Raw genomic sequence first — 134,521 nt, forward strand, 5'->3', positions numbered from 1 at the left:
CTTCCAGAGTAACGTTTAACTATAGCGGTGAGCCAGGCATGGCGGTGCACGCCTTTAACCCCAGCACTCGGGAGGCAGAGGTAGGAGGATCGCCGTGAGTTTGAGGCCACCCTGAGACTACATGGTGATTTCCAGGTCAGCCTGAACTAGAGTGAGACCCTACCACGAAAAAAAAAAAAAAAAAAAAAAGAACAATAGTGGTGAGAGTACATTGGTTGGATCCTTACATTAATGGAACTTTCTAGACTGCTAAGTCTTAACACTGGCTTTTGATTTCTGATCTACTTTAAAGTGATAAAGAACACTTCCTTTCTTCATGACTTTCCAACCCCTTTTGGTATGGGTGGCAGAGGAAGTTCATCCAATGTTTTTTGAGATGACCCTGAGATCACTTTCTTTCTATCTAATATATTAATGACTTGCTTTTATAATGCTAAGACAAACTTATAACTCCAGAAACTCCCAAAGTTGGTAATAGTGTTTTAAGTATTGTTTATATTCAGCCCTTTGCTGTTTTTGGTGTTAGAACAATAGACATTCATGGGGCACTGTGGAAGCGTTCCCTCTTTCTCTCTGGCTCTGGAACACCCTGCTCCTCTGAGGAAGAATGCTTGTGCTCTGGGCCAACAATGCTTCATGCTTCAACGCTCAATGTCACAGCTCTTTGTAGTCAACTTGTCTTAATTCTGGACACAGCTCCTTCTTGGAGCTGTGGGTCCCAGAATGCTGCGCTGGCCCCCTTCCCATAGTCAGTGCACATCAAGGCCAGCTCCACCATTTTCTCTTCCTCTTCCCTGAGATTCTGGTTTAACTCTCAGCACATGGAAGTTTTCCTTGTACATCATCTTGGAGCAATCGAGCTTCTCATGTGGGGGAGGCAGGAGAGGCCCCACTGTCCCTTGGGTCTGTTGTCCCATTAACATGGCAAGCTTGCAGAAAGCACTCGGTCTGACTAGGTGTCAAGACACATGAGCGCTCTTGCCTTTGGGGGTGGGTATGAGAGGGGCAGAGCCAGGATCCCAGCCTCATCCTCACTGAAAGCTTTGTTTCCTACATCCCATGGCTAAGCCTGGATCTGTGCAGCTATGGGCATAGCTTTGGCCAAAGAGGAAGTGGGAAAGAATTTTGGAGATTCATGGGAATCTTCGGATAGCCACCAAGACACGAGGCTGACTCCCAGGACTTGTTCTGCCCTTTCTCCCAGGACCCGCGGGCAGCCCCGGGCCAGCCTTATTTCCCACCCCAGGCCTGGCTCAGACTGTTCCTGCTTCAATCCCCGTGGCCCGCTGCACCTGGATTCCCAGGCCTCCAGGCCAGCTGGCAACTGCTGGGTTTCCAGCAGCATGGCTCTACCCCATCCTCCCAGCAACACGGGAGGTCAGGCTCACACCAGGTGGCCATAGTTGGGATGGTCAGTGGCCAGGCCCGGAGGTGAGGTAAGCCTGAACAGTCCTTGCCAGCCTATGACTCAGTCACCCTGGCCACAGTTGGGTGCCATTGGGCACAGCACTTCACCAAGACTTATCAGAGTTAAGGAGCTGGTATGAATGCCATCCATAGAGATAGCAAAGACGGGACTGGGAGGGTAGAGACAGGCCAGTGCCCGCTGGACCTTCTGCCCGTTGGCATAATGACCCTGTGACCCCTCGGCAACAAGAGACAGAGGCCTGATATGAGCTAGTGAGAAAGTCGTGGGCACAGGAGCCATCCTGGGAAGAAAGGCCAGGAATTTAAATCTTTGCGGTTATTTCCAAATGAAGCCATGCATTTTTTGGATGTGTGTTACAAAGACTTAATTGTTCAACATTCAGGCCTAAAACAGTGCCTAATAGAGAGAAAGCTCAAAAATATCTGTCAACTCAATGGACGGAGCATAAATTGTGTGGGCCCTAATTCTGGAAACACTGTTTTCACATCTTCTGTTTTTTACTGGACGGGAAGTCTGGAGATGGAGCTGTGGCCTGGAACTCTCCAGCCATCGAAGTATGCCAGGGTCTCAGCTCTAGCGGTCAGGAAAGACGAGCAGAGTCCTCAGGCCTCAGAGCAGACTTGCCAGGAGACTGCCCAGTGTGTCTACCCAGGGGTCACTGGGGCAAGTCTACAGCTATACCAGGAATCCAGGTCCAGCGGAACCATGGATGGCAACCTGTCTGAGAAGCTACAGTGTCTGGCTAGCTGTGTCATACCCCTTCCTAGTTTCCCCTTTGCCACCCTGGCACTTTTGGTCTTGCCTTGCGTGTAGCATACAGCAGTGTCCCTCATGTCTAGTCAGGAAGGGAAGGGTCCTTCATGCTTCCCTGTCATCCAGGTCTGGTGGTGGTCATGGGCAACAACTGCCAGGGCTTAGAATGAGTTCACCTCCCAGCCACCCATCCCTGGAGCCGATGGCAAGGAAGCTCAGGGGCAGGGTGTCTACGCTGAGGGGTGCCTCAGGTTACCAGGGAAGACACGAACTTCTCAGAGCTGCTGGGCTGTCCTTCTATTTCTATTTGTGAGGGGCAATTGTCCTTGTTTTTGGAATCACACCTCTAGGGATGTCTGTAAAGAGGTGTGTATAGCTGAGCAGAGAAGACCTACCCTAAAAGTAGAAGGCACCATCCCATGGGCTGGGGCCCCAGAGTGAATAAAAGAGGGAATTGAGGGGCAGTCCGAGCTCACACACCCATCTCACTACTTTCTGACTGTGGATACAATGTGACCAGTCACCTCAAGCTCTGCTGCCGTGTCTTCACACTCTGACAATGTGGACACAATGTGACCAGTCACCTCAAGCTCTGCTGCCGTGTCTTCACACCCTGACGATGTGGACACAATGTGACCAGTCACCTCAAGCTCTGCTGCCGTGTCTTCACACCCTGACAGATGTGGATACAATGTGACCAGTCACCTCAAGCTCTGCTGCTGTGTCTTCACACCCTGACAGATGTGGACACAATGTGACCAGTCACCTCAAGCTCTGCTGCCGTGTCTTCACACCCTGACGGATGTGGACACAATGTGACCAGTCACCTCAAGCTCTGCTGCCGTGGCTTCACACCCTGACAGATGTGGATACAATGTGACCAGTCACCTCAAGCTCTGCTGCCGTGTCTTCACACCCTGACGGATGTGGACACAATGTGACCAGTCACCTCAAGCTCTGCTGCCGTGTCTTCACACCCTGACGGATGTGGACACAATGTGACCAGTCACCTCAAGCTCTGCTGCCATGACTTTACACCCTGACAGATGTGGATACAATGTGACCAGTCACCTCAAGCTCTGCTGCCGTGTCTTCACACCCTGACGGATGTGGACACAATGTGACCAGTCACCTCAAGCTCTGCTGCCGTGTCTTCACACCCTGACGGATGTGGACACAATGTGACCAGTCACCTCAAGCTCTGCTGCCGTGTCTTCACACCCTGACAATGTGGACACAATGTGACCAGTCACCTCAAGCTCTGCTGCCGTGTCTTCACACCCTGACGGATGTGGACACAATGTGACCAGTCACCTCAAGCTCTGCTGCTGTGTCTTCACACCCTGACAGATGTGGACACAATGTGACCAGTCACCTCAAGCTCTGCTGCCGTGTCTTCACACCCTGACAATGTGGACACAATGTGACCAGTCACCTCAAGCTCTGCTGCCATGTCTTCACACCCTGACAGATGTGGACACAATGTGACCAGTCACCTCAAGCTCTGCTGCCGTGTCTTCACACCCTGACGGATGTGGACACAATGTGACCAGTCACCTCAAGCTCTGCTGCCGTGTCTTCACACCCTGACGGATGTGGACACAATGTGACCAGTCACCTCAAGCTCTGCTGCCGTGTCTTCACACCCTGACAGATGTGGACACAATGTGACCAGTCACCTCAAGCTCTGCTGCCGTGTCTTCACACCCTGACAATGTGGACACAATGTGACCAGTCACCTCAAGCTCTGCTGCCGTGTCTTCACACCCTGACAGATGTGGACACAATGTGACCAGTCACCTCAAGCTCTGCTGCTGTGTCTTCACACCCTGACGGATGTGGACACAATGTGACCAGTCACCTCAAGCTCTGCTGCCGTGTCTTCACACCCTGACGGATGTGGACACAATGTGACCAGTCACCTCAAGCTCTGCTGCCGTGTCTTCACACCCTGACGGATGTGGACACAATGTGACCAGTCACCTCAAGCTCTGCTGCCATGTCTTCACACCCTGACAGATGTGGACACAATGTGACCAGTCACCTCAAGCTCTGCTGCCGTGTCTTCACACCCTGACGGATGTGGACACAATGTGACCAGTCACCTCAAGCTCTGCTGCCGTGTCTTCACACCATGATGGACGGTGGACACAATGTGACCAGTCACCTCAAGCTCTGCTGCCGTGTCTTCACACCCTGACAGATGTGGACACAATGTGACCAGTCACCTCAAGCTCTGCTGCCGTGTCTTCACACCCTGACAATGTGGACACAATGTGACCAGTCACCTCAAGCTCTGCTGCCGTGTCTTCACACCCTGACAGATGTGGACACAATGTGACCAGTCACCTCAAGCTCTGCTGCTGTGTCTTCACACCCTGACGGATGTGGACACAATGTGACCAGTCACCTCAAGCTCTGCTGCCGTGTCTTCACACCCTGACGGATGTGGACACAATGTGACCAGTCACCTCAAGCTCTGCTGCCGTGTCTTCACACCCTGACAATGTGGACACAATGTGACCAGTCACCTCAAGCTCTGCTGCTGTGTCTTCACACCCTGACAGATGTGGACACAATGTGACCAGTCACCTCAAGCTCTGCTGCCGTGTCTTCACACCCTGACGGATGTGGACACAATGTGACCAGTCACCTCAAGCTCTGCTGCCATGTCTTCACACCCTGACGGATGTGGACACAATGTGACCAGTCACCTCAAGCTCTGCTACCGTGTCATCACACCCTGACGGATGTGGACACAATGTGACCAGTCACCTCAAGCTCTGCTGCCGTGTCTTCACACCCTGACGGATGTGGACACAATGTGACCAGTCAGCTCAAGCTCTGCTGCCGTGTCTTCACACCCTGACGGATGTGGACACAATGTGACCAGTCACCTCAAGCTCTGCTGCCGTGTCTTCACACCCTGACGGATGTGGACACAATGTGACCAGTCACCTCAAGCTCTGCTGCCGTGTCTTCACACCCTGACGGATGTGGACACAATGTGACCAGTCACCTCAAGTTCTGCTGCCGTGTCTTCACACCATGATGGACGGTGGACACAATGTGACCAGTCACCTCAAGCTCTGCTGCCATTTCTTCACACCCTGACGGATGTGGACACAATGTGACCAGTCACCTCAAGCTCTGCTGCCGTGTCTTCACACCCTGACAGATGTGGACACAATGTGACCAGTCACCTCAAGCTCTACTGCCGTGTCTTCACACCCTGACAGATGTGGACACAATGTGACCAGTCACCTCAAGCTCTGCTGCCGTGTCTTCACACCCTGACAGATGTGGGCACAATGTGACCAGTCACCTCAAGCTCTGCTGCCGTGTCTTCACACCCTGACGGATGTGGACACAATGTGACCAGTCACCTCAAGCTCTGCTGCCATGTCTTTACACCCTGACGGATGTGGACACAATGTGACCAGTCACCTCAAGCTCTGCTGCCATGTCTTTACACCCTGACGATGTGGACACAATGTGACCAGTCACCTCAAGCTCTGCTGCCGTGTCTTCACACCCTGACAGATGTGGACACAATGTGACCAGTCACCTCAAGCTCTGCTGCCGTGTCTTCACACCCTGACGGATGTGGACACAATGTGACCAGCCACCTCAAGCTCTGCTTCCATGTCTTCACATCCTGATTTACTGTCAAACTATGAGTGAAAACAAACCCTTCTTTTGTCCTTGAATTGTTTTAATCAGACATTTCCTCATAGCAACCAAACACATAACTAATACAGGGGTCTACAGGGAGAATGGCCCTATTAGAAGCTAGGTGAGGATGGATGCTCTTGGCCAGAATGCCTGCACCCTTTGACCTGAATCAAAATTGAGGGGACAAACGGGTGGAGGTTGCCTTCAGGCAAGGGTGAGGGTGTGGTGCCTTCTAAGGCTGCCACTGCAAGGTCCTAGTTGCACAATCACCCAGTTCCATCATCCAGGCTTCACTGCTGACAGCTCTCTACCAGGGTTGGGCCACCGCTGGCTCTCGCCCCTGTTTGAGGTGCTACCCCTCCCAACACCCTTCTTCTCCCAGGCCTCAGGGCCAGGGCCTCATGGGCTCAGCTGGGTGAGCCTGTCCCCGCCCTGCCACCTGACGGCCCCTTTGTTGGGTCCCAGAGCAGACTGGTTCTCTCTGTGAAAACAGAATCGAAGCAGGTCTGACAGCGGTGCCCGTAGAGACCTCAGTGCTGGCTGAGACGGTGTGTGCCCGGTGCAAGGGGCACGCACCCACACAGGCCTTATGCTCCGCATCAGCTGCTTGGAATTACGTGAGCTTGTGGTGGTCGCTCACTACCTCCCCCAGAATCAGTTTCCTGAAAAGCCCTGGTTCTGCTTTTGTTTTTACCCTGAAATCTGGCTCAGAGCCAGTGATGAGGCCCCACTTGGCAGCCAGCTTTGTTTCTATCTGGCCCCTGGGAGAGAGGGTACCTCCAGAGCCTCCCCCATCTCAGCTCTGAGAAGAATGGCACCCAGCACCCATCCCACCCCTTAGGTCCCATTGACCAGGTTGAGGCTGGACACCCAGTCAGCAGGTAACACGTAGTTTACCGAGGGGCTGAACGGCACGAAGCTGAAGCTGGGAAACTCCCTTTGTCCTATACATGCCACTCGTGTGTACTGTTGGACCGAACTCAGCTTGAAAGCCAGCACTGCCTTCTTGATAAGAGTCCTGACCTCCCCAGATTTGCTGCTCATCGCCCTCAGCCCGCCGTGGAGGCTACCCCACCTCAGCCCCTTCTCTTGGGTACTGCCCGCTGCTGACTCTGGCTGCCTCCACCCTCATCTCCCAACCCTGCCTCAGGCTTGATTCGGCCATCGCCAGTAAGTCCACATCTAACTTCTATGGCCTGTCATCCTCCCAACCCCTGACTTTGACCAGAAGGCCACTGGAGGAGTATGTGGACTGGTCAGCGTCCACAGGGCCTGAAGCTGGGCCAGACAGGCCGCAGAGAAGGGTCCTGCTCTGTTCTCACTTCCCTGGTGGTCAATACTACGGAGTGGTCATGACAAAAAGAGGGAGCGTGCCAGCAAGGGTGCAGACCTCTGTAAAATATTGAGTGGCTTCCATATGCCAGGGTCTGTGCCTGTGGTGGGGGGGGTAAGGAAACGGGGGGAAGGGCACTGGGCCTCAGAGCTGAGCGTGAGTGGGACACGCTCCTCTCTGAGACCCATGCCCTCTGGACCAGAGCAGGTCCGTGTCTGAGCTTTCTGGCCAGCCCCATGGCCTTATATTTCAAGTATGAGCTGGCCCATAAGATTCCCTCCACCCCCACCCAAGGGCGCATCTGACTCTGAACAATTTGGGCTGATCTTGACCTCAGCCGGAGTTGTTCCTGTCCTGCCCCTCCCTGTCCTTCCCTGCAGGCTCACACCCAAGGGCATCCCCCAAGGGAGTCTGCTCCTACTGGAGCCAGCCAGGCCATCAAGGAAAGAGCACTGTGGTTTCCCCTGGCCTTGGACAGGCCTGACAACACACAGGGCCTGGGTGTCAAGGCCCAGGCCACTCAGGCCCTTCTAGGACAAGACCCCTAAGTGCGGCCTCTAAGGCAGCAAAGGCAGAAATCTTCACTCTCCTGAGCTCTCTCATGCCCTCTCTGCCTCTTTGTATCATGGCCAAGGAGACAGCTAAGATAATAATTCCCAAAACTGTTATCATGCTAACAGCAAAAGTTCATAGTCAGGTTCTCTCCTGGCTGCTGGGGAAATGTAAATAAGTAAGATAGAAAATAGCAGGGCGTGGTAACACACACCTTTAATCCCAGCACTCGAGAGGCAGAGGTAGGAGGATCGCCATGAGTTCGAGGGCCCCCTGGGACTACATAGTGAATTCCAGGCCGGCCTGGGCTGAGTAAAACCCTACCTAGAAGAAACAAAATACAAGAGTGTACTGCCCAGGGGCTGAGAGGCCAAGAAGGTCATATTCAGGACTGGAAAGCAGTGACCCACTCCTTCCCCATAGAAACAGGTCTTGAGGGGGTTTCAGCGTAGGGAGACATGGCAAGCTGGGAGAAGCAAGAGCGTCTGAGGAATTCCCCCATTCCTGTGAGAAGCATGGGGTGGGAAATCCCACCGACTCCAAGACCTGCTCCTCCCCCTCCAGCAAAGTCCATCACAGTTTACACTTGCTGTGGCTCCTAAGGGTCTAGATGAGAGGTCTCTGACCATGGTCCATTCTGTACACTCAACCTTCAGGGACAGCCAGAACCATAAGTGGTGGGTGCCCCCACCTCATCCCATTTGGTGAGTTCTGGGTTCTGGGGCCTTCTGGCCTATGGACCCCAGAGGAGCTACGCAAGACACCAGTCTTCTGCCACCTCTGTCCCCATGGGCCCGTGTCCACACAAAGTTCCTCTACGACAGGCATGCTCCCACATACACACCACAACCCTCCCCAAGACACCACTGCCACACACACACACACCATCCATGCGACGCCTCTCCACCCTGAACAGACAGCAGCGCCCTGCCTCCGGGGGTGGGGGGAGGCATCCTTGGATGGTGCTTTGTTGCCCTACACAAGCAGTCCTTCTAGGAGGGCATTAGAGGCGGTGGGCCCATCTCACCCCAGCCTGTGAGCAGCTGGGGAGGACCTGACATGGCCAGAGTAGGCAGCTCTGTCTGAGCCCTGGTGCCTGCAGGCTGTTTAAAGACGTCCCTGGAGGACAGTGGTTGGAGGTGGAGATCTTGGGAAGGGAAGGGCCCTGGGTAAGGGCATCGCACACCTCCACTGCCCTGTACCACATGGCTGCCACCGCAGCCACTCTCCTTTCCAGGAAGCCTAGGGACCCTAAGCAATGGAGGTAAGGGGGTTGTGCCGGCAAGATGACCGGCTAGAAGCTGATGAGAGGGAGAAGACCTCAGTGCCTTGGGGAAGTAAGGACGCCGGGAAAGAACAAGAGCTCGCTTCCAGACTCAAGGCAAACGTCACCTCCTCCAGGCAGCCTCCCAGGCCCTCGCCAGACTAGTCTAGGCACCTCTCTCTTTCCAAACCATAAAAGGCCTGCTGACTGCCTGCTTGTTGTCTTGGGTCTGTGTCCCCGTCCCAGGCCCGTGGCGGCCCTGGGCCTCCCATACCAGCGCTGGAATTGGCGAGGTGGGGCCGCAGGTTGGACGCGAGCAGTTCCTGGAGGAGGTTTGGGAGCCAGGCGCGGCCCCATCCCCCCCATAAAAGCCACTTCAAAGGACCAGTGCTCCCAGGCCCAGGCGGGACCCGGGCAACGGGACCGTCCCTGCGCTTGGGTGGGTGCGGGGGGGGGGTCTCCGGGAGCGGGTGGGGGTGCAGCTGCGGCAGAGGGGAGGGCTGGGTCCCCGGAGCCCCCCGCAGTGGGCGGCCGCGGGGCCAATCGGGCGCGCGGGGCGGGGGCGGGGGCGGAGGGGCCGGGCGGGGCGGGGCGCGGCGGCCAGGCGGCGGCGGCGGCGGGCGGCGACTCCTCCGTGTCCGCGTCCGCGTCCGGCTCCGGCGGCGGCTCCGGCCCGCGATGCCCCACTCCGTGACCCTGCGAGGCCCTTCGCCCTGGGGCTTCCGCCTGGTGGGCGGCCGGGATTTCAGCGCGCCCCTCACCATCTCCAGGGTGAGTCCCACCCCCCCCATCCTCGCCGGGGGCAGCAGGGTGGTCGTGGGTGTGAGACCTCGTCCTCGTGGTCCAGCGGGCACCCCGCGATCCCCTCCCCGACGTGCTGGAAACTTGCAGGCAGAGGGTTGGAGCGAGTGACCCGCAAGCTGTGGAGGGGGGCTTCCAGCCAGGCAGCGCAGCCCCAACTCTCTTCCCACTAGGCCTGCCGGTCCATTCAGTGGACAGCCTCCCCAAGACGTCCCCACCAGCCTCCCCGCTGGACCGCTTTAAGGGCAGTCACCACCAGGCATGGGCCAGGGGTGAGGACAGCTCTGCCGAGGCCCAGGGACTCTACTCAGACCCGGCCCTGCTTGAGCAGTTGTGACAAAGTTACCGCGAACCCCCCTTTCCATATCAGAGGTCCCCACTAGCAGGGCCGGGTGACCCCCCCCCCCCCGCAGGCGAGTCCACTGTCCTGCGGCTGAGAAGCCCATCCACTCCCCACTCTGAACTGCAGTTTCTCCTCGGTGACCTCAGTCACCCTGAGGGGGAAGTTAGAGATCAGGAGGAATTTTTGGCTTTCAGGGAAAGGGGAAAGAAACTTCACTCAAAACCAGCACAAAGCAGGGGACTGGGGCCGGTTTCAGCCCAGTTTCTCAAGAGGCCCCCAAATCCTGTACGCCTTGCCCCTGGGTCAGAGGATGGAGAAGAAGGGGGCCACACAGCCCTGGGGAGGTGACTTGTGGGAAGCTACCAGAGGAAGAAAAGGACTGGGGCCCTGAGGCAGAGGGCCCCCAGTCTAGGAGACAAGAGAGGAGAAAGCCTGGGCCTTGCCCTTTGATGCCTCCCAGTCTGGAGGGGACAGTTAAGGGACCTCAGGCCACCCTTTGTCCCCACAGAGGCGGCTTGGGCCTTTGGGAACCAGTGTCAGGGGTCCTGGGAAGTACCACTCTCCCTCACCCGACTGCCTCCTCCGGCCTGGGGGCGGGGGCAGCTGGGCAAGTTTAGAGACCTCTTCTCAGTTCTTGGGAAGGGGTCGGCATTGGGTGGAGTCCTCTCTCTGGGGGCCAGGGTGACAGGCAGGACCAGCTGTCCTCAGAGGCTTCCCTCATCTGCTCTCACCACCGGGTCCCCAGGGCTGAGTGAGGTGGCCCTCTGAGCACATCTGAGACTTTCCGCCTCCACCCCCACCCCAGGCCCCTTCTCCCTCTCTCCCTCTCTCTCTCTCTCTCTCTCTCTCTCTCTCTCTGTGTGTGTGTGTGTGGACACGAGAGCATCTTTGTCCTCCTGGTGGGTCTTGCCGTGTGCCCGCAGAGGCCTGCTGGGCCGCTAGACTGGACTGCAGGCCAGGCACCCTGGGTGTGAGGCCGCTGACAGGCTCCGTGTTGGCGGCTGACGGCCACAGGCGGCAGAGAGCGGAGACATCTGCTGCCCACGCGGCCGCCGGCCCGAGGAGGAAAGGCCTTCACACGTCAGCAGCAGCAGCAGCCCCTGCCTTGTCTGGCACGGATCAAGGGTCCAGGCCCCTGGCAGACAGACAGTCTGAGAGAGGGGTTTGCCTGGAAGAACCCCTTTGTCCCCCAAAGTCACATGGTATCAGCTTAGACCTAAGGAGCCAGGACGACTGAGCCCGGGCTTTGGGTGGGATCTGGGGAGATTTACAGCTCTGGAGGCACAGGCCACAGCTTGCCTGGCAGGTACCTCAGAAGCAACGCTACGGGGACTCATGACGTGTCTTCACCAAGGGGGTGCAAGAGCCAGCCTCTTCTGGGCTTCCAGGGCCTCCCCTGCCCAGAGCCCAGGCTTGTGGGAGGGATGGCCTCAGGCAGACAGGGAGGAGGCCAACTGCCTGGCGGGCTGGGGGCTCGCAGTCTCCGTCCAAGAAGCCTCCAAGGTCCCCCAGGAACAGCATACAGGAGTTCTTCCCTCTAGACAAACGGTAACGACTGCTGGCCTTTTCCAAGTATCACCATGTGCCAGCCTCCGCCCTAAGCGGGGTTGGTACCAGCACCTCCTCCTTGGAATGAGCTCTGCTGTGTAACCAGCTGCTGGGGAGGTGTCACATGCTCTGATCCGCTGCAGGAGGCCCCAGAAGTAAGGATTTCCCCTGGCCTCCTAATGTCCTTACAGAGGCACAGAGACGTTGAGGTGCCCAAAGAAGCAGAGGATAGACAAGAGTCCAGGCCTGGCTAGAGCCTGATGTGGGATGGGCGCCGTGGCCCTCCGTGGCTCCCACCCCCTGCATGGGCTGGGCAGGGGCTGGAATTCAGCAGATGAGGGAGGTGATTCATGCCTCAGACTCCCACCTGACCTCACTGTGCCTGTCTCCTGTCTGTCTGTCTGGTTATCCTATACTCAGCAGCTGGACAGATTCATTTGAATTCTATTCCCCTTGTTAGAACTGTCCATCTCCCCAACTGTCAGGAAAAAGGCTCCCAGACGTCACGAGAAAAACCATCAGGACGTTGCAAAATTTGATATCTTCTCAGATTTTTGTTTCTCCCATTTTCCCCTCAATAATGATGCCAAAGCCAGACAAGCCTCCTGCCTTCTCTCCTAAATAAGTCATTATAGTTGCCGGCACCTCTACCTGGAACATTATCTCCAACGGGGACACTTCCCTTCCCCAGCCCCCTCCTTTACAAAAAAGTACAGTGGTTAGGAATGTAGACTTTTGATTTGGAATCAGCTGGCCTGGATTGGAATCCTAGCTTGGCTGTTTATCAACTAAGCATTTCTCTGGCCTTGCTTTCCTCATCTAGGAAATGGGCTTGCCTTGAGAATTGAGGAGACAATGTGTGTAAACGGTGCCTGGGAGAGTCACTGTTTCCTGGCTTCACGCCCTCTTTGACCAGAGCTCCCCAAGCTCCATGGAGCTGGCCGCACCCCAGCCACCCCTGCTTTCAAGAACTTCCTCCGCCCACAGGGGCCTGGATGTAGTCCTTGTGCTGGTTGAGTCATCCTGCAGCTAGCTGCCCCCTGAGGAAGAAGACCCCTGTCCAGTGGGAGCTAGAGCAAGGCACCCTACTCCAAGTTCTTCTTCTTGTCTGGATGTGGGTACAAGAGCAGCCTCAGCCACATCCGGGGACTGAGAGGTTGCCCCGAGCCAGTTCCCGGTAAAGCACTAGCCCAGAGTGGATATCCACGAAGGCCAGTGTACCTGGAGCACGGCGTTCAAATGGGATGGGATGGTGCCAAGTGGGCACCTGCCCCAGAAGGACAGGCTCGTGCAGGTGCCCAGGCTCGACGAATGCACATTCATGGCGGGCTGGTTGGCTTGGGTGTCGTACTGCAGACGAGAACATTCCTTGGGGTGGCTCATTTCATCATGGCAGGGCAGTTTGGGCAGTGCCCATACCAGGCCTCTAGCCAAGGAGCTGCCAGGACCTTCGCTTTGTCCACTCGCCGCTGGGAACTGGCAAGCCGAGCCTGTCTTGTTGCCAGGAGCCGCCACCCCCACTGATAGGCACAAGGTCACTGACAGCTCGTGGACCAGGGCAGGTCCCTGACTGGAGATGCTGGGGCGGGATGGGAGTGCCTCGTCTGCTTCCACAGACTGTCAGGCCTGAGACTGACGGTGGCCGGCTGCCTCAGTTCCCCCCGTTAGGCCTCTCTGTCAGTCCCCCCACCCTCTACCCATGATCATCATCACGTGATCAAGATTGTTTGATCTTGTGGAGTCAACAGGGGACACTAGGGTGCAGGGGACGTAGAGGGGGCGGTGTAATTCCCCCAAAGCCGCCCGGTAGCTGGGATTGCACAGCCTCGGGCTTGCCTGGGGAGGTGTACACACACCTCCGCACTCTCATTGTACCGAGGCATTAACAGAGCAGGGGAGCAGAGGTGATCGTGAGGGAACATAAGGAACTCCCACCGGAAGTTCACCAGGCTGAGGCCAGGAAGAGGAGGCATGGGCCCGGAAGTGTGTTAGAGGGTCAGAGGTGTCCCAGGTGGAGGGGCAGCACCCGCAGGAGTGTAGACACACACGCTGTCTGGCGCCTTGAGTACCCCGCAGCTGTTCAGGTGAGCTGGGTGCTCCGGTAGGCTGGGCACAGCGTGGCAGGAACAGGTAAATGGGCATGAAAAGTGAGGTCAGACAGTGGAGTCAAGTCACTGCTGAATAGTCTGACTCAGTGGGGCATTGTCTAAAGTATTTGTGACACATCCATGCTCTGTGAGCGGATGTGTCCCTGTCTGTGCCCTTTGCACATCTTTTTATTATTATCATTTTTATTATTTTATATTTTATCATTTATTTACTTATTGGCTTTTCAAGATAGGGACTCACTGTAGTCTAGGTCTTGAACTCATGGCGATTCTCCTACCTCTGCCTCCTGAGTGCTGGGATTAAAGGTGTGCGCCACCACGCCTGACTCATTGCACAGCTTAATGTACATAGCTTGCAAAAAAAAAAAAGAAAGAAAGAAAGAAAGAAAGAAAATCCCAGGCTGGAGAGATGGCTTAGCAGTTAAGGCATTCCCGTGCAAAGCCAAAGGACCCAGGTTCGATTCCCTAGGACGCACGTTAGCCAGATGCACAGGGAGCTCATGCTTCCAGAGTTCGTTTGTAGTGGCTGGAGGCCCTGGCACATCCATTCTCTCCCTCTCTCCCTCTTTCTCTGTCAAATAAATAAATAAAATATTTAAAAAATACAAGAAATCCCTCTTGTCCCAGCCCAGAGATAGCCACTCATGTGTCCTTAATGCCCTACCAGGTTTCTAGGGGCTGCAGTTAGAGTTGCTTTTGTGCAACTGTGTGTGTGTGCATGTGTGTGTGTGTGTGTGCATGGTCATGTGTGTAGGCACACATGTAAGGGCGAGTGTGTCTGCACACGTGTGTACACAGGTGTGGAGGCCAGAGGTTGACATCTGGTGTCTTCCTCACTAGCTTTCCAGCTCATTATTTTTAAAATTTGTTTATCTATTTATTTATTTATTTATTTATGAGAGGCAGAGAGAGAGAGGATGAGCACACCAGGGCCTCTAGCCACTGCAAATGAACTCCAGACACATGCACCTTGTGGATACTGGGGAACTGAACCTGGATCCTTTGGCTTTGCCAACAAGCGCCTTAAATGCTAAGCCATCTTTCCAGCTCCCACCTCATTATTTTTTAAAACTGAGCCAGGACCTCACCAATTAAGCTACGTTACCCAGCCAGCAAGTGCTAAAGATCCTCCTGTCTCCTTCCCAGCCTGAAATTATCCAACCCTCTTCCTCCTCCTCCTCCTCCTCCTTCTAATGTAGGTGCTAGAGATCCTAACTCAGGCCCTCCTTGAACACATTTTACTGGCTGAGCCATCTCTCCAGACCCCAGAACGTTTTTAACTCTGAGGCTGTAAAGCCACCTGGGGACCTGAACCGATCTCTTGGCTTATGCACCACAGCTCACACTGGCCGGACTCTGAGACTGAAGGAGGTCTGAAGCAAAAGGCCGCATAATTACTCTGACTGTCCACCCACAGGTCCATGCTGGCAGCAAGGCCGCGCTGGCCGCCCTGTGCCCAGGAGACCTGATTCAGGCCATCAATGGTGAGAACACAGAGCTTATGACACACCTGGAGGCTCAGAACCGCATCAAAGGCTGCCACGACCACCTCACACTCTCCGTGAGCAGGTACACGCCAGGGCAGGCTGGGTGGCAGGGACGGGGAAAGAAGGGGACGGTTCTGGTCAGCCTGGGTGACAGCCTCTCTGCCCGCAGCTCCCAGGCCCAGCCCTAGGGAATGGTGACTTCATAGGCCTGAAGGGTATTCTTTGCGGCCGAAGTTGCTTTTCAACACTACAGATAGAGCCTTGGGGCCCCTGTGGCAGGTACTACAGACAGGAGGAACCTGCACAGTGGCACTCACCTGCAACCCCAGCATTTGGTTGTGTTGGTTTTTAAATATAGTATGTATGTATGTATGTATGTATGTATGTATGTATGTATGTATATAGGAGTGGGGGCAGACAGAAAGACAGTATGGGCATGCCAGGGCCGCTTGTAGCTGCAAACTCCAGAGGCATGTACCACTTTGTGCACCTGGCTTTACGTGGGTACTGTGGAGTTGAACCCAGATTGGAAGGCTTTGCAAGCAAGCACCTTTAATTGCTGAGCCATCTCAGCATTTGGGCAGCTGAGGCAGGAGACTCTGAAGTTCAAAGTCTACATGAATTACTTAGAGAGATTCTGTTTCAACACAGACACACAGACACACACACACACACACACACACACACACACACACACACACTTCAGTTCTTTCTCCTCTGCCCCAAGGGATCAGCTTGATGACCATTTCAAAGTAGTTTCAAGTTATCTCATCCTCAAAACCTATAAAACCCAGGGTAGGCCCCACTGTATAGATAAGGCAGAGCCTCACAAAAGGTAGAAGAGTGCTTGAAGTCACACAGCCAGGAGGCAAGGAAGCAGAACTCAACCTTGGGTTTCTCTCTTGCCCCGAAAGATTCCATTCTCTCTACTCGGATGCCGACTTTCCGTCCAGCCCCACAGCTGTTCGGCCTCAACAGCTGTCCCCACCTCGGCCTAGGCTTCTGGTTAAGTCTGGCTTTGGAACAAGCTTTTCTGCCATGGGCTTTCTTGCGCTGAGCATCCCATCTTGAAAGGGAGGGGAAAGGGTCACTGTGACCTGCAGCGTGGAAAGGTCCAGCCCCTGCCTTGCTCAGACCCTGGCTTTTTAGTCAGTTCCCACTGGCAGTTGGCTTACTTCTAGCTGAGTGGGATCCCCCCCCCGCAGCCCTCCCCACCCTGCCTGGATCCAGCTCAGCTCTACCACGTTCAGTGCTAACCGGGACTTTCCAAGAGCCCCTGTGGAACTGTGTGGTGAAACCGCAGCATGGCGTTAACTAACAGGGCGGAAGCTTGAGCCACTGTCCATAAGCCTTTAAACATGGTGAGAAGGTTTATGAGATAGCCTCTGTCTGAGTCTGGCCCATGACCAGGTCCACACTGGGGTCACGACCCCTGGATGTGCCCTTGGCTCCGCATGGGCTCAGCTTGCAAGCCCCAGGGCCCGGTACGTTCCATTCAGCACGTTGCAAGGACTCCCCAGACTAGGGTTTCTGCAAGGCTGGTCATCACCTGGATTCTGCCATCGTAGGGACCCAGATGACCTCCGTGAGCCTGGGCTTCCCCGCCCTCTGCCAGGCTGCTTGTCGGGGATGCCTCAGCGCTACTCTGCCCACAAGTAGCCTCTGAGGTCTCCGTGCTTGGCTGGGTTCCTGGGACCTGACTCACCTCCACGTTGCTCTCCAGCCAAACAAGGGCAGCCCTGGAAGGGGGGAGCGCAGTCGAGAGGGAGGCTCGAGTGGGGTCTGAGTCAGAAGATTCCCAGAGAGAATGATGTCAGGGACGGTGGCCGGGTGGAGGTCCCCCTTCCTTCCTTCCTTCCCCGGTCATTTGTTCCAAGCCAAGCATTGACGAAGCCAGGGAACCACAGTCCCGTTGCATGCTGGGCGCAGCAGGTTTAGAACGCCACGTGGCCATGGAGCAAATGGGGAGAGCATGCCGTCCACGTCACAGAGCCGAGCTTCAGAGCTGGCCTCTGGACCTGAGACCTATGTTGTCCTCCAGCCAGTGCTTCTATGCCCTGAGCCCTGGACTCCCTCCACCCAAGACCAAGAGCCACCTCGGGACTGTGGCGTTGAGTGGCGGGGAGGTGCCAGACTTGTGCAGAGTGACAGACTGACGCCTGCCTCCCCTCCACGGTCTCCCAGCTTCACACGCAGGCCTGGGGCGGCCAGTACACAGCACATGCCAGCTACCTTGACCCTGGGGCCAGAACTCTTTCTGCTGGACACCTTCCCATCTGCGAAGCCTCTGTTCTTGCTTCCCACCCTTCCTGCCGCACCAGGACTTATGCCTGGACCACAGACACCCCTTCTACCCTCCTCATAGGCTCCACGGAGACTCGGCCTGGCGAGCGAGCTGCCGTGAGCGGCTTGACGCTCAGCCTCGGTCGCCTGCCGTCAGACCCCCGCAGACAGCAGTGTGAGGCCCTGTTTCTCTGCGAGGCTGACTTTCCAGGCGGACTCACAGAGCTACTGAGTGGCAGGACTGGGGCCACAGCCTCCAGTGTGACTGTCAAAGCTCACCTCACCCCTCTGGGACCTGTTCTGTTGGTCAGGACTCTCCCCACGCGTTGCCTGCGACTCAGCCATCGGCACGGGCCCTGTTGCCGTCACCCCTGCGCTGCAGGCTGATTTGCGTGGCTCAGTCTTGGTTTCCCATTTTCTTGGAAGATGGGTAGCTGGAGCCACCCAAACAGCCCGAAACGGAGGTTTGAGATAGAGACTCACACACACAACTGAGCCTTTCATTTTGATCTGTCACCTTGGGCCACCCTTATAGCGCTGGGTATTTGGTGCCCTCTGGCCCTCAGGCCTGGGCACCAGTTTGGGAAAATGTATACGGGCATAGAACCACACAAGATGTTGAGCTTTGTCCCACTGGAGTTCTGAGTCAGTGGAAGACCGGGACTGTGAGTTAGGGCGCTTACCTGGGAACCTCGATGAGGGCCAGAGGGCGAGGCCATGGGGCAGGTTTACCTGGGGGTGAGCCGGTCTGAATGTCAGAGGCCCCTGGAGGCCGTGCGGAGGAGACTGGGAAGAAGTGAGGAAAGAGAGTCAGTGTGGACTACAGACAGACAGATCGTTCCTTCCATCGACCAACAGCAAAAGGGAAAGGCAGGCTGAGCTCCTGGCCAGTCATAAGAGCTTGGGAAGCCCCAGGAGGCCTCTTTGTGGAAGAGCGCTCTTTCCTTGCTCTGGGCAGCCTCGCACCCCCTCCTAGCCTGACTCTAGCTTGCAGAGCTACCGAGTGGTGGCCCCGGACAGCAGCTTCCAGGCCCGCCCTGTCCTGCTTATGGCAGGTTTATGATGTTTTTCTCCCTCCTGAGCGGTGTTTGGCTTTTGGTTTCTATGGCGAAGCAGGAATTTCCTAATGGCCTGTTTCCCATCTGGGCCGGGCAGACTTTGGTGACGACTCTGCCTCCTAGGACAGGACCCTGGAGCCAGTAGGAGGGGAGGCGCCCCTTCAGAACCCTGTTTCCCCTCCCTGCGAGCCGGCCCGGCCTCTGGCTGGAGGCTGTGGAGGTCGAGGCATGAGTGGACAGGCCCCCGGCCGCTGCTTGGCTGAGACCTGGCCCGCCCTGCCCGCCCTGCGCTGAGCCTCCTAGAGCTGAGCTTCTGTGGGACACGGAGGGTTGGAAGAGGGAGGGAGGTGCAGGCTCTCCAGGAACCAGCCAGACCCAGAAGGAGCTGCAGGTGGGGCAGGGAGCACGCAGCTCTTCCCCCGTGGGCCTGAGCTCCTTGCTAAGCCACTGGGCTCAAAGGGAAAACACTGTGGTGCAGTGCTGTCCTTCTCCCTGCAGGGCCCAGGCCCGCGTCCAGCTGGCTCCAGTCCCCAAGCCCCATCCCTCTTGCCCCTGGTTCCCAGGCCAGGTAGGCACAGGAGACAGAGGTCTCTAACCACCCGATTCCCACTGCAGGCCTGAGAACAAGAGCTGGCCCGGTTCTCCTGACGACAGAGCCCAAGCGCACAGGATCCTGGTCGACCCCGAGGCCCAGGTATGTACGTCCACGCACGGCCCGGCCCGGCCCAGCCCAGCTCCGAGTGTCCCTGGACAGAGACTGAAGCAAAAGCCTGCCCTGGGCCACGTCCACTCTCCCCCCATACTCCTGAGGTGATGAGCACCTGACGGGGGCTCTGTCCCCATTGCCAGCAAGCGTGGGCTCTTGACAAAGGGGTCCGTGACAGGCTGAGGCTGGCCTTGGCTGTGAGGAGGCTCCGGCGATGGAACCCTCTTGGTCTCCTACCAGCCGTGGAGGCCCTATCTATGGCTGGGGTGCTCGCCTGGCCATCCCGTGATGGCCACAGCAGCCTCGGGCTGCAGGCCTGTCCTCTTCGTCATTCTTGCACTAGGCAGACAGTGGGGGAGCCAGGCTGCTGTGGAACCTCGTTTTGCCTTGGACAAGAAGAGCATCCAGAGCCAGCCTGACGCCCCGGGCAAGGTGAAGCCTGCGGCTAGTTCCACAGCACCCAGCTTGTGGAGCTGAGGTCTTCTGGGCCTGCTTGTGTGTGTGCCGCCCACATGAAGGGGCAAGAAGAACAGGGCTCACCAGCCGGGCGTGGTGGCGCACCCCTTTAATCCCAGCACTCGGGAGGCAGAGGTAGGAGGGTCGCTGTGAGTTCAAGGCCACCCTGAGACTACAAAGTGAATTCCAGGTCAGCCTGAGGTAGAGTGAGAACCTTCTTCAGGAAAAACAGAAAGAAAGAGAAAGAGAGAGAAAAAAAAGGAAGAAAGGAAGAAAAAGAAGGAAAGTTTTGCCAAACCAGGGGAAAGGCTCTACCCTAGCCCTTCCCTTAGCAACAGTGCCCCTGATGCTGTGACATTGTTTTCCCCTGCCTTGCCTCGGATGACATCTCTCAGGACAGATGTTTGCCACAGTTGTGGAGTGACTGTTCTAGAAGGAAAGAGGCACTTAGAAGTCTTGGGATAAGAAAAGCCAGGGACCAAAGGAGCTCACAGGACCCATGGGAGCAAATTGGGGGTTCAGAGGGGAAATAAGAGAAAGGAAGGATGGCAGGTAAGAGGGAGGGCAGGGATGAAGTGGGGAGGAGGGCCATCAGAGAGATGCTGGCTTCCTCTGTTTGGAACCTTAGCTGTCCTTGCAGGGACTCACGATCCCACCTGTGTCTCAGAAGCTTCCTCTGGTGCTCCTGAGGTCTTAGGGGCATGGGCAGAGCTGCCAGGCTGGACCTGGGCCAGGCACAAGGGAGCAGCACAGTGTTTGTGAGAGGCCCGCTTCCTCGTGGTGTGCTTCTGTCGGTGCGGACAGGCCTGAGCTTTGGAGTGTGAACCTCAGCTGTGCCCTCCAGAGGCTCAAGGCCTGGGGCCTGGAGAATTGGAGGCTGTAGAGCAGCGACCCCCGTTCACACTTGTCTTTACTTCTTTGTGTGTCCGCAGTGGTTCCCACCTGGGGGGGGGGCAGATTTTCCACAAGTTACCGGGCAGCCCCCTCGCCGCTGTCCCCCTTTTGTACTTAAAAGGTCACAGGCTCTATGGGTGGTGATGGAAACGCCCCACCCCACCCCAGCAGGGCTGTGTCCTCACCAGCAGACACACTGGGCTCATTGTCCCCGAGGCTGCCACCCTCTGGTGGGGCCCGCTGAAGCCACGAGGGGAGGAGGAAAGCACAGCTAGCCCTGGGCCAGAGCAGGGCACCCCTGGCATACATCGCCAAGGGGGATGGGACCGAGGAACCACAGCTGCAGGCCTGCCTCCTTCTCTGTGGGGCCACACGGGCAGGCTGGATGCTCCCCCTCTTGCCACCCCATGTGGAAACTCAGGGAGGCCCATGGGCCGCCCAGAGTGGACAGAGTGTGGTGATCAGCAAAGCCTTCTGGGAAGGGCTGGCTGTGGAGCTGAAGTGCAGAGATGGGCAGAGAAGCAAAGCACACGGAGCAAGGGCTCCATGCACGCCCAGCCTTGGGAAGGGGCCCCCTCATCCTCTGGAGGAAGTGTTCATCTGCAAGCAAGTTGAGTGGCTTACATTCTGTCTTTAGTCATGTGGGGTTGATAAGCAACGTCATCACCCCCATTCTGTTGAGAAACCCACTGAGGTTTCAGCAGCCAGCCCGGTGGCAGCAGGCTGGAGCTCAGAGCGAGGAACATAGGATATGAGGTAGACCACCACCCAGAGTGCCTCAGGAATGCTTACCACAGCCCTTCGGCCAGGCACCATGCTAAGCTGCACATGTCATTGTTGTATTCACCCCCCTCTCTAAGGAATCTATGATGTAGGGACCAGTCGCATTCTCCAGTTCACAGTTGAAGACTCAGAGCTTCCGTGAGCGAGTCAGTGAGTGATAGAGCTGCTGCGACTCAAGCAAACACTGAGGTCACCTCCGAGCTCAGACCCGCAGAAACTGCTGCATGGGTGGCCACAGGAGGAGCGGTGGCGCTCTGATGACCCTGCAATGGGCTCCCACACCCTGCTGGGCGGGGGTGAGAGTCGGACTCCATCCTTCCTTCCAGTCTCTGGTTCTTTGACTCCCACCCCTCCCCTTTTCCACTGAAGCCTCGTGAAGAAGGCCAGCCCCACCCCCCGCCAACCACAGCCCATCTGGTCCCCATTAGAGGCCAGCTCTGCCTGCCTGCCCTGCAGACCCGTGTGGGAGAGCGCTCAGGTTTCTGACAGGCTGTCCTTGGGCCTGATGAGGGGCAAGAGGCTCGCTGCAGCTGCTGCTGCATTGGTGGGGCCCTACCTGGGCAGAAAGCCCCTCCCCTCTGTTGGGGTCGGGGAAATACGAGGGCCCCCACCCCACGACTCTCACCTTCCAAAGGGCAGGGGCAGTCACGCTGGCACATGGTGGGCTCCACTGCCCCATGCTAGAGGCTGCCAGGGCCCGAGCCGGGCTCTTCCCACAGTGCACATTCTATTCCCCAGCAGAAGGGTTTACATGTCACCTCTCAGGCTGAGGCTGCACTTGGTGCCTCACCTTTAATCACACTGTTCTGACTGCCAGCCCGGAGCCAGCCTCCGTGGCCTTCCCCAGAGCACTCGGTGCTGGCCTCGGTGCGCGCCGCCTTGCCTGTGGGAATGGGTGGATGCGGTAGACTGGCTCGTGCATGTTTTGTCCTTCCGTGCGCGTGCGTGCGTGTGTGTCTTTAAACATAAGCGGGTGCACACTCACCTGCATATCACTGGGAGCTGAGGTTACAGCCCCCAGGCCCCACTCAGATCCATCCACACCACAAAGTCCGTGCACGGCCCTCATGGGCTGAGGGACATGTGCAGAGCACACCCCGAACTGTTTCAGCCATGGACAAGTGAACTGGCCTTAGGGTCCTGTCCTCATCTGCTCTCTTCTCAAGGCCACCTGTTACAGCCTTCCTGGGCGCAGAAAATGGAGTGGTGAAGGTGCAGGCCCAGGGCAGCCAGGTGCTCCCACACCTCAGACTGGGGCTTCAACCAGCGCTCAGGGTCCTCCCGCCTTCAGGACAAGAAATCCCTTTAATTTTTCTTTCTTTCTCTGAGAGAAAAAGAGGGGGGCGGTGGGAATGAATGGGAGCACCAGCGCTTCCAGCCACTGCAAATGAACTCCAAACACATGTGCCCCCTTGTGCATCTGGCTAACGTGGTACTGGGGAATCAGACCTGGGTCCTTAGGCTTTGCAGGCAAGCACCTTAGCTGCCAAGCCATTTTTCCTGCACCCGTGAAATCCTTTTAATTTATGTCCTAACTATTGGCTCAGCTGGTGCCCAGCACCGCTCTGACACCAGGAGCTGATCGGGCTCTCTTTTGTACAGCTGGGAGACCCCACGCGCTGCTGTAGCCACAAGACCTCAAAGGGCTCCTTGGAATGCGTCCATCACAATTCATTCCTTCCTGGTGCTAGTGGGCAGGGTTCAAGAGCTCAGGTTGAATCTCAGACACTCAGATGTTTGTGTCTGACTAGGCATAGCATTTCGCATTTCTGTAGTAGCTGAACCAACCAGGTCTGAAGACAAACCTGTTCTCCCACAGCCCCTTCTGTGATGGGTACCAGAGCCTGGATATGTCAGACAGAGGTGTCCAGCTGACAAGCAAGGACCGGCAGAACGGGGGTGGGGTGGGGGGGACGTCAACAAGACTGACCAGAGGTCAGAGGCTCCCAGTGCCTTAAGCCTCACTCTCACAGGATGGCAGTCCAGTGACCAGCAGGCGGTCCTCAGCTACTGGGATTGGACTGGAGGAGATCAGACCCAGCCTAGGATCTCCATATGGACAGCCCCCTCGCCTTCCAGCTCCTCACAATGGCAGTGAAGCTACCTTGCCAGCCCAGATGAGCAACCTGCACGTGTCTCCACCCCCCAGGTAGTACAAAAGTCTGGTCTTTGGAGCCACACCCAGATCCATCCTACCCCCTAATCAACCCTGGCATCCTGGCTCCTGACTCTCCTTGTTTGGGTTTCACTCCCATGGTTGCGTTCTGACGCATAAAGCCTCACTAGCCGTCTCCCTCCTCCCCTAAGCCGGCAGAGTGGAAGTTGGCATTGCCACTTGGGCCCTCCATCTCTTTCTCCTGCCCAGCACTGATCCAGCCAGGGGCTTCCCTCGGAGCCAGGACTGCAGGGTGGACCTGGGCTCGGAGGTGTACAGGATGCTGAGGGAGCCCACAGAGCCCACAGCCACGGAGCCCAAGCAGTCAGGCTCCTTCCGTTACTTGCAGGGCATGCTAGAGGCCGGAGAGGGTGGTAAGACCCCATGCCTGACCTGCAGGAGCTCCTCTCTTGCAGTGCCCCAACCCCCTCCCCCACCTCCACCCCCAGCTCCAACTTGCTCCCTGCTCCCCACTGCCCACTTCTTTGACGCTTTGCCCACCACTTCACTGTGCCCCCCTTCTGCTTTCCATCCCACCACCCCGCGGCTGCCCCTCGCTCCACGCCTGACCCCCGCCCTCCCCAGTCTCCTGGCTGTGGTGGCCCAGAAGTAACAGCCCACAGAAATGGAGCTCTGACCTTACTTAACCCGCTCATGCCACCTGCACTCCGGGTTTCAGGGGAGCGGTCTGGGCCTGGTGGACCCCGGAACCTCAAGCCAACGGCCAGCAAGCTTGGTGCTCCGCTGAGTGGCCTCCAGGGGTTGCCGGAGTGCACGCGCTGCGGTCACGGGATTGTGTGAGTACCGCCCTTGCCCACCTCAAGGCAGCCTCAGCTCTGCTGTCCGTGGCCCCAAGAATCTGTCAGTCACCTGATGCTGTGTGCTCGGTTCCCCCCAACAGGGGCACCATCGTCAAGGCGCGGGACAAGCTGTACCACCCCGAGTGTTTCATGTGCACTGACTGTGGCCTGAACCTCAAGCAGCGTGGTTACTTCTTTCTGGATGAGCGACTGTACTGTGAGAACCACGCCAAGGCACGGGTCAAGCCACCTGAAGGCTACGACGTGGTGGCTGTGTACCCCAACGCCAAGGTGGAGCTTGTCTGAGCTGTGATCCTTGCCCCGCCCCCTGCTTCCTCTAAGGTTCCTGCGTGCCCCCTGTAAATAGATGTTTCTCCTGGCCTTCCTAATAAAGTCCTTCTGCTTGCCCTGGAACCAGTCAGTGTTTGGCCTGCCCACCTCCCATGCTGGTCACTCCTCATGCGTTCAGGCACCAGGCTTGTTTTGGGCACTGTGTGCAAGGGTGAGCAAGACAGGCTTCCTTCAAGGGGTCCACAACCGGGGGGTGGGGGGGTGGGATGGTCTAGTAAGAGGAAAGTGAGGCCTGGGTCTGCAGATGCCAGCTGAGAAGGGTGAGGTCAGGGAAGATGTCAGCTGAGAACCGGGAATGAGGAAGGCCAGAGCTCTTTACCAGGAACTAAGGGAAGCCTTGTGTACTGTCGTCTTCATGACTGAGCGGGGGCGACCCCTAGCGACCTCTATGGGTAACGTCCATTTTCTGTCACCTTTCACACTGCAGAGGACATCACTGTACCCCGTCTTCTTTCCTCTCACTAGGGGGCGCACGTGATCTCTTTTTCCAAAATAAGGATTTACAAGGAAAAAAAGCACAGGTGTGCAGGCTGTCCTTTGTCTCTTGACATGTTTGGTTCTATCTCCAAAGAAAAAGAAATCCCTGTAGTTCCCGTACTGGAGGCTTCCTGGGACCCCACCCCTCCATAACACATCCTGTACAGACTCTTGCTTTTAAAAATCTAAACAGGGGCTCGAGAGATGGCTTAGTGGTTAAGGCACTTGCCAGCAAAGCCAAAGGACCCAGGTTTGATTCCCCAGTACCCACAGACAGCCAGATGCACAAGGTGACACATGTGTCTGGAGCTCCTTTGCAGTGGCTAGAGGCCCTGAGGCACCCATTCTCTCCCTCTCTGCCTCTTAAATAAATAAGTAAAAATATGTTTTTAAAAATCTAAACAGGCCAGGCGTGGTGGTGCACACCTTTAATCTCAGCACTCCCGAGGCAGAGGTAGGAGGATCGCTGTAAGTTCGAGGCTACCCTGAGACTACATAGTGAATTCTAGGTCAGCCTGGGTTAAAGTGAAACCCTATGTCAGAAAACAAAACAAAAATCTAAACAGTGACTGAGTCAGTAGTGGGTAACAACAGTTCGTCGTTGACCACAGTCCTGGACTCTAGGCCCCTCAGCCCTCCCTGCTTGTTCCAGATAAGAAACTGCCTCTTTCGTCTCTGTTTACTTAGCCTGAGTCATGTATTTATGAATTCATATCCCATCCATCTGCATGTAACAGTACCTACTTCCTCTCGCCCTTGCCAACACTAAACATTTCAAGGGTTTTTTTTTTTGGGGGGGGGGTCTGTTCAAGGTCTCACTCTAGCCCAGGCTGACCTGGAATTCACTACGTTGTCCCTGGGTGGTTTCCAACTCACTGTAATCCTCCGACCTCTGCCTCCCAAGTGCTGGGATTAAAGGCGTGTGCCATCACGCCCAGCGTTATTTTTATGTTATTTATTTATTTGTTTAAGAGAGAGAGAGAAAGGAGAGAGAGAGATAGAGAAAGAATGCGCCAGGGCCTTCAGCTGCTGCAAATGAACTGCAGATGTGTGCACCACTTTGTGCATCTGGCTTTACATACGTTCTGGGGAATTGAACTGGGGTCCTCTGGCTTTGCAAACAATCACCTTTAACTGCTGAGCCATCTCCCCAGCCCTTGTACTGTGTGTGTGTGTGTGTGTGTGTGTATTGTGTGTGTGTGTATGATATGTGCACTTGTTGGCATGTGTGTGGCTGCACATGTGTGTGCATGCATGTGGAGACCAGAAGTGGACAGCGGGGGTCTTCCTCAGTTGCTCTCCGGCTGCCACTGAGCCTAGAGCCGCTTCAGCTAGACTAGCTAACCAGTGAGCCCTAGGAATTCTCTGCCTGTGCCTTCGCAGTGCTGAGCTTACGGGCGTGAACGTTACCACCGTGTCCACCCACCTTTTACTGCAGTGCCGGGGACCCGGGCGCACACCCCCTCATGCTTGCACATCAAGCTCTTAACTCACTGAACCATCTTCTCTGCCCAGTTTCATACGCTTAAAAGAATATTTGCTGGTGGATTTTAAGATTTAATTTATTTATTTTGGTTTCTTGAGGTAGGGTCTCACTCTAGCCCAGGCTGACCTGGAATTCATTATGTAGTCTCAGGCTGGCCTCGAGCTCACAGAGATCCACCTGGGATTTAAGGCCACTACGCCTGGCTTCGTTTTGTTTGTGGATTTCATTCCTCTGGTCTATTTGCTGTTCCTGTGACATTACACAGTTCTAATTATGACTATGTTAGGATTTAATAGCTAATCTCTCCTCTCTGTTCTTCCTTTACAAACATGTCAAGGATGTTTTTGTGCATTTCCAATAGTCAGTGAGTAGGTATGTAAGGCGCTGGACAGACCTGTGACCCGTGACTCGAGGTTCCCCAGTGGAGAGCTGGCAATGGTCCCCTCCAGGGGGTAGAGCATTTGACTGCAAAGTTCTCCTCCCCTGGAGCAAAACTTTGGCCCTCCCACCTCGAGGCAAATAGTGGTTCCATCCACATGACTTCTTCCACACTCCTTCCTTTGCTCCTTGCTGCCTCTGGCACAATATGTTTTCTCCTTTGTCAGAGCTTAGCCCAGAACAAGCTCCAGCCTGATCCTGCTCCAGAGTGGTCCTGGGAGGAACGGGGCCTGGGGTCAGCGCCCGCCCCTGAACGCAGACGCGCACATGTGTTCCGCTTGCACAGGTTAGGACGCGGCTTGAGCATAAGGAGAGGGGCTGTCACCTGTGTAGGACTGTCCACACTGCGTAGAAAGGTGCCCATCGCTGGCCAGTGGGACCCAGGAATGAGCCGAGAGACAGAGGGCTCTGCCGCTAGGGCGGGGAAACAATGTTCCCAACCCCATCTCAGCCTCTTGTGGGGTGTGAACCCAGGGCCAGGGTAGTGTGCCCCGGAGGAGTCAGGTTCTTAGCTGCGGAAGGAGGGATGGAACGAAGCGTTAGCTAGGCTCTTCCTGCCCTTGCCCAGGTCCTTGGTCCTCAGGGAGGGCCGTGTGGGATAACGAAGCTTGTCTGCCACTTGGAGAACCAGAAGGAAGAATTGTTGGGTTTCAACTTCCTAGAGGGTCAAGGAAGTCTCGGGTCTAGAGGGGATTGAAGCCAGGCCCGGGCACTTCTGAAGTTACCGAGCCGGCTGGCAGGGCTGTGAGCAGAAGACGTCAGGTGTGTCCTCACGGGGCCTTGTGAGCAGGGCTTGGGAGCTTAGACTTCGCACTCTCAGCAGTGAGATGCTGTGAAAGCTTAACAGACAGGAATGACATAGCACTGCGCTTTTTGGGAAGAAAAAAAAAAAGAGGAAGAAAGAAAAAACCTCCCTTTGTTATGCTACGAAGAAGTGGGGAGTGGGCAGCTGTCACGTGGCCTGGGCAGGGATGAGGAGGGTTTCCATGGGAACTGTGGCTTCAAGACAGAGCAAGGGGGGTGGGTCAGCACTTGGGGTGCGTGCAGTCCTGCCTGTTGACCCTTCTCCTTGCCTCCACCTTTGCTCCTCGTTGAAGCTTCTCCTCCCAACACGGAGTGACCCCTAGAACGCAAGCCCGGGTCATGTGACTCCTCTGGCTTTCTCTCTCGGGGAACAAGCCAGATACACTTAACAAAGCTTCTACCTTCCCTGCGCCGCCCCGAGTAACTCCGGGATAATCATTTTCTTCACATATTAATCGCTTTGTTTTGTTTTGAAATCTATTCCCTCAGCAATTTTTTTTTTTTTTTTTGGTACTGGGGATCAAACCCAGAACCTTAGGCAAGCTAGACAAGCACTCTACCACTAACCATACCCCTCCTCCTCCTCCTCCTCCTTTTTTGTTCCTTTTAATATTTTACTTTCTTACTTATTTTTTTTCCAAATTTTTATTGACATTTTCCATGATTATAAAATATATCCCATGGTAATTCCCTCCCTCCCCACCCCCACACTTTCCCATTTGAAATTCCTTTCTTACTTATTTTTGAGAGAGAAAGAAACGGGGTGGGGAAGGAGAATGGGCTCACCAGGGCCTCCAGCCACTGCAAATGCACTCCAGATGTACGCACCACTTTGCGCATCTGACTCTACGTGGGTCCTGGGGAATGAAACCTGGGTCCTTTGGCTTTGCAGGCAAGTGCCTTAACCACGAAGCCATCCCTCCAGCCCATTTTTCCTTTTGGGATATGTGCGTGTGTACGTGGCACGTGAGGTGTGGTGTGTGCATGTATGTACACCATGCACACAGAGAGCAGAGGGAGTCCATCCGGGCGCCCTCTCTCACTCGTCCACACTGTCCGCCTGAGATAGAGTCTCCTTCTGAACCTGGACCTTCTGCTTCCAGTCACACTGGCTAGCCGACAGGCCCCAGCAAGTCCGTCTTCATCCCCACGGGAGCGGGGATCCAGGCGTGAGCGTCCACGCCTGGCTTCTTACAAGGGTCTGAGGGTCTTAGACCCTCATGCTTACACAGCAAGCACCCAGCTGAGCCAACTTCCCAGCAGCCTGTTTTGGTTTTTATTTGTTTTGTTTTGTTTATTGAGACAGGGTTTCATGTAGACAGATTGGTCTCGAGCTTGCTATGTAGCTGAGCATGACCTTAAATTCCTGATTCTCCTGCCTCCAAACCCTAATACTGGGATCACGGGTATGTGCTGCTATGTCTGGCCCCCTTAGCAATCCTTTTTTTTAAAAAAAATATCTTTATTAGAGCCGGTCGTGGTGGCGCACACCCTTAAACCCAGCAACTGGGAGGCAGAGGAAGTTGGATTGCCATGAGTTCAAGGACACCATGAGACTACATAGTGAGTTCCAGGTCAGCCTGGACTAAAGTGAGACCCTACCTCAAAAAAAATTTTTTTTTAATTTATTTATGTGCAAGCACAGAGGGATAAACGGGGGGATTGGGCACACCAGGGCCTCTAGTCACTTCAAATGAACTCCACATGCATGTGCCACTTGTGCATCTGGCTTTACGTCTGTACTGGCTAACTGAACCTGGGCCGCTAGATTGTGCACGCAAATGCCTTAACCACTGAGCCATCTCTTCAGCCCAGTAGTGCCCTTCTTTTTCTTTTTCTTTTCTTTTCTTTTCTTTTCTTTTCTTTTCTTTTCTTTTTTTTTTTGAGGTAGGGTCTTGCTCTAGTCAAAGCTGACCTGGTGGCCGTGAACTCACGGCGATCCACCTACCTCTGCCTCCCGAGTGCTAGGATTAAAGGCGTGCGCCACCATGCCCGGCATGTAGTGCCCTTCTTAATTTTGCATGTCAACCTGAGAGGAAGTGTGTCCTGTGGATGGGCTCAGAAAGGCTGACCAACTTGCCAAGGCCCCATGCTCTCTAGCTGATCTCAAGGACAGGGCCAACAGGGGCAACTGCGTGCACCCCTCTTCCCTGGGGAGTGCTGCCTATCCTACCAATGGCCTGGGGACTCTGGCAAGGCTGCCTCAGACAGGTGCTGGTCTCTCTGCTTGGCAAGATCCCCAGGACAGCCCTCAGTGCTTCTGGCTCTTCACGCAGACCTCAGCCCCCACCTCCCTGGAGCTGTGACAAATGACTTCATGTGTTCGATTTTAGCTGCTATGTCAAAATACCCAAGATAGGGGTGCCAAGATGGCTCAGCAAATAAAGGCACTTGCTTACAGAGGCTGATGGCCTGGGTTCAATTCTCCAGTGCACAACATGAAGCCAGAGGCACAACATGGTTTGCATGCATCTGAAGCAAAGTACGGCATCCCCGAAGCATCACTGGGGCTGAGTGTGGACAAGGCTGCTGCCCACAGCACCTCACTGGCAACTCTGGCCTGAATGAATCCACGACTGACCTGCTTCCGTGCCAGCCACAAAGCACACTACATGGCCCGTTCTGGCTCTTCAGTGGTTCCCGGATCCGCTGGGGACAGTGGTAGTAGCCCCTGCGGAACCCCCGGGGCTCTCTATCTGACTGCCGGAATCCGCCCAGAGAGTGCGCCGGGACTGCGTCTCGCTTGCTCGGCCTACGTCCAGCTCTCTAGTTCTCCCCTTGCCCCGAGGTACCACGCGTCCATCTCCCCGCACTGCTCACTACAGGCCTTCTTGGCCAGAGCAAGCAGATGGGGAGGGGGGGAACAGCTGGAAGTGAGTTTGAGGTGAGGCGAGCAGACAACCTTCCCAGTTCTGTGACGGAGCGCCCTGTGGAAAGCCATCGCCCGTGGCCAGACGAGAGCAGGGTGTCTAGGGCACGTGGCACTTCGGGTTCTTAGGCCTGCTGCGTATTCCAGTTGCTGATATCTGGCTCTGGTCACCAGCTCCTCTAGGGCGTGGTAACTTCAGTTTTATCACTTTCATTTTCCTTTGTGTGTGGGGGGGATGTAGAGAGCACATGAACATCAGTGCACACGAGGACAGCCTCAGTGGTGTGTGCGTGAGGGGGTTACACGTGCTGTCGTCATCTTCACGTTGCTGGGATGAACCTCCAAACCAGACACAAAACGGGATTTCTGTGAAGCTTACAGAGCCAGCATGGGACGTTCCATAATGGCAGAAGTTGACCCCCTTTTGCGGTCCACACCGAGCGAACTCCCACTACCGACGCCATAAGGAGAGTGCACTCCAGGAACCCCACACAGAACTCAAGCACGCTGCAAACCTTCTCTGTTGGAAATCAGATCCACCCCCCAAGCATACCAAGGGTCCACCCACAGTGGCACCTCCTCCAGCCAGGCAGCTGGAAAGCTAGTAAGTTCTAAGCTTTAATCAACTCCTGAATCTGCTGGGGGGCATCCATTCAAACTACCACAGATGGTGAGGACAGTGTCAGTGTTGGCATTCAGGAACACCACCCACCTGTTATTTTCTTTTCTTTTCTTTTCTTTTGGGTGGGGGTTTCCAGGTAGGGTCTCACTCTAGCTCTCAGGCTGACCTGGAATTCACTATGTAGTCTCAGGGTGGCCTCGAACTCATGGTGATCCACCTACCTCTGCCTCATGAGTACTGGGATTAAAGGCGTGCGCCACCATGCCAGGCTCTACCTTTTCTTTTCTTTTTGGTTTTTCAAGGTAGGGTCTCATTCTGGCTCAGGCTGACCTGGAATTCACTATGGAGTCTCAGGGTGGCTTCGAACTCACAGCGATCTTCCTACCTCTGTCTCCAATGTGCTGGGATTAAAGGCATGTGCCGCCATGCCTGACATCTTTTCTTTGAGAGGCAGTCTCTCCTTGGACCTGGCGCTCACCAAGCAGGTGAGGCTGGCTGGCTAGCATGCCCCAAGGATCTCGCTGTTTCTGTCTCCCCAGGGACTACAAGCACTTACCACCATGCCCTGCTTCTTTACACGGCTTCTGAGGGTCATACTCGGGTCCTCATGACTGCAAATGACACCGTCATCTCCGGGTTCCTTGCCAATACACTAATCTACGGCAATGCATTGATAATTTGGGGTGTTCCCAGATTCCTGTCTTACATTGAAGGAGACAGAAGGAAGCTAGCTTCTCTCAGGCAGTTAGCCAGGGGCCAGGAGCCCAAAGAGAACCAGAAGACATCACCTGGCAGGCTTTGACAGAGCCAGAATTCAGCTCCTAATCCAGTCTCATCCACCAAGGATGCAGCGCCCCCTGCTGCCTGCTCAGGCTTTCACACTCCCTGGGTGAGTTAACCTTTGGATCAGCTTCCTGAATCCCACCTGCAACCAGATCTCTTCCCCGCATACTTGAGTCTGATGACAGAAATCCATTCTATTCTCTACCCGCCCCCCCCCCACCATAAAAAATGCAGGGAAAAAATGGCTTAGCAGTTAAGGCACTTGCCTGCGAAGCCTAAGGACCCATGTTTGAGTCTCCAGATCCCACGTAAGCCAGACACATAAGGTGACAGAAGCAAGCAAGGTTGCACACGTGCACGTGCGTCTGGAGTTCAACTGTAGTGGCTGGAGGCCCTGGTGTACCAATTCTCTCTTTCTCATAAAAAAAAAAAACCATACAAAAAGAGAGAAGTCCTTTCTAGTTGACTATAACGGCTTGTCCACGCTGACGTCTCCCTCTCCAGTGATCTCACCCGCCTGAACACGCGTGTGGGTCTGCCTCTCCCCCTCAGCCATGCCAAGAAAGGGAATGCACTTGTCTGCATCAGGATGTAGTCCTGCCTCCTACCTGCATCTAGCTTGAATTTTCCTCTAAATTCTGCGCCTGCCACATGTGGAATAACACTTTTAACTTTCTTTCTTTTCTTTTCTTTTACTTTTTCTTTTGTTTTGTTTTTGGTTTTTCGAGGTAGGGTCTCGCTCTAGCTCAGGCTGACCTGGAATTCACTATGTAGTCTCAGGGTGGCCTCGAACTCACTGCGATCCTCCTCCCTCTGCCTCCCGGATGCAGGAGTTAAAGGCGCACACCACCATGCCCGGCTTCTTGACTTTCTTTACTACTCACTCCTGGACTCGCCTTTGGTGCATTCCCTGCTATCCTACTTAATCTCTTAACTTTCTCCTGTGGGGAGGCTCTGGGCTGATGGTGGAGATCAAGCTAATTGGCAAAAGGTTAATCTTTGCACAGGCTAAACCTGAGGGTGTGGAAAACTATGAGCGCCGGGTGGGGCTTCTTGAAGATGGGGAAACTCACAGCTTCTCCGCAGATTCCCTGGTGAACACAAACAACTCACAATCTGGTCTGATGCGAACTGGTGATCAGGCTTGTGCTCTTGACCCCACGGCTTAGAGTGCCTGAATCTACATGAAGATTGTGTGTCTAGTCAGTGGGGAGCGCTCAGACACAGCTCCCTGACCCTCCAGGAAATCGTATTTTGCCTGTTGTGTGTTCATTCCACGTTCATCCAAACACCGCTGTGCGATGTCTACAGCTGATGGTTTTATACTTTACTCCCACATGAGTGTGTTTTTTGTATAAGCACCCCAAAATGGTATTTACAAGTCTGAGAGAGCCCTCCAGAACCCCCGAATCCTGCATTATAATGAGTTCAATGAATAAAATCCACAGAGCAGAGGGTAAGGTTCAGAGAGGTTTTAGTATAGCTGAGAGCTTTAGGAGGGATCATAAGACCAGAATGTTAAGAGGGAGAAGGAGGTGGGGCGGGGGGAAGAAAAGAAAACAAAGCTCTTGCTCAGAGACGAGAGGGAGTTGAAACCCACTTTGTGACTCAGGCTGGGGCAATGAGCCTCACGGATGGGCAGCTGGTGTCTCCAGGCTAGTCCTGGTGCCAGTCGTGTGGAATCAGGACCGTCTTCTCAGAAGCTGGGTTCCCGGGGGGGGGGGAGGTGGGCTTCTCATAGGGAATGGGAGGACTCCCTGGGGGCGGGGGAGATAAGGAAAGGCCAGATCCTTTGGAAGTTTCTGACCTGTAGTAAAGTGTAATGACCTAGATTTCCCCCTGCAGGCTCAAGGACGATTCCTGCCTATAGTCAAGGAGAAAGCTATCCACGCTGGCATCCTATCACCCCTAAACTGCCCGGTCAGTTTCTCTCCTCTAAGCTACATTCCCCATCTCTGAATAAGTAGCTCTAGGTGCCATTAGGGGAATTGGGACAACCAATCTGGTTTCTTCCTGCTGAGTGGAATCTATGGTTGTGGCAGCTGGGGGTGCCCTTCCATTGGGTCTATCTAAAGGGCCCCAAAGGTGTGTTGGTAGAGTGCAGGAAGACAGACCTTGGAAGAAAGTGAGGAGGAGAGAGAATAAAACAGGAGGTGTCAAGAGGAAGTGGGCACTGAGTACACTGGGGATTTTTGTGTGGACTTTCAGGCCTTGGAGGGTGAGGAGGGAACCCGAGAAGATGGAGGTTAGATTGTCACAGGACCATCTGAGTGTGGGCTAACTATAGCTGAGAGGAAATAAGGTTAACACAGTAGTTAAGCACATAATGTCCACAAATTAACATAATTATTCTTACCAGAAAGGATAGGCATAGTTCTCTTGCACCATGAAGATCTAGAAATTTATTTTTAAAGCTGTTCACCAAAGGAACAGTCTATACCTTGTCTTGTAGTTGGCAGAATCCACATGTAGTATTTGACCTTGACAATGGCACAAAGCGCCGCTGAGCTGTCCTGAGCACGTCCACCTCACAGTCTCACTATTATACAACTCTCACTCTGATCATTTGAGCTTTGCAATTAAAACAGGGAAATTTTTGAGCTGTGTTATCTAAAACTTTCAGACCTATTTTGTCCTTTTGACTATATTTTTTCCGTTGCATGCTTAAGACCAAGTAGGTAACCAAACTTTAATTTTATATTATATTTTTGAATGTCAGCTATGGCTTTTTGAGGCCTTTAGGGGCCTGGGAGGAGCTCCGTGGCTCTGTCAGCGCTTGTGCCCTCTACTGAGATGAGTCTAGACTGCTGGGCAGGTGGCTGCTCACCTTTTTTTTTTTTTTTTTTTTTTTGAGGTAGGGTCTCGCTCTAGCCCAGGCTGACCTGGAATTCACTATGGAGTCTTAGGGTGGTCTTGAACCCATAGCGATCCTCCCACCTTTGCCTCCTGAGTGCTGGGATTAAAGGCGTGCGCCCCCATGCCCGGCCCCATGTGGCTTCTCTTGGAAGCACTGAGGATATTCTCCTTGGTTCTGAATCTCCTATAGACTATATTAGCTGGAATCTAATCTCTGGGACTCCATAATCTCTCTGATCAAAAAAATAAGTGACTCGGGCTGGAGAGATGGCTTAGCGGTTAAGCGCTTGCCTGTGAAGCCTAAGGACCCCGGTTCGAGGCTCGGTTCTCCAGGTCCCACGTTAGCCAGATGCACAAGGGGGCGCACGCGTCTGGAGTTCGTTTGCAGAGGCTGTAAGCCCTGGCGCACCCATTCTCTCTCTCCCTCTATCTGTCTTTCTCTATGTCTGTCGCTCTCAAATAAATAAATAAAAAATTAAAAAAAAAAATAGGTGACTCAGGCTGGAGAGATGGCTTAGTGGTTAAGCGCTTGCCTGTGAAGCCTAAGGACCCCAGCTCAAGTCTCATTTCCCCAGGACCCACGTTAGCCAGATGCACAAGGGGGCGCACGTGTCTGGAGTTTTTTGCAGTGGCTGGAGGCCCTGGTGCGCCCATTCTCTCTCTATCTGCCTCTTTCTCTCTATGCCTGTTGCTCTCAAATAAAGAAAGAAAAAAATAAACAAAAAAATTTTTTTAAAAAATAGGTGACTTACCAGACCTGTAGGGCCCTCTAGAAATGCCCTGTCATCTTTGGGCCTCTTTGACCAGGGGACCATGATCGAAATATTGGCTGCCTTTTTAGCCCCGAAGTCATCATTGGTGTTTAGTTGTTGAGCTCCCAGAAGGAAAATGAGGATATAGAGTATGTCTGTGCCTTTTGTTTTTAACAAAACAGGTCTATTTAAGGATGTTTTAAAAACCTTAACATTATTTTGTACATCTAACTTACATTGTCTGGTGATATAATAAGCCATATCTAAAAGGTAGGAAACATGTATTACTTGACAATTATAAGTACAGGCAAAACATGTTAACAGTCTTGAAGACAACTTTTATTTATTTATTTGATACAGAGAAAGAGGCAGAGAGAGGGAGAGAATGGTACTCCAGGGCCTTCAGCCACTGCAAACAAACTCCAGATGCATACGCCCCCCTCCCTTGTGCATCTGGTTTACGTGGGTCCTGGAGAACTAAACTTGCATCCTTTGGCTTTGCAGGCAAATGCCTTATCTGCTAAACCATTTCTCCAGCCCCTGAAGACAACTTTTAACAACAAAAATATAAAGATTAACTCTCTGACTTTTGTTTAGTTTTAGTGTCCTGGCAAGAGTCATCAGTTTTGTTCCTGAGCATTATAAAGTGGTATTTCTTTTTAATTTTTCAATGAGGAAGGGAGAGAGAGAGAGAGAGTTGGCATGCCAGGGCCTCCGGCCACTGCAAGCAAACTCCAGATGTATGTGCCCAGTATGACCCAGTGGTCATGTGTGACCTTGTGCTTGTGTCACCTTGTGTATCTGGCTTATGTGGGATCTGGAGAGTTGAACATAGGTCCTTAGGCTTTGCAGGTAAGCACCTTAACCACTAAGCAATCTCTCCAGCTCCAGGGGTATACTAGTAATCTTAAAGGATCTCTTAGGAGGGTGACCTGTTTTCTCAGGGATCCAATTATCAGGTAGCCAGAAATTTCCCTTGAAGAGTAACAGGGCTACCTCCTCCTGAAGTACACAGTCAGGTTGTTTCCTGAAGTTAACTCGGAGGCAGAGATAGAATGAGCGTTGTCAGTGCCAGGGGGCCCGCTGCCCTTGAACTCTGTCTCTGCTTCGTGAGCAATTCCTTACTGGTATGTTTTGCCTCATCTGATAGATCTTGTGATTCTTAAAAAATGTCTTGAGTTGCTTGAGGGTCCCAGGGAGTGAGCAGAAGATAATAGACTTTATCTCTTCTCCACTTACAGGTATTGTAAAGACAGGTCGACAAACCCAAATCAAGCAATCTGTCAGAGATTTAAGTTAGTATAATAAGCATAGAAACTCATCCAAATTTTTGACCTTTTTTGGTGGGAGGGGTTTGAGGTAGGATCTCACTCTAGCCTAGGCTGACTTGGAATTCACTACGTAGCCTTCAGGTGGCCACGAACTCGCTGCAATCCTCCTACCTCTGCCTCTTAAAGATGTGAGTCACCATGCCCGGCTAATTTTTGACCTTTTTCTTGGGTCTATAAAGGTAATCTAAAAAGCAGGTTCAATTTTCCAGGACCCACATAAGCCAGATGCACAGGGTGGCACATGCATCTGGAGTTCGTTTGCAGTGACTAGAGGCCTTGACACCCCCCTGAGTTCTCTCTCTCGATCTGCCTCTCTCTCAAGTAATAAATAAGTAAAAATAAAAAATATATTTTAAAAGACTCAGTTTACCCATTTTATCTTTTGTTGAGCAAAAGTTTTATCTGACAGAGGTGTCTGTAAGTGACAAAAAAAGAGAGAAAATATAGATTTATATAGGTTGTTTTGGTCCTTTTACATTTTAGGGGGTTTTTCTTATAATCTTTCTGTTCAAAATAAAGCTTCTGTAGGGATGGTGGCGCACGTCTTTAATCCCAGCACTCAGGAGGTCAAGGTAGGAGGATCAGTGTGAGTTCAAGTCCAGCCTGAGACTGCGTAGTGAATTCCAAGTCAGCCTGGGCTAGAGTAAGAGCTTACCTCGAAACCACCCCCCCAAAAGAAAAAAGATCCTTCTTATCAAGTATTCTATAATACCCAGCATTTAAAATTTCCCTTTTACTTCACCCTTAAACCAGTTTATTCATCATAACCCTCAAAACCTTATTGACCATCTTTTTATAGGACCATTAAGAGAAACCACCTTTTTATGAAACATCACATTAATTTGATCATCCTCTCTCATTATAAAGTGACAGAGAAGCAAGTTCATTGATTTAATTTAGTATCTAATACTCATCATTTTTATCATTATAAACTTAGAGAGAAACATCAGCAAAATCTTTTCTTAGCAAAAAACACTTAGAACTCTTTGAGAATCCATTTTTAGTATATGTACTTAAAGTTTTCTCTTTTATTATTTATGTCACCAAGAAGCTCTTTAAAAAAAAAAAGATAACCTAAGAAAAGTGATTGCTAGACTTATTTTATAATATTTACCCCAATATACACATATAGACTTTGTCGCCTGTTGATTTGAGGCATTTCTTTTTATAGATCCTATGAAAAACATTTTTAAAAGCATGGCTTTGTAAATATAGGTAAAACGTGATAACTGCCCTGGAGACAGTCCTTGCCAATAAATTTTCAATGCAACTAAAGCAGAATAAAGCCTAGACGTTTCTGTTTGAAGACAGCATGAGTCATACAGCAAAACTGAGATTACCTGTTTACAGGTTGTTAAGCCATAAAATTCTAGCTCAGTGTGAACCATAGTTAAATCTGTCTGACACTTGCTTTTCAAGGGAGGGTCTCACTCTAGCCCAGGCTGACCTGGCGCTCACTGTGTAGCCCCAGGCTGGCCTAGAACTCATGGGGATCCTCCTACCTCTGCTTCCCAGGTGCTGGGCTGAGCCACCATGCCCGATTGTGTGGTGCTTTTATTTACTTAGGAAAGCGAGTCTCTAAGGACCTCAGGATTGTTTCCCAGCCAGAGGTCAGCACATGAGGTCCCATGGCAGCCAAGAGTACTGAGTGGCATGACATTTTATCTTGCAGCAAGACAGCTTTGGCAAAAGGCACTTTCTAGATTGTACTTAGATACCTTGCAGTGCTGTAAACAGAGCTTAATAGGCTATTCCAGTGAAAATTTAAAAATGCTAAGTGGCCAGGCAGAGTGGCACCTGTCTTTAATCCCAGCACTTGGGAGGCAGAGGTAGAAAGATCCCTGTGAGTTCGAGGCAAGTCTGAGACTACATTAGTGAATTTCAGGTTAGCTTGGGCAAGAGCAAGACTCTACCTCAAAAAATCAAAACTAAATAAATAAGAAAATGTTAAATGCAGAGTATATTGTAGACTGTGGAGGCTTGGTTTATGAACTTTCAAAGGAGAAAGAGAACTTTGTTAGAACTGGGCTACTGAGATTAGGCTGGAGATATGGCTTAGCAGTTAAAACACTTGCCTTCAAAGCCTAAGGATCTAGGTTCAATTCCCCAGTATCCACATACAGACAGATGCACAAGGTGTCACATGTGTCTGGAGTTTGTTTACAGTGGTTAGAGGCCCTGATGCACCCATTCTCTCTCTTTCTCTATCTGCCTTTCTTTTTTTTTTTTTCTCTCTCTCTCTCTCAAATTAATCAACCAATCAATAAATAAAATATTTTTTAATAAAATTTATTTATTTATTTATTTGAAAGAGAGAAAGAGGCAGAGAGAGAGAGAGAGAGAGAGGGAGAGAGAATGGGCACACCAAGGCCTCCAGCCACTGCAGACAAACTCCAGACACATGTACTCCCTTGTGCATCTGGCTTACGTGAGTCCTTGAAAATTGAACTGGGATCCTTTGGCTTTGTAGGCAAACACCTAATAAATGAAATATTTTTAAAAAGAACTGGTGTGGTGGTGTACGCCTTTAATCCCAGCACTAGGAGGGCAGAAGTAGTTGTGTCACCATGAGTTTGAGGCCACAGTGAATTCCAGGTCAACTTGGCCTAGAGCAAGACCTTACTTGGAAAATAAAAAGACTTAGGGCTTATTTTTGTTGTTGTTGTCGTTGTTTTGTTTTCTGTGATAGGGTCTCACTCAGGAACTCACTGTGTAGTCTCAGGGTGGCCTTGAACTCATGGCAATCCTCCTACCTCTGCCTCCCAAGTGCTGGGATTAAAGGCGTGCGCCAAGACTTTGGACTTTTGAACAACGCTGAAGTTGGTAAAGACTGTGGGGACTTTTTATGTTGGCCTGATTGCATTTTGTATTCTAAGATGGTCGTAAATCTGCCAGGTCAGAAGCAGAATGTGGTGGTTTGAATGTAATGTCTCCATAGCTTTAGGTAATTTTGGTTAAGAAAGCTTCTGCCTAGTCTTCAGCAGTCAGAGCTCTGCTGGAGGAAGCGTGTACTCGGGGTGGGAGGTGGATCTTGAGTCCAGCTCTACTGGGTGTGTGTTTAGAGTCAGCTCATGCTTGCTGGCTGCTCTCCTCTCTCTCTCTGCGCCGCCTCCCTCCCTCTCTCCTGTGGATGTACGATGAAGTGAGCCAGTTTCCTCTGCCATGATGAAGCTTCTCCTGTAATCTGAAAGCCTGAAATAAACCTTTCTCCACAAGATGCTTCTGGTTGGGTGTTTGTCACAGCAATGAAAAGGTAACTGCAGCAGGGTTTATTTCAGCTCACAGTCTCGAGGGGACGTTTCATCCCTACGGGGACAGCAGGGCAGAGCGGACAGCTGAGCAGCACATCTGTCACAACAGCTGGGAGGAAGCAGCGAGGGTGAGCTAGACAGCATTACTAAGGGGACTGGACAATGTAACTCCAAAGTCCTGTGGCCCCACAACTTTCCACAATTGCTACCAGTTAGGGGGCAAATATTCAAAACACATAAGCACAAACACATGAGGCTATGAGAGACATTTCACATTCAAACTACCATAGACATTCTTTTTTAAAAAATTTATTTTAGAGAGAGACAGAGACAGAGAAAGAATTGGCTCACCAGGGCCTCAGCCACTGAAATCGAACTCCAGACACTTGTACCTCACCTTTGTGAGTCTGGCTTACGTGGGATCTGGACAGTCAAACATGGGTCCTTAGCCTTCGCAGGCAAGTGCCTTAACTGCTAAGCCAGCTCTCCAGCCCACCATAGATACTCTTTACAGCAATGACAACAGTAACTAGTAGCCTCCTCAAAGGAATAAAAGAAGTTAATAAAGCCCTAGATAACTAATAAATGGAGGGAAACTCAGCAGAGATCAGATAAGAATACTTTCACCCTCATGCAGTAGCTTAGGAAATAACTCAAAAGCATGTTCCTTGGAATTCTGAAGGGAATAGCAGCTATATAATCTTGGACAGCTCCTTCATTTCTCAGAGTACTCTAGATAGTCAGAGGAAACTGAAAAAAAAATGGCTGTGGTCCAGAGACTAATCTCTCTCAATTGGTTGAGATTGCCCTCAGGTTTTTAGCAATAGAAATGTGGCTAAAGAGGAGAAAGAAGAAAATTTAAAAGCAAAGTGCATTGTGAGCAGTTGTCCAGAAGGAAGGAAACTACCATCTGTGTAGGTGCCCCTGGCTTCCAACCCGTGACCCGTCAGCCATCAGTAAAGGCCAGGCAGAACCAGTGCGCACTGACCAGAACAGCCCATCAAGCTGTACTTATAGCCCTGCAAGGCCTCTCTTAGGCCAAGGTTTCAAGTCCTTCCACATTCCTCTTGAAAATCAACTCCAAAAGACCAAAGACACACAGTCAATTGTCTAGCAGAAACCCCACTCCTCAGTCCCAACAGGGTCTCACTCTGGAATTCACTGTGTAGTCTCAGGGTGCCCTCGAACTCATGGCGACCCTCCTATCTCTGCCTCCCAAGCTCTGGGATTAGTGTGCGCCAAGAGTTTGGACTTTTGAACAATGCTAAAGTTGGTAAAGACTGTGGGGACTCAATGATGCTCAATGTCATTTCATCTGCATCCACATTCATTTCTTCTGTTCCATATGTGATGATAATCTTGATTGTCAACTAGATGGGATTTAGAATCACCATAGAGACAACCGCTTGCTGTGTATGTGAGGGGGTTCCCAGGCAGGGTTCACTGAAGGGTTCCTGCCTGTGGCCCTGGCTGAAAGGAAACAGTGAGCTGAGCACCAGCATGTCTCTGCTTCCCTGCCGTTGCAGTCAGCTCCACGTGGCTGGGATGAACATCCAACCAGACACAGCTTGTGGGAGGAATGGGTTATCTCAGGCTAGCAGGGGAACGCCATCAGTGACTGAAGAATCTGGCTCCCTGTCATAGATGCAAGCAAAGAGGCAACACCGGAAGTCAGCACAAACCACCGAGCTTAGAATGCTCTCTCCACAGCCTTAGGCTGGAATTCAGATCCACCCCCAAAACACCTTAAGGTTGGACAATAAAATCCACCCCCAGTGACCACCTCTGGCCCCTGTAGCAAGGATCTGCCTGCTAGGGGCTCAAGAAGAAAATTTAATAAAAAAAAATGTCTGAGTCTGGGGCTGCAGAGATGGCTTGGTGATTAAGGCATTTGCCTGCAAAGCTAGAGGATCCCAGTTTGATTCTCCAGGACCCACGTAAGCCAGATGCATAAGAGGGCGCATGTGTCTGGAGTTTGTTGGCAGTGGCTGGAAGCCCTGGTGCACCCATTCTCTCTCTCTCTCTTTCTCTCTCCCAAATAAATAAATAAAATAGGGCTGAAGGAATGGCTTAGCAGTTAAGGCGTCTGCCTGCAAAGCCGAAGGACCGAGGTTCAATTCCCCAGGACCCACGTTAGCCAGATGCACAAGGGGGTGCATGCATCTGGAATTCGTTTGCAGTGGCTAGAGGCCCTGGCGTGCCCATCTCTCTCTTCCTCTTTTTCTGTCAAATAAATAAATAATAAAATAAATAAAATAAATTTAAAAAATAAATAAAATATATATATTTTTTAAAAGGAGGTTTAAGAACAATGTCTGAGTCTGCCAATTGTGGTGGCTCACACCTTTAATCCCAGCACTTGGCAGGCAGAGGTAGGAGGATTGCCATGAGTTTGAGGTCACCCTGAGGGTACATAGTGAATTCTAGATCAGCCTGGGCTAGAGTGAGACCTGGAAAAAAAAAACAAAACAGGAAAATAAATGTGGGTTGTTATGGCAACACAGCTCCATTAGGAAGTAGCCCCAAAGAATGGTGAAGGGATCCTTTCATTCAAGCTAGCCTGTGAGCATGCCCGGTTCATTCATTCTGCATAAGGGAAGACTAGTGGGTCACACACTCCTGTGGGCTCCTGGCAAACAGCTTAGTTGAGAAGCACCCTGCTCAGCTCTCGCTTGTGTGCATCCCGGAAGCGCAGAGCAGCTGCCCAAAACTAGGAAATCACGGGTCTCATTCCACATGGCTATTCAGAAGTTCTCACTGGGAACACAGGCAGTCACTTATAGCACTGGGTAGAGAAGCTGCAGCCAATGAAAAGAGCAAGGCACGGGCCGTCTGCTGCCCAGAACCCGAAGCAGTGCCAAGTGATGCGGTCATCAGGGTAAATATCTGAGGTGTGATGACTCAGTCGGTCAGCAGAGGCACTTGTTCTGTAAGCCTGCTGAGCAGAGTTCAGAATCAGCACCACAAAAAGCCAGATGCAAAGACGTCATACACATTCGGAAGCCCAGAGGGCCAGCTAGACTGGCCTTCAAATGGCAAACAAGAGACCCCGGTCAGGCATGGTGGCGCACGCCTTTAATGCCAGCACTCAGGAGGTAGGGGTAGGAAGACCACTGTGAGCTCAAGGCCACCCTGAGACTACAGAGTGAATTTCAGGTCAGCCTGGGCTAGAGTGAGACTCTACCTTGGAAAAACCAGGAGAGAGAGAGAGAGACCATGCCTCAAACAAGGCAAAAGAGGAAGATCGATATCCTGAGGTTTTCTTTTTACCTTCACACACGTGCTGTGCTACACATGTGCGCGCACACACACACACACACACACACACATACACACACACACGTGCTATGCTACACATATGCCCATATACACACACAAATACATAAATATTTTCAAATAGGTATTCATTTGCACTTGGGGGGGAAGGGGGGACAAGCCAGGGCCTTCTGCTGCTGCAAATGGGCACCGGCTGCTTGCACCACTATTTGTGTCCCGCCTATGGGGCAGCTTGGGCATTGAGCCCTAGGTCAGCAGGCCAAGGAAGCAATTGCCAAAATGCTGAGTCATCTTCCCAGCCCTTGTTCTTTTAAATAAATAAATATTTGAGTTTGGTACAGTGGTCTGTGCCCGTAGGCCCAACTACTTGGGCAGAGGGTGGGAGCCTGGAGTAGGAGAATGCTTTAAGCCCAGAGGTAGTTTGAGGTCTGCCTGAGTATCATAGCAAGACTCATCTTAAAAATAGATAAATAAAAATATTTTAAAGCAGTATTTTAGAAAATCAAAATTAATTCAAAAATCAATGATGAACGCAATGTCAAAGATTTTCTTGACACAGGGTCTTAGTACATGGCTCAGGCTGGCCTGGAGCTTGTTATGATTAGCCCAGGCTTGCCTTGCACTAACAATCCCCGTGTCTCATCCTCCCCAGTGCCAGGTAAGATTAGAGGTATGTGCCACCTATGCCTGGTTACAATATTAAAAATTTAAAGCACGGGCTGGAGAGATGGCTTAGTGGGGAAGGCACTCATCTTGACAACCTAAGGACCCAGGATTGATTCCCCAAGACCCACGTAAGCCAGATGCACAAGGTGGTACATGTGTCCGGAGTTCGTTTGCAGTGGCTAGAGGTCCTGGTGTGCCCATTCTCTCTCTCTCTCTCTTTGACTCTTTCTCTCTCTTTCCTTCTATCTCTCATAAATAAATAAATAAGATATTAAAGCAGAATCAGTATTGTTAATTTATTTGGCCTCAGGCTCCAGGAGGGCCCCTGCACAGCACTGTGGATACTGGTCACTGACAGTGACCAGCTCAAGTTTACAGTTTCTTACTGATTTCAATTAATTTTCCTGCTCGCTTTCCTTAGCCCCTCACTTTTGTTTTCTGGAGATCACTATTCAAAACTCTATTATATAAGCTCTTATCTCAGGCTATGCTTTTCATTAGACTTTGGGATAAAAGAATAACACCTAAGCTAAGTAAGATCATGGGATACTTAGTGGAGATGGTCAAGTTGACTGGATCTATAATCACCTAGGAGACAAATCTCTGGCCTTGTTGGTAAGGGAGTTTCTAGATTAGTTTAACTGAGGTGAGATGACCTTAACCTTTTCATGAGTTGGGGTCCTGGACTGAATGGAAAGGGGGGAGCAAGCTGAGCACTACCATTCTGACAATGTGACAGCATACTGTATGTGATCATCTGCCTTATGCCCCTGTCCCATGGCTTTCCCTCACGATGGAGGAACGTGATCAGCAGCCTCATGCCCCTGTCCCACGGCTTTCCCTCATGATGGAGGAACGTGATCAGCAGCCTCATGCCCCTGTCCCACGGCTTTCCCTCACGATGGAGGAACGTGATCAGCCACCTCATGCCCCTGTCCCATGGCTTTCCCTCATGATGGAGGAACGTGATCAGCCGCCTCATGCCCCTGTCCCATGGCTTTCCCTCATGATGGAGGAACGTGATCAGCAGCCTCATGCCCCTGTCCCATGGCTTTCCCTCATGATGGGGAAACGTGATCAGCCGCCTCATGACCCTGTCCCACGGCTTTCCCTCCATGATGGGGAAACGTGATCAGCCGCCTCATGCCCCTGTCCCATGGCTTTCCCTCCATGATGGACTGAATGTCCTAAAACTGTAAGCCAAAGGGAATCCCTCCTCCCTTTAGATTTGTCTTGTCAAGTATTTTGTTGGAAGAAAGTAACTAATATAGATACCAACTACAATATGCCATTCACAGGATATTTTTAAAGGAATCTAATATTAATCCCACTGAATTATTGGGCATAAATCCGAGGTACTTTGGCCTATGAGGACACATAGTCTTAGTGACAGGTAAGGAAACGGAGGTTCCAAGGTGGCATGCAGCTAACCTCACGACATAGGCCAGGTGAGAAGGAGATAGAGCCAGTTCTGGTGGCGCAAGCCCATGGGATATTGCTGAAGAGGCAGAGGCAGGAGGATCAGGAGTTCCAGGCCAGCCTGGCTACACATTTTTTGTAATTGAAAAAAAAACAAACAAACCTGAAGGTCGGCTGGACATGGTGGCACATGCTTTTAATCTCAGCCCTTGCGAGGCAGAGGCAGTAATTTAAGGCCATGAATTTAAGGCCATTCTGAGACTACATAGTGAATTCTAGGTCAGCCTGGGTTAGCGCAAGACCCTACCTCAGAAAACCAAAAACACGAAGAAGAAGGAGATAGATGGGTGAGAGACACAGAGATAACAGGTAGGTGATAAATCGACATGTAATAGAAGATAGGCAATCGGTATAGGATGGGTGGGCGGGCAGAAGCCCCTGCAGCCCTCAGCGCGTAAAGTGGTAGGTTCTTCTCCCTATCAGCGTCGCCAGCGCCATGAAGACCCGCCTAGGCACACGCCAGCCACGGAGCCGGCCGTAGGTGTAGACACTGAGCAGGGGGCCGGGTGTCCTCCTCGGGTTACCCTGATAGATCTGAGAGCCAACTCTCAAGGGCTTGTCCTCTGTCCCTCTTTCCTTCCTGCCCTCAGTTCCTGGACTGGGGACCGGCCTTTCTGCAAATAGAACGACTTTCATTTCCAAGAAAGCTTTGGCGGGCTGCCTCAATGAAGAGCTTCGGGGGACTTGGGGTGACCAAGGGGCCAAAGTCTGGATCCAGGGGACAGCATGGTGACAGTTGCCCTTCCGTGGCTGCGGCCCAAGCTCCCTCCAGCCACTGATGTGGAGGTCAGGACGGGGTAACTTGGGGACAAGTAACTGCCCCTGAGCCAGGGCCCGTCTCTGACTCAGCATGACCTTGCCCATCCCTGGCTGGCTCCGGGCCTGCGTTTCCTCTTTTCAAGGTGAGGCTTCTGGCTGTTCCAAGGACGCTCCTCCAGCAGCCCATGGCTAGGACCCTTGGGAAGTGCCAGTCTGCTGGTGCCACCTACGGAGTCAGAAAGGGAGGGGCGCTCCTGTCACCCTGGCCGTGCCCCCGCGAGCAGTGACTTGATGGACTCTCCTGTCTGCGCCCCAGAAACTCGAATCCACCCGGGACTGGCACAGCGAAGGGACTCGTGCCCGGGGCTAGACCTGGCATGACGCAGGCGCTGGCGCCGGGCTCGGTCTCCTGGAGTCCTCGCTGCCGCTCCGGCTCTTCCAGCGAGCGGGAGGTCCGAGCGCCTGAGCTCGCCCAGGACCACCCGGCCCGGAGCCGGGAAGCGGCGGGCAGCGGGACGCGGGCACCGCGCTCGATCGGGCGGGCGGGCGAGCGGGCGGGAGGCGGAGTCGTCCCGAGCCCCGCCCGCCGCGGCCGCCCGCGAACCCACGCGCGGCGAGTCGGAGCGTGGGCGTGGCCCCGACGCCGCGGCCCGTCCACCGGCGGCTCCCGGAGCGTTCGCCGCGTGTGGCCCGGACATCCCCGCGCCGCGGCCCCGGGGCATGCGCGACTACGAGGAGGTGACCGCCTTCCTGGGCGAGTGGGGCCCCTTCCAGCGCCTCATCTTCTTCCTGCTCAGCGCCAGCATCATCCCCAATGGCTTCAATGGCATGTCCGTCGTGTTCCTGGCGGGCACCCCGCAGCACCGTTGCCTGGTGCCCGACACCGCGAACCTGAGCAGCGCGTGGCGCAACCACAGCATCCCGTGGGTGCTGCAGGACGGCCGCCGGGTGCCCCACAGCTGCCGCCGGTACCGGCTGGACACCATCGCCAACTTGTCTGCGCTCGGCCTGGAGCCCGGGCTGGACGTGGACCTGGAGCAGCTGGAGCAGGAGAACTGCCTGGATGGCTGGGAGTACCAGCAGGATGTGTACGTGTCCACCATCGTGACCGAGGTAGGTGGGAGCCAACCTCTATGAAGGAATGGAGAGACCTCCCCCACCCCCAATCTGCTTCAGTCCTGAGACTGTCCCCACGGCATCTCAAACCTAACTGGCACAGGACTGGGTCATGCAGAGTCGAGTAAAATCTGTGAGCTTATTCCTGACACGTCTCTGTCCAGAATGGAGAAGGGAGTGTGGTCACCAACTGCCTTTTTCCCTTCAGAGTTTCACAATGGTAAGAGTTACCGTTTCAAGAGCCTAGGTGCTGTCCTGGGCACACCCAGCCTCAGCTTGTCCTGCTTTATGAGCCAGAGACACTTGTCTATTCGGGATGAGAGAAGGGCTGTGGAGAGCTGTCCCAGGACAGCTGTGGACACAGCGAAGGGCTTGAGACATAGCGAAGACATAGAGGCCCCAATTTCTCCAAAAGAGAACAGACGTTGGTTGGGCCCAAGAGGCAGAAAATAAACGCTGACCTCAAGGCACTTGCGGAGTCCTAGAGACTTTTCTGAGCATAATGCCAGCTGGTAGGCAAGGGCTCCCGCTGTGCCACTGGGCCCAGTAGTGGCATAGGATCAGGTTACTTAAGTTTTGGGAGTCAGAGTGTATGGCCCTCCCATTCCGTGTTTCCTGCCATGCATTTAGTAGGAGCCAGGGTATGCTCTGTAAAGAGACACACTCCTTCTGGGTACAGCATCCCCAAGGGATCCTATTTCCTGTTGCTGATCGTTAGTAGGGTTCCCAAGGCTTTTAACCCTTCTTTCATTCTATGTTCCTTCCAAGAGAAAAAAGAAAAAGAAAAGAAAAGCAGGGCATGGTGCCACACACCCTTAATCCCAGCACTTGGGAGGCTGAGGTAGGAGGATTGCTGTGAGTTTGAGGCCAGCCTGAGACTAATTACAGGTCAGCCTGGGCTAGAGTAAGACCCTACCTTGGAAAAAAATAAAAATAAAAACAACCTTGCCTGTGCTGGTCTTTTATCTCTCTTCCTCAGCAAAATGTGGCAGCCATCAGAAAATGTTTGGCCCTAGGGTGTGGACAGTCAGGGTATGGGTCCTCCCCTGAAAGCTCATTTGACCACGAGGCACCCTGGCTGTGGTGTGGAAAGGGCTAAAGCCCTGACTAGCAGTGAGCTTCATTCAGGAAGCCTGGCAAATCATGGTTTGTTTTCTGTGTGACCCTGGGTAAATTACCCACACTGATAGAATAACAAGAAGAGGGGACTCTTCTAGAAGGGGTGATGAAAGTTGAGGTGACTCTGGGAATGTAAGAGCCTGTCCAGGCAAAGAGTGCAGCGAACTCTGGGAATGGAATTCTCATGGGTCAGGGTGGCCAGAGTTCAGGGGTGAACAAGACGCTACAAGTGATGACAGGGCCAGCTTCTGGACATACGGAAGAGCTGACTATATTCGGAGCACAATATGGAAAGGACAAGGCCGGGCCTGCTGTGTTTTCAAAGAGCTGGCTCCAGATGCTATGAAAAGCCGAGCGTGTTGGGAGGAAGCTGTGAGCATTGCTCCACAAGAGAGTGGTCGTCCAGGACTGGCAGGCTGTGGATGCAGGTGAACGTGGCTGAGCTCAGGCCCCCCGCTTTAGCACCCTGCCTGCCTTGGGCCCTCAGGAGGCTATGCTCCCCCAACTCTAACCCCCTAGCAGGGGGCTAGTACAAGATGCAAGTATTAGGGTGCTTGCTCAACTCTTGCTCAGAGCCTGACCTGAGGACATCTCAGAATGGGAGTCAGCTCGTCCTCCTTCAGTTCCAGAAGCAGCCTCTGCACCAGGGATGGAGGCTGGACGTGCTGGCTGAGACTTCCAGACAGCTGGGCGGACCAGGCTGGTTGTGTTTCCTGTGGCTATAAAAGCTGGACAGCCACCTACCCTCAAGTCCATAGGCCTCCCACCGTGCACTGTCTCGAGGGGCCTGGGGCACCCAGAGGGGCAGGTGACGAGCCTCGTGCACGTGCACATGGTCAGCAGCCCTCCCCTCCCTTGCTTGCCTTTTGGATGGTGGTAGTGAAAGAACAGGCAAAGAAAGGGCACTGGCGTCTGGGAAGAGGAAGGAAGGAAGGAAGAACTATGGCGAGAAGGATGGAGTGAGTGTCTCCAGAAGGGCAGTGTCACAAGGAGTTCTGGGAGGCTGTGACAAAAGCAAAAGCAGGCGACAAGGGTTGGTGAGGTGCGGGGAAGAAGCCCTCGTGCGCTGCCGGTGGACTCGGTTGTGGTAGAAGCCATCTGTAGTGGGGTACGGTTCACCGTGGCTCCTCGTTCCTGAGGGTCCCGTGATTGGTCCCCTGGCTTTCCAGCCTGTGCAGAGGCAGCACGCTATGGTAGGGTGTTGTGAGAGAGTCAAGCTGCTTTCCTCATGAGAGAGACACAAGAGAGAAAGAGGAAGAAACCAGAGTCCCAAAATCCCCTTCAAAGGCACATCCCTTGGTGACCCAACTTCCTTTCAGTAGGTTCATCTGTTAAGAGTATCCTCTGCACTCCAAGAGCGTTAAGGTGGAGCCCAAGCCTTAAAAAAAAAAAAAAAAAAAGTCTCTAGAGGGACATTTACAAATCAACCTGTGTCCTAGAACCTGGGAGGCAGAAACAGGGGGATTGCTAGCACTTTGAGGGCTGCCTGAACCACATAGTGAATATAATGGGCTATAGTGTGATACCCTGTAAATAAAGAAAACCCACACTATAGCAGAACATAAAATAGTCCAGCGGCTGTGGAAGAGAGCATGGCTATCCTCCCAATATTAAAAATAGAATTACCATATGATCCAGCCATTCAATGTGTGGGCTTATACAAAAAAATTAAATCTCAATGATATATGTATATCCATATTCATAGCAGCATTGTTCATGGTAGACACCAATAGTCAAATTGATTAAGGTTGAAACAAGCTTAATCTCTGTTAAAAGATGAATGGATAAACAAAAAGTGACGTGTGTGTGTGTGTGTGTGTGTGTGTGTGTGTGTATACATATTAGACCATTATCTAGATTTGGAAGAAAATAAATTCTATCATATGCTGCAATATGGCTGACCATTAAGGACATTATGCTTAATGAAGTTAGCTAGTCACAAAAAGACAAATGTGTGAGTTCACTTCTAAGCGTTGTTGAAAGCACAGGTGGGCGTGGCGGTATTCTCTGCTGAGACCCTAGCACTGAGGAGCCTAAGGAAGGAGGCCCTCTGGGAGTAGCAAATTCTTCCAGGCCAGCCCGGGATACATAGTAAGACTCTGTCTTCAATAAAGAAGGAGGTAGAAGGAAAGAGAGAGAGAATGAGCAAGTGTGAATCAGAGCAGAAAGGCACAAAGTAGAGGGTGGTTACCGGAACGAGAAAGGAGTGAGGAAAATGGGAATTGCCTAATGGATATATGATTTCCATTCTGTAAGAGTAAAAGGGTTCTGGATATCAATTGCACAAAGAACTCTTCTGAACTTTGCCCTTAGAAATAGTTAAGGTGTGGCCAGGCATGGTGCTCATGCCTGAAATGCCAGTCCTCAAAAAGCTGAGGCAGGAGGATTATGATTTTCAGCCAGTTTATATTACATAGTGAGACCCTCAAAAAAAAAAAAACATGATGAAGGGCTGGAGAGATTGCTCAGTGGTTAAGGTGCTTGCCTACAGAATCTAGCGACCAGAGTTCAATTCCCCAGGACCCACATAAAGCCAGGTGCACAGTGACGTATGCATCAGTAGTTCATTTGCAGTGACTGGAGACCCTGGTGTGCCCATTCTCTCTCTGTGTCTCTCTTCTATCTCTCTCTGTTTGCAAATAAATAAATAAATAAATATATTTAAAAAATAGAACTCAGGCATATGAAATTTCCCCTTATAAAAAGTCAATGTTTAAAAAAAAAATATGTTTAGGATCTTTTTTTGTGTTTTTTTTTTTTAATTTTTATTGGCATCTTCCACGATTATAAAAAGTATCCCATGGTAATTCCCTCCCTCCCCCAACACACACTTTCCCCTTTGAAATTCCATTCTCTATCATATTACCTCCCCATCTCAATCATTGTACTTACATATTTTTTTTGGTTTTTTGAGGTGGGGTCTCACTCTAGCCCAGGCTGACCTGGAATTCACTATGTAGTCTCAGGGTGGCCTCGAACTCACAGTGATCCTCCTACCCCTGCCTCCCGAGTGCTGGGATTAAAGGCGTGCGCCACCACGCCCGGCTTAGGATTGTTTATAAGATGGTAATTTTTGTTATGTGTACTTTATCACAATCTTTAAATAAAGGTAAAAACAGTGTCCATCTCACCTGAATTGTGGCCCCACGTAGACGGGTTGTATCACCCAATAACCAGCGCAGAGTGGCACCGGCATCCAGGTGTCATCACAGGTGAGTGGTGAGCAGAGCCCTCGCCCCCTCGTGCTGGGCCTCCGCCTGGGTACTAAGCTCTGTGGGAGCTTTCCCAAGGCCCAGGTTGTGGCTGGTAGAATAGGTGAGGAAACTTGCTAGAGGCTGAGCCCCTGTCCTCAAAGAGGCAGTTCCAGGGCTCAGAGAAACCCATGCTGAGCTGACCCGTGTCAGGGGGAAATGGCCTTGTCTCCTTCATAGGCCAAGCACACGGCCCCCACTCCCTGGCTGCTGTCAGAGGGGGCTGTCCTCAGACTGTGAATCTGCTTTAAACCAGGATATCCCCATGCATACCCTCTGAGACAGAAAAAGCCACTCAAGCTGCCTGCAGAGCCTCCCACAGGAGGTCAGGGTCAGCTGGGAGGCCGTGGACGGATGGCATGTTTGCCCACAGAAATGTCTTTCATAGATGCCAGGAGACAGGAATCTGGTGTCTGAGTAGGATTTGCATGTGTGCGCCTGTCTGTGTGTGCTTCTACACATAAGGTGGTTTCCTTCCTCATGGACTGTTTGTAAGGTATAATTTCCTGTGTATGTTACATGTACCTTATCACACATAGCACTTACTAAAAATCAAGTTTCCTATCTGTTTTTAAATTTCTTGAAGAAAAGTTGTTGAAAAATATACTACAGAGAGTTTTGCCCAGCTTCTTCTGATATTAATGATTAATTGATAGGTTGATTGATTGTTTCGTGATAGGCTCTCACTATTAGCTCAAGCTGACCTGGAGCTCACTATGTTATTCACACAGCTCAAACTAGCAATGGTCCACCTGCCTCTGCCTCCTGAGTGTTGGCATTATAAGCATATGCTACCACATCTGGTTACTAATGCTGGTAATTTAATTCCTTTTGTCAAAGCCATGAAAATTGAGCTGGAGAGATGTCTTAGAGGTTAAAGTGCTTGCCTGTGAAACCTTAAGGACCCAGGTTCAATTCCCCAGTACCCATATAAGCCAGATGCACAAGATGGCACATGCATCTGGAGTTTGTTTGCAATGGCTAAAGGCCCTAGCATGCCCATTCTGTCTGTCTGTCTATCTATCTACCTATCTCTACCTCTTTCTCTCAAATAAATAAAAAAGTTTAAAAAAAAACCACAAACTTAACATTGGTCACAATAGCATTAATTAAACCAATTTTTCCCTAAGCCCTTTTCCTGTTTTTGACCCAATCTAGAATCTCACGTTTTATTTAGTTTGTCATGTTTGTTTTCAATCTGACAATTCCTCACTCTTTCCTGGTGTACCAGGCAGCTTCAGGTCCACTGATGAACTTCCAGACCAGGCACAGTTATGGAGGAAGAGATATTTACTGAAGCTTACAGATCCAGGGGAAGTTCCATGACGGCAGAAGCTGGCCTATTTTTACAGGTCCAAACAGAGAGAGAGAAGCCATAAGCCCAAAAGCCACACAGCACAGCACACTTCAGGAACTCCAGCTTTGGGTATCTTGAGATTGGAATCTCAAACCCACCACCACACCCTAAGATCCACCCAGTGACACTGCCTCCAGCCAGATGGCTACAGATGCAAACTACAAGCTAAAAAAAAAAAAATACTGAATATATTGGGGGCCATCTATTCAAACTACCACACCTGGTTATTGTGATGAATGTCCCTTAGTTTGGGGTTTGCTTTCTCGTGTTTAGAATGAGTTCTGTAGTTTGGGGTAAGACTACTACCGAAGAGTGCCCCTGGCACGTCACCCGGGCCCGTGCATGTCAGCAATGTCTTCACCCTGCTGATGTATGTGGTTACGCTGGTGTCTGCTGGATTTTTCCACTCTTACTGTCACTCCCTTCCCTGCGTAGCTCATCAGCATCGTGAAGGAGATGCTTTGATGCCATACAAGCTGTCACCCACTGTTGGTGTCTGTTCATAGGCCTTGACCAAAATGACTCTTACTGTATCGTACTTGCCTAGGGCTGATCTGGAATTACCACAGAGAGATGCATATTCGCGACCGGGGAGATGGCTCAGTGGTTAAGGCCCTGAGAAGACTATGGACCCAGGTTCGGTTCCCCCATACCCACATAAAGCCAGAACGCACAAGGTGGCGCATGCATCTGGAGCTTGGTTGCAGTGGCTAGAGGCCCTGATGTTCCCATTCTCTCCCTCCCTCCCTCCCTATCTATCTGCCTCTCTCTCTCAAATTAATTAATTAATTAAATATTTAAAAAGAAGTACATTCTTACCACATCTGTTTATGTAAATGCTAATTTATCAGTAACAGGCTCATAAATATCTGTTTTATTCCATTAATTGTCATCGAAAGTGTTCTTAATTATTCCCCTTGTTCCCGTGATTCCAACTTGAACCAAATTACTTTTCACTTTAAGGAAAAAAAGAATGTCAAAATGTAGGGCGAGGGTTTCCATATGTCTCTAGACTGCCCGGGCTGAGCGTGACCTAAGGGAGATGTGTCAGTCGGCTGGCATAGCCGAGCTAGTCATAGGCTGGTGACTGGGCTGGCACAGGAGCAGGGTGTGCAGGATTTGGGGGGATGGGACTGGGAATTCTGTCGGGGAAGGGAGGGGTACCAAGCTTTACAGACGCCCTGTGTCACCGAGACTTAGTATAGTGGTCAGACCTTGACCTCCTCAAACATCGGGAGCAGCCACTCCATATGTGAGCAAGATCAAAGGCCCCTGCCCTGGGCAGGCAGGCAAGGCTCGAGGCCCAAGCACGGCTGGCTGTGGCCCCGAGCAGGTCCTCTTTCCCCATGGAGCAGCATTAGTACCTACAGCCCTACCTTGCTCCTTAGACTAGGACCCAAGCCCATCCATCTCCCGAATCCAGACCCTGCCTCTCCTAGGCCTTGCGCTGCACAGGCCCAAGGAGCCCTGTGTGCTGAGGACCAGCCTGCTTGACAGGGCCTCTGTAGTCAGAGATAGGGCTCCTGCCACACCCCAGCTCTATCTGCCCGCTCCTGCTTCTGCCAGCACCTCTGGGAGCTGAGGGTTGGGGCCGCTGGGGAGCACAGCCTTAGATAGGGCCTGTGCCTCACGCCTGGCCTTGAGGCACCCTCCCTGGGACCAGGAACACTGACCCCTAGCCATAGCCCAAAGGGGGGCCAGGACCCCAGCGGTACATGGAGCCTCTCCTGCGGTTCACAGGGTGCTTCTGGGAGGGGGTGGGAATGGCACTGAGATGAAGTGGGGCTCTCCTCTGGGCTCTGGGAGGGCCTGGCCGGGGAGCGGACCCGGAGTGACGGGCAGTTCTCAGGGGTTTTGGTCAGGCATGCTGCATTCTGCCCTGTCTGGTGTGGAGACTGGCACCCCGGCTGTCAAGAGAGTCTGAAATTGTTCAGCGCTCAGACGTGCCTCGTGGCAGGTTGTGAAGACAGCGTGCCAGCCCGCACCGGTAAGCCTTTATTTCCAGTCAGTGACTCAAAAAGCAGGCTTAGGCAGCGAACAAGCCAAAGAGGGGCGCTCGGGGCTGCCCCGAGCCCTGGCATGCGCGTGTTTCCCTGTTTATCAGCTGCCTCTCCCCAGACTGCTTGCTGATTGCCTCATGGCTGTCGTGTTCCTCTGACAACAGCCTCCAGGATCTCAGAGGCACTTTTGTTCAGACGCTACACCTGCTGCCAGGCCTCTGGATAAACAGACTTTGCCCTCCCCTCTTGGTGGGCAGCGGAGCCCATAGACAGAGTCCAAGGTGGCACGGTGACAAACCAGGCTGTGGCAGGCTGGTCAGGCGGGTCTGCAAGTGACTGAGTTCTTCCTTGTGGCTGGCTGCATTCCATTTATGTGTATGTGAGGCTGATACAAGCCTCTAATACCCGAGAGAAAGGCCAGAGTCACCATTCGGAACAGGGACAGGACGGATGTGATGGGGGCTCTGGGGAAAGATTTATCCCTACGACACCTCGAGACCCACTGACCCTCTATGCCTAGCCACATAGCCCAGGCTGGCAGCTCCTGCTTAGCATTGACAAGACAAGAAGGCAGCCCTAGGTGGTGATCCACACCTGTAATCCCAGACGTCAGGAGGCAGAAGTAGGAGGATCACAGGCTCAAAGCCAGCCTAGGCTAGGCTACACAGTGGGACCCTGCGTCAAAATCCCTCTCCCAAATTAAAAACAAAAAAGTCCAAAGGCAAAAAGATCTAGCACCTTTCAGAACAGGAGCTGGCATGGACCCTGCCCCTTTGCTGGTGGCACAGAGCAGAGCCCGGGCAAGCTGTGGTGGACTCAGCTCAGGGAGGAAAGGGGCAGATCTGGTCTCTGAGTGGCCCTTCTCTTTCCACAGCACCCCTCCCGGGCCCCACCTTGCCTCTCAGACGCGCCACCTTACCACTGTTACCAGAACCTCAAGACCCTGTTTCATTGGTCTTTCCCCAAAAATCAGACCCTCCAAGTCAGGAACAAAAAAAAGTGTTTATTTACACTTTTAATCAGAAGTAAGGTGAGAAATTTTCTGCTATTTCCCTACCATGCCCATTACAGTGCTATGATCTATAGAAAACATAAAACAAAGCCAGGCATGCTCATTAATAAATCTGTATATGCATATGAAGATTTAGTGATAACTTATTAAAGTTTAATGAATGAGATTGATTTTCTCCTAAAGACATTTTCTCCCCTGGCTTCAGTCTATTGTCCCCAGCAGCATGAAATTTCCTAGAGAAATTTTTTTTTTTTTTTTTTTTTTTTTGGTTTTTCAAGGTAGGGTTTCACTCTAGCCCAGGCTGACCTGGAATTCACTATGCATTCTCAGGTGGACTTGGACTCACCATGATCCTCCTATCTCTGCCTCCCGAGTGCTGGGATTAAAGGCATGCTCCACCATGCCCGGTGAGAAATCTTATTTTTAAAAAAATTGTTTTATTTAGGCTGAGGAGATGGCTCAGTGGTTAAAGGTGCTGGTTTATAAAGCTTTCCAGCACAGACTGTCTCAAGTTCAATTCCCCAGTACCCACATAAAGCCAGATACACCAAGTGGTACATGTGTCTAGAGTTTGTTTGAAAAAGTAAGAAACCTTGGCATGCCTCTGTGCTTACAAATGAATAAAATATTTTCATTTATTTGCACCAGGGTCTCTGGCCCATGCAAATGACTGCTAGACTCATGCACCACTTTGGGGGTCTGACTGTACATGGGTCCTGAGTAATTGAACCAGGGCTGGAAGGTTTTGCCAGCAAACACCTTTAACCTCTGAGCCATCTCCTCGGAGCTTGTTTGGTTTTGTTTTGCTTTGGAGAGCTCCTGTTACACAAGCCAATCTGCCTTTTCTTTTTTAGTTTTTCAAGGTAGGGTTTCACACTAACTCGGGTTGACCTGGAAGTCACTCTATAGTCTCAAACTGGTCTCAAACTCAAAGATGATCCTCCTACCTCTGCCTTCCAAGTAACCACACCAGGCATTTTTCTTTTCTTTTTTATTTTTTTAATCTTTATTATTTTTGTTGTTGTTGTTTTTCTTGCTCTAGCCCAGGCTGACCTGAAATTCACTATGTAGTCTCAGGGTGGCCTCAAATTCACAGCGATCCTCCTTTCTCTGCCTCCTGAGTGCTGGGATTAAAGGCGTGAGACCCCACGCCTGGCCTCGAGCCAGTCTTTCTTATTTTACTTTATTTTATTTTTTTGTATGCTAGGAAGTGCTGAACTTCTGAACGACATCCCCAAGTGCAACCCGCTTTACTTGTGGTTTAGCCTCTGATAACCACAGAACACACTGGCTCCTCTTTATCCCTGGAAGCTTTTTCTTTGCCTAATCTAAAGAGAGGAAGAAGCTGAGAACATTTTTAGGGTTAGCTCTCTCAGCTACTTATGAAGGGAAAAATGAGTAGAATAATTAAATAGCCAAGAAGGTAGCTCATAAAATAGGAGAAAATATTTGTGAATCATATAGCTGATGATGGACTTGTATCCAGCATATAAAAAATTATATTCTCATGTATGCTCTATGGTTCAGCAATAAAATGACATTTCCACTTAAGAAATAAACAAAATTTGCTGGGCATGTTTGTACATGCCTTTAAAGGAGGCAGAGGCAGAGGCAGGAGGATTGCCATGAGTTCAAGGCCAACCTGAGACTACATAGTGAATCTCAGGTCAGCCTGAGCAAGAGCAATACCCTACCTTGAAAAAACAGAATATATAAATAAATAAAAATAAACAAAATTGTTTGCCCATTTTAGAGAACAGATATTTCTCCATAGGCACACCAGTTCTGGATGCCATCTGAGAGCACATGGCAAATGAAGAAACATGTATTCAAGAAAAGCTTTCTTTGGCTGGGGAGATGGCTTAGCATTTAAGGTGCTTCTTGGCAAAGCCAAAGGACCCTTGTTTGATTCCTCAGTACCCACCTAAAGCCAGATACACAAGGTGGCACATGCGTCTAGAGTTCATTTGCAGTGGCTGGAGGCCCTGGCACAACCATTTTCTCTCTCCCTCTCTCTCTTGCTCCCTCTCTCTCTTTGCAAACAAATAAATAAGTTCTTAAAAAGAAAAGAAAAGATGCCAGGCGTGGTGGTGCACGCACGCCTTTAATCCCAGCACTTGAGAAGCTGAGGTAGGAGGATGCTGTCAGTTGTAGGCCAGCCTGAGATTAATTCCAGGTCAGCTTGGGCTAGAGTGAGACCCTACCTCGAAAAACCTAAAATAAATAAATAAATAAAAGGAAGGAAGGAAGGACGGAAGGCAAGCTGTCTTGGTGTGAACAGAGTCTATGGCCCTGGAATCATGAGGCCTCCACTTCTCCACATCCTAGCACAGAAAAATGGGAACGTCTCTCTAGATGGACATGGCCAAGAAAACAGAATGTGTGCTCCCCTCAGCTCACTGCATTCCCGATCTTGGGAGATCAGACCCGATGTCCATCCTCCAAGCCTGACCCCTCCTAAACAGTCCTGGGACCTTGACTGCTCTGGCTTCAGCTCACGTATAAGTCACAGGTTTGGATAGCAAGAGAAGCGATCCAAAAATACCAAATGACACCACCCAAAATGGGCCACTTTCCCTGCCCAGTGCTTGGGAGCGAGGATTTGAAGATTTTTGCCCACAGGGAGAAGTCGGCCAAAGGAGCTGAGAGGTGCCGATACTGTCTGGTTAGAAGTCAGGTTAGAAGAAGTTTAGAAGAGAAAATGATGGAGATTTTGTGGTTGAGTCTCCAAAAGGAGACCAGCACCCCAGTGGAGAAAGAGGTTCGCCCAGAGGACACCTCATCACCAACAAGGTGCAAATAGCCTTTCTGAAGTCAGAGCAGACCTCAGAGTTGCCTCAAAACAACTCCGCCCAGCACCCTAATTAGAGGTGACTCAGTTTAGCGGTAAACATGGGGAGGGCAGAAAGTCCCTGGAGCACTGGCGAGTCTAGGACAATCAGTTCCGCATGAGACCCGCATTCAAACAATAAGGTGGAGGGTGCCCTGATGCCTCCAGCGTATAAGCCCCGTCTACGGTGCACCTCTGAGTCCTCGGGCTCAGCTCCCCAGAGCCCACATGCAGAGCCAGAAGCTGTGGCGGGCTTCTGTAATCCCAGGACGCCAATGGTGAGAAGCGGGGCCGAGGCAGGAGAATCTCCCAGAAGCTCACAAGTGAAGCTTGCAAATGGAGCTGGCAGAAGGAGGAGAACAGCCCGAGACCCTGACTCCAAGCCAGGTGGAAGGTGAGGGCTGACCTCAAAGTTATCCTCTGACTTCACACATGCGCCTGGTGTGCTCACACACACATCCACACGTACACACACACACACAATTTTTTTTTTATTATTCATTTAGTTTTGGCAAGCAGAAAGAGGGACATAATAAGAGAGGGAGGGAAAAAGAGAATGAGCATGCCAAGGCCTCTTGCCACTGCGAATGAACTCCAGATGTTGTGTGCCACTTTGTGCATCTGGCTTTATGTAGCTACTGGGAATTGAATCAGGGCTTTCAGGCTTTGCAAGCAAGGGCCTGTGACCATTGAGCCATCTGTCCAGCCCTCCCTCCAATTTTTTTTTGTTTTATTTTGTTTTTGGTTTGGGGTCTCTCGAGCCTCGGCTGACCTGGAGCTCACTGTGTAGTCCCAGGCTGGCCTCAAGTTCACAGTGATCCTCCTAACTTCTGTCTCGCGAGTGCAGGGATGAAAGGTGTATGCCACCACACCCAGCCCCCAAAATTTTGTAAGACAACAAACGTCAGCCTATGACATGCATGCACACATGCACGCTCATAAATACACAATCAATAAATAAGTAAAGCAATTGAGGGGCCTAACAGCAGGTGTGACTCTTAAAGAAGCAGACAGCATAATCAAAACAAGGTGGAAGTGCTTGCACTGTATGAAGTGCCCACTGTCAACAAAAACTATAAGACAAGAGGAGAAAGCAGGCAACACATACTAAAAAGCTCTCATTATAAACATATACAAAGGAAAACAGGATTTGCAAAAATTTTATTGACAATTTCCATTATTGTAAACAATACCTCATGGTAATTCCCTCCCTCCCCCTACTTTCCCCTTTGAAACTCTGCTCTCCATCACATCCCCTCCCCCTCTCAATCAGTCTGTCCTTTATTTTAATGTCATGACATGATTTTAAAAATAGAAGGTTTGGGGCTGGAGAGATGGCTTAGCGGTTAAGGCATTTGCCTGCAAAGCCAGAAGATCCTGGTTTGACTGTCCGGAACCCACGTTAGCCAGATGCACAAGAGGCACACACGTCTGGAGTTCATTTGCACTGGCTGGAGGCCCTGGCATGCCCATTCTCTCTCTCTCTCTCAAATAAATAAGTATTTAAAAAAACTAAAAATAGATTTGGAGACAAATCTCATCAAATGTAGAATACCTGTGAAGATATGGAAATTATATGTAATAGAAATTCTGAAGTAAAAGTACACAATAGCTAAAATTAACATCACTTGAGGCTTTTGATGGAAGATTTTAAAAAGTTATTTATTTTAAGAGAGAGGTAAAGGAGGAGGCAGAGAGAGAGAGAGAATGAGCACAATTGGGCCTCCAGCCACTGCAGATGAACTCCAGATGGCAACTGCTACCTTGTGCATCTGGCTTACATGGGTACAAGGGAATTGAACCTGGGTCCTTAGGCTTCCCAGGCAAGTGTCTTAACCAAGCTATCTCTCCAGCCCTTGATGGAAGATTTGAACAGATAGAAGAAAGAATCAGCAAACCTGTAGACAACAGATGGGAAATGATACAATTCAAAGATCAAAAAGGAACTCAAGGGAAGGACGACCATGAGCAGCGCCTCTGCAAAGCGTGGAGCGTCATTAAGCACATCAGCTAATGAGAGAGAGGGTCAGAAAAAGTGCTCAAAGAAACAATGGTCAAAAACTTTACAAGTTTGATTAAAACAGTAATCTACATATTCCAGAAGCTCAACACATTCCAAGTATAATAAGCAAAAATAAATCCATGCTCCTATACATCATGGTAAAACTGCCAGAAAGCATAAGGAAATTTTTGTTTGTTTGTTTTTCCAGGTAGGGTCTCATTCCAGCTCAGGCTGACCTGGAATTCACTACATTGTCTCAGGGTGGCCTCAAACTCATGGCGATCCTCCTACCTCTGCCTACATCTCTGCCAAGTGCTGAGATTAAAGGCATGTGCCACCACGCCCGGCTTCCAAAAGGAAATTATTTATTTATTATTTTTTTTCTCAGTTTTTATTAACATTTTCCATGATTATAAAAAGTATCCCATGGTAATACTCTCCCTTCCTCCCCCACCCACTTTCCCCTTTGAAATTCCATTCTCCATCATATCTCCTCCTCATCTTAATCAGTCTCTCTTTTATTTTGACGTCATGATCTTTTCCTCCTCTTATGATGATCTTGTGTAGGGAGTGTCAGGCACTGTGAGGTCATGGATATCCAGGCCATTTTATGTCTGGAGGGAGCACATTGTAAGGAGTCCTACCCTTCCTTTGGCTCTTACATTCTTTCCACCACCTCTTCTGCATTAGACCCTGAGCCTTGGAAGGTGTGATCGAGATGTTACTCAGTACTCCAGTCACTTCTTTCCAGCACTATGATACCTTCTGAGTCATCCCAAAGTCACTGCCATCTGAAAAGAGAAGATTCTCTACTCAAAGTGAGAGTAACATTAATATAAGGGTATAAATATTAAGAGAAGTGCTTACTGGGCAGTTTGATAAGCATAGTATATACATTTTTCCAGACATCAGCAGATGTTACACCCCTAGGGCTCATGACTACCCCTGTTTTAAGTTTTCAGTATTAGGGATGTGTTTCCCCCCATGGAGCAGGCCTCCAGTCCAATTGGAGGGCAGTTGGTTTCCACCATGACAGACGTGCCACTATTGCACCCGTTGGCTCATTTGGGCTGGCCGGCCAATTATAAGGCTTGCAGTGTCTACTGCTGAGTATCTTCACTGGTGGTATCTCTTTCTCCCATTGAACTCCATATAGAATGGCTTCTTCCAGCTTTCTGTCAGCTGGTCTACATGGAGGAGGTTATCAGCTCAGCTCCAGCAGGATTTCTCAGTGGCCTTTCAGCCTAAGTATGTGGAGACCTCAGCAATAGGGTCTTACCATCTATTCCTGGTGGGAAACCAAGGGCCTTGGCAATGGCCTATAATGCTTTGGGGATATCAGGGACTTCCCTGGCCAAAAATTCACTGGAGGTAGCTCATCCTTGGCATGGAAAATTTTCTAACAACGATCTATGGCTCCTGAGTGTTCCATTGTCCAAAACCGGAGGATTCCATATGATTTATTTGCATCCTCTTAGATTTTGATTAGCCCTCCCTCCACCTTTCCCAAAAGGAAATTTTTTTTTAATTTAATTTTATTTTTTTATTTGAGAGCGACAGACACAGAGAGAAAGACAGATAGAGGGAGAGAGAGAGAATGGGCGCGCCAGGGCTTCCAGCCTCTGCAAATGAACTCCAGACGCGTGCACCCCCTTGTGCATCTGGCTAACGTGGGACCTGGGGAACCGAGCCTCGAACCGGGGTCCTTAAGCTTCACAGGCAAGCGCTTAACCGCTAAGCCATCTCTCCAGCCCCCAAAAGGAAATTTTTGAAAGCAACAAAAATATGACTTGTCAGGCTGGAGAGATGGCTTAGTGGTTAAGCACTGGCCTGTGAAGCCTAAGGACCCTAGTTTGAGACTCAATTCCCCAGGACTCACGTTAGCCAGATGCACAAGGGGGCACACACATCTGGAGTTCGTTTACAGTGGCTGGAGGCCCTGGCACGCCTATTCTTTCTCTCTCTCTCTTTCCCTCCCTCCCTCCTCTCTGTCTGTCGCTCTCAAATAAATAAGTAAAAATAACCAATTAAAAAATATGGCTTGTTCAATATAAGAGAACTCCAATAAAATTAGCTTTTGATGTTTCATAAATAATGGAAGATAGCCGGGTGTGGTGATGCACACCTTTAATCCTAGCACTTGGGAGGCAGAAGTAGGAGGATCACTGTGAGTTCAAGGCCAGCCTGAGGCTGCATAGTGAATTGCAGTTCAGCCTGGGCTAGAGTGACACCCAACCTCACAAAACAAAAACATGGGATTGGAGAGATGGCTTAGCAGTTAAGTTCCCCAGTACTCATATACACCATGTCCTGTTCCAAAAACTTATGATTAACATAGCATTTCCCAAGTTGATCTACAGATTCAGTGCAAAAAATGGGCCCAGCCCTAAGTGTGAAGCCAGTCTGTTGTTTGGCTAAATGGGTATATTGTGCCCACCAAACTGCGGCTTAATATTTATGTTTATGCCCACAGGTCAGTGCTGTTCTCACCTTTGGTTAGAAAAGCTTCTTTGCGTAGCTGGCACTGGCTACTGGGGAGACTAGAAATCCATCAAAATGCTGAGAATATGTGATGGGGGTGTTGTCAGGCCAATGGGGGCCATCTGTACCACCCCTTCCATGGATGGGGGGAACCCTACAGAAGGTAGGTTGAAAGAACGAAAGAGCCAGATGGTGGGAAAGAACGCTGTTAAACGCTGTCTTCAGGACACGAGTGGCCCTTGCGTTCATGACCTCACAGTGACTGTCATTACCTGCATAGTCTCGGGTCCATTAACATCCCATCATAGAAGGTGAAAAAGGGCAAAAGTTAAAAAAGATATCAAAGTAGCAAGGAGGTTTGATGGAAAAAAAAAAAAAAGGAGAGGCTAGTGGAAGGGAAGATGATCAAAATACACTACAGGGCTGGAGAGATGGCTTTGTAGTTAAGGTTCTAGCCTGCAAAGCCTAAGGACTCAGGTTCAATTCCCTAGTACCTACATAATCCAGATGCATGTGGTGGCATATGTGTCTGGAGTTCATTTGCAGTGGCTAGAGGCCCTGGTACACCCATTCTTTCTCTTTCTCTCTATCTATCCCCTTTTCTCTCTCTCTCAAACAAATAAATAAAACTAAAACAATAAGTTAAACTTTTAAAATACACTATATACATGTAAGAAAATTGTCAGTAAAAAGTGTTTTGTAGAGAAAAGACATTCAGCATCATGAGCCATTAGGAAATGCAGTTCAAGACCCAGTGAGGTTCATCTCTATGTCCACTGGGTTAGTCAAAATTAAGGACACACAACAATGCTAGAGGGATGTAGAGAAAAAAAAATCTTCATTCATTGGGACCTTACTCATTGGTGGAACTTTAAAATAGGATAACCATTTTGGAAAGCAGACTGGAAGTTCCTCAAATAGTTTAATATAGATTTAAATTTCTGACCCTGCAATTCCACTACTATGCATATCCCAAGAAAAATGAAAATAAAGGACCATACAAAAATCTTGTACATGGTCAGGCACGGTGGCACATGCCTTTAATCCCAGCACTGGGGAGGTAGAGGTAGGAGGATTGCTGTGAGTTGGAGGCCAGCCTGAGGCGACGTAGTGAATTCCAGGTCAGCCTGGGCTAGAGTGAGACCCTACCTAGAAAAGGAAAATCGTGTACATGCATATAACAGCCCCATCCACAGTAGCCAAACCGTGGACCTGAAGCAGCATCTATGCAGTTTGATAAGTGAATACTATCAAAATAAATCAACACTACGGAATGCTATTCCACTATAAAGAGGAATGAAGTGCTGGTACGCGACTCCATACATTGGATGGACCTTGAAAACATCCCAATAAGTGAGAGTGAAGACACCAGGAACCAAACGCCGCATGCTAGTTTGGAGATATGTCTCAGCGGCAGGATGCGTGCCTAGCATGTACAAAGGCTCCATTCCCAGCATTGCCAAAACAAAATCAAGTAAAAAATGGACTAAATTGTATGATACCAACTGCATGAAATTCCCATAATAGGAGAGCCCATACAGTCAGAAAATAAATAAGCAGTTGCCAAGGGCTGGGAGGTGAAGAGAATGGGGCGTGCTGGTAATGGGCTGATGAAAGTGCTCTAACGCTGGACGGTGCCGACGGCCTCACAAACCTGTGGCCATATTTAAGAGCGGCTTACCTGTTCACTTTGAGAGTAGTTTCTGAGTTTTATATCCCAATGAAGCTGCTGTAAACAGAAAGAATTAACTATTCAGGGAATTTTTGTTTGTTTGTTTATTTTACAGATGGTCAAGAAATTTCCAGCCTTAAGTTACAACCAAGTTGTAAAGAAGGAACTGGGGTGTACGTGTGTTCTGTTAGGAGCTATTTCCTCTTCCTTTCTCCCAGGGTGAAGGATAACTATAAGAGGACCCTGTAGAGACCCATTTTTCTTTCTTAAATGGATCATGCTAACTTTATATTCATAGTCATCTCTGGGATTAAAGTCTATTTATGAAAGGATTTTATACCTTGTGGTAAGAGCTTTTTTTGGGGGGGGGTTTCGAGGTAGGGTCTCACTCTAGCTCAGGCTGACCTGGAATTCACTATGTAGTCTTAGGCTGGCCTCGAACTCACAGCAATTCTCCTACCTCTGCCTCCTGAGTGCTGGGATTAAAGGCATGCATCACCACGCCTGGCCGTTTTCTAGTTTTTCATAATTGAATGGAAGGATTTTTCTTTCTCCGAGTCTGTTTCATATAGTCAGGCTTAAGTGTAAGATGCTTTTATCATTCATCCGTGTCGCACAAGTCATGGTCCAGCTTGGTACAAAGACATGAGGTTAGGAGAAAGGAAATCATTTACCAAAACCTGTGATGTGTCAGATAGTACATGTGCTCTTCTGTCCAGTGTCCAGCACCCCCGGGAGGGAGTATCATCTTTGCTTCTTTAAAGAGAGAGCAGCAAGCTGATAGAGACCCAATATCTTGCAGTCAAAAGTGGCAGAAGCCAGGGCTGGAGAGATGGCTTAGCAGGTAAAGCATTTGCCTATGAAGCCTAAGGACCCAGGTTCAATTCCCCAGTATCCACGTAAGCAAGATGCACAAGGGGGCGCATGCATCTGGAGTTCATTTGCAGTGGCTGGAGGCCCTGGCATGCCCATTCTCTCCCTCTCTCTGCCTCTCTCTCTCTCTGTATGTCTGCCTCTCTCCCTCTTTCCCTCTCTCAAATAATTAAAAATAATTTTTAAAATTAAATTTAAATTGGCAGAAGCCAAGAAAATCTATACTCTACTCAGCATAGGACTGCCTTCTAGGACTTTCAGCTCTATGCAGGCCTTATCTTTATGGTCTTTTACCACTTTGATCCAGGCTAAAACTGCCAGACCTTTAACTACTTGGAGAGTTCAAGGTTGAAAGTGACTTTCAAAGTACAGTGCATGGTACTTCCCAGCCCCAGAGTCACATACTTTCCAAACGTGCTTTCTGTTACCCTTAGTAATTCAAAATTTGTTCATCAACATCCTTCTGTCATCAGTTATCTAGTATATAATTGTACTGATTACTCAAGCCTTCTTTTCTTTACTCTTTTTTGCTGGGCATGGTGGCACAGGTCTTTATGCGAGAGAGAGAGAGAGAACTGGCGCTCTAGGGCTTCAGCTACTGCAGTCCAACTCCAGACACATGCGCCACCTTGTGCCCATGCACCACCTTGTGCGCTTTTGTCGCCTTGTGCGTCTGGCTTACATGGGACCTGGAGAGTCGAACATGGGTCCTTAGGCTTTGCAGGCAAGTGCCTAAGTGCTAAGTGCTAAGTGCTAAGCCATCTCTCCAGCCCTTTTCATTTTCTTTTCCTTTTTTCTTTTTTCTTTTTTTTTTTGAAGCAGAGTCTCACTCTAGCCCAGGCTGACCTGGAGCTCACTCTGTAGCCCAGGCTGGCCTCAGACTCCCAGAGTTCCTCCCATCTCAGCCTCCAGAGTGCGGAGATTAAAGGCAGGCGCCACCACTCGCCGGCGCTTCGGGTGAAAGGTGAAAAGGAAGGTGCCGGGTGCTTTTCCTGCTCTTTCCTGGGGCTGCAGCAGTGGTGGAGAAGTCGGGAGCTCAGCCGCCCACCAGGCCTGCTGGCCTCGGGCACTCACATGGACACGCCTGGTCCATCCTCTGAAGTACACTTGACCTTGAGCTTTACGAAGGCAAGACCCGTGTCTCATGCCCAACACAGATCCTGGCCTGGAGCAAATACTTGTTGTCAACTGAACAAATCATTAAGTAATTCCTTCTGCCAACCCATTAAAAGAATTCGGATTGAGCCGGGCTGGTGGCTCACGCCTTTAATCCCAGCACTCCAGAGGCAGAGGTAGGAGGATCACCATGAGTTCGAGGCCACCCTGAGACTCCATAGTGAGTTCCAGGTCAGCCTTGGCTACAGTGAGGCCCCACCTTGAAAACCAAAAAGAAAAGAATTTGGACTGGTCGCACCCTTGCTCCATGCTTCCACTTACTCAGTGATAGGATGAGGAGGAAAAGAACATGCATTTGCACAGAGCCACTTAGGGCGTGCATGGAACGATGCCACATGCTCACCAAGCGCTCCGTAGCCTATGGTGGTGCACACCTGTCATCCGGTCACCCAGGAAGTGGAAGCGGGAGGCTCAGAAGTTCAAGGTCATCCTTGGCTACATAGGGAATATGAGACCAGCTTAGGATGAGACTCCAGAAAGATCCACTGTGATTATCATTCCTATTATCATTACTGTTTGGCAGGCATGAGAGGCGTTTCTATGCCAAAAGTGACTTTCCATCCCTTACTCCTTTTCTTTCCATTTTGTTAGCACTGGAGAGTGAATGTGGGGCCTCAAGGGCGCTAGGCAAGCACTCCATCACTGAGCCAATCTTGAACTGAACTGAAGGGCAAGAGCTTTAACCACTGAACCATTACTCAAGCCTAATATTTTATTTTTATTTACTTATTCGAAAAACAGGGAAAGAAAAAGAGAATGGGCACGCCAGGGCCTCTAGCCACCGCAAAGGAACTGCAGACACATGAGCCACCTTGTGCATCTGGCTTACATGGGTCCTGGGGGATTGAACCTGGGTTCTTAGGCTTTGCCGCAACACCTTACCTGCTAAGCCATCTCTGCAGCCCATCACTCTGCTCTTTTGTGGGAACCTCAATCTGAGACCCACAGGATCGGGGCGCACATCTGCGTCTCTTCCAGCTGAGCAGCTTGGGCTTGCTGGGAGCCACACTCCACACGTTCTCCAGAGGGGAGGGGGCTGTTTTTATTTATTTATTTGCAAACAGGGAGTGTTGGAGGGGAGAAGAAGATGGGCGCACCAGGGCCTTCAGCTGCTGCAAATGACCTCCAGACGCATGTGCCACCTTGTGCATCTGGCTTTACGTGGGTACTGGAGAATTGAACCTGGGTCGTTAGGCTTTGCAGGCAAGCACCTTAACTGCTGAGCCATCTCTCCAGCCCCAGGAGCTATGTTTTGAAAACGTTAGTGCTTGGCTTTAAAAGAATGGCTCCGAAACCATGCCCGAACATCTGTGCACAGCCTCTGATCTTCTCGCCACACGTGTGTTTATGTGTACTGTGTTTGTCTACATGTGGAGGGGAAAGCTCTATTCTGTCAAGAGAAACGTGGTCCTCCAGTGGAACTAAGTTAGCCACAGAGAGTTTTCTAGGTCCTGACTAGTGGGGCCCTCAAGTCCCAAGGGGCTAGCCAATGTCAGTGCCTGGCTTCTTCAATGACTGCCTTTTTTTTTTAATTTTTATTTATTTATTTATTTGAGAGAGACAGACACAGAGAGAAAGACAGATAGAGAGAGAGAGAGAGAGAGAGAGAATGGGCGCGCCAGGGCTTCCAGCCTCTGCAAACGAACTCCAGATGCGTGCGCCCCCTTGTGCATCTGGCTAACGTGGGACCTGGGGAACCGAGCCTCGAACCAGGGTCCTTAGGCTTCACAGGCAAGCGCTTAACCGCTAAGCCATCTCTCCAGCCCCAATGACTGCCTTTTGAAGACAAAGGCTTCGCTATGGGCTGGCAGCTGGTGCACTGGTTGCCAGCCCCCTGAGCTCTGTCTGGAACTTGGCCAATCCTGTGTTCCACTATGAGGCTTTCCACAGCCTACCAAACGGACTCCTTGGACACAAAAACTCACACAGGAAGAATGCAGCCCTAGAGCCAATCATGGGCTGCTATGGAGTCAAAACTACCTTGGCCAGAGTCCTCAGAAGCACAGCGCCCAATATGCGCCTGGGGAAGATGGTCACAGCTCTCTCATGGCCTTCATATTTCTCAGTGTCATGCAGGGCTTCGGGGAGGGAAGCGAGACCCACGGTCAGGGATGTCTGGTCCCCAGGAAGGAGAATGATGGGAACTGACCCCATCACACCCTTTTTAGTATCCCCGCTTTCGACCAGTCCCCAGGTGATCAGGCTTGGCACCCTGTCAAGGCCAGCTTCATGGACGTACAACCTATGTAGTTACATAGGACCCCACACCTACCTGGTATCTATGCTTGGCCATGAGAATTTTCAAAATGCTTTTTTTCTCCCCAAAAAACAATATCAATATATATATATATTTATATTTATATTTATTTATTTTTGAGACAGGATATTACCAGCTTCAAACTCCTGATCCTCTTGCCTCAGCTTCCTGAGGATTATAGGTGTGTACTACCATGCCTGGTTTGAAATTCTTGATTTTTGAGTCAGGGGCCTTGAAATTGCAGTTTGCACTGGGCCTGAAAATGAGGCCGTATTCCTGCCCACTGCTGTTGCCCACACAAAGCCTGCCTCCACCCAAGTGTTAACCAGGCCCAGCCTTGCTCAGCTCCTGGGATCTGATGAGATCAGGTGCCCTCAGGGTAGTAGCTGCAGCTGTGGCTCCCCTCGTGACAGCCTTTTCCTCTTCCTTCTGTCTACCTCCCTATGCCAAAGTCCTGACGGAAGCAGCTGAAAGCCACCAAAGCGAGGCCAGTCTATCTGGGCGATCTCCGCTGCTCACAGGCAGCTCGGGCGGCGATGGGATCACAGGCGCGTTTACACGGGTTCTGGAGCGTGAGCGTGGGTCCCGTGCTTGTGCGGAAAGCACTTTGCCTGCTCAGATATCTCCCCAGCTCCATCTCGTTTTTATTTTTTTTTGCATATGTTTGTGCACATGTGTTATGCATGTTGGTGTGAAGGAAGGCCCAATGACAAACTTCAAGAACAGGTTTACACTTTTCTTTTCTAAAAATGTTTTATTTTATGTTTATTTACTTATGAGAGAGAGAGAATGAATGGATGTACCAGAGCCTCCAACCTCTGCAAAGGGACTCTAGACACCTGTGTTACCATGTGCGTCTGGCTTACATGGGTTCTGGGGAGTTGAACCCAAGTCCTTAGGCTTTGCAGGCAAGTGTCGTAACCATCAAGCCATCCCTCCAGCCCTGCTTTTTATTTTTTACTTTGTAAATAGTTACTTATTTCATATTGATGCTTTCATATATGTAATTAACATATTTTGACCTTAATCCCTTTCTTATCTGCACCACTTCCCATTAACTTTCTGGTCCTCTTCCCCATTAATCCCCAGTTTACTTTTTTGTATTTTGTTTTTATTAATTTTTTTTTTTTTTGAAAGAGAGAGAACGAAAGAGAATGGGCACGCCAGGGCTTCCAGCTGCTGCAAATGAACTCCAGATGTGTGTGCCACCTTGTGCATCTGGCTTCCATGGGTCCTGTGGAACTGAACCTGGGTCCTTTGGCTTTGCAGGCAAGCGCCTTAACCATTAAGCAATCTCTTCAACTCCCAGTTTACTTTTTTTATATAAAGATTTTATTTTTGTTTATTTATTAGAGACAGAGAGAGAGAGAGTGGGCACACCAGGGCCTCCAGCCACTGCAAACGAACTCTGGATGCATGCACCACCTTGTGCATATGGTTTATGTGGGATCTGGAGAGTTGAACTGAGGTCCTTTGGCTTTGCAGGCAAACGCCTTAACCATTAAACCATCTCTCCAGCCCCCAGTTTACATTTTTTGACCCACGGGGTTAATTTAAGGTAGTGTGCATGATCATGTCTGGAAGTTATTTCCTATGGAATAGGTAACTTACCTGTGGCTACACCGGGGATGAACTTGACTTCCCTCTCCTAGCTGTCATTAGATACTGTGGGAAGTGTGGTGTCTCTTGGACCCCTCATTTGTCTATGATGAAATACTGGCAGGCTCAATCTTGTGCAGGAAACCACAGCTGCTATGAATTCATGAGTATAACAGCATGTCATACCCTGGAGACAGCATTTCACAACCCTTCTGCACGTCTTCAGTTCTTTTGTTGATTGTTTGTTTGTTACTCTTAAGTTCTTTCTGCCTTCTCATCAGGACACCCCTAAGGCTTACGGGGGTGGGTCAGATGTCTTGTTTAAAGTCTAGCGCCCAGCCACCACTTGTTCTTGGCAGTTTTGGCAGCTGTGCATCTCTGCATTAGCCTCTGTTCATGGAAGGAAGAAACTTCTGTAACTGAGGTGTTAAGCAACACCAACCTATGGGAACAAATATAGATATTTAGAAGATAGCTTGACACGTTGTCTGGTTAGCTTAACTTCAGTGGTAGATTCCTCGCCCCCCCTTAGGCCTCTGTCCTTAGCCACGGGCTTTGGGCTTTGGGCCAGGTTTACGGTAACACGCCTGAATTCCCTTCTGTGGAGCTCGCCTTAAATCCACTTAAAGCCACCGTTGCACCAGTGGGCATATCTTGCCTGGCAGATTGGCTGTCAAATACACAGGGTCCACAACTGGCCAGGACCGTTGATGGCTCCTTCCCTCCCCGCCCCCAGCTGCTTCCATAGCACTTTGGGTATGAAGAAAGCGAGCTGGCCTGCCGGGCTGGAAGCTTCCAAGTCAGTTGCAGGTTGGTTTCTGAGCGTCCTCAGAGCAAATGTGTGGCGCCTACACCCAACAGTAAGGCCTTACCGTCTAGCTTAGGTGGGCAGCAAGGGCAGCAGCGATGGCCTGGATTGTTTGAGGGGCTCCTGTAGTCTCCCTAACTAATAGCTCACTGGGAGGCATCTCACGCCTGTATGTTTTTCTTTGTGTACCTGTGGAAATGCCTCTTCCTGCCACAGGCTAAGCTGCAGGATGAATGTGTGGATGCATTTAAGTCAACCACACTTTCAGGGCAGCTGTGGGGAGTAAGGACGGAATTGCTGTGCCCATGCCTCGGATGTAGGACTCCCATCTAGGGCAGCTGAGGTGGGCTGGAGGTGAAGGGTCTTTCTTCTAGGCTGGGCTCATCTTACCACAGATTAAGCCCCTTCCTCCTCACAGCAAAAATGTACAAATGAGTCGGGCGTGGTGGCGCACACCTTTAATCCCAGCACTCGGGAGGCAGAGGTAGGAGGATCACCATGAGTTTAAGGCAGACCTGAGACTACATAGTGAATTCCAGGTCAACCTGGGCCAGAGTGAGACCCTACCTCAAAAAAACAAAAAACAAACAAACAATATATATATATATATATATATATATATATATATATATATATGTATGTATGTATGTATGTATATATACACAAATGAAGGGCTGGAGAGTTGGCTTAGCGGTTAAGGCACTTGCCTGTGAAGCTTAAGGACTTATGTTCAACTCTACAGGTCCCACATAAGCCAGACACACAAGGTGACACAAGTGTGTAAGGTTGATGCACATGTACACAAGGGGGCACATACATCTATAGTTCAATTTCAGTGGCTGAGGCCCGGGCATGCCGATTCTCTCTCTTTCTCTCTCATAAAAAAGGCCAGTGTGATGGGCTTGCCTCAAAAAAAAAAAAAAAAAACAGTAAACAAACTATATATACACGAAGCCAAGCATGGTGGCACACACCTTTACTCCAACACTTGGGAGGCTGAGGTAAGAGGATTGCCGTGAGTTCGAGACCACCCTGAGAATACACAGTGAATTCCAGTTCAGCCTGGGTTACAGCAAGACCCTACCTTGAAAAACAAAACATCAACAACAACAACAACAAAACAAAAATACATGAAGGAGAGGTCACTAAACACACCTTGAAATCTCCCTTGAGACTCTGCTGAATTGATTTCAGTCAAGATCTGGGAACCAGAACGCAGGCTGAAAGTCTCGTGTTCTGGATCCACCAGCAGCAGCTTGTTAGGACAATAGCACCCCAAAGGGCCCGGGGACTGGGAGGGACCCCACAGCTGGAACGGCTGGTGGAAAGGACATGGGGGGGGGGATGAAAGAAGGCGGGATAGCGTGCCCAGGAGAGGAGCGGGGAGAGCCTGGCACCGTGGGCTTTGCACCAAGCCAGAAAGCTCTGCCAGGGATCCTGGGGCTCTCCAGAGAGATCTGCTCAGAAAATAAAGTCACGGAGCACAGAGACCACAGGACATTCGTACTGCTGGGCGTGGAGCCATGCTCGACCCCTGTGGCTTTTCACAGCCTTCCTCTGTGCTGAGTTGCTTCAAAGGAACAAGACATCCCTGGCTTCAAATTGCTTTTCTACTCACTGGTCTTGAGCAGCCATGGTCACTGCCGCCTTCTCGCTATGTAATGAATGCAGGTAGAAGCTAAATGTCAGGCAGGACAGCGGCATGCCTGGGGCTACTCTGCACACTGAATGGAACAGACAAACCCAGAGCTGCAAGTCCTAAGCCCCTTCACAGAGGCACAGGATGGCACAGGAGGGGACAGGAAGCAGTGTCTCTGGCAGACGTCTAACCATCTGTGTTCCCTGGAGCTGGGCTGGGGCGAGGCCTGCCGGAGGGCTGGGCTCACACTTCATGCTGTCTTGTTGGCAGTGGGATCTGGTGTGTGAGAATGACTGGAAGACGCCCCTCACCGCCTCCTTGTTCTTCGTAGGCGTGCTCATGGGCTCCTTCGTGTCTGGACAGCTGTCAGACAGGTAAGTGCGCTGGCTGGGGAAAGGTGGGAGGGACAGAGTTCATGGGATTTCTGCTCAAAGGACAGGACCCTTAAGCCACTGAGTCAGTGATGGGTGGAGCCCAGCATTTGGGAGACTGAGGCAGGAGGATCACAAGCTCAAAGTCTAAATAGCAAGACCCTGTCTAACTAACTAACTAACTAACTCAACTAATTAGTGACTCTTACCCAGATGTACCTCATGTGCAACTCTGGCCCCCGCGCCCCTGCCTGGACCCACTCTTGTCTTTCAGCCTGAACTTCTGGAGTTAAAGAGCTGACTTGAACTGGCTCTAGGACTTCTGGAGGTCACAGGCTATAGGACACAGCACAGTAGCTCCCCAAGGTGTGCTTCACCCGTCCCACGTGTTCTGGGGTGACACAAAGAGATAGGCGTACTAGATGGCAGTGCTAAGGCTTACCAGAGGAGTGCCTGCCGCTCCCCCCAGCTTCAAAGCCCAATGGGACCCCCAACCAATGCTCTTGCCCTTGAATTTGTACAGTGGAGCAGGAGTCCATTCTGCTCACACCTGTGCCCTGTGCTAGCCATTGGTCACTACCCGAGAATGACATCTTCCCATAGAGAAGTGCTTCGTAATTTTGGTTGTGCATAGACTCACCTGGGAAACTTCTTAGAATCCCAACAATCCAAACTGCATCACAGAGAGAAGGCTCTGTAGAAGTGGGGTGCTGGCATCTGTGCAGATGTTCCTTCACTTATGATGGGGTTATGCCCCCGTAACTCCATTCTAAGTTGAGATGTCTTAAGTCACAGCAGCATTTCCCACACCTAACACAGCACTCTCGCATAGCAAGCACACCGTAGAGCAACAGTTGTTTCCTGACTAACAGGAGTTGCCCAGCATCAAGGGCGTCACACATAGCGCGGCTCTGTCCAAGCGCGAAATTCAAAGTAGCGATTCCACTGAGTACGCATCAATTTTCCACCGCTGTAAGATCAAAACAGCCCACGTCGAGCCATTGTGTAAGTCAGGGACTGTCTGTATTTTTTAAAAGCTTTCCAGATGATTCCAGGTGGAACCAACTCTGAGAAGTGTCCGCAATCTACGCTGTACTCACTCTCCAGAAATGAGGTGTTGGGGGGCACTCCCTGTGGTTTCTTCTGAAGAGCAGATTTCTCATGTGATCCCAACAGAAGCCACTCCGTGCTTTCCTGGTTCCAGACCTGGCAAGGAAGCTAAGAAGGTGCCTCCTGGGCAGGCGGCTGGTGGAGGCCTCACCAGGGAAGAAGTTGACAGGATGTGACAGGGAGAAAACGCTGATCCCCAGGGAGAGACAAAGTCTGCAGAGACCGGCCGCCTCACCATCTTTGTCGCACTCTTCCCGTAGGTTCGGCCGGAAGAACATTCTCTTCACCACCATGGCTGTTCAGACTGGGTTCAGCTTCCTGCAGATTTTCTCCATCAACTGGGAGATGTTCACCGTGCTCTTTGTCATCGTGGGCATGGGTCAGATCTCCAACTATGTGGTGGCCTTCATCCTAGGTAGGAACGGCTTTTGCGGCACAGGGCTCTTTCCTCTAACCTTCTGAAAGGCCAGCTAGGCGGGAATCACGGGCCTGTGCTTCTGCACATCCCTCCAGCTCGGATATACGTGGGCTGGGGAGAAGGCCGCAGCCATCTGTGGACTCACTGTGGGCCTGGCATAGCAGAGAGGCTGCTCACAGGGAACCGGACTCGCTGGGCCCTGATATGAGGCCAAAGAGCAAGAGATCAGGCTGGGAAGAAGTGGCCATGCAGCCTGAGAAGCATGGGACTTAGGAGAGGCCTCTGGGAGAGCGCATAGCCTGGGGAGCTCCTTGATCTGGCCTGTGGAGGCAGAAAGTTGTGGTCCAGGGTCTAGGACAGGACTTAGGACGTGGTGATCCACAAAGGAGGGAAAGGCCCTTGTCAGATGGGAAGAAGTCAGCCCACCTGGACAGATGCGCCCCGGCCTGAGTCTGAGCTCTGTGCTGGCTGATGCTGATAGTGGCCCTGCCGCAAGTGAGTGATCGCAAGAAGGTCAGGCTACGGGGAGGCCAGCGGTCAGCGCCCAGGCCGTGGGGAGGCCCGAGCCCTGTTCAGCTTCTCTGAGGAGGAAAGGGTGTGAGTTTCATGCAAGTCGATCAGGGCCACCCTCAGGAGTAAGCCCCTCTGAGCACCCCGTGTGGGCAGGTGAGAGGAGGGGAATGAGACCACCTCCAGCACACTCAACACCCGAGGCCTACAACCTCCGCTTGGATCACACTAGCTGGCCCAGCACTGTCCCAGTTTGTCCCTGATGTCCAGTGAGATTCTTAATAATAACCCCCCCTTTTAAATATTTTATTCATTTATTTATTTGATCAAGAGGTAGGTAGAAAGAGAGTGGGGAGAGAGAGAATGGGTGTGCCAGAGCCTCCAGCCACTACAAACAAACTCCAGGTGCATGTGCCACCATGAGAATCTGGCTCACATGGGTACCGGGGAATCGAACCTGGGTCCTTTGGCTTCGCAGGCAAATGCTTTAACTGCTAAGCCATCCCTCCAGCCCTGTTTTTTCAAGATAGTCCCAGGCTGACCTGGAACTCACCATTAGTCCCAAGCTGGCCTCAAACTCATAGCGCTCCTCCTACCTTGGCCTCTCGAGTGTTGGGATTAAAGGCGTGTGCCACCACGCCCGGCCAATAGTATCCTCCCCTCCCCCCCCCCCGTTTTGCACATAGCATCTTTATTAACAACAGAACAAAACTTGAAACAGCCGAGATGTTTATCATTTAGGAATAGCTGGGCAACTGCAGAACATTTTCACAACAGAACAGTAAGCAATAAATAGGAGTGGATTTACACAGTGAAATGAATATGAATTTCAAATGCAATGTGCTGAGCAAAATATGTCAGACACAAATGTACACATAGGATCTATTTTTTTGAAGTGCTCGAGAAGTCAAATCTAATTTATAGTCACAGAAAGCAGGTAAGGAGTTACTAGGGCTGGGTATTCCAGTGCGAGAGCTTCGAGACCGCTTGGGTGATTGGCATGGGACGCAGCCTAATGGGAGTGGCAGTGAAGCGGGCACTCACACAACTGTCAACACTTTTCGAACGTAACTTAAAGTAAATGTATGTTAGCCGGGGATAGTGGCACACGCCTTTAATCCCAGCACTTGAGAGGCAGAGGTAGAATTGCTGTGAGTTTGAGGCCAGCCTGGGACGGCATAGGGAATTCCAGGTCAGCCTGGGCTAGAGTGAAACCCCACCTTGAAAAATCAAAAAATAAAATAAAGTATGTTACTATATTCAAATTATCCTCATTTAAGAAAGTTTCACCCTCATAGTGAATTCCAGGTCAGCCTGTGCTAGAATGAGACCCTACCTCGAAAAACTAAAATAAAAAGAAGCTGATGAGGTGGGAAGAGAATATCATAACTTGTTAATAGTATTCCTTTTTTAATTTTTGTGAGTTATGTATTTATTTATGTATTTACGAGTGAGAGTATATTGGTGTACCAGGGCCTCTTGCCTCTGAAAACGAACGCTAGACACATGCGCTACTTTGTGTGGTCTGGCTTTCCGTGGGAATGAACCCCTGGCCTGCAGGCTCTACAAGCCAGCACGCTTTACTGCTGAGCCGTCTCCACAGCCTGGAGTAGCGCTTCACCTGGCTGGGTGGCTCTGATTGCTTTTGGGAGCCCGTGACTCACTGGCTTTGGCAGGACTGTGTTCTTTGGAGTCAGAGGCTTGTAAGGCTTGTACACGCTCTGTCAAGGGGCCAAAGCGGAATTGTTCAAATTCCACGTCTTTAATTATTGATGAAGGGCGCCTTGCCACGTGTCCGGCCTCGTGTCTGTGGGAGGAGGAGGAAGGAGGAGATGGAGAGAGCAGCCTGCGTGCGTGGTCCCAGCACACAGCATGCTCTTGGCAGCTAGAGGAGGCCGCTCTGTGCCCTGGGGTAGGGAAGGGAAGAGTCACGGTGAGGTCAGGCATGCTCCGGCACACCTGCTGTCCCAGCCCTCAAGAGGCAGAGGCAGGAGGATCATACACTTGAGGCCAGCATAGACTATGTAGTAACACCAAGTCTCCCAAAACACAAACAGCAAGAAAATCCCACCACCACCACCACAACAGAGATCATTTGTATGGAGGGTGGAGAGCTGCTGTAGGCTGGAAACAGAGAAGAGGGACGTGGGACAGAAAGGTGAGCCTCCTAATGCCCTACAGTAAGAACGCAGCAACACGGGCCTCCCCACCCAGAGGAGCCGGGACAGGGTTCCAGGAGGACCCAGGACCCTCTGGAATGGGAGGACGGAGAGTTGCTGGGAAGCCAGAGCATCATTCCCCAGGCTGGGAGCCTGCTGAGGAGGTCTGTGCCAGGCAGTGGTGCCCTCGGGCTCTGAGGAACAAGGCTTGCCTCTCTTCAGGGACAGGTGCTCCTGGGTCCTTGGAGCCTCTGCTGTGAGAGTGGACAGGTGCCCGGCATCACGCTCCACATCCCTCCCTGCACCCACCCCTCAACGTGGCTGTGACCCCATGTGCAGGGTTCAAAAGGTTAGGATGGCCAGGCAAGGGTTAGTTGGAGCCTATGTGTGCCAGGCCAGCAATCAGTGGTGGGACGCTGGGTGCAGAGGACTCCGTCAGCATGGAGCCACGCCTGCTGTGCTGATGGGCTCCGCAGGACGTTTCTCTCTGCGAGCCCTGGTGTGAGCTTTGCTGCGTTGAGTTCTCACACCAGAATGGCCGGACTCCCGCAGCCCGCTGCAGCTCCGGGCCGAGGACAGCACAGGGCTGCAGCTGCTGCCTCCCCACAGCGCAGCAGCGCCCTCTGGCGCCCTAGGACTGAAACAGCTGAATTCCAGGGTGGGGATGTGTCTCACTTTCTCCTTGAAGCCAGACTTGAACCAACCACGTTTTATTTGGCTAAAATAAAGCAACGGGTGGGCCATTCCGTCCGACTCTGCACTTCTGCCCTCGAGCTTTGGGGGAAAATCTAGAGGCCCTGGATGGTTACAAGTTACAGCTTGGAAAAAGCCGGGCGCGGTGGCGCATACCTTTAATCCCAGCACTCACTCGGGAGACAGAGGTAGGAGGAGCCCCATGAGTTCGAGGCCACCCTGAGACTCCATAGCGAATTCCAGGTCAGCCTGGGCTAGAACAAGACCCTACCTCAAAAAAATAATCATAATAAATAAATAAGTTTCAGCTTGGGCATCTTTGCATTAATTCAGGTACATGAATTAGTTCCTAAAGCAGTCCAAAAATGAATCTTCTCTGTGGTGATGTGTGTGTGTGTGTGTGTGTGTGTGTGTGTGTGTGTACATGTGTATGGGGCCAGAGGACATCCTCAAGTGTCCGTAGGTACCGTCCACCTTGTTTTGAGGCAAGCTCACGGTGGCCTGGAACTTGACAATGAGGCTGGACCGGCAGGCTGGCAAGTCCCAGGGATCAGCCCGTCTCTGCCGCCTCTGCGCTGGGATTACAGGCGTGCGTGCATCACCACACCCTTTCTTAAAAGATTTCTGTATTTATTTTTTTTGCGAGGTAGGGTTTCACTCTAGTCCAAGCTGACCCAGAATCCACTATGGAGTCTCAGGCTGGCCTCGAACTCACGGCGATCCTCCTACCTCTGCCTCCCGAGTGCTGGGATTAAAGGTGTGCGTCACCATGCCTGGCTCTACATCCAATACTTTTACGTGGGTTCTGGGAAGAGAACTCGGGTCGTCCTGTACTTCACTGACTGAGCCGTCTCCCAATCCACTGTGCTGCTCTTTAAAGCTCGCCAAGCTTAGCACAGCCACAGGACTCTAGAAAAAGCAAGACTCTGCGACCCTAAGTGGACACAGCTCTAGGACTGCTGCTGCGGAAGGGCACTGGGAGAGGAGGAAATAAGCGAATGGCCCATGGACACGCCAGCTCTCCCATGACCTCCCACTCTTTCTCACCCTCAGCCTGCCCACAAGGCTCTGGGTAAAGGCCAGCAGCAGCTTTTTACCCCCAGTTACTAAGCTGCTCACATGCGTTCTGCGGGAAAACCCAAGCATCTCCTGTCTTGACTGGCTCATTCTTCCAGAATTTCCCAATACTCCTGACACCACACCAGTGCCCCACCACACGCACATACAGCATTTCTTGGGACGTTCGGTACTGTTGGAAGCCTGTGTCCTGTGGCCCCGATGTTCCCCTCTGACAAGGGTGTAGCTGATGGTATCTGTGACTTTGGCTACCAGGAAACTCAGGCATATTTAAAATTGAGCTACTTCAGATACATGCCTATTTTTATTCTTTTACACGTATTTCATTTGGTGTGCTTTGTGTGTGTTCATACGTGTGCATGTGTGTGAAAGCCAGAGGTATCATTCCTTAGGCACTGTCTACATGGTCTGAGACAGGGGGTCTCTCACTGGCTTGGAATATACCAAGTAGGCTAGACCGACGAGCAGTGAGCCCTGGAGTTAGGAGAATGTGCCACCACGCCCTGGGTTTTTTGTTTTTTTAATGTGCGTTCTTGGGATTGAATTCAGGTCCTTACATTCACAGGCAAGACTTCCCTCACTGAGCTATCTCCCAGTCCCCATCATGTTCCAAATTTTCTGTGGTGGCAGGATCGATCCAAGGGCCTCCTACCTCTTAGGGAAACACTCTACCTCCTCCCTCAAACACTTTTAACTTGAAATATGATTCTGTCTTGATCTACTTGGCTAGGATGCTGTAACAAAATATCGCAGGTTGGGTTGGATCAAAAAGAAAATTTTAGTTTTCCGTGGTTGTAAAGAGGAGAAATGCAAAGTGGGAGCAGAGCTGGGCGTAGGGTGCACATGGCTGCCTCCCCCTGTGGACCCACACAGCCCTCCTTCCGTGCAAGAGCCCATGGGAGCAGGACAGTACAGGCCCTCCGCGTCCCTTCTTGTAAGAACAGCCATCGGATCAGGTCAGAACCCCACTCTTATGACTTTGTTCAACCTTAATTTCTTCCTTCCTTAAATATAGCCACCCAGGGGTCAGGATTTCAGCACATTAGTTGTGGAAGTGGGGGGGGGGCGCACAGACATTCAGTCCATGACAAGTTCATCTGCTGCGATAGTCTCTCTCTTTTTTGAAGGGTACACTTTCGCAGCTTTTAGTGTTTTTATAACGTCGCATAATTGTCAGCTCTTAACTCCAGAATCTCTTCACGACCCCCAAAGGAAACCCTCAACCCATTAGCAGTCATTCTCCTTTCCCCTCTCCCCGCCCACTAGGCAGCCGCTCGCCGACATTCGGTCCCTGTGGACGTGCCTGTTCTGACACAGGCGCGTCATGTAAATGGAGTGAGCACTGTCACCTGGGTAGGGACTTCCTTCACGATGCCACCTTTGGGGCTGAGCCACATCGCAGCATGAGCCAGTACTCCTTGGCATGCATAGAGCATTTTATGGTTCACTGACGGTCAGTGATCAGCAGGGTTGTATCTACTTTGAAATAATCATGAGTAATGTTGTTTAGAAGAGTTGAGTATACGTTACGTAGGGACATGTTTTCAGGTTTGCTTATTTTATTTTTGGTGGGGGGGCATGTACCTAAAAATAGAATTGACAAGTCACATAATTCCATGTCCAACCCTCAGAGGAATTCACAGCTAATTCTTAAAACATCAGCTGCATAGTTTTGATCTTTTCTTCAAGGCACAACTTTGTATTTTTACTAATATTACCATTGTTTTGTTGTACTCAAATTATAAGATGCTTAAAACTGCAAATGAAGCTGGCCATGGTGGCACACGCCTTTAATCCCAGCACTCAGGAGGCAGAGGTAGGAGGATCACCATGAGTTTGAGGCCACCCTGAGACTACATAGTGAATTCCAGGTCAATCTGGGCTAGAGTGAGACCCTACATCAAAAAAAAAAAAAAAAAAATCTGCAAATGAAGCCAGGTGTGGTGGTGCACACCTTTAATCCCAGCAACCAGGAAGCAAAGGTAGGAGGATCGCTGTGCTTTCAAGGCCAGGCTGGGACTACAGAGTGAGTTCCAGTTCAGCCTGAGCTAGAGTGAGACCCTACCTTGAAAAAAACACCTGCAAATGATAAGTTGAGTCGTAAGTATGCATATATAATACATGTACATACAATATAATATATATGGTACATGTATTATATATGCATGCATATGCACAAAAATATAATGTGAAAGTTTCTGGCTCCAGCTGTTTGCATTGCTCTGTGAACGCAACCTGGACGGGGACCCGGCAGAAGCCCGGACTCTCTGCTGCCTGTTCACAGGGCGCTCACTGTCTCCTCAAACGGAAGACCTAGGCCGAGGTGGGTAGGCAACATTGCTAGGTACACCCAGAGGCAAGAAAGGTTGCTGTTGACTGGAGTGATTTGTGAGATTTCTAGAAAAGAGAGTGGAAGCTGTGAACAGAAAAGCATCTGTATTAGTTACCATTCTCATTGTGTCAAAATACTAGATAAAAGCTACTTAAGGAAGAAGGCTTTTTTGGTTTTGTTTTTGGTTTTTGTTTGTTTGTTTTGGTGTTTCGAGGTAGAGTTTCACCCTACTCCAGGCTGACCTGGAAATTCACTATGTAGTCGCAGGGTGGCCTCGAACTCACGGTGATCCTCCTACCTCTACCTCCCGAGTGCTCGGACTAAAGGCATGCACCACCACACCCGGCAAGGAAGGAGTCTTTTATTTTGGCGTATAACTCAAGGGCACAGTCCATCGTTGAGGGAGGTTATGACACAGTGTGTCTGTAGTCAGGAAGAGAGAGCACTGAATACTGGTGGTGTTCAGCTCACTTTCTCCTTTAAAAAATTTTATTTTATTTGAGTGACAGACAGAGAGAGAGAATGGGCATTTCAGGGCCTTTAGATGCTGCAAATGAAATCCAGATGCATGTGCCACTTGTGCATCTGGCTTACGTGGGTCCTGGGGAATTGAACCTAGGTCCTTTGGCTTTGCAGGCAAGTGCCTTAACCACTAAGCAATCTTTCCATCGCACTTTCTCCTTTTTATGTAGTCCAGTAGCCCAACCCATGGAATGATACCACCCACTTTAGGACAGGTCTTCCTAAACCAATTAACCTAATCTGAAAATCCCTCACAGACATACCCAGACATTTGTTTCCACGGTGATTCTAAATCTGGTCAAACTGACAACGTGAACCATCACGGTGTCTATTAATGTGGTGAGCTCTCTGAACATTTTCTGGGGCGCAGGCCCTGTACTTTGTTTCGCCCCTTGATACCTGGCACACTTCCACTGCTTGACCCAGACAAGAAGCCATCTGAGAACCTCCCCCACACCAGAGACGCACTGCCAGGCACTTGCCACACACCATTTTGGTCCTCACAGTTGTAACTCCGCTGGGGGGTTTGAACATGCCGTCTCCCGTCGCCCCGTGCACTTTGCTTGCTCTCAAGCTGGTGGCAGTGTGGAGGTGGAGCCTTGCTCGAGGAGGTGTGCTGCTGCCGGTGGGGTTTAGGGACCAGCTTCTTTCTTGCCAGCGCACAGCTCACTCTTGCTGCTTTATGCCAGCTGCTCTGGTAACACATAACGCAATGTCTGGCCTCTGCTCTACCATCCTTCCCCTATCAAGACGGATCTTCCCCTTGAGACGGTAAGCCAAAGTAGGCCATGTCTTCCCATCGTCTGCCTTTGGTCAGGTGTTTTGTCCCAGCTACTCAGAGGTAGACACATCACTCCGTGAAGCCAGATGTACCAAAGTCATGCTACAGAGGGCTGAGCATGGAGGACCTGTGCTCTCTTGATGCCTGCTGTGGGGCACTCTCCCCTCACCCCTTCCTAGCAGCCCATTTCCCAAGCATGTCCCTTGAGCTGGAGCCAGCTGCAGACCTCGGGCACACCTGTGGGTGCCGGTCCTCCTGCCTCTGTGTGGAATGTCGCTGGGGACCCCTCAGTCGATGGGGAAGGGAGCCTTGCCGGTGGAGGGGACCTGTGTGGGCACACTTGGAGCTATTCAGGTCCTCACCCTTCTCACCCTTGCCAGGACCTGTCCTTCGGCTTGGCAGAGGACCACACTCAGGAGACGCTCAGCGACCTTGAAGCCAAGGCCTGTGGAGCAGAGAGGGAAGTACAGGGGTTCCCAGTTAGCAGAGCTGGAAGTCCACACAGGTGGCCACTGGTCTACCACCCAGGCGAGCGCACGGAAAGCCTGTCAGACTCAGGGCACCTCTCCTAGTGTTCCTTTCAGGGCACCAGCTAGTTCAGTGACCAGCCAGGAAGGCCCTCACGCCTCCCTTACGTGTCTCCACTAGAGGCTCAGCTGAAGGACTGCCTCATAGCAGCAAGGCATTGTCCCACGTCATGTTCCCCCTTCGTACCTATAGAGGTCTATAGACTGAACAGGTATGGCCTGAATCGTGGCTGCACCACTGTTTGGCGGAACGGGGACTGTTTGTTTGTTGTGTGTGTGTGTGTGTGTGTGTGTGTGTGTGTGCATGTGTGCATATATGCATGTTTACATGTAGGGGGTACTCATATGTGCTGGTACATGTGTTTGTGCGTATGCACATGGAGGCTAGAGGTCAATGTCAAGTTCCTCCGTCTGTCACTTTCCACTCTATTTATTAAGACCGGGTCTTTCTTTATGTATTATGAACTTTGCAGTATGAACATATTGCATATTGGTCATATTCCCACCAGGTTATAATCTTACATCCCCTCTGCCCCCACCCCTTCTACTGAAGACCCTCTTCGGAGGGGTTATTGGTATTCACTGCGGGGTCAGGAGGGTACCAGTCAGTCTCTGTGGGGGGCAGTGCCTCGGGATGCGTCTTCCCACCCTGTGGCTCTTACAGTCTTTCCGCCCTCCACCGCAGAGCTCACCGAGCCTTGGCGGGAGCGTGAAAAGCCCCCTTTAGCGCTGAGCTCTGGCAGCCTCTGAATTTCTGCTTTAATGAGTTTTGAGAAAGACAGAGTCTCTCACTGCACCTCCAGCTCCCTGATCCTGCAAATCTGGCTAGTCCGTTCGCCCTGGGGCTCCACTTATCCCTGCCTCCCAAGAGTGCTGGGAGTACAGGCGTGCGCCACCATGCCTAGCATCGACATGGGTGCTGGGGTGTGAGCTGAGGTCTTGTGCTTCTGCACTAAGCACTTGATTGACCGAGGCCTCTCCCTAGCTCCTAATTTTATTTTTGTTTTGAATAAGATCTCATGTAGCCCAGGCTGCTCTTGTACTATCGGTGTAGCTGAGGGTGGCCTGGAACTCTCAGTCCTCCTGTCTCTACCTCCTGAGTGCCAGGACTTGGGTCACCAGGCCCAGTTTTTAATCACTGTTATGGCTGGGTTAATGTAGGCAAGTGACCTTAACTCTTTACGTCTCAGAGAAGCCTTTGTAAAAGAGAAGTAACATTAGTTCTTAGGTAAATGTTGTGGGAGGTCAAAGAGAAAATATATATAAAGGCTTCTCCTAGGCCATGGCTCAGAGTACCTTCTCAGAAATGCTGGTGTGAGACGATATAGTTAATGCTGACCATGCTTGAGGGAGGAAAGTACGTATCGGTGAGAATGAAGAAGGCCGCACTATCTGGGTTGGTGCCATCCCACAGGAAGGCACAGCTAGCTGTCTCCCACAGTGTGAGCACTTCAGAGTTCACACTAACTATCCTGGTCTGGTCTGAACCCCCAACCCAGCAGTACAGCTTCTCTCTCAGGCCTCCCAATTCTACAAGAGGCTCACTTGGTCTTGGACGTCTCTTTTCCATGATCACCTCTCCACTGCTTTACTTGGGAATTTCTGCTTAGGAATAAAGCACTTCCCGTCCATTGTCATGTCATGATCCCAGCCAAAGAGATTGGCAGTCAGATCATGGCAGGATGGTTATTCATAACATAAGGGAAGATCAGAGATGACCCTCGTGATCCTCAAAGAAGTCATCCTTGGAAATAGGTTTATAGGCAGAGAAAGGTTCTGGGGGTCAGGGCTGTGGTCTGCATTGGGGATTGCCTGAGACACGCAGCATGGTCCTTCAAATCAATCAGGCTTTGTTGATTTGCAGGGAGTTTTGGTGTGTGTATGCATGTTCACGTGTGTGAATACAGACACACGCGTGGTGTGGTAAGCACGTGGGCATCAGGGGACGGCCTCAGATACACCCTTGCCTTGCACTTTATTTGAGGCAGGGTCTGTCATTGCTCATGGATTTGCTGTGCCGGGACAGCTCCTCGAGGACCCTCCTGTCTCCATCTCCTGTCTTGCTGCAGACAACACCTTAGTGGCCAGCTCTCCTGGGATCTGAACTCAAGTACTCCACCAAGCCATGTCCTCAGTCCATCAGTCAGGCTTTGTAGTTGCTTGTTCAAAAGGGGAACCAAGCTGGGTGTGGTGGCACACGCCTTTAATCCCAGCACTCAGGAGGCAGAGGTAGGAGGATTGCCGTGAGTTCGAGGCCACCCTGAGACTCCATAGTGAATTCCAGGTCATCCTGGGCTGGAATGAGACCCTGCCTCAAAAAAAAAAAAAGAAGAAGAAGAAGAAGAAGAAGGGGTGGAACCATTAGCTGTGTGTATGGTGGTGCATTCCTGTGATCCCAGCCCTCTACAAGGGGGAGGCAGAGGATTGGGAGTTCAAGGCCGTCCTTGGCTACATAGCAAAGCTTGGGCTACGTGAGATCCTGTTTCAGAAAACAAATGAGGGATCCACCGTGCGGGGTACACCTCTGACGAGGGAGAAGGAACAAGGCGACACCGAACAGGTGAGCGGGAAGGGGAGCCCCACAGCCGCCCTGGGACGGACTCCTCAGCCCGTGCTGAGCGCACAGAGGTGGCTAAGAAAGTCGCCCCGAGGCACTTCCGTCGCTCAGGCAGCCTTGCCAGCCTGAGGACCTGGGTCCCGAGTTCCAGCCTCGGAGCACACGTACTGAGCAATAAATAGAGCCCGGCACACAGAAAGACACGTCTCTTGAAAGCCAAGCTACACGGCCTGCATGTTAGTTACTTTTCTCACTGCTGTGACAAAATGCCGGCAAAAGAAACCTGAGGAAGAGAGGGTTTATTCCGAGGGCTCCTCTGGGTGGGGAAGTCAGTGGCAGGAACGTGAAACAGTTGGTCATCTTGTACCCAGTCAGGAAGCAGAGCTAAATGTTGTGATCAGCTTGCTTTCTCCTTTAAAAAAAAAAAAAATATATATATATATATATATATATATATATATATATATATGTGTGTGTATATATATATATATTTATTTATTTATTTATTTATTTAATAGAGAAAGAGGGAGAGAGAGAGACGGGGAGAAAGAGAGAGAATAGGCACACTAAGTCCTCCAGCCATTGCAAACGAACTCCAGACGTGTGTGCACCCTTGTGCATCTGGCTAATGTGGGTCCTGGGGAATCGAACCTGGGTCCTTCAGCTTTTCAGGCAAGTGCCTAACTGCTAAGCCATCCCTCCAGCCCACTTTTTCCTTTTTATCAAGTCTGAGACCCACTGGTCCCAGTTAGGATGAGTCTTCCCACCTCAGTTAACCCCACCTAGAAACTCCCTCACAAACATGCCCAGAGTTTTGTGATTCTAGATCCTGTCAAGTTGACCATCCGTATGAACCAGCAGAATCTATGCTGTATTTTCTGGGGTGCTTTTCTGTAATGTGGGCAGGTCTCATGCACACACAAAAAGGAAGAGCTGCCGTTGGCCACATCTCTGCCCTCAGGACAGAGGACCTGGGGACAGAGACTGGAGAGGGCCTGGGGCTTGATGACCAGAGGACTTTGCACTTGGACTCCTGGCTTGGAGCGGGAGCCCAGGCACAGCTCTGGAAGGTCTGCTGCTGAGTCACACGCCAGTGATGTGCGGAGCAGCTGCCGCGGCTGCCGGCAGCCCTTCCCCAGGCAGTGCCGACCCCACGCACGCTCGGGCCTTGCGCGTCCTCCACGGCGGTGGTTTGCACAGCTTTGCCATCTGGAGCGGGGCCCTCTTTGCTGTTCCCACCGAGACAACTGTCTACCTGGGGCTGATCTGTAGAGACAATGTGGTCGGGAGGAAGCCAGCCTAGTGCTGGGAGACTGCTCCAGGCACCCAAAGCCAGCTGGCTCCTGGGTGTCTCTACATTCAAGGGTAGAAGGGTGTCCTGGCAGCTGGGGGCCCCGCTGTCTCCCGGTGGCCAGTGTCTGTTCATTGGAGTTGAGCGTTCCAGCACAAGCCACCCACTCCCTGACCTGAGCATGGCCTTTCCCATGTCAAGCCATCAGCAAGGCCCTGGCCTCACCAGCATGAGGCTCTCACGTTCAGCCCTACAGCCACATAAAAAAAGAAAAGGAAAACAATGCTCTGGCATGCTGGGGTGTGCGTGTCATCCCAGCACAGGTGAGGCAGAGAGGTGGATCCCTGAGGCTCTCGGGCCAGCAGGGCCAGCCTAGTTTGTGAGCTCTGAGCCGATGCTTCAAGAAGAGATGCGTGACGTCTCTGAGGAGGGACGCCCAAGGTTGTCCCCTGGCCCTCGCCTGCCACACACAAGTGCACCCACATTTGTACACACATGTGCTCCCCACACACATACATGCATGTGCACACACAAAAAGACACTCCTGCTCTGAGACACGGCACGCAGAGATGCCTTTGCCCCAGACTTTTCTGAGAGGTGTGGCTTGGACTCCAACTTCCAGGTAATGATATAGCTCATTGGCAGAACACTTGCCTGGCATGCATGAGGTCCCTGGTTCAATTCTCACTACTGCAAAAAATAGATAGATAATAAATACGTAGATGGATAGATAGATAGATAGATAGATGATAGATGGATGGGTAGATAGATAAATGAGAGCCTGTTTCAAAAAGCAGATGTTGAAGAGGGTCAAAATGCTAATACTCCTCCCTTGTTTTGAACAGGAACAGAAATTCTTGGCAAGTCAGTCCGCATTATATTCTCCACGCTAGGAGTGTGCACATTTTTTGCAATTGGCTACATGGTACTGCCACTGTTTGCTTACTTCATCAGAGACTGGCGGATGCTGCTGCTGGCACTGACGCTGCCCGGGCTGCTGTGCGTCCCGCTGTGGTGGTGAGTGAGTGTGACCATTCCCAGTCAGCCCTGTGCTGTGGCCTGTGGGCACACGCGGAGCCGTTGCCCGGCGCTGGCGAGCTGGGTCTGCATGCCCTTCACAGCAGCTAGCTGCAGAGCGCCTTCCCGGCCACCCCAGCCGCTGCCTCGCCGTGTGGGCGGGCACACGCCCTGGGGTTTTTGACAAAGCTCAGGTCTTGAGAATGCCAGTCCTCTCCCAGACTCTCCCCAACCCGCTGCCTGCTGCCCTTGCTGTTGGTGGAATTGGCATTGTTTCTTGGGTTTTGTTCTTAACCCTGATTCTGCTTTTGGCCTGTCTCTGTCTCTGGAAATCCTCCTTCTCTAGTCAGCCTCGGGACCCTTGGCCCTGTGTTCACGTACATTCTGCACCTGTGGGCTCACGGCAGCAGGGGCTCAGAAAATATTGTTCCAAACACGTGGCACTATTTCTTTGTTATTGTTCCCTAAGCAACAGTCTAGCAGCAGTGGACACAGCATTTGCATCGTGGTCAACATTAGGAGGCTGGCAGTAACTCAACAGCAGAGTGCTTAACTAGCTTAAGGCCCTGGCCTCCATCCCCAGTAATGAAACTGCATGTGTACTGATTAAAACACGCTAAGTGAGTGATGCAGAGATGACGCACAGTACACGGGAAGAGCGCATAGATTGTATGCGGACATCACACCTGGTCGGCTCCTTTGTCAGCACTGTGGGTAGCGGGTCGGCCGCCCCCGCGACGGGCTGTGTGCTCGGGGGCTCCTGGGTTTGGTGGTTTGCTCTCTCCAGAGCCTCCAGGTAGCTGGACTGCAGGTACGCTAACCCCCAGCCCGGCCGTGTGGTTTCCGGTGAAGACCTGGAGCATCAAAGGGTTTTGGAATCTACCAGGGGTCCCGGATTCAATGCCCCACAGAAACTAAGGGACTTGAAATTGCTCTTCGTAATTAACATCTGAGATGTGCCTAGTTAGAAAGTTTGTTTTGAAAGGTGACATTACTTTTTGGTTTTTGTTTTGGTTTGGTTTTTGTTTTTTGAGACAGAGTCTCCTTGAGTCCATACTGCCCTCAAACTCACTGCGTAGCTCAGGGTGATCTTGAACTTTCTGATTCTCTAGCCTCTACCTCCACTGTGCACCACATGCCTGGTTCTGTGTGTGCTGGGAATGGAACCCAAGGCTTTATCACGCATGTTTGGCAAGCACTCTACCAACTGAGCTATATTCTGAAGCCCTGCCCGCCACCCCCCACCACCAATGACTTTGGTTTAAAGAATCTTAGAGAAAAGTTTTTCTCTCCTACTGCAACATTCCCCTGATCTGAAACATTCCTTTCATTCTTAGGACTGAACCTAAGGCCTTGTGCATATTAGACAAGTTCTCTACCGCTGACCTGTGCCCTCAGCACTGCTCCAACTCCATTCTGACACGGAGTTTTAAAGAATAACAAAGTTTGGAGGTTTTAGCCCCAGTCTTACCCAATAGGATTAACTGGAGATTTCAGGTAAAAGAGCACTTTTCTTAAAAAGTGGAGTAAGTGACTGGCCACACCCCTTTGGAATTTTCCATTTCTTTACTTTTCAGATTAAAACAAAGGAGATTTCTATTCTGAATCTCTCTCTTTCCCTCCCTCCCCCTTCTCTCCGTCTCCTTTCTCTCTCCTCCTATCACCTCCCCAGTTCATCTTGGCTGGATTTCATTTCCTCAGCATTCAGTCTTTTAGCAGGGACTGGCTTAACTGGGCTACTTGTTCTGTACCTGCTGCCGTGACTGCATCACTGAGTCTCTGTGGTTGCTTCCTATGACAGTGTAGGCCTTGTGGCCGCCCTGCGACATCCACTCGGGAAATGGTCAGGAAGGTCCGCCTTGGGTGCGCCAAGGCCTCTAGCTACTGCAAATGAACTCCAGATGCATGTGCCACCTTATATATGTGGCTTTACGTGCGTGCTGGGGAATGGAACCCCAACCGTTGGGCTTTGTAGGCAAGCACCTTAGCTGCTGAGCCATCTCTCCAGCCGAGATCAGTATCAACAATGTGCTGTACTCAGCTTTATTATGGGATGGCTTTTTATTTTTTTTTTTTTTAAGATTTTTATTTATTTATTTGAGAGTGACAGAGAGAGAAAGAGGCAGATAGAGAGTGAGAGAGAGAATGGGCGCGCCAGGGCTTCCAGCCACTGCAAACGAATTCCAGATGCGTGCGCCCCCTTGTGCATCTGGCTAACGTGGGTCCTGGGGAATCGAGCCTCAAACCGGGGTCCTTAGGCTTCACAGGCAAGCACTTAACCACTAAGCCATCTCTCCAGCCCATGGGATGGCTTTTTCTGAGAGAGGACAGCAGAAAGGCTGTTAAGTGGCTCATGTACAGGTTAGGAGGTCTTTGCCTAAGACCGTGTCAGGACACCCATGAAGGTCAGGCTCAGGACTTCCAGCAGGGAAGGCTGCCAGAGCTGCCTTGCTGTGCCCAAGAAAAGCTCCTGCCTCCCCCCCCCCCCCAATGGATTGGCCGGCAAGCACTCCTGGCTCTAGGCATATGGTGTAGAGACAAGACTTCACCAGACAGAGCACCTAGGGGCCATCAATGAACGAGCCAAAGGCTTCTCCTGAAAGTTTAACTACAGCATCTTCATTTTCCTAGTAAAAACAAAATCGCTTTCTCCTGGACATTTTGTCCTTGGTGGTGAGGCTTCTGGAAGCATCAGCCCGCGGGGAGTGGGGTCCTTGGGCTGCCACTCAGATAAAGACACATTCTCCAGGAAGACCCCACCCATTTCATCTCAAACTATACTATGCCACCTCACTTGGCTCCACATGCATTTGAAATGATCAGATAAACTTAAGGAGTTGTGTACTAAAAATGTCAAGGCAATTTGAAAAGCTGGGCATGGTGGCACACATACCTTTAATTCCAGCACTCGGGAGACAGAGGTAGGAGGATCACGGTGAATTTGAGGCCAGCCTGAGGCTACATAGTGAATTCCAAGTCAGCCTGGACTAGAGCAAGACCCTACCTCAAAAAACTAAAAAAAAAGAAAGAAAGGCTGGAGAGATGATTTAGCAGTTAAGCACTTGTCTGTGAAGCCTAAGGACCCCGGTTCGAGGCTCGATTCCCCAGGACCCACGTTAGCCAGATGCACAAGGTGGCACACGCGTCTGGAGTTCATTTGCAGTGGCTAGAGGCCCTGGCGCGCCCATTCTCTCTCTCTCTCTCTCTCTCTCTCTCTCTCTCTCTGCCTCTTTCTGTCTCTGTCATTCTTAAATAAAAGAATAAAAATGAGCAAAAAAAAATTTTTAATATTAAAAAAAATGTCAGGGCAATTTGAAAGCAGCTACCCCATGACCCTAAGCATGTGGGCTAGGAATAGGGGAGGCGCCTGCCCAGAGCCACTGCTTGTGCTTTGGGGAGATTTTATGTCCCCAGCTCCCCTTAAAAGGCTTGTGTATAAATAGCCACAAGAGCAAGTGAAGTGTATGTGTGTGTTAGGGGCTGGGGACAGCAGCAGGGCCCTGGATACAAAATGGAGAAAGCTTTGCCGTTTCCAGCTGACCAAACACTAGGAAGCTGAGGTTGGTGATGGGCTATGAGACCCTTTAGAAAGGAAGGAAGGAGCATGGGCTGTGGGACGTGCCTATACTATATACTCCCAGCATTCAGTAAGTGGAGGTGGAGGATTAGGAGTTCAAGGTCATCCTTGGCTACATAGGGCATTTGAAGCCAGCCTAGACTACATGAGACCCTGTCTCAAACCACCATCACCACCACCACCCCAAAGAAAGAGAGAAGAGATATTTCTAAGCATACTTTGGCTGGGGAAAGATTGCTAGAAGTAGAGGTGTCCAGCCAACATATAATAAAACTGCTAATTATTCATATTAAAATTAAATAAAGTTATTTGGCCATTTTTGTGATCATGCTAGCTATTCAGTGACCATATATGGTTCAAGACTAATGTACTGGACATCATGGATATAGGGAATTTCATAAATGTCTAATTAGTGAAGGTCTGAGACCTAGCATCACAGTTCCTACAGGACAACGTAAGACACGCTGTGGGGAAACTTAAGCCAGGCTCGTTTTCCAACTATGTAGTGGTGGGCCGGGGAGGGGAGCTGGTGGCAGCCATGTGATAGGCCGCCTTCTGCTCTGAGCTGATCGTAAGTACAGTTTGGAGGCCTGGTCATGGCAGGAGTCTGTGTATCCTCTGCTTAGAACTTGCTTAGAAAACTTAAGTCCCGACACTTGAGTAAGGAAACCAAGAAAGTGAGAAAAATACCACAGTCCCGTATTTACAACTATGCTTGAACATCAGTTATAACTGGATATAGACAATATCACTTTTTAAAAATTGAGTTTCTAGCCAGGTGTGGTGGTGCATGCCTTTAATCCCGGCACTCAGGAGGCAGAGGTAGGAGGATCGCGTGAGTTCGAGGCCACCCTGAGACTACATAATGAATTCCAGGTCAGCCTGGACTAGAGTGAAACCCTACCTCGAAAAACCAAAAAAATGAGTTTCTAGACATACAAATAAAGGAAACAACATGGGAGCACATCTCCTAGAAACTTGGTGATGGCTGCCTTGTTGGGGTGCTCACTGACTTCTTGGGGTGCTCACAGACTTGTTGGGGTACTCACTGACTTCTTGAGGTGCTCACTGACTTGTTGGGGTACTCACTGACTTCTTGGGGTACTCACTGACTTCTTGGGGTGCTCACAGACTTGTTGGGGTACTCACTGACTTCTTGAGGTGCTCACTGACTTGTTGGGGTACTCACTGGGGTGCTTGATGACTTATTGGGGGAACTCACTGACTTGTTGGGGTATTCACTGACTTATTGGGGGAACTCACTGACTTGTTGGGGTATTCACTGACTTCTTGGGGTGCTCACTGACTTTTTGGGGTACTCACTGACTTCTTGGGGTGCTCACAGACTTGTTGGGGTGCTTGCTGATTTGGGAAGCTGCCAAAAGCCATGCAGGCAAGATGCAAGTGGTGACCAGGCCCTCTCCTTCCCCTCTGCCTGCAGGGCAAGACCTTGGGCCACAGGTGCCCTGGGCCTTCCCGTACCCTAATAAACACCAGTGCACAAGGACCCTCCCATGCATGGGCACGCTGAAAACCTGGGCCCTTGTTTTGGGCATTAACAGTCTAGTGGCCATGCTTGTTTTTAGGAGCCACTTAAACACATCTATACTTAGGGCCATCTCTCATGGTCTGGTTCTGGTCATAGGCAGAATTTAAACTCACTTCTGCAATTTGATAAGAAGGTTGAAACTAGAGCGAGCTTCTGTTTATTGCTTTGAACCAATCTTAGGAGGAGTGGTTAAAAAAAAAAAAAGGACAACCAGTCATTATGCATGGTGTAGATGTATTGACACATCATATTGTACCCTAGAAACGTATAGCTTAGTGTCAATTAACCATGAAAATGTATACTTAAAAAACTAGAGTGTTTTGAACACTAACATGATCTGCGGGAGGCTTGGGGTTGCTGGTATCAAACCTTGCTGGCGTGGAAGTCTATAAAGCATTGAAAATGAATTCTAGGTTTATTCCTGAATCTCCCCGGTGGCTAATATCCCAAGGAAGAGTCAGCGAGGCTGAAGAGATCATCCAGAAAGCTGCAATAAAGAACAGTATCGCTGTTCCTGCAGTGGTATTTGATCCGATGGAGGTGAGTGATCACCCGCAAATGGCCCCTCTGGAGATCAGCTCTGCATTTTCTGTTGTATGGAATTTAATGTCATTTAGTATTTATTTATTTATTACATTTTTATTTATTTATTTGAGAGACAGAGAAGAGGCAGGAGGGGAGAGAGCGTGGGTGCACCAGGGCCTCCAGCCACTGCAAACAAACTCTAGACATATGCGTCACCTTGTGCATCTGGCTTATGTGGGTACTGGGGAATTGAACCTGGGTCCCTAGGCTTCACAGGCAAGTGCCTTAACCTCTATGCCATCTCTCCAACCTGCATTTACTTATTACAGAGAGAAGGGGAGAACACACAAGTGCAACAGAGCTTTCTGCTGCTGTAAATGAACTCCAGATGCATGTGGTACTTGGTGTGACTGGCTTTACATGGGTGTTGGGAGACTGGAACCCTAGGCCAGCAGGGTTTTCATGCTAGAGTCTTTAGCTGCTAGGTCACCTGCCCAGCCCTAATTCAGTATTCACTTTTTAAATTTTTATTTATTTATTTGAGAGAGAAAGAGGCAATGGGCATACTAGGGCCTCCAGCCACCACAGACAAACATGCACCACCTTGTGCATCTGACTTACATGGGTCCTAGGGATTCAAATCTGGGTACTTTGGCTTTGCAGACAAGTACCTTAACCTCTAAGCCATCTCCAGCTCCTAATTCAGTATTATCTAAGTGCCCACTATGTACCAGGTGCTGTGCTAGGTGTTAGAAACACAATTATGTCTATGTTCTCAGATAAAATCCAGCTAAGCATAGTGGTATGCACTGCAATCCCAGCTCTTCAGGAGGCTATAGCTGAAGGACCACTGGAGCCCAGGAGTTTAAAGCCAGCATGGGTAACACAGTGAAACATCCCTCTCTTAAAAAAAAAAAAAAAAGCCTAGGGAGCTGGAAGAATGGCTTGTCTGTTAAGGCGCTTGCCTGCAAAGCCAAAGGACCCAGGTTGGATTCCCTAGAACCCACATAAGCCAGATGCACGAGGGGGTGTATGCATCTGGAGTTCGTTTGCAGTGGCTGGAAGGCCTAGCGTGCACATTCTGTCTCTCTCTCTCTCTTTCTGACTCTTTCTCTCTGTCAAATAAATAAATATATATTTTTTTAAAAGTCTAGGGCTGAAGAAATGGCTCAGCGGTTAAGGTGCTTGTCTAAAAAGCCTAACTACCCAAGTTCAATTCCCCAGTACCCATATAACAGCAATTGTGCAATGTGGTGCACTCATTTGCAGTGGTTAGAGGCCCTGGTGTGTCCATTCTCTCTCATAAATACATAAATAAGTAAATAAATAAATATTTTTCAAAGTCTACCTTAAAGAGCTATTTATGAATTAAGATCAGTATCAGGGATATAACTCAATGGTGGAGTGCTCAGTGTCTTGCGTTTGATCTTCAATGCCACCAAAAAGAATTAAGTGCAAAAAGAATCCACAACATACATATAATACTGTACAAAAATTCCTTAGTGAGTAGTTCCCTTTATTTTGTAAGTTTATCTTCAACTTTTTATTGGTATTTCTCCAAACCATTGACAAAGTCATGTATTGATGACCTTTCAGTATCTACCTCCATGGGGCAGGGTTCTGTAGGGAACAGACCCACAGAATGTATATTTGTTATAAAAGGAATTCACTGGAATGGCTTAACGACAGGGGTGGATAGACCAGCAATGGCTGTCTGCAGGCTGGAGAGGCAGGTAACCTGGTAGCTGCTCAGTCCCCAAAGCCAAATGCCTCAGCAGTCCCAGTGTGGCACTGAGGGTCTGGAAGGTTCCTGCAGAGTCGCTGGCTGCCATCCACAGTGGAAGGGCCAAGATGCTGGAGCCCCAGGCCCGTGGAGGATGGCGGTGTGGTAACAGTACAGTGACTCGGGGAGGAAGAAAGAAAAGAGCACCAAAACTGTTTGTTTTTTCTTGGACCTCTTTCTATCTGGGCCACCAGTGGGAAGGTGCCACTTACTCTGAAGGGGTCATCCCCTGTCAGTTCATTGTTTTTGGGAATGCCCTCCCAGACTAGCCCAGAGTCATGTTTCCTGCTCCACGCCAGAATCTGTCAAGCAGACAGTTGAGATTAACTGTCACATCTCCTTCAGTGGAGAAAAACCATGGTTGACCCCGGGCTTGGAGGCGCACACCTTTAATCCCAACACTTGGGAGGCACAGGTAGGAGGATTGCCATGAGGTCAAGGCCAGCCTGAGATTATGTTGTGAATTCCAGGTTAGGTTGGCCTAGCGTAAGACCCTACCTCAAAAAACCAACCAAACAAACAAAAAAAAAAAAACAATACCATGGTTGAGGGCTATTCCACCCTGTACATGAATCTTTATTTTTGCACAAAATGCAACTTTTAAGCTGGGCGTGTTGGTGCACGCCTTTAATCCCAGCACTCGGGAGGCAGAGGTAGGAGGATCGCCTTGAGTTCAAGGCCACCCTGAGACTCCATAGTGAATTCCAGGTCAGCCTGGGCTACAGTGAGACCCTACCTCGAAAAACCAAAAAAAAAAAAAAAAAAAAAAAAGCAACTTTTAAAACTCCATACATGCCAGGTATGGTGGCCCACACCTTGAATGCCAGTACTCAGAAGGCAGAGGTAAGAGGATCACCACGAGTTCAAGGCCACCCTAACACTACAAACTGAATTCCAGGTCAGCCTGGGCTATAGCGAGACCCTACCTCAAAAAACCAAAAAGAAAAAAAAAAAAAACAAAACCCAAGCTAGAGAAATGGCTTAGCAGTTAAGTCGCATGCCTGCAAAGTCTAAGGACCCAGGTTCAGTCCTCCAGGTCCCACATAAGCCAGATACACATGGTGCGCATACATCTGTGGAGTTCATTTGCAGTGGCTAGAGGCCCTGGTGTGCCCATTCTCCCTTTATCTCTATCCCTCTCTCTCCATCTCTATCCCTCTCTCTGTGTCTCTAATAAATAAAGAAAGAATAAATCTTTTAAAAATACCATACATACATACAATGTACCCTGATCATAATCTCCCACAATCCTCTTTTTACTCCCCTTCCCACGTCACCCCTTCTTTCCAACTAGTCCTTCTACTTTAATATCATCTATTTTGGGGGGTGGGCTTTCTTGCTTTGTTTGTTTTTTTACTTTTTTTATGTTTTCCCCTTATATTATGTAGGTCTTGTGTAAGTAGTGTCATCCTCTGTGAGGTCATGAAAGCGGTGACCAGCCTGCATCTGGAAGACAGGGTCCCAGAGCCCTCCTCCTTGTCCGTGGGCTCTCACATTCTTTCCGCCACCTCTCCCGCAATCAAAGGTCCCTGTGCCTTGAAGGAAGTGATAGAGATGCCTCTCTGTGCTGAACACCCCAGTCATTTCTCAGCACTTTGATGAGTTTCCCCTGTGCTCACCACCATCTGAAAAGAGAAGCTTCTCTAACCCACAGCGAGAGGGCCATTAATGCATGGACATAAACATAAGTGTTTAGAGGGCAGCTTGTAGACATAATATATCCACTTAGTCAGACAGTAATAGTAGCTTCCCTGCTAGGCCTTATGACTTCCCTCGCCATAGGCTTTTGACTAGGTTCTTAGTACTACATATATATGAACACACACACGTGCACACATGCACACCACACACACGTACCACATACATATGAATAACCATACATACACACATACACTTGCAAAAAAAAAAAAAAAAGAGGTCACTCCCCAGTTTTTGTAAACTGAGCCGGGAGTGGTGAGTGCTTCTGCCTTGTAGGGCTGTGTTTATTAGTATTTATTGCATTGCTGGCACTCCTATCTTCAAGAAATTTGCAGTGTTGTTGTGGAGATGACAGCTGCATCGAAAAATAGACAATTTCATCAAACAAAAACTGATAGGATTAACGTCACAGATAACACCAAACACAGTGGTAGTGGGTGACATCAATATTCCACTCTCATTATTGGCAGGTCATCCTGGCAAAAAATAAACAGAGAGGCATCTGGATTAAATGAGGTCCCAGAACAAATGGACCTAACAGATATCCACAGGACATTCCATCCAAGAGATGCAGAATACACATTCTCTTCAGCAGCACATGGACCATTCTCTAAAACAGACCATGTATTAGGACACAAAGCAAATCTTTTTTTTGTTTGTTTGTTTATATTTTTATTTTATTTATTTATTTGAGAGTTTTGGAGACAGAAAGAGGCAGAGAAAGAGAGAGAATGGATGCATCAGGGCTTCCAGCCACTGCAAATGAATTCCAGACACATGCGCCCCCTTGTGCATCTGGCTAACGTGGGTCCTGGAGAATCAACCCTCGAACTGGGATCCTTAGGCTTGACAGGCAAGTGCTTAACCGCTAAGCCATCTCTCCAGCCCACAAAGCAAATCTTAACAAATATATGAAAATTGAAATAATTCCTTGCACTGTATCTGATCACAATGAGATTAAACTACAAATCAACAGCAAGAAAAGCTATACAGCATACACAAAATCATGGAAACTAAACAATACACTACTAAATGATAAATGGGTCAGTGAAGAAATAAAAAAAAAATCATAGAATCAAATGATAATGAGAACACAACATACCAAAACCTTTGAGATACAATGGAGGCAGGCATAAGCTTTAAGTGCCTGTATTTATTAGAAAGGTCACAAGTAACTGTGCCTTTTTAACTTCACATTAGAGACAGCAGCATTAACTTGGACATCTTAAAAAGGAACCTTGAGCTTCCCTGGCTTTGGGGAATCAAACCTGTGTCCTTTGGCTTTGCAGGCAAAAACCTTACCTGCTAAGCCATCTCTCCAGCCCTTCCCTGGCTTTGGAAGAAGTACCTTCAACAGACTCATGTATTTGATGGGGAGACATTCAGGTGGCTCCAGGCCACAGCCAACCATTGGGTTCAAGAATATTCTCTGGGCTAGACAGATGGCTTAGTGGTTAAGGCATTTGCCTGCGAATCCCAAGGACCCATGTTTTACTCTCCAGATCCCATGTTAGCCAGACATACAAAGGTGAAGCAAGCACAAGATCTCACATGCCCACTAGGTGGCGCAAGTGTCTGGAGTTTGATTGCAGTGGCTGAGCCCTGGCAAAAATAATTTTTTTTTTTTAAAGACTTATGTCACCACGTCTGGCTCAGAAAGAATATTCTTGTTCTGAGGTTTCCAAAACTGGATGCTCATCACAGTCACTCAGAAACTTTTGATACACAGATTCCCAGACCTCCATACCAGGGGTTGGGTGGAAGGCTGGACGTCTGCATCTCAACAAGGGCACTATGGAAGTGCCAAGTGTTGGTCCGCCTGATCCTCTGATGCTGTTATGAGGCTGTCCAGGTGCTTCCTGCCTACTGCCTACCTCTTCATTTCATGGCTCCTTGCATTATTTTAGCTCCAGGAGCTACACTCCTCGAAGCAGCCGAAAGTTTTCATTCTGGACCTGTTCAGAACTCGGAACATTGCCACAATAACCATGATGTCTGTCCTGCTGTGGTAAGCCATGCTCCAGAGGTGCGGGCCTGCGCGCCCAAGCATGCAGCTGGTTTTAATTCAGGAAAATGGGGGTTTTCCCACAGCAACATGAAAGTTGTGGAAGTTGAAGTTACTTAGCAATGCCTCCGTTTGATGCATGGGACTAGACGCAGGAAAGATTACCAGCATCAGTAGCTAGTGCACAGTCCCGGGGCTCACCAGGGAAGGGCTCTTTCCCCCCTGAGCGAGGGCTTGAGGCCCCTGACACTCTGGTAACAAAAGCATGACTGCTCAATCTGCAGCTGCTTTCTGAGTTAGGGGTAGCCCGCCTCCCCCCTGCCTGGACTAGAGGCCTGGCAGCCTGCTTCACTCTCCAATAGTGAACTGGCGAGGAATTTTAAGCCATTTTCCTAAGAAACAAGGAAGAGAAAAAATAATAATCATTTAGCCATCTTAGAGATGGCAGGGGAAAAAAAGTTAATCATCAGAACTGGTGAGTTTAGGCTGCACCCAGTCTATTGTTAGAGCCATCCCCTTTCACATTTAGAAGAAAAAGAAATTCGTTGAGAGAGTTTACGCCTCTGAGTTAAGTGTGTCCTGGGCACATAGCCTTCCCCACTGTGGGCTGCCTGCGTTCTCACGTGCCTGTGCATATGGACCATGCAAATCAATACATGGCCAGCAGTGATGTGGCAGAGCCGATAATCACCAAGCCACTAGCTCCACTCGAGCCACTCTAATTCCTACGTGTGAACATCACGAAGCTCCCCAGTGGCCACAAAGTTTGTTTGTCCTCCCTCTCCCCACCCACCCAGGGTAGGGCTTTGCTCTAATCCAGGCTGACCTGGAATTCACTATGTAGTCTCAAGGTGGCCTCGAACTCACAGCAATCCTCCTCCCTCTGCCTCCCGAGTGCTGGGATGAAAGGTGTGCACCACCACACCCGGCTACAAAGCATGATTTCTCATTTGTTTGGATCAGCCTTTGGGTCCATCACCTTGCACTAGTATGCTGTGAGGTGTTCCTGAAAGCATTCTTCAGATATCCTCTGCTTTTTGGTCATGACTAGATCAAGCAGATCTCCACACAGGGAAGCCCTTGCTGTTGAACACTGGTTTACTTAGATTAGCACTGCCCAAGGGCACTTTGTGCAATGATGGAAGCTCATCTGCATTGTCCAGTACACTAGCCATTAGCCACAAGCTACTGCACACTTGAAATAAGGAACTGAGCTTGTATTTAATTTCACTTTAATTTATTTCAACTTGAATAGACCCATGCGGCTTAGAGGCTGCCTATAGGACACCAGATCTAGCCCACTGAAAATTGAAAAATAAAACAGCTCTCGCCTCAAAAGGGATAAAACATAGTTTGTTCTGGAGTGAAATATGAGTGGCTATGGCCAAAAACCACAGATTGAAGTTACCCCAAATTCTATATTCCAACATGTTAACAATTTCATGAAGTTTTTATAGTATCAGAACAAGGAAAGTCATAAATCAAAACACTTCTCGTACACATTCAAATGCACCGGGTACATTCAGGGCACAGCACAGTGGAGAAATTTACAAACCTCAGATGCTATGTGGCGACGTGCTTAGCTTTTGGGTTGGTTCAAGCTAAGTCTGTACATTCCAAAGACTTTGCCTAATAGTCACAGGATGTTAGATCACACACAGAGATGGGCAATGGATGACTATTTAAGGGGCTAAGATGGCACAAGATAATTTGACTATGGACCTGCAACATTCCAGTGCACTATAATCACCAAAGTACTAACCAGCCTGGAGTGCTTAACACAGGCGTGGTTTCTCCCTGTGAAATTTTTCCATATACATACATACATATATATATATATATATATATATATATATATATTTCCAAATATATAAAAATGTATATATATCATATAAACTAATATATATGTCATATATATATATATATATATATATATATATATTAGTTTTAAGCAGAAAGAGACAGAGAGAGAGAGGAGTGTACCAGGGCCTCCAGCTGCTGCAAACAGACTCCAGATACATGCTACTCTTTGTGCCTCTGGCTTTACATGGAAACTAGGGAATCAAACTCAGGTGGTTAGGCTTTGCAGGCAAGCATCTTAATCGCTGGGCCATGTCTCTAGCCCCCCCCCCTGTAATTTTTAAAAATGTTTTATAATTCATTTATCTATTTGAGAGAGAGAGAGAATGGGCGTGCCAGGGCCTCTGGCTGCGGCAAATGAACTGCAGACACACGCGCTACTTAGTGCATCTGGCTCCGTGTACGTTCTGGGCAGCTGGGCCCAGGCCATCAGGCTTTGCAAGCAAGCCCTTGGAACCACTGGCCAACTCCCCAGCCCCTTCCTGTGAAGTTTAGCTCAGAACCCCAACTTATCTCAACAGAAGTTTAGAGTGCCGACAGCTATCGTTTTGGGCCTCTTCCCCGTGTGTCTGTCTTGCAGGATGTCAACCTCAGTGGGATACTTTGCCTTGTCCCTGGATGCTCCGAATTTACATGGCGATGCCTACCTGAACTGCTTCCTCTCGGCCCTGATTGAGGTCCCCGCCTACTTCCTGGCCTGGCTGCTGCTGCGTACCTTGCCCCGGCGCTACATCATAGCTGGGGTGCTGTTCCTTGGAGGAGGGGTCCTTCTCTTGATTCAGGTGGTACCTGCAGGTGAGAAGCTAGACAAGACTGACAGCTCTCCAGAAACAAGCCAGTCAGTCACAGTGCAGAACCCCCCCCCCCGCCCCCCCGTGTGCAAACATGCCCATGAGCTGCGCTGGGAGGCGGAGGGCAGCTACAGAACGTTCCAGGAACACCGCTGGGTCTCTGCGCGCGCTGGACTGCGGCAGGGACACACGGGCCCACCCAAACGCGTCAGGGATCCAGCACGTAGGACAAACGAGCCGCCCGTGGCTCCCTGGTAACTAACACAGCGGCATGTCATAAACTGTCACAGCTCGTGTAGTCGAGATTATGAAGTTTCCTGTGTTCAAAACAACTGACCTAGCTGTGCCTGATGGCACATACCTATAATTAGAACATTGAGGACGTAGAGGCTGCAGAATCAGGAGTTCAAAGTTACTCAGCTTAGAAATGAGCCTGGAATATGAAACCCTATCTCAAAAACAATTAAAAAAAAAACACCTTAAAAAACAGCAGTCAGAATGGGCTTACTGGCTAACGAGTCAAACCAAATGGGTGAGTTCTAGGTTCAGTGAGAAACCCTGTCTCAAAAAATAAGTTGGGGACTGGAAAGATGGCTTAGTGGCTAAGCGCTTGCCTGTGAAGCCTAAGGACCTCGGTTCGAGGCTCGATTCCCCAGGTCCCACGTTAGCCAGATGCACAAGGGGGTGCACGCGTCTAGAGTTCGTTTGCAGTGGCTGGAGGCCCTGGCGCGCCCATTCTCTCTCTCTCTCTCTCTCTATCTATCTATCTGCCTGTTTCTCTCTCTGTGTTGCACTCAAATAAATAAGTAAGAATAAACAACAAAAAATTTTTTTAAATGCAAATAGAATATTTAAAAAGATAATAGTAAGTTGGAGGGCTGAAGAGATGGCTCAGTGGTTAAGGTGCTTGCCTGTGAAGCCTGACTCGGCTCGATTCCTCAGTATTCATGTAAGCCAGATGCACAAGGTGGCGCATGTGTCTGGAATTCATCTGCAGTGGCTGGAGTCCCTAGTGTACCCATTCTCTCTCTCTCTCTCTCCCTCTCTCTCTCCCTCCCTCCCTCCCTCTAACTCTCTCTTTCTGTCTATCCAATGAATAAATAAAATATATTAAAAGTAAGTTGGAGGGCTGAAGAGATGGCTTAGCAGTTAAGGCACTTGCCTGCAAAGCCAAAGGAACCAGGTTTGATTCTCCAGTACCTATGTAAGCCAGATGCACAGGGTGGCACATGTGTCTGGAGTTCATCTAGAGTGGCTAGATGCCCTGGCACAGCCATTGTCTCTCTCTCTCCTTCACTCCTTCTTTCTGCATCTTTCTCCCTCTCAAATAAATAAATAAAATTAAAATATTTTAAATGAAAATATAAAAGATAAATTGGAGAGTGACAGAGCACACCTGACGTTGACCTGTGGTCTCATGCATGCACACATGTGTGCAAGTACACTACACATGTGAACACACATATATATATATATTCACTAAGACACACTGCACATATATGCACACGCCAAAAATAAATAAATAAAACAACTGTCAGGACTAGGGAGATGGCTCATCAATACAGTGCTTGCTTTGCAAGCATGAGGACCTGAGTTCAATCCCCAGTACCCACATAAAATGCTGGGCATGGTAGGAGTTGCAGTCAGGTTTACATTGCTGGTAGAAATCGCCCAACCAACAGGAGCTTATGGGGAAAAAAAAGAGGTTTATTTTGGCTTACAGGCTCAAATGCCGTATTTTTGTTGTTTTCTAGATTACAACTTCCTGTCTATTGGTCTGGTGATGCTGGGGAAATTTGGGGTCACCTCTGCCTTCTCCATGCTGTACGTCTTCACTGCGGAGCTCTACCCCACCCAGGTCAGGAACATGGCCGTGGGCATCACCTCCATGGCCTCTCGAGTGGGCAGCATCATTGCCCCCTACTTCGTTTACCTGGGTGAGATGCCTCTTGTTCCGTTTTGAAATTCATTTTAAATATAAAGGTAGCTGAGAATGGTGATGCATGCCTTTAATCACAGCATTTGGGGAGCAGAGGTAGGAGGATCGCAGTGAGTTCAAAGGCAGCCTGAGACCTAGAAAAAACAAAATAAATAAATATAAAGGTAGTAGATAATCACCATGAGACATTCAAATATCAGAAAAGACACTGGGGAGCTGGAGAGATGGCTTAGTGATTAAGGTGCTTGCCTGCAAAGTCAAAGAACTCAAGTTCGATTCCCCAGGACCCATATAAGCCAGATGCACAAGGTGGCACATGTGTCTGGAGTTCATTTGTAGTGGCTGAAGGTCCTGGAGCACTCATTCCCATTCTCTCTCTCTCTCTCTCTCTCTCTCTCTCTCTCTCTCACCTCTTTCTCTCTCACACAAATAAATAAATAAAAGTATTTAAAATATATATTTAAAGGCTGGAGAGATGCCTTAGTGGTTAAGGTACTTGCCTACAAAGCCAAAGGGCCCATGTTTGATTCCCCAGGACCCACATAAGCCAGATGCACAAGGTGGCACATGCATCTGGAATTCATTTACAGTGGCTAGAGGCACTGGAGCACCTAGTCTCTTTCTCTCTCTCTGCCTGTCTGTCTGAAATGAAGAAATAAAAATACAATATTTTTTAAAATAAAATAAAATATAGCCAGGTGTGGTGGCACACACATTTAATCCCAGCACTTGGGAGGCAGAGGCAGGAGGATCACTGTAAGTTCAAGACCACCCTGAGACTACATAGTAAGCTCCAGGTCAGCCTGAGCTAGAGTGAGACCCTACCTCAAAAAACCAAAAATTAAATAAATAAATTAATTAATTTATATTTTAAAAATAATAAATAAAAGGCATTGGGGAAAGTTCACTTCACCCCCAGGTAGCCAATGCTAACCATCTGGTGAAGAATGCATGGTATAAACAGATTTCTGAACACACAGAATTATATTATTTTCAGTCTTTGGTAACTTCTTCACTTGATCTTAGCCAAAAGGCCAAGAACCAATATTTATAACTTCTTTAAACTTAATATTGTAGTGTGGAGGGGTGTGATCCTCGTACATTGTCCACCTCTTTATGAGGCAGGATTGTTCATTGGCCTGGAACTCGCTGATTAGGCTAGGCTGACTAGCCAGTGACCTTCTGGAATCATCTTATCTCTCTGCCTCCCCAGCACTGGGATTCTAGGTGTGTACCAACACACCCAGTATTCTACTTGGCCTTGAAGAATGAACTCGGGTCTTAAGCTATCTCCCCAGCCCATCCATTTTGATGTGTTTTGTTTTGCTTTTAATATTTTATTTCTTTATTTGAGAGGAGGGAGGGAGAGAGAGAAAGGGAAAGAGGTAAAGAGAGAGCGAGCGAGAATGGGCGTGCCAGGGTCTCCAGTCACTGCAAGCAAACTGCAGACACGTGCACCACCTTGTGCATCTGGCTTACGTGGATTCTAGAGAAATGGAACCTGGGTCCTTAGGCTTTGCAGGCAAGCACCTTTACCGCTATGCCATATCTCCAGCCTTTGTTTGTTTGTTTTGAGATAGGGTCTCACACTAAATCTAAGGCTCATTGATCCAACTAGATCAGCTACCTCGCAAACCCGGAGGCTCTTTCTGCCTCTGCCCGCTGGGTGTGCACCATCACGCCTGGCTTTTTATGTGGATGCTGCATGTGCAAACTCGGGCCCTCACGCCTGCACAGCAAGCGCTGTACCCACTGAGCTATCGCCCCCCAGACGAGTTCTCACGTGGGTGTAGTCCTCGGTGGTAGCAAGACGTAGGTCATCAACCTAGCTCGCATCAGCGGGGCGGGGCTGTGAAGGTGTGTGTTCTGAGAGGAGGCCGGATTGAGGACTCCATTGGCGAGAAGTGCGTACTCGCCTCTCATCTTCCTGCTCACTCACGGGTTACCTGCCAAGTCACACGCACACGCACTCCCCAGAGACGTACAGATTCTCGCAAAATGTACACTCTAAATCCTTACAGAGAAACAGAAACTGTTTTCCTAACCTCCTCACACCCTGCTAGAACTGAGATCTCATACTGTACAGGGAGGTATAGTTTCTCCCTTTACTTTTTTTATTTTTTAAAAGTATATATTTATTTATTCAAGAAACAAAGAAAACAAAATGGGCATGTTATGCCCACATCACGGAGTCCCCAAAGAACACCAAGAGAGTTGGATACGTATGAAACAGCAAAGAGCTTTATTTCTGGCTTAAGCTCAGGCTCCAGACTTTACCAACACAATGGGTCCCTCCAAGAGCCCTGAATGGTGTCTGGGGGGAGCTTTCATTAGGTTCAAACAAAGAAAAGGGGACTTTCCAACATAGCAGTTACGTGATTGGTTGGCATTTAGCAAGAGCATATATGTTGCAAGTTGATTGGTTACACAGTAGCTGAGGACCATTAAGCAAACTTATCTATAGTCACAAGAGCCACAGAAATGTATAACATCTACTTGGTCCTTTTTGACTGGCTCGTTACAGGGATTATTTTGGGTACTGAGAAGTTTGTGGTTGTTTTTCCCAGTAACTGCAAAGTGCTGTGTCAGTAACTTGGGCCCTGCAGGGAAACAGAAACTTAGGCCTGTTAATATCTTTGCATCCTGTCATGACGTTACTTTGGTTTGGGCTCTTCAGGTGCACACGAGGGCCTCTTGCCCCAACACATGAATTCCAGATACATGTGCCACTTTGTGCTTCTGGCTTTACATAGGCACTGGAGAACTGAACCTGGACTGGTATGCTTTGCAAGCAAGAGCCTTTAACTACTGAGATATCTCTCCAGCCCTCTCCCTATACTTTTTTTTAAATTCATTTTTGTTTATTTTTATTTACTTATTTGAGAGAGAAAAACAGAGAGAGAAAGAGGCCAAAAGAGAGAGACAGAGACAGAAAGAGAATGGGCGCGCCAGGGTCTTTAGCCACTGCAAACAAACTCCAGATGCGTGTGCCCCCTTGTGCATCTGGCTAACGTGGGTCCTGGGGAATCGAACCTCGAACCAGGGCCCTTAGGCTTCACAGGCCAGCGTTTAACCGCTAAGCCATCTTTCTAGCCCTCCCTATACGTTTTTAAAAATACATTTTCCTAGCTGGGTGTGGTAGTGCATGCCTTTAATCCCAGCACTCGGAAGGCAGAGGTAGGAGCATCACCATGAGTTCAAGGCCACCCTGAGACTACATAGTTAATTCCAGGTCACCCTGGGCTAGAGTGAAACCCTACCTCCAAAAAACAAACAAACAAAAAAACCCTTTTTCTTGTGTTTATGTGTATATGTATGTGTGGTATGTGTGTATGTTGCACATTTTGTATGTGTATGGGAACACGTGTGTCAGTTCACATGAACTTGTGTGTTTGAGTGCACGCGTGTGTGTGTGTGTGTGTGTGTATGGAGGCTCAGGTGCTCAGGTGTCATCCACAGGGACACTGTCCACCTCTTTTAGAGACAGAGTCTCTCATTGGCCTGGAGCTCACTAATTAGTCTAGACTAGCTGGCCAGGGGGCTCCAGAGATCCTACTGTTTCTGCCTCTCCAGCCCTGGGATTATTATGTGCCACCCACCATGCCTGGCATTTACACGGACACTAGTCATTGAGCTCAGGTCCATACGCTTTCAAGGCAACCACTTCACAAAGTCGGCCATCTCCTCAGCCCTCTCCCTGTATTTTCAAACTACGCTCATTGGCCCCAGGGCTGGACCACCAGTAGTAAGAAGCAGCGCCCACAAAAGAGTTCCTTCATTCACAGTTTCTACTCAGCAGTGCCGGGGTCCAGTGAAGCCTCAAGACTAGGGTTTCTCTTAAAAGTCAAATAAGGTGCTATGCATGGATATAAGGCTCCCATGTCATCTCTGTGTGCATGAGAGAAGTTCACAGATCCTCCTGTCTTGGTAACACCTTGGAAAACAGAGGTGGGGAGCTGGAGATAGGGCTTAGTGGCCAAGGCACTTGCCTGTGAAGCCTAAGGACCCATGTTTCACTCTCCAGATCCCACCTAAGCCAGACGCACAAAGGTGAGGCAAGCGCAAGGTGGCACATGCCCGCTAGGTGGCGCAAGCATCTGGAGTTCGATTTCAGTGACTGAGGCCCTGGTGCACCAATTCTCCCCCTCTCTAAAATAAAAAGAAACAAAAAGCAAGCGGAGGTGGAGAAGGATGGAATATCTGGCTCACTTGGTAAAGTGCTGGCCTCACCCGTATAGAGTCCTGAAGGTAGTGGCACACACCTATAACCCCAACCCTTGGGAGGTGGACACAGGAGGATCACAAGTTCAGGGTTATCCTCAGCTATGCATCAAGGCCAACCTCAGCTACTTGAGTTTCTATCTCAAAAACAAAGGTGGAGTGGGGTGTTTATTCCAGTTGTATATAAAATCTAGACATGTAAATACTACAAAAAGACTAAGCCAGGGTACAGTGGTATTGCAAGATGTGCCCAAGGTCTGATTAAAGCTAATGTAGCCCAGGCTGGTCTTGAAATCAGACCTGGCCTTGGCTCAAGTGATCCTTCTGCCTGTTCCCCCAAGTGCCCGGATGATAAGTCAGTGCTTCCAAGCTCAACCAAGTTTCTGTTTTGAGTGTCGCGGCTGTGTGGCTAGCCTTCCAGTACAGCCTACCGATTGGGTCATGACAAGATGACAGCAAACTTATGACAGCCAACACCTGTCCCCAAGTCACTGCAGTCCACCTCTTTCCTCTTGATGCTCTCTCGTCGCCCGTCTAAGTCCCCTTCACCTTAAGGGAACTTTGGTCAGCAAAGGTGTCTGTCAGAGGCGCATCTGCCACGCGTGGTTGGGCTCCAGCTCAGCGTGTAACACACCGGCTGACAGCAAGGAATGAAAGCCTCGCGATGCGGCGTAATTAAGCAGGTGAATGATTATCGGAGGGCGCTCGGTGCATCTGGCACAAGCACGCAGATACTTTCTCCTGACTTTGTTTTCTCCTGAAAAGAGGTGCGGGCTTCCAGCGGCTCTCGCGGACAGCCGGCCCCTCTGCGGGACGAGTCCCAAGAGCGTCCGCGGGATCCTTGGCACTAACGAGCGTTTTCGTGGTCGGTGTCTTCCAGGAGCTTATAACCGAGTCCTGCCCTACGTCGTCATGGGCAGCCTGACGGTCCTGATTGGAATCGTCACCCTGTTCTTCCCTGAAAGTTTTGGAGTGAAACTGCCAGAGACCTTGGAGCAGATGCAGAAAGTGAAAGGGTAAGAGAAGGCTTCCGCGCCCAACCCTCCGGGCCTGGGCCACAGGAGCGCGAGGAGTGCCGGGGACCAGCTGTCGGTGGCCAAGCATGCTGCTGAGCAATGCTGAGTAAGACAGGGTGGAGACGACGTAGGAGTGGAAACCACTGGAGCAGGACAGAAGTCACGATGAAGCCCAAGGAACCGTGAGGATTCAGAGTATGATAAACAAAGAATCCATGTCACATCCGTTGAGAAGAGCAGGACTGCTCAGGAGGCTCATGTAGAGGGATCGCTTGAGCCCAGTTGGTGGGGACCAGCCTGAGCGATATAATGAAACCCAATTTCAGTGTGTTCATACATGCATGCAATAGACTTCAATTACTTAGTAAAAGATATTCAGCTAGACATTTTGGAATAAATAACAAAAGCCAAATTCTCCCAAATCCATCAAGATAAATTTCAGAAAGAAAAAAACAAGTTGGGCTGGAGAGATGGCTCAGCAGTTAAGGCACTTGCCTGCAAAGCCTAACCACCAGGGTTTGATTGCCCAGTACCTACGTAAAGCCAGATGCACAAAGTGGTTCATGTGTCTGTAGTTCATTTGCAGTGTCAGGAGACCCTAACATACCCATCCTTCCTCTCTCTCAGACTCTCTTGCTTCTTCTTTCTCTAATAAATAAATATTTTTAAAATGTAGAGCCCAAAATGTAAACTCACAAATCTTCCAGAAGGAAACATTAAAAATAAAATGCAAGCTCTCTCTCTCTCTCTCTCTCTCTCTCTCTCTGCCATTAGGGTTGTGTGGGTCTTTCTCTTCCTGACTCCAACCAGCTCTGACACCTACAGGATATTCTATAATCCAGTTCAATCTGGACACTACCTGCACGTGTAAGAGCCCAGTCCCAGACCTTGCCCTTGATGTAGATGCCAGACTCAAGTCACCCATCTTTTGTCTCACTTGTCCACAAAGCTTTGGGTTCCCACAACTCCCCATTTTTGGTTCAGTCATTTGCTAGAAGGGCTTGCAAGTCTCAGGAAGACAACTGAATTACTTGTATCGCTTTATTACAAGGGCTGGGGCAGCTTCCTGGTGAAGGAGTGTGGGGCGGGGTCTGTGAGGACCCTGAATGGGGGGCTGCTGACCCTGTGGGCTGGGGAGCACTTACTCTCTTGGCCCAAGGATGCATCCAGCAGCTCAGAAGATCTCTAAACCTACAACTGTTTAGAGGTTTCATGGCATGGGCTTGATTACTAATGGTTATTAGCATTTGTTAAGTAGTGGTTAGTTGGTCTTCTTAATTCTATCCACCGCCCCCCAACCCTGTGCAGCTGGGAGGCTCCAGGCTCCTAAAAAAAGGCAGCTTCTTTCTTGCCCTCGCCCCCATCCTGGAGCTAGCCAAGGACCCTCCCCGCCTTAGTGAACCAAAATGGCAATCACCCCCTCACTCAGGAAGTCAAAAGCTATTTAAGAACTCTGTGTCAGGAGCCAGAAACAAAAGCCAAACACCTTTCTTTGACACCACAGAGAAGCAAATATTTACAAGCTTGGTGGTTGATGGAGAAGTTGGGCCTCTACAGTAAATATGCCTGACTTCAAATTCCCAACTTACTAAATAAATGTGGGTAAATAATTTGCTCTCTCAGACCTCAGTACTTGCATTTATTATATGAGAATTCGCCGCATGGCCATTTGTGAGGTTGTGTGAAATGAATGGTTTGGCATGCCTGGCCATACAAAAGCGAAGTGTACACATGCATGGATCGGACCCTCACAGAACGGGAACAGCGAGACAGGCCAGGCTCGGGAAAGTTCCTTTGCGCAAGTTAACTACTTCAGGGCCAACTCTGACCTCCCCAAGTGCCATGCTTACTCCTTTCTGCAAGAAAACGGAGAGTTTAAATCTTGGCTTTTGAGGAGCCAGGGAGATGGCTTAGTTGGCAAAGTGCTGGCTACGCAAGTGTGAGGGATCCACACACATGCCAGCTGTGGCACCGCACGCCTGTAACCCAGCCCTGGGCAGGCGGAGACAGGTGTACCCCCAGAGCAAGCTGGCTAGCTACTCTAGCTGAATTAGTGGGTTCCATGTTCAGGGATGAAACCTATAGCAATACGCAAGGTGAAGAGTGATTGGATTGAGGAAGATACATGGTGTTGACCTGCACACACGCACACATGCACACACGCATGCACACCATCCACACATATGAATATGCATACACATGCATACCACTCACACTTATGCAGAAAAAAAATCTGAGTTTATGTTTAACCATGAAAATGAACCCAAATATAAAACACTAGGTCAACACTCATGTGATTCTTCGGTTAGAGTTTAAATAACTATTTGTTCATTGTATGTAGAAATGGTTTCCAATGTAAGTTTGGCATTTTAAAAGAAAAAGTCTTGAATCTTTCATTTTTCTTAGCAACCGTTTTATTTTCAGGTTCAGATGTGGGAAAGAATCAAGAGTCTCAGTGGAGGAAGAAGAAAATTCCAAGGTTCAAATAACTGCATTCTGACAAAATCTCTATAGCATTTGCCAGACTGAAAACAAATATGTAAGACTCCATGAGCTGAGTCCAGTGGCCCACACCAGCAACCCCAGCACTTGGCAAATGGTGACAGGAAGATAAGGAGTTCAAGGTCATCCTTGGCTACGTAGTGAGTTCAAGGTCAGCTTGGAATATATGAGATCCTGTCTCAAACCAAACACAAGCAAGTCGGAAGCAACGGACCGAGACAATGAGCACGGAGTGACGTGGACCTTGCTGTGGAGACATCTCCTCTAGTGAACTCTTGGCTGCTCTTCCTCCTTGCTTTTAAGACAAGCATTTCTAGAGAGACTTCTGACTAATTCAATGAAATAGGTTTCTTGAAAATGTGTTAATCAAGGACTGGTAAAATCTATATGAAGGGGCTGGAAAGATGGCTTAGCGGTTAAGCGCTTGCCTGTGAAGCCTAAGGACCCCGGTTCGAGGCTCGATTCCCCAGGACCCATGTTAGCCAGATGCACAAAGGGGCGCATGTGTCTGGAGTTCGTTTGCAGTGGCTGGAAGCCCTGGTGCACCCATTCTCTTTCTCTCTCTCTCTCTCTCTCTTTCTCTCTGTCTGTCTCTCAAATAAATAAATAAACAAAAAAATCCATATGAATGGCTGGAGAGATGGCTTAGCGGTTAAGCGTTTGCCTGAAGCCTAAAGACCCCGGTTCAAGTCTCGGTTCCCCAGGACCCACGTTAGCAAGATACACAAGGGGGCGCACACATCTGGAGTTCGTTTGCAGTGGCCAGAGGCCCTGGCACGCCCATTCTCTCTGTCTCTCTATCTACCTCTGTCTCTCTCTCTCTCTCTGTGTCCATCACTTTCAAATAAATAAATAAAAATAAACAAAAAAATCCATATGAAGATTAACACACATTTCCAAACGTACAAATGCTATCCAAGTAAAAAGTCATTGTATTAGCACAACTATTTGACAACTCTGTGTGTGTGTGTGTGTGTGTGTGTGTGTGTGTGTGCCAGCACAGTCAAATTTATAGCAATCTATGGAGCAACTCCTGTGATGCTATAACCAAATGATTATAGGGTCTACAGCTTTTGAGCCCTCGGATTCAATATAGGTTGATAGTTGTCACCCTGTACCAAATAGTTAACTTTATGATAATTGAATCTACACTGAACATATGAAGACTTTCTTTTACTCTTATAATTATTTGCTTAAAAAGAGTCTATTAAGGATTTACATAGTGTCTGAATTAGATGTTTATAAGTAATCTAGAGATGATATGAAGTATAAAGGGAGATACATGCATTGTTATATGCAAATACTTCCCTGCTTTACATACAGGATTCAGGCAGTCTCAGACTTTCATTTCCATGGGGATCCTGAAACCAATCCCCCCGTAGATATCTAAGGTTGACTACTTAAAATATTTGCATCCAGAAAATGTTATATGCTGGAATGGATTTGTTTTTTGAGGCAAGCCCAACAAATGGCCTGTTTGTTTGTTTTTTTAATGTGAAAGTGAGAGGAGAGAGAGAGAATTAGCACACCAGGGCCTCCAGCCACTGTAATCAAACTCCAGACACTTGCACCCCCTTGGGCACATGTGCTTATGTCAGTGTGTGGGTCTGGCTTACGTGGGACCTAGAGAGTCAAACATGAATCCTTAGGCTTCGCAGGCAAGCACCTTAACTGCTAAGCCATCGGTCCAGTCCTACAGTGGATTTTTTTTTAAATCACAGATGACCCTTCTGTTTCCTAAAACAATACATTTGACCAGTAACCAGACAGAAAACCAGGAAAACTGTACAGACCAAGCAGATAAGTAAAGATGACTTATTTGCACCACAGCCAAGAGGGGTGAGCTCCCAGAAGGAAGGCTTTTGGAGTTGAAATTGTTCTCACTGGTCCATACCTTCCAAAGCTTCTCGTGCAGCCTTTCAAAGTACGTGTCCCTGAAATCCCCACTAGCAAAAACCAGAGTGAGAAGCATGAAGATGTAAGCCACCTGTGGGAAATACGCGAATGAGCTAAAATAATAGCATGGAGTCACCATGAAACTCGGAGCCACAGGCTGTCTTGAAAGTGGCTTCTAGAGAGCAGTGCTGTGACAAACTGGCCCAGGAGCGTATCCAGTGGTACCTCGCTCTCCCGGTCAGTCAGGGAGCCACGACTTCCAGTATGCAATGGTGAAGGTCAACCCCCCAAACCGATGACGTTCAAGTGCAGTTTTGCATTACATGAATATTTTACAAAGGATCTTTGATGCGACTTCTCAATAAACCATCATCATTGCGAGATACTTATTTTGAACCTTTTCAACTTGGAATTGTCTATTTTGCTCTTTTTTATTTGTTTGTTTTTGAGGTAGTGTCTCACTGTAGCCCAAGGTAACCTGGAATTCATTCAGTAGTCCCAGGCTGGCCTCGAACTCACAGTGATCCGCCTACCTCTGCCTACTAAGTGTAAGGATTAAAGGCATGCAACACCATACCCAGCTAATTTTGCTCAATTTTTAATACATTTCTTTCTTTTTACCTTCCTTCCTTCCCCCTTTCTTCCCTCCTTCCTTCCTTCCTTCCTTCCTTCTTTCCTTCCTTTCTTTTGTTCATTTGTTTTTCAAGGTAGGTTCTTGCTATAGCCCAGGCTGACCTGGAATTCGCTCTGTAGTCTCAGGGTAGCCTCCAACTCATGGTGATCCTCCTACCTCTGCCTCTCTGGTGCTGGGATTAAAGGAGTGCGCCACCACGCCCGGCTTTAACACGTATTTTGTTTGAAGCACTAACGCACATTTTGATTGTTATTAAAAGTCTTTAGACTAGTTGACTCTTGCTCATTAGGGATGTGAGTACACAGCCTCCCTTGGCCACCTGGTGTTTTTTATCTTGCCCAGGGCGGCCTCCCCGATTGCCACTTCCTTCCACTCACGGGCCTCCGAGCTGCCTGTCCTCCAGAGACCTGTGGGCATCCTCCCAAGAAGCCGTCCTGGAACTCCCTTCCTGCTGAGGGGCGCTGTTCCCTTCTCGGTGCTCCGGTGCCACCTGTCACCCTTATTCAGTTGTCCCTTGAAAAGGCCATCAGCATGGGGAGCCAGGGACCAGTCTTAGCTTTTCACGCTCCCGAGAGAAGTCCGGCTTCACACGCTCTAGCATGTAGTGGACATTTGTTAGGTCTGGATCTTAAGTGTCCCCCAAAGCTCACGTGTTACAGGCTTGGCCCCCAGCTGATAGCACCATGGAAACGTGGTAGGTCCTCTAAGACATGGGACCCATTTGGAATAAGTAGATCATTAGCAAAGGGCTGTGCCCGCTAGGAAGATATCAGGACCTTGGCCCCTTCCTCTCTCTTTAGCTACAAATACATGAGAGAACTTTGGTCTGCCTATGTTCCCTGCTGTGGGGTGCAGCCAGACCATAAACCCAAAGTGATGAGGCCACAGGACACCAGATTGAAACTCTGACCCTTGAGCCAAAAACAAAGCCTCCCTCCTTTTAAATTGTTTATCACAGGTAATGTTGTCTCACATCAACAGAAAACTATCTAAAGCAGCATTTAATAAGTATTTATTTTAATTTAATTTAAATGCTTTAAAACTCTAAAACAGGGGCTGGAGAGATGGCCTAGCAGTTGGAGCACTTGCCTGTGAAGCCTAAGGACTCAGGGTCAATTTCCCAGCACCCTCATAAGCCACATGCACAAGGTGACACACGCATCTGACGTTTGGCCAGAGGCCCTGGTATGCCCATTCTCTCTCTCTCCCCCAAATCAATCAATAAATAAATATTTTTAAAAGACTCTAAATTGAATAAAGTGTTATATTTTAGCTGAATGCGGTGGCGCACGCCTTTAATACCAGCACTCGGGAGGCAGATGTAGGAGGATCACTGTGAGTTTAAGGCCACCCTGAGACTACATAGTAAATTCCAGGTCAGCCTGGGCCAGAGTGAGACCCTACCTCGAACCCCTCCCCCCAAAAAAAAGTGTTTTATACATAGACACTTGAATTTTATACAATTAAATATTAAGTACTTCTAGTGCCTTTTCTAAATATAAAAAGTAAGGATGTGGCATTTAACTTTTATTGCTGTTTTATGGTAGTATGTAATTTGTAATACCAAAAAGTGACTTTTAAAAATCTGTCTGTAAAAGGCAAAGTGAAGAAATGGATTGTATTTTTTTTAGTTCAAAATCTAATTAAAGCAATGTATACTGAAATGGTATTTGATGACATTCAAATAAACTGCTGTTTTGAAACATCTTTTTATCATTTATGGAGCTTTTACAAGGATTAAAGCTAAAATAACTTTTTATCTTTACTAAACTAAATGACAAACTTTTAAAGAACTTTATATACCAAAACATCTTTAAGTTAACACAAATTGGAAAAATGTGAACAAAATTATATCAGGCAAAATTACTTACCATCCTTTCTATATATGCCTCAATATTTTGTATTTCCACTGATGTGGAAGTTAACACAGAGGGCAAGGGCCTGAGTACACGGCCTTGGAGACCAACGCCCCAGGCCCTGGGCTCCAGCTCTGCCCGGGAACTGGAGCGAGTCCTCTCTCCCCGGGCTTTAGTATCCTGGTCTGTACAGGGAGCAGCTGCAGTTGCACGTGGGGGAAAGGGGGGGTAAGTGAATGACGCAGGCCATCCCTGATCCAATTCCTGATGTTTCATCCCTCTCATTTCACTCTTGCCGTCGCTTCCTTCCTTGTCTAGATTAAATTCTGTGCAGAATCTTCACAATCAGCTTCCTTCTCCACCTCATCTTTTGGGCCAACTTTTGCTGGCTAACTCCTATCCCCTACTGCTCACCGGCACATGCAGCTGGAAAATAAGAGAGAGAGGGCTGGGGAGACAGCTTAGCAGCTATGGCACTTGCCTGCAAAGCCTAAGGACACAGGTTTGATTCCCCAGTACCCATGTAAGCCAGATCCTCAAGGTGGTGCATGCATCTGGAGTTGGTTTGCAGCAGCTGGAGGCCCTGGAGTGCTCTCTCTCTGTCTCTTTCCTTCTTCCTCTTTCTCTCTCTCTCATAAAAAATAAGTAATAAATAAATAAATTACTTTTTAAAAGGTTAGTCTGAAGCCGGGCATGGTGGCGCATGCCTTTAATCCCAGCACTCGGGAGGCAGAGGTAGGAAGATCACCGTGAGTTCGAGGCCACCCTGAGACTCCATAGTGAATTCCAGGTCAGCCTGGGCTAGAGTGAGACCCTACCTCAAAAAAAAGAAAGAAAGAAAAATAAAAGGTTAGCCTGTTGGGCTTGCCCCTCTCCCCAAAAAAGAGGCCCCAGTTATCACTAGAAAACCTTTTATTTTATTTTATTTAGCTCCCTAAGACACTATACTTTCTTTGTTTGTATTTCTCTCCCTTTCCAGGAATGGTGGCGCACACCGTTATTCCCAGCACTCAGGAGGTAGAGGTAGAAGGATTGCTATGAATTCGAGGCCAGCCTGGGACTACAGAGTGAGTTCCAAGTCAGCCTGGGCTACAGGGAGACCCTACCTCGAAAAACCAAAAACTAACCTATTTCTCTCGTCTGTTTCTTTGCTGGTGTTTCCTAATACCCCTTACTGTCTCCCTCCCCCAACATACACACACAACATACACACTCTTGAATAGCCAGAACTTCTTCTTTGGGTTTCTTCCTTTAGGAAACAAAGTCTAGCATTATGCTTTTAAATAGTATATCTGGGGCTGGAGAGATGGCTCAGAGGTTAAGCGCTTGCCTGTGAAGCCTAAGGAGCCGGGTTCAAGGCTCAGTTCCCCAGGACCCACGTTAGCCAGATGCACAAGGGGGCGCACGCATCTGGAGTTCATTTGCAGTGGCTGGAGGCCCTGGCGCGCCCATTCTCCCGCCCCCCCCTCTCTCTGCCTCTTTCTCTCTCTGTCTGTCACTCTTAAATAAATAAATAAAAATGAACCAAAAAATTTTTTTAAATAGTATATCTGCATTAACAAGTACCATTTACAGGGCAAGAGCTTGCTATGTTTTGAATATGAAATGCACCTTCCCAAATGCTCACATGTTGGAGACTTGAATCCAGTCACTGAGGTTAATCTATTGATGAGCTCATATTAAACGGGTTATCAGGAGATTATTAGGAGGAGGAAGTGGAGGAATTAGATCACTGGGGACATGCCTTTGAAGGCCACCTTGACCCTTCCTGCCTGTCACGGCTTCCTGGCCCTGTGGGTGAGTAGGGTTCCTCCACCGGGCCCCTCCTCCACACTGTTTCTGCCTAAAAGCAGGGCAACCAAATGACCAGGAACTGAAACCTCTGGTGCCATGGGCCAAAACCAGTCTTCCCTCCTGTTTCTCTCAAATACTTATCATAGCATCAAAATAATAAAATTAAATTAAAAAAAAAACCACTAAACCAGGTGGTGGCACATGCCTTTAACCCTAGCACTTGGGAGGCAGAGGTAGGAGGATTGCCATTGCCATGAGTTCGAGGCCACCCTGAGACTCCATAGTGAATTCCAGATCAGCCTGAGCTAGAGTGAGACCCTGCTTCAAAAACAAAAAACAAAAAAAAAAAAAAGAAAAGAAAAAAACTAATGCTGAGCTGAACTGAACTGAGCATACTAACTTCTCACTCATACCCCCAATTGAAGGTCTTGGAGGTATAGTAAGTATCTCACACTTAACATATCCAATTTAATTTGTGTGCCTAATGTCCTCTCAAATCTTCCCTTCAGCAAATAACAGCTTCAGTTTTTTCTGATTGGCCGTTCTCTCGTATCCTGCATCCCATCTGCCAATGAGGTCTCTGGCCATAATGTCAACATATTCAGAGTCTGATTTCTTGCCTGGAGTCTACTGGCTTCCTAACGAATCCACCCCCTTTATTTCTCCCCTACTCCTCCTTAATCCACTACTCTCAGCATAGCGGCCAGAGTCACCTCAATCAGATTGTAAAGTATTTCTGATCAAAACCTTCCAAAACCTGCCCATCTCAGATTTTTTTAAAAAAATATTTTTTATTTTTATTTATTTGAGAGCGACAGACAGAGAGAGAGAATGGGTGCGCCAGAGCCTCCAGCCACTGCAAACGAACTCCAGACACGTGCACCCCCTTGTGCATCTGGCTAACGTGGGTGCTGGGGAATTGAACCTTGAACTGGGGTCCTTAGGCTTCATAGGCAAGTGCTTAACCACTAAGCCATCTTTCCAGCCCCAGATTTTTTTTTTAAGCACAAGCCCTGCGCCGGTGATACAGGTCATTTGGCCGCACGTCTAGTGTACACAAAGCCCTGGCTTCAAACCTTAGCACTGCATAACCTGGGTGTGGTTGTACACAACAGTAATCCCAGAACTTGGGGGGAAGAGGCAAGAGAATCAGGATCAGGAATTCAAGGTTATTTTAGGCTACATAGAAAGTTCAAGGCCAATCTGGGATACATGAAGCCCTGTCTCAAAAGACCAAAGAGATGGGCTGGAGAGATGGCTTAGTAGTTAAGGCTCTTGCCTGCAAAGCCATAGGACACAGGTTTGATTCGGTAGGATGCATGTAAGCCAGATGCACAAGGCGGTGCATGTGTCTGGAATTCATTTGCAGTGGCTAGAGGCCCTGATATGCCCATCCTCTCTCTTCCTCTCTCTCTCTCTCTCTCTCATTCTTTCTATCTCAAATAAATAAATAAAAATAAAAATATAAATATTTTTAAAAAGAGAGAAAGCTGGGCATGGTGGCACACGCCTTTAATCCCAGCACTTGGGAGGCAGAGGTAGGAGGATCACTGTGAGTTTGAGGCCACCCTGAGACTACATAGTGAACTTCAGGTCAGCCTGGACTAGAGTGAGACACTACCTCAAAAAAAAAAAAAAATAACAAGGACTCAAAGAGAGAGAGAGAAATAAGTTAGAGAAGAAACCCTTACCTGACCACTCTATTCAGGATAGCATTCTGTCCTCTTTCTTTTTCTTTCCTTCTTTCTTCCTTTCTTTCTTTTATTTTCTTTCTCTCTCTCTTTTTTTTTTTTTTTTCCCAAAGTAGGCACTCACTCTAGCCCAGGTTGGAACTCACTCTATAGCCCGAGGCTGGCCTTGAATTCCCAGGACTTCCTTGCCTTAGCTCCCGAGCTGGCATGAAAGGCACGCACCACCATGCCCCACTCTGTCCTGCCTAACCTGATTTGTTTTTCTCTGTGTGTTTATCACCTTCTGATGTCTTAACCGATTCACTCATTCTTTTGTTCCTTTCCTTCTCCCTGCACTTGAAGCTCTGTGAGGAGCATTTGTGGATCCTTGGCAATCAGAACAGTACTTGGTGGGATGGGGGGAGGTAGTTCAGTGGTTAAAGACTTGCCTAACAAGCTCAAAGGCATGGTTTAATCCCCAGTGCCCACCCCTCTCCACACAGTGCCTGACATATCATAAGTGCTTAATAGTAAGGTTGTGTTATACATGGTAGTAACACACTTGTAATCCCAGCACTCAGGAGCTGAGGCAGGAGGATTGCACTTAGTGTGAGATCCTATCTCAAACAAAATTTTGGCAAGTGGATGACTGTATTAATATTGTAGACATTATCAGAGATGAATTTTAAAAAGGCAATTGTTAGTTTTCAAAAGAGAAAACATTGGCTTATAAGCATTCAAGGAATGTTCTGCTTCACAAGTAACCAAAAGTCCTGATTAAAACAGAAAAATGACAGGCTGAAGAGATAGCTTAGCAGTTAAGCGCTTGCCTGTGAAGCCTAAGGACCCTAGTTCGAGGCTTGATTCCCCAGGACCCACGTTAGCCAGATGCACAAGGACATATGCTTCTGGAGTTCGTTTGCAGTAGCTGGAGGCCCTGGCGTGCCCATTCTCTCTCTCTCCCTCTGTCTATTGCTCTCAAATAAATAAATAAAATTTTAAAAATAGAGAAGTGACACTTCCCATGTAACACACAGGCAAAGATACTTGTCACCAGACACTAAAGAGAGTAACACAAAATAGGCTCTCTTTAGATGGGATAGAAATTGTTTTTTTTTTTTTTTTCTGGACAACAAATAGGCAAAGTGTTTCTTAAAATGCTTGGTCTATGGCTTTCTTTGGTTATGTTTGTTTTTTGAAGTATTAACTCCACAACTAGGAAATAATTAGAGATATAGTAACACTTCTAACTTCTATATATACACATGTTTATTATTTGTAAAATATTGAAGTATAAAAATAGCTACGTGATGAGCCAGGTGTGGTTGTGCACACCTTTAATTCCAGTACTTGGGAGGCAGAGATAGAAGGATCTCTGAGAGTTCGAGGCCACCCAGAGACTACATAGCGAATTGCAGGACAGCCTGAGCTAGAATGAGACCCTACCTCGTAAAACAAAACAACAAATAAAAGCTAAGTAAATAATGGCATGTCCCTTAGAAAGAACATTATATAGCCTTCAGAGATTGTATTTAAGAATTGTTTTTAGGGTCTGGGGAAATGGCTCAGAGGTTAAAGGTGCTTGCTTATAAAGACTGCCAACCTAGATTCAATTTCCCAGCTACATCATAAAGCCAGAGGGATATGTGTATGCAGCAGCAAGAGACACTGGCAGACCAATACTCTCTCTCTCTCTCTTTATTTATTTATTTATTTGAGAGAGAGAAAATGGGCACACCAACGCCTCTAGCCACTGCAAACAAACTCCAGACACATGTACCATTTTGTGCATCTGGCTTATATGGGTTCTGGGGAATTGAACTTATGATGCCTTAACCACTAAGCAATCTCTCCAGCCATGTATATGTGTGTGTATATTTAAATTATTCTTTAAATTTATTTTTATTTATTAGAGACAGATGAAGACAAAGAGAGAATGGGCACACCAGGGCCTCTAGCCACTGCAAATGAACTCCAGATGCATGTGCCACCATGTGCATCTGGCTAACGTGGGACCTGGAGAATTGAACCTGGGTCCTTAGGCTTCACAGACTAGCACCTTAACTGCTAAGCTATCTCTCCAGCCCTATTTAAGTTATTTTTAGTAACATGATAAAATGCTTGCAATATAATGAAAGAATTGAAGACCAGTATGAGGTTTGGGGAAATGGTTCCGCGGGCTAGAGCTTTGGCTGGGCAAGCAAGGGGCCTGAGAGAGCCTGCAACAGCCTGAAATTGAGCCCCAGCACCCATGTTTTAAAAAGCTGGTCATGGGCTGGAGAGATGGCTTAGCGGTTAAGCGCTTGCCTGTGAAGCCTAAGGACCCCGGTTCGAGGCTCGGTTCCCCAGGTCCCACGTTAGCCAGATGCACAAGGGGGCGCACGCATCTGGAGTTCGTTTGCAGAGGCTGGAAGCCCTGGCACGCCCATTCTCTCTCTCTCCCTCTATCTGTCTTTCTCTCTGTGTCTGTCGCTCTCAAATAAATAAATAAATAAATTTAAAAAATTAAAAAAAAAAAGCTGGTCATGGCCATGTATATCTGTACCCATGCCTGTGGGGAGCAGAGGCAGGACATCGCTGTGCTCACTGGTCAGCCAACATGACTGAAAAAGAACAAACCAGCAGCTCTGGGCTGAGTGAGAGGCTTGGTCTCAAGGAGACAACTTGGAAGAGCAATGGAGGAAGGTAAGTGTGGGGGCTCCTGTCACCTCCACACGGGAGCGCATGGGCTCATGCGTGTGCACACACAGGTGTGTATGCTACACGTACACCACACACATGCCAAAACTTAAAAATTAAAAAAAAAAAAAGGGCTGGAGAGATGGCTTAGCGGTTAAGCGCTTGCCTGTGAAGCCTAAGGACCCCGGTTCGAGGCTCGGTTCCCCAGGTCCCACGTTAGCCAGATGCAAAGGGGGCGCACGCGTCTGGAGTTCGTTTGCAGAGGCTGGAAGCCCTGGCACGCCCATTCTCTCTCTCTCTCTATCTGCCTTTCTCTCTGTGTCTGTCGCTCTCAAATAAATAAATAAATAATTTTTAAAAAAAATTAAAAAAAAAACATGAAAGTCAGACGTGGTGGCGCACGCCTTTAATCCCATCACTCAGGAAGCAGAGGTAGGAGGATTGCCATGAGTTCAAGGCCACCCTGAGACTCCATAGTGAATTCCAGGTCAGCCTGGGCTAGAGTGAGGCCCTACCTCAAAAAACCAAAAAAATTTAAAAAAAAACATGAGTTGGGCAGGGTCACACATATGTGCAATCCTGGCACTTGAAATCTGAGGCAGGAGGATCACGGTTTCCTACATAGCAAGACCTGGTCTCAAAACAACAACAAAAAGAAAATTGTCAGGTGTGGTGGTGCACACCTGGAGTCCCAGCACTGCAGAGGTGAAGGCAGGAGGATCAGGAGCTCAAGGCCAGCCCCAGCTATTTAGCAAGCATGAGGACAGCCTGGGCCTGTCTCAAAACAGGAAAAATCAATTATGAGTATTAACTGAAAAATGAATGAATAAACTAACTGTGTTAAAAATACATGAAAGACACCAGGCGTGGTGGCAAACACCTTTAATCAGGCAGAGGTAGGAGGATCACCTGAGACTCCATAGTAAATTACAGGTCAGCCTTGGTCTGGAGAGAGACCCTATCTTGAAAAATCAAGAAAAAAAAAGTTGCCAGGCATAGTGGCACACGCCTATAAAGCCAGCACTCAGGAGACAGAGGTAGGAGGACCACCGAGAATTTGAGGCCACCCTGAGACTACATAGTGACTTCCAGGTCAGCCTGGACTACAGTGAGACCCTACCTCAAAATACCAAAAATAAAAGTAAATAATTGTATTTTTTGTCTCCTCGTCTGCCAGATCTTGGTCATTGTTCTCCTTCTTTTCTTGGTGTTGGGGATGAACCCAGAAACTCCGGCATCCTAAGCAAGGACTTCACCCCCCAGATGGATCTTGGGAAGCAAAGATAAAGACTGCAGAGCCCTGGTCAACAGAGAGGTCTCAGTACAGACAGATTATAAAATGGCTTCAGGGCTGAAGAGATGGCTCAGCAGTTTCAGGCACTTGCTTGCAAAGCCTGCTATTCTGCATTCAATTCCCAAGTTACCCACTTAAAGCCACATAAGTGGCGCATGCATCTGAAGTTGGTTTGTAGTCGCACAAAGTCCTGGAATGCCCATTCTCTCTGTCTCTCTTTCTCTCCCTCTGTTTGCACATAAACAAATAAAATATAACGTGACTTCAGCAAGCACCCAGCCTGGTGGCCCGAGCTGTGGCCTAGCTCCAGGAGGCTGAGCGCCAGGTCAAAGTCATTTTCTGCCTCTTCTCACACTTCTTGCTCAGACGCTTATGCAGCAGTCACCTCTACCCTGGTTTAGACCAAGCCAAGCTGGTTCTGCTGAGGTGAATTACCTTATCACCAAGGTTATATTTAACAGACTGCTAAACAGTTTGTAAAAGAAAAAAAAAAAAAATGAGGCTTGAACCATTACCCAGTGCCTCATAAGAGAACCTTGATCCAAGCTTCTTCCAACACTGAAAATGTCAGCTTCTGCCAAAGGCTCTATTCTGTCCCCGCCAAGGGGCTTCACACCCTGCTCTGCCCACCTGCCCTCCCTCCTGCTCTGAAACTCCTGGCTCTGTCCTGAGCATCACCCTGCCATTGGAGACAAACGGCTCTCTTTGTTTGAGTATACCTCTGGCTGCTCCTTCCTCTCCCCAAAGCCTAGCTTTCCTGCTGAACGCACCCCTTCCTTTCAGACCTTCAAAGGAGCCTGCTCATTTCTCACCTGCTGTGGACTTGAGAGCTAGGCACCTTCCCTACTTCCCATAGCAGTCTCCAAACCATGATGCCTTCACCTTCACGTGTATAAAATGCCCCTCTTGGCTGGAGAGATGGCTTAGTGATTAAGGCACTTGCCTACAAAGCCAAAGGACCCAGGTTCGATTCTCCAGTTCCCACGTAAGCCAGATGCACAAGGTGGCACATGCATCTGGAGTTCGTTTGTAGTGGCTGGAGATCCTGATGTGCTCATTCTCTCTCTCCATTTTTTTCTCTCTCAAGTAAATAAATTCAATTAAGTAGCGTTTTAATGCCACTCTTGGATGTTCTGGGCTCCTCTAGTAGCTGCCATCAAGCGTGCGTCTGGCTACTCAGCCACACAGTGAGCTCTGTGGAAACCGGCTCTGAGCACATGGACCTCTGTGCCGGGGAGAGTGAGTGATCCTCCACCTCACCTCCCAGCACTGACCTTTCCCTGAGTGATCCCGACACGCCCTGGGCCCCGTGAATCCCCGCCACTCCCCCTCACCCTGGGGACTTTGTTTTCTTCCAGCCCCGTTGGCTTTGACCTGCTATGCTTTCTCTCCAGTTCTGGGCTCCACCCCTCGCTGGCAGCCCCTCAGTTCACTCACACGCTTGCTACCACCTCGGTCCTCCCCTTGATGGTCTTGCAGAATCTAAGTCAAGGGAAATCAGCCCATTTTTCTCTTCACTCTCAAGCCAGGCTGCCGGATTAAGATACCAGAGCGAAAGGACATCACGGATGGGGTGAAGGAACCCTGGAGCTGGGGGGCCGCGACAAGTACACTGAGGAAACATGAATCTGTAAAAACAACCTGTTAGGGTGGCTGCTAAAACAAAACAAAAGAATACCAGAAAATAACACTGTCGGTGAAGATGTGGGGACATTGGAACCTTCGGGTATTGCCGATGGGAATGGAAAATAGTACGGCTTACACACCCACAACATGGAGGCTCTTCAGAAAACAATCATAGGGGGCTGGAGAGATGTCTTAGCGGCTAAGCGCTTGCCTGTGAAGCCTAAGGACACCGGTTCAAGGCTCGATTCTCCAGGACCCACGTAAGCCAGAGGCACAAGGGGGCGCACGCATCTGGAGTTCGTTTGCAGTGGCAAGAGGCCCTGGCACACCCATTCCCTCTCTCTCTCTCTCTCTCTCTTTCTGCCTTTTTCTCTCTCTGTCTGTCTGTCATTCTCCAACAAATAAATAAATAATAAAGCTTTGTAGTAGAATGCTTGACTACCATGCACAGAGCCTTAGGTTTGAGTCTCAGTACCACAAAAAAAAAAATCATAAGTTAAACACAGAGTTACCACATGATAATGTCATCCAGCAGCCTCATATCTAGATGTATGCCCAAAAGGCTGGAGTGCAAGCACGCATATAGATGTTTGTTATACACATGTTCATAGCATTGTTTACAACAACAACAACAAAAGGAGAAGCTGGGCTGGAGAGATAGCTTAGCGGTTAAGGTGCTTGCCTGTGAAGCCTAAGGGCCCGGGTTCGATTCCCCAGGACCCATGTAAGCAAGATGCGCATGGTGGTGCGTGTGTCTAGAGCTTGTTTGTAGGGACTAGAGGTCCTGGTGTACCTGTTCTCTCTCTCTCTCTCTCATAAATAAAAAACAAATGAATACTTAAAAAAATCGGCTCCAGTTCCTCAAGCTAAAAATCTAGGCATCACCATGAATTTCTGTCCCTCATGCCCATACCCAGCAGTACTAGCAATGTTACCATTTGTTTCCTACGTGTGTGTGTGTGTGTGTGTATGTGTGTATGAATATATATGTGTACCTGTGTGTGTGTGTATTTGATGGTGGGATCAAACCCAGGATCTTGTATGTGCCAAGTACATGCTCTACCACTGAGTTTCACCCTCTGCCTCCAGAACATGGTCTGAATTCCTCAAGTAATTTCTTCCACAGATACCCTCTGGTTCAGGCCTGTGATACTAAGGTAAGCTTCCATGCAGAGAGACTGGAAGCTAAGAAACACTTGTGTATGATGCTGCCGTAGCAACCCATTTCCATGTCGGTTGACATTCATCTCTCTTTTTAAAAAAATTTTTTGTGTATTTTTATTTATTTATTTGAGAGCAACAGACAGAAAAAGAAGGGGGAGAGAGAGAGAGAATGGGCACACCAGGGCTTCAAGCCACTGCAAATGAAGTTCAGAGGCGTGTGCCCCCTTGTGCATCTGGCTAATGTGGGTCCTGGGGAATCGAGCCTTGACCCAGAGTCCTTAGGTTTCACAGGCAAGTGCTTAACCGCTAAGCCATCTTTCCAGCCCCATACATCCCTTTTATGATTGAAATCAGGCTCGGTCTTCCCAGTTCAAAAGTGCTCCAGGACTTCCTCACCTGGAACACCACTAAGTCCTTGCAGGGATACCCGCAGACGCCGCGGCCTCGGCCTGAACTGTCCGCTCTGATCACCGCGTTTATCACGCCAGTCTTCCCGCTGGGCCCTCTCATCACGTGCCCTGTGGTCAGCTGCTTTTCTGCCTGGCACACTCATTCCTCTGTTATTTACACGAGAGGCTCCTCATCCTTGACCTGGGCACACATCGGAGCTCCATGCTCGCTCCCCAGTGGGTCTCCCCACGAGAGGCCAGCCTGGCCCGCAGCCCCGTCTCTGCTGGTCCTGTCAGCACCGTCCACTGTGCGAGGTTTCCATCTGTCTCACAGCATGTCATCCGTCTCTCCTCCTTTCCCCAACTAACATGTGCGCTCAGAGAGAACAAATGCCTCATTTCTTTCCCCAAATCCGAGAACCCAAAACAATGTTTGGCATGTAAATGTAACAGCCTATTCATACATACACCCGGGGAAGTGAGGAATTAAATAACATGAGTGACCCAAAGCTCCTGTGAAGACAGACATATGCATAAAACTTCTTTGGGAAGACTCATTTATGTTTATTTTTTAATTCAAAGACTCACTTTTAAAATTTATTTATTAGAGACAGAGGGAGGGAGAGAGAGAGAGAGAGAATGAGAATAGACATGCCAGGGCCTCTAGACACTGCAAACGAACTTCAGACACATGTGCCACCATGTGCATCTGGCTTACATGGAACCTGGAGAATTGAATCTGGGTCCTTAGGCCTTACAGGCATGTGCCTTAACCACTAAGCCATCTCTCCAGCCAGGAAGACTCAGTTTTATTTTATTAGTTTTTTAGACAAGGTCTCACTTGGCCTTATACTGGCTGACCTAGCTTCCTGGGTGCTGGGATTAAAAGCATGTATCACTATACTCAACTGAAAATTTTTATTTTATTTTATTTTTTTTAAGTTAGGGTCTCACTTTAGCCCAGGCTGACCTGTAATTTACTGTGTAGTCTCAGGGTGGCCTTGAACTCACAGCAACCCTCCTACTTCTGCCTCTTCAGTGCTGGGAATAAAGGCATGCAGAACCATGTCAGGGACAAAAACCCATATTTTAAAGCCGGGTGTGGTGGCACACGCCTTTAATCCCAGCATTTGGGAGGCAGAGGTGGATAGATCACTGTGAGTTCAGGGCCACCCTGAGACTCCATAGTGAATTCCAGGTCAGCCTGAGCTACAGTGAGACCCTACCTCAAAAAACCAAAAAAAAAAAAAAAAAAAAAAAAAAAAAAAACCATGCACAGGAGCTAGAGAGATTGCTCAGTGGTTTGGGGGCTTGCTTGAAAAGCCTGCTGGCCCAGGTTCAATTCCCCAGTACCCACATAAAGCCAGATGCACAAAATGGTGCCCATGTCTGGGGTTTGTTTGCAGTGGGAGGAGGCTCTGGCAAGCCATTCTCAATCTCTCTCCCATTCTGTCTCTCTCTCTCTTGCTGTAAATATATTACAAAAAAATAAAAATCCATGCACAGTGGGTGGATGAACAGCAGGGGCGGAAGAGACCTCAACATCCTTCTCCTTGCTGATGCCGAAGTGCTAATGTTGGACAAAACCTAGACGTCTGCCTTTACTCTTTTCCCAGAGAGGATGAGAAGTTGACTGACAAATAATACTCGCACGTGTTCATAGCATACAACACTACCCGGACCTTTAGGAGTGCAGAGGCTTTTATCACATGCCAGTCATGAGACTGCAGGATTGACATTCGCCTGCTGTTTTTTTGATCTTGTATTGGTCCATCTTGTCTTGCTATGCCCCCATTCCTCCATTTTGGAATGGGGGTGTTTATTCTATGCTGTTGTGTATTTGAAGTATGTAGATAATATTTTGATTGTACAGGGCTCACAGTTAAGAGACTGTCTTGGGCCTCACATGAGACTTTGGACTTTTGAACAGTGTTGGGACTGGTGAAGACTGTGGGGACTTTTAAAGTTGGACTGAGTGCATTTTGACCCCAGCTGGTGTGGCCTTTGGGAAGGAGGAGCCTTGCTGGAGGAGGTGTGTCGTTGGAGTCGGGCCCTGGGATCTCATAGAGAGCCCAGCTTGCCATCGTTACGGAGCTCACTCGCTCTACAGCTCCGCTGCTGCTTTGGGGGTGTGATACCAGGCTCTCTGCTTTACCATGCTTTCCCCACCATGATGATGAAAACTGGAAGCCAGATATAAACCCTTTCCTCCCAGAAGCTGCTTCTAGTCAAGTGTTTTGACCCAGCATGCTGTGCCACTGAACATCAGAACTTACTCTTCCTATCAAATAGTAACACTAGACTCGTTGATGGAGCACACACACACACACACACACACACACACACACACACACGTCACTACTCTGATCTGTAAGATCAACTTTGTAAGATCCCACTTATGCGGGAGGTCATACACACGTACACACATACAACAGTTCTCTTTAACCCTTCACCTATTGATGGTTCTCTGACTGTAAATAGGGCTGCAGTGAGCAAGGGCGTGCAGGTGTCTTTTCAATACACTAATTTAATTTCCTTTGGATATATGCCCAGAAGTGAATCGCTAGATCATGTAGTAAATATACAGATTCTTTTTTGTTTGGTTTTGGTTTTTCAAGGTAGGATCTCACTCTAGCCCAGGCTGACCTGGAATTCACTATGTAGTCCCAGGGTGGCCCTGAACTCACAGTGATCCATCCACCTCTGCCTCCCGAGTACTGGGATTAAAAGTGTGTGCCACTACCCTTGGCTAAAAAACTAAATTTATTTGCTGGGGTGGGGGGCGGGCTGGGTAGAGGACACAATGAGCACAGATGAACTCAAAATTCATGTACCACTTTGCATATCTGACCTTATACCAGGGTTGAACCTGGGCCTGTGGGCTTTGAAAGCAAGGCCATTACCACTGAGCCGTCTCCCTGGCCCTGTTTTTTGTTTTGTTTGTTGTTTTTTGAGGACCCTCCATACTCTTCTCTGTAACAGCCATACTAACTTACACTCCCACAAGGAGTGCATTAGAACGCCTCTCTGCTTTTGCATGTGTGTTTGTACATGTATGTGCAGTTGCTTGCACTCCACGGGAGGCTCAAGGAGAACATACGTATTTTCCTTGTGACGGAACCTCTCACTGAACTTAGAACTGCCACCGTGTTTTGCGTAGGGAGTGCGCACATATGTGCACGTGCGTGTGGAGAATAGAGCTCAATTCCAAGCTTAATTTCTAAGGAACGCTGCCCACCTTTTAGTTTTGTTCGCACGTGTGACTGTGCAGTTTGGCGTTGGGAGTGGTGGTGGGGAGCTCTGTACGCACAACTATGTGCCATGTGGTTCCTCCCTACGTGCTTGCGGGCAGTAGCCAGAGCAGAACAGGTGTCCTGCTCCATTGATCTTCTGCCTGCTCTTATTTGAGCCAGAACCTGATCCCTGAGCTTGCTGGAGTCATCCCCCGCCCCCGCCTCCAGGCCCCGGAGCTCCAGCTATTCTCGGGTCTCTGCTCCCCTGCGGGACTAGAGTTCCAGATGCATGTGACCTCTCCCAGCGAGCGCTTTGTGCAGATCCTGGGGCGGGGGGGACTTGGGTGGCCACTCAGGCACAGGAAGTGCTCTCAAGTGCTGAGCAGTCTTTTCAGCCTCTGCCAACTTTGTTTTAACACAGGGTCTTTGGCCTGGAGCTTGCCAAATAGGCCAGACCGGCGGGCCAGTGAGCTCCGGTGATCCACCTGTCTCTTCTTCCTTAGCCCTGGGATTACAAGAGTCCACCACCACCCGTGGCATTTTTGGGGTGGGTCTGGGGATCGAGTTCAGGTCCTCACACTTGCGAAGCAAGCAGTTCACCAACTGACCTATCTCTCCTGCCCCTGAATGTGCTTCTTTTCTTAAAATTTTTGTTTATTTTTATTTATTTATTTGAGAGCAACAGAGAGAGAGAGAGAGAATGGGCACATTAGGGCCTCCAGCCACTGCTAACGCACTCCAGATACGTGCGCCCCCTTGTGCATCTGGCTAATGTGGGTCCTGGGTAATTGAGCTTCGAACCGGGGTCTTTAGGCTTCACAGGCAAGTGCTTAACCGCTAAGCCATCTCTCCAGCCCTTAATGTGTTTCTTCATTGTCCACCATTCAAAGTAAAACTAACAACGACAGCTGTTAATTATTTTATTTTAATGTGAGCTAGGCCCTTGAGCTGAGCACTATAAGGCTGGGAAAGTGAAGCATGAAAATTTAAGAACTTTCCCAAGCACATAAGCCAGGAACTGAATGATCAGCAGTCAGATTCTAATCTTCCTACCATAGCCAGAGGCTTAAGCTCTTAGCCAATCCACTCTACTGTCTTTTATCTTGGAAGCAATTAGAATGTTCATCTATAGATTTTACTCTGTGGGCTAAAAAGTCAAGTTTATCAAGGAACGTTAGTTGTCTATTCTTCAGAATTTTAATTTATTGTTCAAATAGTTGTGTATTAGTTGTCTATTGCCTTGTTACCTAATATACCCAAATTTGGTGACATGATCCCCATGAGTCAGGTCTCAGATAGTTGTCAGTAATACTAACACTGTCCAGACTCAAATGACACTAAGGAGTCACTTCCAAGGTCACTCAAGGGTGTCTGGGTGACCCAGTGCCTGTCACTGTGTCTGGCGGACTCCAACTGCTGCCATCATGTGGGCTCCTCTGCTGTAGAATGGCTTTTTCCTCTGGTCAGAACCATCCCGCAGTCAACGTGGAACAGAGGTAAATAACCTTGGCCCTGTAGTCATGGTAACAAAATAAGTAAAACTGGGAACTGGAGATATGGCTTAGCTATTAAGGCGTTTACTTGCAAAGCCAAAGGACACAAGTTTGATTCTCCAGGACCCACGTAAGCCAGATGCACAAAAGGGTGCACATGTTGGTTCACCAACTTGGATTTAGATGGCGTTGTCACTTTGGTCAGCTTCTAGTGCCAGGTCTGCTCCCTGAGAAAGGGACAGTTGATCTAGCTGCATCAGAAGATGACCTTGTAGGCAGAAGAACAGCTCCAGGACCATACGCAGAAAGGGAAAGGCAAGGGTGGAGGGGGACAGGCGTGCACAGTAACCCGAGAGCACGAACACACTGGTCTTTATCTCCAGTTTGGCTCTGTGGGGTCCTACTGGGAATCACGGACATCCTCCAGCTACTTTGGGTTCCTGGCATGAGACAATCCGCTGCAGGAGTGCCCATTCCTGGAATCTGAGTTAGGTTGGGAAGGAGAAATAACTACAAAGTTGAGAACAAATGTGAGGGACAAAATAGAATCCACAAGACCTGGGTCCCCCTTCAGAGGACGCAAAGGACAGGTGCAAAGAAGCCTCTGCTCATCACCACTGAAGCCATGGGGATGTCACCATTTCTGCTGAAGACACAGACACCAGCCTGGTGCAAACAGGAGAGATGAGACCCGCACAGGAATGAGCACCAGGAGGTGGGGCTATTGCCGGCTATCTGGGAAGCCAGCCAGCTACCACATCTGCTGCTGCTTGAATCCAGTTGATCTGTTTGAATCTACTATCTGCAATATAAATCAGTTTAAGCTTCTCTTATCTTTCAAACAGGAACGTTGGCCTGGAGAGATGACTCAGCGTTTAAGGCCCTTGCCTGCAAAGTCTAACCACCGGGGTTTGATTCCCCAATACCCATGCAGAGCCGGAGGTACAAAGTGGTGCTTGCATTTGGAGTTTGTTTAGCATGGCTAGAAGCCCGGGTATGCCCATTCATTCCTCATCCCTCACCCCCGTCTCTCTCTGCATGCAAATAAAAAGTAAATAAAACATTTTAAAATAGGAACATTGTGGGCTAGGGATATAGCTCGGTGGTAGAGCCCTTGCCCAGCTTGCATAAAAACCCTAGGTTCCAAATAAACAAAACAGGAACATCTTAATTCAGAATCTTAAGGGATGGAGGCTCAGATAGCTAGTTGATCTCGATTCTTATCCCTTCCATCCTTTAAAAGGAGCTGTTTATATAATACCAGATAGTAATCACAGCCCCAAAGGTGGCTCTTGGTTAGGTGCATGTGAACAAGGTATTTATGAAAAATAAGACGTTTTCACCTTGTTTGTTATGGACTGGAGTCCACATTCTTTTCATAGAAGCTTCCATTTGTTTAAAACTGAGAATGTTTAACCGGGCATGGTGGTACACGCCTTTAATCCCAGCACTCGGGAGGCAGAGGTAGGAGGATTGCCATGAGTTCGAGGCCACCCTGAGACTACATAGTGAATTCCAGGTCAGCCTGGACTAGAGTGAGACCTTACCTCAAAAAAAAAACCAAAAATCTGAGAATGTTTTAGAATATTAGAAACATTCATTTTCAAGTAGTTTCAAATAAGGACTGCTACTCAGTTAAAATGTTATGGGCTGGAGAGATGGCTTAGAGGTTAAGGCACTTGCCTGCAAAGCCAAAGGACCCAAATTCCCCATTACCCAAATAAAGCCAGATGCACAAGGTGGAACATGTCTGGTGTTTGTTTGCCTTGGCTAGAATCCCTGGCATGCTCATTCTCTATCTGCCCCTCTCTCTCTCTCGAATAAATAAATAAATAAATAGAATAACTTTTTAAAAATTAAAATGTTAGGCTGGGCATGGTGGCACATGCCTTTAATTCCAGCACTTGAGAGGCAGAGTTAGGAGGACCGCCACAAGTTCGAGGCCAGCCTGAGACTACATAGTGAATTCTAGGTCAGCATGGGCAAGAGCAAGACCCTACCTCAAAAAGCCAAAAATAGGTAAGTAAATAAATAAATAAAATGTTAGGAAGAGTAAAGTAGGTCTAAGGCCATACCACCCTGAATGTGCCCGATCCTGGAAGCTAAGCAGCTGGACTTGGATGGCAGCACTTGTTTGGAAGA

General features: G+C 49.5%; 2 protein-coding genes across 6 annotated transcripts; both read left to right on the forward strand.

The window, feature by feature from the left end:
• The first annotated feature begins 9,660 nt into the window (after positions 1–9,660).
• On the forward strand, positions 9,661–24,842 carry Pdlim4 (PDZ and LIM domain 4). 2 transcript variants are annotated; one of them, XM_004666577.2, is made up of 7 exons: positions 9,661–9,777; positions 15,224–15,375; positions 19,250–19,328; positions 23,447–23,622; positions 23,839–24,002; positions 24,308–24,425; positions 24,530–24,842. In XM_004666577.2, exons 1-7 carry the CDS (start codon positions 9,685–9,687, stop codon positions 24,732–24,734), a joined length of 987 nt encoding a protein of 328 aa, XP_004666634.2. In that variant the 5' UTR covers positions 9,661–9,684; the 3' UTR covers positions 24,735–24,842. The 2 variants fall into 2 exon arrangements, with proteins under 2 accessions (XP_004666634.2, XP_045009542.1); XM_045153607.1 differs by lacking the exon at positions 24,308–24,425 and having other exon boundaries at positions 9,678–9,777; positions 24,530–24,600.
• Positions 24,843–27,381: 2,539 nt separating this feature from the next.
• LOC101609317 (solute carrier family 22 member 4) lies at positions 27,382–113,162 on the forward strand. 4 transcript variants are annotated; one of them, XM_045153567.1, is made up of 10 exons: positions 27,382–27,466; positions 74,152–74,194; positions 75,562–75,716; positions 89,014–89,185; positions 94,725–94,851; positions 100,225–100,325; positions 102,763–102,977; positions 104,728–104,910; positions 110,014–110,149; positions 112,574–113,162. In XM_045153567.1, exons 1-10 carry the CDS (start codon positions 27,448–27,450, stop codon positions 112,647–112,649), a joined length of 1,227 nt encoding a protein of 408 aa, XP_045009502.1. In that variant the 5' UTR covers positions 27,382–27,447; the 3' UTR covers positions 112,650–113,162. The 4 variants fall into 4 exon arrangements, with proteins under 4 accessions (XP_045009502.1, XP_004666632.2, XP_045009503.1 ...); XM_004666575.2 differs by lacking the exon at positions 27,382–27,466 and adding an exon at positions 47,309–47,741 and having other exon boundaries at positions 74,091–74,194; XM_045153568.1 differs by lacking the exon at positions 27,382–27,466 and adding an exon at positions 47,664–47,741.
• The last annotated feature ends 21,359 nt before the right edge of the window (positions 113,163–134,521 follow it).

This window comes from Jaculus jaculus, chromosome 6 (assembly GCF_020740685.1).
Source record: "Jaculus jaculus isolate mJacJac1 chromosome 6, mJacJac1.mat.Y.cur, whole genome shotgun sequence".
Classification (NCBI taxonomy): Eukaryota; Metazoa; Chordata; class Mammalia; order Rodentia; family Dipodidae; genus Jaculus; species Jaculus jaculus.

Excerpts from the sequence above, each read along its gene's own strand:
- Pdlim4 (XM_004666577.2), top strand. The coding sequence starts at position 9,685 with ATGCCCCACTCCGTGACCCTGCGAGGCCCTTCGCCCTGGGGCTTCCGC. Across the intron at positions 24,003-24,307 it reads GCTAGAGGCCGGAGAGGGTG|GGGAGCGGTCTGGGCCTGGT; the intron begins GTAAGACCCCAT and ends TCCGGGTTTCAG. Across the intron at positions 24,426-24,529 it reads CGCTGCGGTCACGGGATTGT|GGGCACCATCGTCAAGGCGC; the intron begins GTGAGTACCGCC and ends TCCCCCCAACAG.
- LOC101609317 (XM_004666575.2), top strand. The coding sequence starts at position 47,349 with ATGCGCGACTACGAGGAGGTGACCGCCTTCCTGGGCGAGTGGGGCCCC. Across the intron at positions 94,852-100,224 it reads TGGTATTTGATCCGATGGAG|CTCCAGGAGCTACACTCCTC; the intron begins GTGAGTGATCAC and ends GCATTATTTTAG. Across the intron at positions 100,326-102,762 it reads ATGATGTCTGTCCTGCTGTG|GATGTCAACCTCAGTGGGAT; the intron begins GTAAGCCATGCT and ends TCTGTCTTGCAG.